The 144,179-nt window shown below is 40.4% G+C and overlaps 2 protein-coding genes across 9 annotated transcripts; one reads left to right on the forward strand and one right to left on the reverse strand.

Moving 5' to 3' along the window:
* Positions 1 to 62,013: 62,013 nt before the first annotated feature.
* CEP44 (centrosomal protein 44) lies at positions 62,014 to 79,886 on the reverse strand. Of its 7 annotated transcripts, none has more exons than XR_010379211.1 (13): positions 79,645 to 79,884; positions 78,723 to 78,827; positions 77,371 to 77,418; positions 74,378 to 74,512; positions 71,478 to 71,625; positions 69,806 to 69,952; positions 69,329 to 69,451; positions 67,985 to 68,152; positions 66,421 to 66,627; positions 65,854 to 65,929; positions 63,280 to 63,400; positions 62,992 to 63,029; positions 62,014 to 62,229 (listed from the first exon to the last, which is right to left on the reverse strand). XR_010379211.1 is itself a non-coding variant. In XM_064482508.1 (13 exons), the coding sequence occupies exons 4-13, from the start codon at positions 74,464 to 74,466 to the stop codon at positions 62,181 to 62,183; spliced, it is 1,167 nt and encodes a 388-aa protein (XP_064338578.1). In that variant the 5' UTR covers positions 74,467 to 74,512; positions 77,371 to 77,418; positions 78,723 to 78,827; positions 79,645 to 79,886; the 3' UTR covers positions 62,014 to 62,180. The 7 variants fall into 7 exon arrangements, 6 of the variants coding, with proteins under 6 accessions (XP_064338578.1, XP_010993383.1, XP_010993390.1 ...); XM_064482508.1 differs by having other exon boundaries at positions 63,280 to 63,404; positions 67,985 to 68,149; positions 79,645 to 79,886; XM_010995081.3 differs by having other exon boundaries at positions 63,280 to 63,404; positions 79,645 to 79,882.
* Positions 79,887 to 80,167: 281 nt separating this feature from the next.
* On the forward strand, positions 80,168 to 114,927 carry FBXO8 (F-box protein 8). 2 transcript variants are annotated; one of them, XM_010995069.3, is made up of 6 exons: positions 80,168 to 80,417; positions 93,807 to 94,143; positions 96,392 to 96,518; positions 111,057 to 111,175; positions 113,069 to 113,265; positions 114,289 to 114,927. In XM_010995069.3, exons 2-6 carry the CDS (start codon positions 93,815 to 93,817, stop codon positions 114,474 to 114,476), a joined length of 960 nt encoding a protein of 319 aa, XP_010993371.2. In that variant the 5' UTR covers positions 80,168 to 80,417; positions 93,807 to 93,814; the 3' UTR covers positions 114,477 to 114,927. The 2 variants fall into 2 exon arrangements, with proteins under 2 accessions (XP_010993371.2, XP_010993362.2); XM_010995060.3 differs by lacking the exon at positions 80,168 to 80,417 and adding an exon at positions 80,486 to 81,045.
* The last annotated feature ends 29,252 nt before the right edge of the window (positions 114,928 to 144,179 follow it).

A 144,179-nucleotide genomic window follows, 5' to 3' on the forward strand; every position in this document is an offset into this window, starting at 1 on the left:
CCAACAGCTGCAAAGGCTGGATCTAAGGGTTCGTCTCTGTTTCACCTGGTAAAGGTCAGCGGCATCACCAACAAACAAACAGCACATCAGTGATTCCCGTTAGCGTTCAGAGCCAACAGCGAGACGAGGAGGCTCTGCTCAGTTGAGTGTCTGTCCACATAGGAAAGCCCCTTGTGTGAATTACCCTCTAAATATACGTGTTTTTCCCATGAAATAGAGACAGCTTAGATTATCCCAGTTAGCCGGGGTGAGGAGAGGGGGAGAGAACAAGATTAATCAAAGGGGCAGGCAGTAAACTCAACTGTGGTTGGCTTTCCATTTTGTTTTTGTACTTGCATTAGAATAAAGGGTGTGTCTGGCATTCTGGGAATTTGCATTTCAGACAAAATAATAAAAAGACTGTAGAGATCTAACTCAGAAAAGCTGGAAAGTCATTTTAGCTCTCCATCTGCTCAACTTCTGGGTACCCCCTTCCCTGCTGGGGACGGACATCTCCACTTCTCCAGTCATTATTTGACTTAATTAGATGAAGTGGTGTCTTTCTTGTTTCTCAAGTGGAAAATAAAAGCACAGTTCTCCGGGGAGTGATGATGTAAAGCTTGAGCAATCGAGATATAACAGTTTCCTAAGAAAATCAGTGACGATAAAATCAATTTGACTCTTGGGAAATTATAACTTGTCACACATTTCAGACATACTTAGTTAGCTTAATGCATTCGATAATTGCGTACATTTTGCAAAGCAAGATTGCTTCTGGAACTTTTACCTACCTCCCCATGTACACACCCACATCTACACCACACACACAGTCCCCATCCCTGAGACTGAGACATGAGATAAACATCCTGGTGGCGGTGCAGAAGAATGGAGATCTAGGAAAGGCCAGCGGGAGATCTGTTGCCTAGCAACAAAATAGGGCGTTGCAACCCCAACACATCTTTTACCTGGAAGGGAAAACCCTCCCCAATGTTGGGTCAATGACATTACAAGACAAAGAATATTTTAAAATTTATTTAACGTACACATTCTTCTATTTTCAAAGAGGTAAATATTTATATATTCAGCAGTGGGGATAAGCCAAATGTCCACTTGCAAAGATACTGCCATTTTTTGTGGTAACTTAAAAACATTTTTTTTTAGTGCATGATTTTGATGTTTTACAATCATTCCCCTAATGCCAGGTCCTTTGAATGACTGTTTGGGATGAACTGAACAGAGTGCACAGATTCTTGTAGCTTGGAAAACCGTTCAGCAGAAAGCATTTCGTTTTAGTCAGAGTCGTCTCAAGAGGACAGATATCTCTAAACAATGCGAATTCAGGGACTTGGCTGACATATTGGCTATGGAAAGTCATGCTTTATTGCCAAGTTTTAGAGCTGTTTGCACAATATTTAAATGAATGTACTGCTTACATGGCAGATCAAAGTGACAAAAATCAGTTATACAAATTAAATTCTTAGAGGTATCTAATGGGCCCCTCTAAATTAAAAATTAGGAACTCATCTCTTTCTAAAATGAAAATGGAACAGTTAACACAATTTCTTGTCTGATCAGTCCATGCAAAAGCAAATAATATAAAATATTGTTAAATTGTTAAATCCTACTAGGTTTATAAGTGATTCTTTCAACTAGCGTCTTTGTTGTAGAAAGGAAGATAATATATATTAGCTAAACACTCACAAAGTTATCAGTAAAATCCAGCTTAAACTCAACCTGGCATTTTCACCCAAGGAAAAATTTTGTTCTGAAAAAACAGGTTAAAAGAAACAACAGAAACGGGGAAATATAATTGCATATTCATAAGCCAACGCTAGCTAGAAAATAGGCAAAAAGAAATTCAAATGCTCTCTGACATAGTTGGCATAAATAATGCCTGAAAGTATGAGTCATAATGACAAAGCCAAAATAGATGAGACAGTGTGTATAAAAAAGATGAGCATTTCTTCTGTAATGCATCTAGGACTGACTGTGACAGACATTAGAGAACCATGTTATATAATAAAAAGGAAAAGATAGTCATTATTTTTCAAAGGATTTGAACTTAGTCATCCAAAAATTGATGCACAAACTCCAGAACATTTGCCATTTATTTTTTTTTCAGAAGGCACCAATTTAGATGATTCTTTCTTATATCGTTCAGTGTCATTACATTGGAATAGATGCACTTAATCTACAAATCTACACAGTAATAGGGCAATCAGAGCTACACGTAATCTCAAAAGACTTACTCTGGACTCCAGGATGTATTACAAGGCTTTCCCCAGGTTCACATTCCACTTTGTATACACAAAAAGAAGGCTGTGGGCAGAAGATTAGCAGCAGGAGAAAGATTCTAATGCTCCATTTCTGGCTTGAAGATGGATGGGTCATGTGTCAAGGAATGCAAATAGCTTATAGATGCACAGACCAGTCTTTGACTGACACTCAGCAAGGTATCAGGGACCTCAGTCTTACAACCAAAGGAACTGAATTCTGCCAACAACAAGAAGGAAGTTATGAGGTGGATTTTCCAGGAGGAAAAATCTAAATGACAACTGAGCCCCGTCTACACCCTGATTTCAGCCTTGTGATACTCTGAAAAGAGAACCCAGCCATGCCACGCTGAACTGCTGACTTACAGTACTCTGCTGGCTGTGGTCCTTCCATTCTATTATTGCCCGGGGGAGCCAACTGTTCATTTAAGCACCTTGTCAATTCACAAACCTGAGAAACGGAGAGTCTTTATCATGCCAATGTCAGAGGAAGCAATCAGAGGCTGGGGTCTGCCTTTGAGGCTATATAATTTTTTATTTATTTGAATAATGAAATACTGACACATTGTCATTATGTTTGCAAGCTAATTTGGTGCTTTAAATATTAAGTTGAAGTTGATGGGGAAGAAATAGAATAGAGAAAGAATTGCATAAGAGAACCATGGAGAAAAAAAAGAATAGAAGTAAAAGATGGAAAATAGGCTATGAGTGAGTGTGACTGAAAGGATCTGAGGATGAACTGTGTTTTTATTGTCTTAAGAAATTGGTGGTGCTACTTCCTTTTCAAGTCAGTGGTGCTATTACTGTTCTTTAATGTTTAAATATTTAAAATAGTTTGTGGCATAGGCAAACTGTAATTCTTGACTCACTAACAATGAGACTCTATGTCTAAGTCTAATATTTTCAAAGTTACAGAAAAGAAATTTGAAATAATAGGTTGAAATGAGACAAGAAGGAAGGGAGCAGGGTACAACCACTAAAAGAATGACACAGCAAATTGAGGATAGGGCATAAGCTGGTTAGAACCAACCACTCCCAAGATGGCTGAAGATCTGGCTTCCAGTAGACCTTGAGCCTCATTATACATCCTCTTCTACATCCAAACCTGGAGGCTAATTCATCAAAAAGATTCAAGCCATTAATGGTAAACTTTACTGACTTCCTTTTTTTACTCTAATCTGAAAGGTTTACCTTATTTCCTCCTATTTACTTCTTCAATTTTGGCACAAAGAAAGAAATACTCTCCTCTCATTTTCAAAACTCACCACTTTGCCTGTCCTAACAACTTCATTTTTACCTGCCTTGTCTCCATCCTTCTTTTATAAAATATCTTTTGAATTTCAAGTGAATTCCTCCCTCGCGGCTTGATTCCAAGCTACTCACTACCCGAGTTTCATTCCCTCCAAATGGTGTTCTTCAGCCTCCCTCACAGGCTTCACTCTGTCTTTTGACACCACAGTGAGGGGCTTCTCGGAGAATCTGTTTGCATTATCATCTCCCCCTGTTCCCCACCTTGGTGTCTTCTTGTCTAGAGGCCAGCTCTGTTCAATGCATTTCTGCAAAAACGGCTAGGGCCTTTAAAGTCAGCTTTGTTATGGAAAGCAACTCTGGTACTGTAACCAAACCAGCCTGAACTAGGAAAAATGGAGAGCCAGAAGTACCATCCAGATGCGGTAGCTTCAGAGATGGCTAGTCAGACTCTCTACTTCCTCTGGTGTCAGTTTTGATCATTTGTATCATTCCGGGAATTTGTCCGTTTAACGAAAGTTACCAAATATTGACATCACAGGGTTCATGTTCCCAAATTACTCTTTGAATGTTGAAGGCTCTAGAATGATAATTCCTATTTTTTTATTCCAGATATTAGCAATTTGTTTCTCCTCTCTTTTTAATTGATCTTCTTACGGCGGTCTTTCTACTCGAGCTATTTGGAACTTGACAGCCTCTCACCCTGTGTGAGTTGTAGAAATGCATCAGCGTCCTGCTAGCTCTTTGCTTGGCCTCGTGGAGTTTCTCCCTATCAAAGCACAGCTTAGGATTCAGCAACCAGTCCCCCTCAAGGGGACTGGGATACAAACAGCTCTTTCTCTGCTCCCTCACTCGGGCTTTGCCACAGAAGTTGAAGCCCCTCATCCTCTGGGAATCCTGAATCTGTGTCCTCAGTGGAATCTGTGAGGCCCCCTCCCTCTACATGAATTCCTGTTCCTGCCAAGCAGCCCCCAAAGGGCCTCCAGGGGGGAGCTGAGATGATTGTAGGGTTTGTGTTATATGCTTTCTCTCAAGGACAATTGTCCTGTGCTGCCTGTTTCCAATGTGTAAAAACAGTTGTTTAATGCATTTTGCCAGCAGGAGGGTGAGAACCAGGCCAATGACTCCACCAGGGCAGAGATGGAATGTCTCTAACGTGGGTGTCTTTGGGACGTGCTCAGTCTATCCCCCACGGCCTCCTTGTCCAGCCTTGCTGCCATGTGTGTTTCCTTTGTCGTCAGAATCGACAGAGTGCCTTCAAATAAAAATGCCTTTACAATGGGACTCCGTTAGCATTCTTCACTAACAGTCACGCATTCAATGAAATATCTTGGATTTTGAAAGAGCAATGGCAATTCAAGGGCTCCCTTTGGACCAGTCTTCTACTTGCATAACAGCAGGAGAAAGGAATGTTAAGGCATCGTATTTTAAATGGCAAATTCTCCAGGAATAGTGATGCATCCCTTAATCCTTCATTGTGAAAGAGACCTTAAAAGGCGTTCCTGCCACGGAAGGGGCAGCGTGAGGCCATCAGGCCTGGAGGCAAAAAATCCTCAGAAAGAGGCGAAGTCTCACTCTAGGGTTAGTTCCTCAGGATAGTTCTCTGTGCCGGACAAAGCAGATTTCTGTCCTTCCCCGATCACCCCTGAGGTCAACTCAACCTCTCATCTTCCAGGAAACTCTTCAGGGCCGAGGACGGTTTTCTCCCCCATTGGGGAAACTTAAGAGAAAAAAAAATGAAAGGGTATGAAGTAGAGGAATAAAGCTCTGAAAGTCAAGCAGGAAAAAAAAAATCATAGAACTCTTTTATGGAATAAAGAATGAATATTCCTTAAAAACACTAAATTATATTACAAAAAACTATCACGGCTCTCAGGAGAGAAACAAGTGCCTTCTCCCTCTCACCTTCAGCAAGCCAGTACACCTAAGTTTTTCTTCTTCGTAATATTGTAATATTGTAGATGCAATTAAACAACACGGCCTGTCTGATTGCTCCTAGAGCAGACAAATGTCTGCAGCAGCAGTGTATTCTAAATTTACAATGCAGCATTGGGAGGGAAGAGTCTCAGGTATATTCTGCATAGAATAGACATAATTCAGCACGAACTCATAGTAACAGAAACCAGCTGGGTTCTTCATAACAACATTAAGCGCAATAGCATCAGAGAAGATTGTCTGCACTTTGAGTTTAGGTAAGAGTGGGAGCTATAGTGCTGTCTGCCATGTTTCTCAAATTCCTAGGGAAATAAAAAGTCTGATGGTAAGAAATACAGGGGCCACAACAACAAAAAAATATATGTATGGTAGTAATTCGGTTTTATCCTTTAAGTCTCTCCTTTCTAAAGTTGACAGCTTTATTTCTGTAATTCTTAGATGATTGGAATTACAAAGTTATTTAGTGTAACCCTGAAATTAATGACAAGAAAGGAGAGGGGTAATAAGAGTAAAAGTGGGAAGGAGAGGAGGAAGAGAGAAAAGCGAATGGGGAGCGGAGGAGGGGGAGGAGGGGGAGAGTGGAGGGGGAGGAAGGGGAGGAGGGGGAGAGAGGAAATGGAGGAGGGGGAGGGAGAGGATGGGAAGGAGGAGGCAAAGATTAAAGAGTAAATAGGAGAGGGTAAAGTTTCTATTGTTTGTCCCCTTGGCACACTTCCAGAGAGCCGCAGGTTCAGATGACGAGTAAGAGGGGTAGCCCTCTAGCTAACCATTACATGGATTCAGAATTTCTTTCCAGGTGCTGCCAAGATCTTTCATTATATTGGCTTCTAGTTCTGCATAACAACCTTGTGTCAGCCAGAAACAACACTTGAACATTCTAAAGGTGTCTGTTACCTCTTTTCTATCATCATTTGTTTCTTGCGTTAAAAATATAGTATTTTTATGGGCAAACACCTTTGCTGGTATTCTGCAGCAAGCATTATTAGAATTATACTAATACAGAAGGCACAGGGTCCACACTATGAGATGAGGTCCTACTGTCAGCAGTGGGAAGAACATGAACACACAACCATGTTAGAAACACACTGTGTTCACAGCTGCACGTCTCCAACAGAAACAGTACAACAGGAAAGCAAAAACAGAAACAGTTGGGCAAAGGTAGAATTTATAAAGGTAGGAAATTGAAAAGACTGAAATAAAAAAATCAGGGTAATGGGCACAGTGACAACCAGTAGACAGTGATCTGAAAAGAAACCAGGGGAAAAAAAAAAAAAACTTCTTGAAAGAAGTGGCTGAAGCAGAAATGTGAAAAGGTAGAATGAGATTTGGAGTAGGCATTACAGTGAGGATACATGATGTTTATAAGGAATTGGGAAAAAGGAAAATAGAAAATAGTAAATCCCAGGACACTAAGAACTCATCTACAAAACAGAAACAGACTCGCAGACATAGTAAACGATCGTACGGTTACCAGGGAAAGAGGGTGAGAAGGGATAGATTCGGGGGGTTTGAGATTTGCAAATGTTAGCCACTATATCTAAAAATAAATTGAAAAAAATTTTCTTCTGTACAGCACAGGGAACTATATTCAATATCTTGTAATAACCTTTAATGAAAAAGAATATGAAAATGAATCTATGTATGTACGTGCATGACCGGGACATTGTGCTGTGCACCAGAAACTGATACATTATAACTGACTGCACTTCAATTAAAAAAAAATTACCTTGGGAGTCACTCAACCTGTCCTGACCACCAACCAACCAGACCACGATTTGTTTCATTGCATCCTCCAAAGAACAAATGGTTAGATTTTCCCATGTGCATACTAATGAGAATTCCCTAGCTTTCCAAAAGCAGACAAGTTCCAAGTGTCCTGTTGGCAAACTCCCACTGAGAATAATGCAAGCATTCAGAGACTTTGAGGAAACTCCCTTATTTGCTGCCAAAATCTTTTCTTTTTCCAAAAAAGCCGTATACACCTCCTGGAATGATTTTACGATTTCAGCATGATGCGCTTAACTGAGTTTGTAACCAAAAACATGAGCTTGACATACTGGGATCCCAAGCAAGTCTGTCTTCTCAGGAACATTTAAAAAAAAAAAAAAAAAACAACAACCAAACAGCATATTGTGAGAAGTTGGAGCACCCACACGTCCGCAGAACGAATGATTCAACAATTTCTCAGGCGTTCTCACAAAGGAAATGTAGACTTACAACCTGAAATAAGAACAAATGAAGAGACTTAGCTGTATCAGAATTCCAGACACGTTCAGATGAGATCACGGCCTGCCTTCTCCTGTTTTTCCACATCCCTCTGAAGACTGGCTTGGAGGCTACTTGTTTTGAAACCCTATAACCATTAGCACTTGGGAATTACGCTGGGACAGGTTTTTCTTATTACACACCACATTTAGTCCTAGAATGCTTGGAATCATGGGTTTTTAACTCAATCAGGGCCTTTGACGTTACATATTCTAATTTTGTTGATTTGTTTGTTGTCAGTGATTTTTGATCACACGCTTCTTTGAAAGTCTGATTATTTATCTCAGAACTCTCTGCTTAGAAACCTGCATGTGTCCCACGCGTTGTACAGAAGCTTGGATTTGTCAGCTCCCTGAAACCTATTCATGGATGGTGTGATGGATGTGGTGGGAAGGGAGGGAACCACAGCCCCCAGGGCAGCCATCTCTGATTTGGCCCAAGCACCTTATCTGCAAAGGCAGAAACAAAACCCAGAGAAGATGAGTGACAAAGGTCACTCAATGAATGAACAGCAGAGCCACCGGGGGAAATGGAACTTCCTCACTAACTCACGGTCCTGCATGCTTCTGCTCCCTAATGGGAATTTAAATAACCACAAACAATCATGACTTTGAATGTCTGTCCACACCTCTCCGTTCCAAGACTGGACAATCGCGGTAAAGAAATAGTGAGGTTAGGACATAGAAATCAAACCGTGGTTACCAAAGGGGAAAGGGCGTGTGAAGGATAAATTAGGAGTTTGGGATTAACAGACACACACTACTGTATATACAGTAGATGAACAACGAGGACCTACTGAAGAGCACAGGGAACTATACTCAATCTCTTGTAATAATATAATCAAAAGGAATCTGAAAAAGAACATACAGGTATGTATATGTATAACTGAATCGCTTTGCTGTGACCCGAAACTCACATTATAAATCAACTACACTTCAATTTTTTTAAAATTAAAAAAAAAAAAAGGAAAAAAGAGAAATAGTGAGGTCAGAAGTTGGAGACACTTGGCTTTGGTCCTGATTGCTTATGGCAGGACTGGACATAAAAGTGAAAAATAATTATTTCTGGCCAATGTCAACCACTTAGGATTATTGCAAGAAGTGAGACAGTACCAATAGCATGTAATCAACAGCGCGTAACTTCAGGGAACAATTTCCTCAAAAAACAGTAATAATAGCCTGTGTTTCCCAGGGCCTCACAACCTAGCATTTGAACTGGGAGGTAACGAGTTTGGTACAAATGAGTTTGCTCTGTTTCTCGTGTCCACGGGAAACATGAGTGGGACGGTACACTGGTTATTTTTCAAAGTCTCAGTCTGTGTCCCCGATGACCTCGTAGGAAAGCCATCTCTGCAGCTCTGCCTTCCCCTCCTCCTCGGGCTCCAGAGTCTGATGAAGAGGCCTCTGAAGCCGAGACGCTGGATCACTGCCTCCCACGCGCACCGCAGGGGACATCAGCAACCCACGCCGGCGTTGCCGCCTGCAGGGCTGTTATGTGCCCCATTTTCACTGCGATCCCAACCAGGGGGCCTGGTGTCACATTGCTCGACTCTAGATTTACTCCGCTGAAGAGCAGACCACACTGTATTTTATTCTTCCCAGAGCAACGCTACTTAGCATTCCTAACGTCCCGCTGAGATTTTTCTATTTCTAGTGGCTGGTGCCTACTTGGTACGAAAAACATGCTGATGGAAGTGCAGCATGAAGAACACCAAATCTGCACCATTATTATTTCAGTGCGTTAGCTTAATCCCTTGACTGTGTTGCCAGTAAACACACGCAGTCTTGATCATAGGGGTGAAGTAAATACAAGACCATCGCAGACACCGAAGTAGGTTTATCTAAAATGATAATTAAATGTATCAGCATAGAAAAATATTTTTCATCTCTTCTATTTCAACTTGTGGGAAAGTTTGTTGAATACATATAATTATTTAAATTGTAACCTTGGCTTCGTGCTAGTCAATACAGTAATAGATATTTTTGCTCTGTATTGTGGATTTTTTGGATCAAGGGACATTAAGCTGGAAAATGCAGTGGTTATTTCACACATGAATATCAGTGTAGGAGCTTAAGAAAGGCAAGGGGGAAGTCAGTTGCAAAGGGCTTTAAAAACTATATTCCCATTTAGGGTTTCCTTTCCTTGCAAGTTTCATAACAGAGGTAATCACACTTATTGCAGAGAAAGAACTGGAAGTTATGACTCCTCCAATTTATTTCTCCAGAGTCTTACTACACGTTTTCCTCATTAATGTAACAAATATAAACAGAACTACATGTTAGACCCTGCTGTACACAGAGAAGACAGTGCTGGACAAGCAAAATGCAAGTCAGACTTCCAGGTGATTTGCAGTCACGTGGGAAATACAGACAAATAAAGAGACAGTTACCTCATTCTTCCAAAAGGAAGTGCCAACTGAGATTGAAAAATGACAGGTTTTAGGCAAAGGAAGAGGATGTTTAAAGTAGAGAGAGTAGTGTGTGTACAAAGATCCAGAGTTGAGAGTGAATGTTTAGAGAAGTAAAATCAGGGCCGTCTGGCTAAAAGGCAGAATATGAGAAGGAATGCTGATTTGAAATGAACCTGGAGAGACAACTAACCAGGAGGCAAATTAAGAAGGGTCTTAGGTGCTTGCTAAAGAGGTTTAATTTTATCCAGAAAAATAGGGAAATATTGAAGGCTTGGTACTAGAGTAATGGCACCATCAGGTCTGCAATCTTTTTTGTTATATTCATTACTTTGTCTTATTGTTTACATCTCACATATAAGTGATAACATAGGATATTTATCTTTGTCTGTCTGACTTATTCATTAAGCACAGTATGCTCCAGGTCCATCCATGTTGTTGCGAATGGCAAGATTTCATTCTTCTTTATGGCTGAGTAGTATTCCATTATATATATATAAAATGGAATAAATATACCACATATTCTTTATCCAGTCATGTGTGGATAGACACTTGGGTTGCTTCCATACCTTGGCTATTGCAAATGATGCTGCTATGAACATTGGGGTGGGTGCTTCTTCTCTAATTAATATTTTCATTGTCTTTGGATATATGCCCAGGAGTGGAATTGCTGGATCATATGATAGTTCTATTTTTAGTTTCTTGAGGAAACTCCATACTGCTTTTAACATCATGCCATTTTATATTCCCACCGATAGTGTGCAAGGATTTTCTTTTCTCCAAACCTTCACCAACATTTCTTATCTGTGGTGTTTTGGATGACAGCCATTCTGACAGGTGTGAGGTGATACCACAGTGTGGATTTGATTTGCATTTCTTTGATGGTTAGTGATGTCGAGCATCTTTTCATGTGCCTGTTCACCAGCTGTACAACTTCTTCAGAAAAATGTCTATGCAGGTCTTCTCCCCATTTTTTAATTGGGTTGTTTGTTTATTTGTTTGGTTGTTTTGATATTGAGTTGTGGGAGCTACATATATATATATATATATATTTGGATATATATATATTATATATATATATATATTTGGATATATATATATATAAAAATATATATGTGTATATATATATGGATATTAACCCCTTACTGGTCATATCATTTGCAAATATCTTCTCCCATTCAGCTCAGGTTTGCATTTTAAAATATTCTGACTGCAGCTCAAAAAATGTCTCCATGGAAAATCCAGAGAGCCAAGCCAGGGACCAGGAGCTCAGTGATTCACAGTAATTCAGAGAAGGGAGACATAAAAGCTGCCTCACAGAGGGAGAAGTGAGAAGGGTACAGATCTCAGGGTAGTCGGAGGAATGGTGGTGATGAATTGGTTATCAGTGGTAAAACAGAAAAAGAGAAGAGACACCGAGTGTGGACACCCTATAGCTTTTGAACTTGAGGCTCTGAATGGATGCTGGAGCCACTGGAGGAAGCTTCCCCTACGGGGCTTCCAGGAGGAGATGGCTAGCTGGTGGTTACAAAGCAAGTATGAGCTGGAATTTCAGCAAATGTGCAAATTCTGTAAGGCAGCGAAGGAGATGTTTAGGTAAAATGAAAAGGCCGATCCTCTTCATTCATGTGTCAGAAGAATGAGCCGCCTACAAAGTTACCTTTCTCTCTTTTCAGCACAATGACCAGTGACCAGCAAACAGATGCTCACGGCTGCTCCTTCGTTACGGCAAAAGGCATTTTGGAAAAGCCGCACCCACTGAGATCTTTTACTGGGTGAAGTCTTCGTAGGAAAATGAGTAAACTAAGGAGAAAGAGGGGGAAATCACTTAGATATTTTCACCTAGGATTTGTCTGCCAGGATGGGGACAAAAGAACTAACCCTCTAAGCAAAAGTGGTTTGGCACCTAACGGGATTTTTGCAGGAGAGAAATCAATTGTGATATTTGCTAAATGCCCTTTGTGAAACACAAAAGAGAAATACGAAGCGACGCTTCTGATTTCTAAAGTTGCTCTCTTTGCCGTTCAAGTCCTTCGCTGCTCTTGCAGGCTTCAGACACCGAGAATCACAGAGTCATAGAACTGAAGCAAGTCTAACCATCCAGACCTCTCCTCAGACCTCCCCGACCTAATGCAGTAATTCTCCGTATGACATCGCTGTCCAGTGACTGTTTCCCTGTTCTTGGCCTCGCTGAGCTGTTGCTTTATGTATCTGACAATTGCTTTACAGTTTTACGTGTGGTTACTGTTTACTGGCAGCGTGCACTCTGTGTGCCGCTTGTCCAAAGCGAAAGAGGCGATAATCATCCTTCAAGGACCCCGCATGTCCAGGGAAGGGGACATCAGCTCTTGATAACAAAAAGCATAACAAAAAATTATAAATAAAGCCATCACAAGGAGGAAAATCCATCAGCCTATGGTCTCCTAGGATGAAGTACCATCTAGAGTAAAGATTTAGTGGACCGTAGGGACCAGCCCATAGAATGCAGAAAGTACTTGAAGAATGCAAAGAGCAGGGTGTGAGCGGGGAAGGTGCAGCTCAGCGGTAGAGCGCGTGCTCAGCACGCCCGAGGTCCTGGGTTCAATCCCCAGCACCTCCTCTAACAATAAATAAATAAGCCTCATTACTGCCCCACCGAGAGAGGTCACCTGAAGACTGGGGTGTGAGAAGGCTTAACCTGCTGCCACTGGACGCTTTATTAAAGAGAACCGGGATTTCAAAGTAGGACGGAGCTCCTCTTGTTCCGGCGGAGAAGCTCAGACTTGCAGCTGGGAGTCCTGGGGCGAGTCCTGGGGCGCGGTGTTCCGGAGGCCCCCGGAGAGGGGCGGGCCCACAGGGCTTCATGCGTGTATGAATATTCATCGAAATGCTAATTACCTCAGAGCAAAGAGCATTCATTTTACTTTCTACTTACATTGTAGCTGTAGTGGGTTTTTGTTGTTGTTGTTGTTGTTGTTGTTGTTGTTGTTTTACAATAAACTGTATTACTTCTATAGTGAAAAAAATCATCACTTTATTCCATTATGAAATGGAATTTACACAGAAAAAGAAAGTCACTGAAAAGTTTAAGAACCTACGTTTCTGGCTCACTTCAAAGACATCCAGAAACCCAGGGACTTTCTAAAACTATTCCAAATGGTTCTTCAGTTCACGCAGTGGCAGGGCTGAAGTGGCCAAAGATTTATCCTGAGCTGTCAGATCGTAAGGTCAGCTGAACACTCTCAGCCTTCCAAGGTCCCATCGGACAGTCACGGCCAACGCTTAGAAAATCCCATGGTCAGGGCAGTGCTCTGGAGGACGGGCAGAGCTCGGTGCTAGAGCACATACTTGTCATGTACAAGGTCCTGGGTTCAATCCCCAGCATCTCCATTGGAAAAAAAAAAAAAAAAAAACCCACCCCACAGTGCCTTTCTTTTTCTTTTTGATGGAGGTGCTGGGGATTGGACCCAGGACCTTGTGCATGACAAGCATTCGCACTATCACTGAGCTACACCCTCCCCCTAGAAAGATGCCACGCTAACTGCTCTGCTTGTATTAATGTATTTAATATTCAGAAGAACCCTTTTAAGAATTATTGTCTTCTCTATTTCACGGGGCAGGAAGTGAAGGCACAGAAAAGTTAAGTAAATTGCCGTAGGTTCCAATCGCTGGCCCTCGTGCCGCCAAGGTTAAAACAATGACTGATTCCACAGTCCTGTTCCCAGCTGTACCTGATACAAGACATCGGCCAGGATTAACTGAGCACCAGAGGATTGAAACGGAGAAATATGGGAGGATTTGCAGGTCTGCATGTACCCTGAAAACTCCAACCACCCAATGCGTCTCCCTTGTCCGCGGAGTCAAACTTCAGACTTTGTGCCGTCAAGATGTTCTTCCCTTGCTTCAAAATGGGAGTGCGTCCTGATCTGAAGGAGTCACTCTGCGAGAAAAAGCCCCTTCTCGTGATGGACCGCCCCTTGCCCGCCTCAGTTCTGTGACCGGAATCAGCCGGAACAAGCTCCACTTGCCTCTCAGGACACCGTGGTGCTGTTTTGGTTCTGTCTCATCCTTCACCTTTAAACCTCAGTGTCTCACAGCCGCCATTAGTCCTCTTCCCTTTTCTAGCCACCTTCTCTCCCCCAGTGATGCTCACCAGTTCTCTGCCTAAAAACAAACAAACAAACAAAAAACCTGCGTGCCGAACTGCAAACCCACAAACCCAACTTCCTACCTGACACTTCCTTCAAAGTGTCCAGCAGGCATCTCCAACCTGACGCGTCCACGTCTGAGTTGCTGACCATCCCTTCCAAACCAGCTCCTCAAACATTCTCTCCCGTTTCAGGAAAGGGACTCATCCTTGTTTCAGTTACTCAGCCCAAATTCTTCAAGTCGTCTCTGACTCCTTCCCCCTCTGTTACATTGCACATGTGAAGCCTCTTAGCTCCATCTCTGATACATCTCTAGAATCTGAGACTTCCAGCTACCCACACTGCCACCACGTGGTCCAGGCCACCGTAATGTCTTCACTGATTTATTGCAATAACCTCCTAATGGCCTCCAGAGTCCTGCACTCGGTCAACTTTATGTCCCCTCCCCCCAAGCCCAAAACACACACTAGTCTCATAAGAGCAGCCAGGAGAGTCCTGATAGATGTGAATCATATCACATCACTCTGCTGCTGAAAACCTTGCCTACAGCTCCCCATCTCAAGCAGAACATAAGCCAAAGTTCTTACTAAGACTTCCAAGGCCCTACACGATCTGGTCCCCATTACCTTTCAGACTTCATTCTGCTTAAAGCACATTGGCCTATTTAATGTTCCCCTAATTTACAGGTGTACTCCCACCCCAGGGCCTTTGCACTTGACCATCCCTCTACTATATATATATATATATATATATTATAAATAAAAAGTAAATACTTGGCAGCTGGGGAAGAGGTAATCTTACTCCTTTAGCTGGAATGCCAACTGATAAACGTAGGAGAAATGGTAGAGTTAGAAAATCACCATTTTGCAACCATTATGATAAAAATTTATCTAAGCAAACATTACCCATGAATGCTTGGAGTCCATGAAAGTTTGGGGAATGAAGAATATTTATGTAGCCTTAAAATATTTATTTGCAAACTACTTACTAATTGTTGAAGTGGAAACGGCGACTTCACCCTGGAGAAACCTGGCAGCAGCATCAGTCACGGCCAGATGGTTACATCTGACGTCACCAGTAACGAGACAAACAACGTCAGGTGCCTTCTAGTGCGGTGCCCTGAGGAGGACGCGATGTTACTTCTGTTTTCCTATCTGACGCATGACCTGAATCCAATTGGAGGAAACCTCAGGTGAACTCCCATGGATGGACATTCTACAGGATCACAGGTGCTCTTTAAAACCGCCCACTTGCGAGAGAGAAAGGAAGACTGATGAGTGTTATTCCAGATCAAAGGACACTCGAGACACACGACAGCTACGTGTGATTCATAACCCTGGATATCGTATGCCAAGAAAAAAGCAGTTAACTCTATAGGATGGTATTGGGACAGTGGGTGAAATTCACACATGGGCTCTGTTCAGGGCAGCATGCTTGTATCAATGTTGTACTTTCTGATGTTGGTCATTCCACTGGCTACATAAGAGAACATCTTTGTTCTTAAGAAAAACACACTTGGGTATTTAGCCGCGAGGAGGTGTGATGTCTACAACTACTTGCCAAAGATACGAAAAAGTAAAGACAGCAAATGATGGAGCAACTGAAGGAAAAGAATTACCAGCTGATGATTCTGAGTAAAGAAGACACGGACCTTTTTTTGTGCTATTCTGACAAATTCTCTGTGAACTTGAAATTGTATCAAAATAAAATGCTTAAAATTTCTCACCCTATGTCATTCAGAATAGCAAATTCTGACATTTTGCTTTTGCTTTTTTAAAAAATATTAACCCCCAAATCTAGGTAACTGGAAACAGAAATTTATAAAGTTTCCCCACATCAAACTATTTCTAGGTAAATCAATCTTTTGCATTTAAGCCCAATTAATTAAGCCAAAAAAATATGACATGTATCTTTCTTAAAATGTTGTGTGGATTTTAGATCAATTAAGTTCCAATATTGCCAAAATGTTTACAACAACAGTGCAGCAAAATTACAAACTAACACTTTTGAGTCTTTGCATGATTTTCATTATTGAAGTTTTATATTTGCTAAAATACCTCTTTTTATTGATCCATCTGGTATTTGTGGATACACCCGCATCGTGTTCTTTAGTTTATTAGTCCAAAAATAAAGCGATAATGAACATAAATTGAGCATCTACTTATGCCAAGCATGATGCTAGAAAAGTTACATACCATCTTATTTTTTGATCTTAAAAGGCCTGACAGGTTTAATTATTCCTTTATCCATTTGTAAATGAGAGAGAGAGGTGCAGAGAGGATGAAGGACTTGCTGACTTCACACAGTGTGTAGCTTGCAGAGGTAAGCTTCAAACCCTGGTTAAGCAGACTGGGGAGCTAGTCTGTTTTCTAGTACCCCATGCAGTATATGGTTTTTCTAGCACAACTAATAACTCTAAGGAGAAATTATTCAAAATGATCAATTACTAAATAAATTTTCCTAGACTGAGTTCTTGGAATAGTGAGAATGTTCTGCTTACTGCTCAGTCCTGTTACCTCTGTGCTGGGAAATGTCTTGGCATTAAGAGAACTGTTTATTAAAAAAATAATTTCAAAATATACTTTTATTATCCTAGAAGGGTCTACAATGCAGGGAATCCAGAAGTAGATAAGAGTAATTCACTTTGAAAAATTAAAAGGCTGGACTGGGGCAGAGAAACAAAAACCCAAATACTATGTATTTGATTTTGAAGTTGAGGTTTTCATTCTAGTTTAATGGAAAAAAAAAAAAAAACTCACAACAAAGTTCAAAGATCCAGAAATCAAATCCTTGTAAGCGTTCTTTGTTTTGAGGTTCTGTACAGTTGATTTTTGTTACTAGGCCATCAGTAAGATAAGGAGCTGCATTGGCCTCAGATACAGGAGCTCTGTTCACGTGCCCACTGCCAGCCGGTGAGTCACAGAGTCAGACTGTGACATGCCCGTAGCTTGTTTCATTATTTAGATCATCACTTCAGGAAACACACGAGGGAAAACACACTCTCTGCGAGCCAGTCGTTTCAGCACGCACAGTGAATTTCACAGAACAGAAAAAGGTGCGTTTCTTAAGCAGCCTGGATAGCAAATCCAGTGGTTCTAGGCACGTCTGGAACACGTTTTTGAAAGAAACACTTGCAGAAACGGTGCTTCTCCTTTACTCCGAGTCTGAAAAAGCTGGCTGACGGCCAAACCAGAAATTCTGAAAACTGGAAATGTGATTAGTGACATTTGTATTGTGATCCTTGGCAAGTGTGCCCGTGGCCATGCTGGTGATTCTCAGAGAACACCGTGAATCACAGTTAAAACTGGAAAAGTAGCTATTGATTAAATACGATTTGATCAAATGCAAAAATCACATTTTAGCAACAGGGTGTTGCCCTCTCCCTAATGTACCTTCCCTTTCTCCCTCCTCCTGCTCGGCCACTCTTTCCTGCTTTTCTTTTCTGGGAAAGCTCACATTGGTCTCAGATTTCAGCCAGTATTTGAGAGGAAAACATTGCACACCTTGAGAAAAGCTTTTGCCACGTTACCAGTGATTTCAAGGCAACTTTAGATAAGAATCCAAAATTAAGCATGACTAACGGGTGTTGTGACTTTCATCTGGAAAAAAAATGCAAACGTAGAAGTGTTTTGACAGGTCTCACCACTTTATAAAAATCTAGACACTTCTCATTTGTCAGAGATGGAGGACTATTAAAAGCATTTGTCTAAATTACAGAAAGGACCGATTTAGTGGTTTTGTTAAAAAAGAAAAGAAGATAATTATGTTAAAATAAACTCAAACTCTTCCATCATTCTTTTTTATTTTTTTTTAATTACACTTCTCTCCTAAAATGAAGCAATTGTTTTGCTTTCTTTCTTCTCCAAAGGTTGGGTTTAGTTGAGGTTCTGGAAAAAACTTAGTGGTTTACCTGCGACTAAATAAGTTGAAAATTCACTAAATGTCAGCATAAAATCTTTTAACAAAATATTTTGCACAGGAACATATTTCCAGTTTCCATAAATCTAATCTACTAAAATCTAAAAGCCAGCTCAGAATTTTTCTTGGCAGATTAGTACAAAGAAAAATGAAAGCCATGGGTTTGTTTTCTTGCATGTCTATAAATGCACCATCTCTGCAGAGAGCCTGGTGAAGCCTGTTCCATCCACACATGAGAAAGAAATACAATTAGTAATTGTAATGGCTTTTACGTATGATGGAATTAAAAATACGGTCATCGTATCATGAAATGATCTAAGTGAATTCATGTGCACACAGCTAATTGTGTCTATGAAGCGAGTCAAACATGAGAAACGAGATCTCCTTGTTCTGGAAGACTAGATGGAAGATAAATCAACACAGAACAAGTAAAAAGTCATTAAAAACTTCCTCATTTGAGATGAATATATAACAAGAAATATAAAAAGAAAACAATATGCAAGAAAAATACTTCTTTATTCAACCATGTCCTCCAGCAACGTTGTGAGAAATTTCCCCGCTAAACCCAAGGAAAAGACTGAAGAAAGTAAAGTCTTAATGCCCCACTTCCTATATGTCGACTCAATAAATGTTTATTAAATTCAACCCAAAGTTGAAAATGACACAATCGCTGCGTTCCTGGAGTTCTCACGATGCAGGGGAAAGACACGCTCACACGTAACACACCGGCGTGTAAGGACCACCCTGAGGTGCTGTCCGAGTCCAGTGGGACCACCAAAGTGGCAATCATGTCATGCCTGGAGATGTCACAGAACATTTCATGAAGGAGGTACATTTTAGCTGAGTAACAAATGATTCCAAGGAACTGCCTAGACAGTTCTGGGGGAAAACACTTGCAAAGGTATGGAAGAGAGAAAGAGAAATACCGTATTTTGGAAAAATACATGTTTCTGCAGGGCCAGTGTATAAAAGGGAGAAAATAACAATTTACCCATTATATGATGGGTAGTGAGGAATCACTGAAATATTTTTATTGATGTTTTGCCGACAGTACATCAATTCACGCTCATCAATAAACGTTTTTAAATGGAGAAAACATAAAGAAGAAAATTAAACCTGCTTTACATCCTATCAGTAAATCTGTGTTCTGCAAAGCCCTGCTTTGAACAGCCTTGTGTGCTATTGGTCCGAGCCCAGGGGCAGTGAATACTGTCCCCAGTCCTCCTGCAATCAATCACACACCCTCCACTTCCCGCCAGAATTTTCTCCACTTATTTTACACAATTTCCAGAGGAAAATGGATCAGAAATGTGGCTTTAAAATCCAGCCCTAGAAGGATATAAGTGACTTTTTAATAAAATCATGTAAACATCCTGGCAGCCTACCCAGCAAAACAATTTCTATCACATCACTAGGTACCAGCCTGGCTGGAGGGCTAATAAGAAAGGCTTTATGAACAAAATAAATTGCCAGTGATTTAGAATTTTGACGTTGATTAACTCTGGTAATCAAACGAGTGACTGCCAGTATATTCTTAGGAACCATTCTACATTAAAATTTTACTTTCTTTGTTCTTGTTCCCAAGTTTTTCAAATATAATTAGCAAGTCAGACATTTGACTTGCTTTTTGTTTAAAGGAAAAAAAGAAAGAAAATGAGAACGTAGATAAGAATATGTAAAATCAGACCCATATAAGTCAATATTCCTTTTACTGATGACTTATTTCAAGTCAAATCAGCTGCATCAGAAAAAGCATCATGAAGACGGGTTTCAGTGCAACCAAGACTCCAAATGGCACTGGATGCAGTGGGCCCTCCATCCTTTGTGGTACCCCGAGACTTCACTTAGATGCTTTTATGAACATTTCCCGTGTTAAAAATTATTTACCTACAATACCATTCAATGGCTATAAGCAGAGCATTTAATGTAGACACTCTAATTTCTTTAACTAAGTCATTTGGAGATTTTTTCATGTTTATTTATTATAAATATTTCTTTGTGTTGTATATTGTATATTTAAAGATTTGGCTGTAACCTTAATAATTTATTTAGAGTGATCTTGAAATGAAGGAATTGTTAGGGCAAAGTGTATTTTTAAAGCCTTTGATACCTATTTTTTGCCTAAGAACAGGTAATAGACATTAATCAAACTTCCCTTATCAAATTCCAAGATCACCTACCACAGAAAAAATTTCTGAGAAGGGTGGAAATGAGAGAGCCAGCCCCTGTTTGACAGAACAAGTAATAGGAAATAGCATTCTAGTTTTTATTTAGAGAGTTTTAATTTAATATCACTTCTACCAAGTAGACAAAAGCCACCTCAATACACACCATGTTTTCTTCCCCTACATTTGTTTCCTTCCTTATAAAGAAATTGCCCCTTGATGAGAGCAAGGGAATAAGGAATAATGAAACTCATTTGATTTGATTTGATTTTAAGCCCTTTAAATGTCAAGTCTATGAGTTATTTGACAAGGGATTAAAATGATATTAAAGTTGGAAATATTTTCATTGGAAGTGCATTTGACCTTATGAATTGATGCCTTCTTAAGCCTTTTTACTGCCACTCTTTATCTTACATACTCAGCGTTCTCCACTGAAATCAGAGAAGGCTGATTTAGAGCTAGGTCTTCAGTCTCATATGCACAATTATAAATTAAACCTTTTGCATTTGCCATTTGCTTCAGCATATTTTCATAGGCAAGGAGAAAGAGGAACCTATGGAAAGATAATTTTAAAAAATTTAACTGATTCCCTGAACTAGAGAGCTGGCAAACTCTTTTTTCCCTAAAGAGCCTAACAGTCAATATTTTCAGCTTTGTAGTCCTTAAGGTCTCTGCTACAAGCACTAAACTTGGCCCCAGCCATAGCCAAGACAGAAGCAGATGAGTGAAGCTGTGTTCTAATAAAACTTTATTAACAAAAACAGGTAGTGGGTCCATTTGTTTACCCTTTCCGCACTGAACTCTTGTTCCATTTCAAACTTTCCAAAAACTTAATCGCAACACTTTCTATGGACTAATGACCAACATTTGCATTTCCCATTTTGTTTTCTGGAATGATGCCCCCAATGTCATTTATAGGAAGAAAAAAAGAAAGGGTGGAGGAAAGGAAAGTAGCATTCAACTCTTTTTTTCCTTTCCAAACTCATAAGACTTTTCCTCCACTTTTACCCAAGTTGTATCAGAACAAATTAGTGTTTCCTCATGTGGAAAGTCTTCACCAACTGCATGTCCTGGTGGAATTTGTCGTCTTTTGAGATCTTCAGTGGTGGCCCCAGACTTTCCAGTCTGAACCTCTAGATAGTTCCAAAGTCTCCGAGTTGGAGAGTCATTGAGGTTTCCACTCTGGTCCCACTGGGAGGCAGTGTCTGTCAGAGCACAGAGCGTTACTTGCCCTTTCTAGGTTTCACAGTGATACCCGTCCTTGCTCTGGTGCAACACTCTGTGTGTGGTAGAGAATATCTCTCGTATTTTTCTAGACCCACCAGAAATATGTCAAGACTTAATAGTGCAACATTTCTGACTAGTTTATACCACAAACATTTTTACTTTACCCAGAACAAGAAATTTGCCTAGCTTTGTGCCCTTAGGCACCCTAACACTCAAAGCTGTTACTCAGCTAGCTGAAGACTTTCATCACGAAATTTGTACCAAATGGATGGATATGCTCCAAAATGTCCCATTTCAAACATCTTGTAAACAATAAAATCCAAACTAAGTTTATATTAAGGAAATTACGAGCCGAAATAAATTTTGTGCCTAACTTAAATGTTCTACAATGTTTGACAGATAATGGAAACTGCATGAAAATAGAATGTTGTAATACTTAGCATAATTTCCTGATATTTGATTTTACCCACTTATTAAAAAATCATACTTCTTTCAGCACGTAAAGATTTTTTTAAATTGAAGTATAGTCAGTTACAATGTGTCAGTTTCTGATGCACAGCATCCTGTTTCAGTCATACATACACATACATTCATTTTTGTATTCTTTTCCATTAAAGGTTATTACAAGATACCAAACATAGTTCCGAAGTACCAAACTATATAGAAGAAATTTGTTTTTTATCTATTTTTATATATAGTAGTTAATATTTACAAATCTCGAACTCCCAAATTTATCCCTGCCCACCCCCACTTCCCCACCGATAACCACAAGATTGTTTACTATGTCTGAGAGCCTGTTTCTCTTTTGTAGATGAGGTCATTAATATCTTCTTTTTTCCTTTTTTAGATTCCACATGAGTGAGATCATGTCGTATGTAATGATTTGAACATTTTCCTCAGTTATGCTGGTACCTTCAACCACTCATTTTCTACTGATTGTTTGAGCATCTACTACTTAAAAAACAAAAACAAAACCAAAAAACTGCCAAGTGCACATTCCCTTTAGCTATCTGCCTACCTCTCTTGCTCTTCAACTAAGCATCTTGTAAAAGTTATCTGTTTTAACTTCCATCCTCTCGTATCCCATTGCAGTCCAGCTTTCTCTACTAGGACCACTACTGTCGGGGTGATTGGAGAATTTCTTTGTATTAGGTCTGCTTGGGACTTGTCACCACTTGTTGGTCATTCCTTTCTTGAGATACTTTCTTCTGCTGACTTCCACAAGTCTAACCTCTTTTCCTCTCAGATATCTTTAAAGTTCCTCTCCTTCTGCTTGCCCTTTAAATCTGAATATTTCTCTGAGGTTTAGTCTTACCTAGGCCATCTGCTTCTCTCACACATGCACTACTGGTGATTTTATCAACTCCCATCACTACAAATCTCAAATCTTTGTGCCAGATTTCTCTGCGATGCCCCAGACTTGTGTGCATGCCTGCCTATTAGACATTCCTACTCTGATGGCTTCTGGGCATCTTCAGCTCAGTGTATCCAGAACAGAACTCATCATCTTCACCTCTCTTCCAACCAGCTTCTCCCTGCATCTTCCCCACTGGTCATGCCAGAAACTTCAGAGTTTCCTTTGATGCTTTTCTCTCCTTTATTGCCACATTTGGTGAAAAATCAAGTCTCATTTAACCTACTTACTAATAATTTTTAGATTTTTCTCTTTTCCCAATCGCCCTACCCCTGTCCTCTTCCAAGTCACCCTAGTTACTCCCTCTGGTTAAGGACAATGTCTTCTAGCTCACTTACCTCCATCCTTTCCCCCAGGTCATTCTCTACAAAGAAGACCAAGAGCATGAATGGGTCTCTGTGATTTTCTGAATCCTTGTTCATAACATTTCAGTGGCTTTCTAATGCTCTTAAGAGCTCAGGGATGGCTCACAACATCTTTGCTATCTGTCTACCCTCGTTTATTGCCATGCACCTCACACACACCAAGCACCATCCACATGGACCATGTCACAAGCATCCATAGCATAATTCTTTGACCATCTCTCCCCTCCTTCAGAAACATCCTTAGCTCTCTTCATCGCCTGCTTAGCTTTTGTTCATCTTTTAAGTTTCAGTTTATGTATCATATACACCAGAAATTCTTTTCTGACCTGACCCAGTCCCTCGGATCGGCTACATTTTCCTGTTGTGCTTTCCCAGGGCATTGCTTTCTCTAAAATTGCGCATCCTACTTTATGCTATTACCTGTTTGGTTTTTAAAAAAACTTTTCCTGTTAAACTGTCAGGGCCATGTGGTCAAGAAACACTTTTGTCTTGTTCATGATGTATGAATACAAAATAATGAATGGATAAACTATCATATCATGGTCTCTGTTCTCATAAAGCTAATAGTTCAACAGAAGCAACAGATATAAGCAAATAAAGAAATAAATTAAATAAATAATAAACTCTTGATTAAGGAGAGATCTATCAAGTAAAACTGAGTGCTTTGAAATACAGAGTCCTGGAACCACTGAAGCATTTAATCAGGGGAGTGGTGTGACATGACACCATTTAAAACCTTTTTAAGTCATTTCTTTCTGCTACATGAAGAACAAAAGGACATAACAGTGGAAATAAGATCAGCAGACAAAAGGCTGCTGCATTACTCCAGGTGGTAGCGATGGAAATAGGCAGTTATGTAACATTTCATATTTTACAATTTGGAATAGAAAAAAAAAACTGAAATAAGTAAGGTAAGGATCTTGGTTTTTAATTTAAAATAAAAAGAAAAATATAACTTTAATTTAACATAAAGAGAAAATATAAATATATATTTAACTTAAAATAAAAAAGAAAATGAAAAAAGAAAAATATAAATAATAATTTAAAACAAATATAAAAAATATAACTCTCGGGAAATCTTTGAATACCTGACAATGTCAGTTTTAGAGTAGTTAGTTCCATTCCAAGTTTTCTTGTTCCTGGAATCCAAAATTCTATCTTTAAAGCTAAAAACCAAGCTATGATTTATTTTTGCTTATTTTCCATTTTCTTTCACGTAGGATCAAATTTTTGGTGCTTATGGTGTTTCTGGAAAAGCCCCATGGAAGGGCTGCCTTCCCCAGTTGACAAGGCAGACCTCAAAGCCACAGCAGCCCAGGGCTGGGTACAATGACCCCCTGCAAACATACATAGCAACAGGCAACATTTGCTGTCTGCAACACCCTGGTTGTAAACATTCGTTTAGAATTGGAAGGGAAAGAGATCTGAGAAAATGTGTGACCATCAAAGTAACCCCTTGAAAATAAAAGAGGAACAAAGAGTAAAACAGAAGACAGAAAAGAGGAAAATGAAGTAGTTTTTATTTGCACTATCTGCTTGCCATCAATGGAATGAATAACAGATAAGATACAGATACAAGATGCTTGGGGAAGAGCAGCACCTGTAGCCTTCACATCAGGCATTACAATATTAGGCTGTGACGCCCCCATTTTTTCAATGCCTTCTATGTAATAGAATAGTACAAAAAACTAGTTCTGTACACAGAAGAAGCTGTACTAAAGAGCATCTTGCCTATTATTACACGAACCAGCATCCTAACCATTTCAGTTATGTAATATATGAATAGCCAACTTCTAATTAACTTGCACCATGTTGAGGTTATTCAATCCTAAAAAGAATATTTTCCTGATGCACATTTTCTTCCTGGCTCTGTGGAATGACCAAAGTAACTGCCATGACCAGGAGTTACAGGGTGAGCGGAAACACTCAAGGATTTAGAGGATTCACTGCCCATGTCTTCAATATTCACTTAAGGCAACCGCAAGATTGCGTATCCCTTCACCAGCATGGTGGCCTGGAGTTGTTGACTGGGTGTAGCAGCTGATGACTAACTGACCAGATCGTTTAAAGATGGCATCTTGTCAGGAAATTCATTCCCAACATCCGAGCCCATTTCTTGTTGAAGAATTCTAGACATACTCCTTGGAAGTTCAAGTTCACTTGAATAAGAATCTTTCCCATCTCTCCCTTGAGATCCTCCTTGGCTAAATGAGTGGACTGATCTTCCTCCAGTCTGTAATGTCCACTGACTCATCAGCACCACCTCCACAATCCGATTTCTGGTCGGGGTGAAGGCGTGAATGAGTTCCTTCTGCCCTAACTGAATGGCAGGTGATGTCTCTGTCCCACCTATACGGTGCTTGTTGGAAAGTCTTCTTCTTGAATATCCGGTGTTCAAGGTGGGAGTTGGTTTGTTTTTTGCATTCTCCCTTTAATAAGGTTGTTCAGCCTCAGATATTTATCCCATTTTCTTTTCTCTCCTTCATTCTCTTCTAATTCACAGGGAGGCAGCCAACACATTAGACTTCTCAACTGTCATCCTAACACACAGCAGATGAGCAAGGATTAGAGACTTTCCTGCAGGGGCTGAGAGCACTTATATTACCCAGCACCAAACTGACCATTCTTTATAACCTTCTGGCATAGTCACCAGCTAGTAGAAATGATTGGTCCAATTTCACTAGAAATAGGGCTTGAAAAATTATAATCTCGATTCCTAATTATGTTTGGGTAGGAACTCATCTTAGACAATGTGGCCTTTATGTTGTTTGTAAGAACATCTTGAAGAGAGTAATCTGCCTGATAAATTAAACTTTCTTAGCTGAACTTCTACAACCCAATAAGTAAATGACTATAGAAGCCCCAGGGAGTTTTATCAAATGACACCGTCACTCACACCCTGGTGTCTGAGGTTTGTCTTTGCCTTGGATTATAAATTTCCTCATAGTCTATTGCAAATTGTTCATTTGTCAGAATGATAAAGTAAACAGGGCTTTCTTGCAGTGAATTTAATTTTACAATTTGCTCCTGGGATTAATCATTGATTAAAAGGCTTGCTGTGATCTTTGTGAGCTTTTTATGTTTTATTATTATAGAAACCGAATAAACGTTTATCAAAGAGTTCTTGTGCTTTAGGAATAATTCCATTTCGGGTTTGAATATGTCAATAATGCCTTTTAAAAAAAGTTTACAATCTTATAGCAAACAAACAACTGGTGTTGACAATATGCTTCTGCCCTTAACTCCATCCACAACTCCTATGCAACCCAGATCCAAGGTCACCCTCACTCTTGAAGAAATAAACAATCTTGGTGCAAATCCCCAATTTTACAGCCTCATAGTCCACACTCTTCATCAAAACCTATGAATTCTGCCATTTTTAATCAGACCTTCTTCCTTCTCCCCTCCTGCGTCAGCCCAAGACTTCCCTATTTTTCCCCTACTTCATCACCCACTTCTCCGTGGGTTTCCTTCATGCTTTCTCCTCTTCCTCCCACACGATAGATCAAGACCTACCACGAAGCTTAATCACAGACCTCCAGCTCCCTACCAGTTTTCTTGTTCCAGGTTCATTTCTCTTTGGGATTTCCTTGTTCTGGTCAATGGTGCCAGAACTGGCTTAGAAATGTAGGAACTGGCTATTCTAGGCTAGAACGTTTCAGAGTCCCTGGCCCATCGTTTTCTGATGCCCACCTTCACGATGAATACCCGGCACCAGCATGTTCTTGTAACTGCAGAGAGGAAGTGTTGATCGTAGGGATCTTGAACATTCTCAAAGCTAACACATCTCTCCTTTAGCCGTGATGCTCTCCTGAGTGCATCCGAGGGCGACAGAGTATCAGAGCCAGAAGGGATGTTGGGGGTTACCTTGTGCAACGTTCTCATTTGAGAGGTGAAAAGACAAAACCCACTGTCACCAGAGAACCTGGGATTAGAACCTGGGATTCCTCATGCCTCCTGCATGGCTAAGTCAAAAGTAATAGCCTGGTTCTCACCCCACTTCTATAACTAACTTACATGGTGACATTTGTACAATTATTCAACTTCTCTGAATCTTACCTTCCTCCATCTCTCAAGTAAGAAATTTTAACGCAGTGGCCTCTCAAGTCCCTTTCAACATTACTTTTTCATTGATTTATGTTTCTTTGATACCCACTGCAGGATGTCACCTCGCCATCACAGCCAAGTGGGTAACAGCCAGTGATTCAATGCGGAATAATCAATTGTCATCACTTCTTAGCATCATCCTATTTGGAGGCAAGAATTATATTTAATATTGAAGTGCACGAATGAGTTTTAGCTGTAGTACTGTCTTGCCTAAAAAAAAGATCGTTCAGTGTTCTTTGTGTGATACCGTTAAAGACCTGTGAACTGGTACTGGACTCTCGAATGCCTTACGGTCCCGGGAGCCAACTGATGACTCATGGTCTGTAATAAACAGATGGTACTAACAAAACATCATTTCCTTGGAGTTGTACGTACTGAAGCAACACATGGTCAGAATGAACTAGAATTAAGAAAGGGGCGATGGGAATGTGGGTTCACAGCTCCCAGGGAAGCAATGCCAGAGCTGCCCTAACCCAGTTGTCCTTGTGTCTGGCTGAATTTCCAAAGACCCGTATCAGACTTGCAGGGGACTTCAAAGCCGCGGGATGAAAGGCATGTTCTTCAGTGGCTGCAGCGTGAGTAAGATTAACTGGAATTGCTCATGATAGCTAAATACAGCATCAGTATTTACAGTTCCATCAGCGTGGCGGGCAAACACTGGCCTCCCAAAGTTGTCCACATCCTAATCTTTGCAATCCTGGGACCTTTTTATGGTACAGTGCAACGGGAGAGGGGGCCTTAAGGTTGCAGATGGAATTAAGGTTGCTGATAAACTGAGTTTGAGGTGGGAGACTGTCCTGGATTATCTGGGTGGGCCCAATTACAACAAGCATCATTGTAAGTGAAAGAGGGAGTGAGAATTGTGAGCGTCAGTGTGATGTGATGCTGGCTTTGAAGATGCAAGAGTCTGTGAGCCAAAGAACGCAGGTGCTTGTGGAAGCTGGAAAAGGCAAGAGAACAGATTCTCTCCTAAAGCCTCCCGGAAGGAACACAGCCCTTCCAAAACACTGACTCTGGCCCGGTTGAGTCCCACTTTGACATCGGAGCTTTGCAACTGTAGGATTACCACTTGTGATGTTTTCACCCACTCAGTGTGTGGTACTTTGTAAGAGCAACGATAAGAAACTAACACGGTCAGCACACGTGCTAAATCCCTGCGTCCCTCTGTCCAAATGCACGATTTTTTATTTGCTGCTACATTGCAGTTTGACTCAGTTTACACATCCCTCTACAAACATTGCTGCACTGGTTGCAGAACAGGGGCCGTGATTTGGTTTTGTACCCTTAGCAACTAATGCTTATCCTGGATCGCAGAAGTTTAATAAATCGGTGGCTTTTTGCTTTCCCTGCGTGGGCCCTCAGTCAGCTGGCGATCACAGCTCCATCCGTAAGGGACTTGAGAATCTCTACCGGAGAATTTCAGTGTTGTAGTTCATCTCAAGCATTACCTCATTTCTCTTTGGATTTTACTCTCATTACAGAACTTTAGAGCTGGACGTGCTAACCTGTGTTCACTGCCCTCATCTGAGATGAGGTCAGAGAATTGCTCTGTTTATTATCGGCTCTACGTATTATTAGACCATGAGTCGGTCTTCCTTCCAAAGCAAAATGCCGACCCTGTGCATTCAAACTTGTGTTGATTGGCACGTGAGAGCACACTAGGGGGACAGCAAACTGTCAAAGTGACCTAACAGATATGAATGCAAGCACAACCTTGTCATCCAAAAAGAGCAGCCCGTCTGGGGCGGGGGAGGAATCTCATGAGTGCGACACAGGGAAGCGCCACTTGCCTAGGGTGAGGATTTATTTCTCTAGGGAAAGAGTAAGAAGATATTAAGTAGAACTTGGTTATTATATAACAAATCATTCTCCAGGTGCTTTCGTTTAAAACAGATGTACTTTCAAAACTAAACTATTGTGCCACTTTCTTGGGTTCAATCTTCAAGCTGTCGAAAAACAGAAATTATCTTCAAATACCTGTCTGCTTGCCAGTAAAGTATTTGGAAAAGACAACAGGCGGTCTAAACGCACCATCAAAAAAATACCTTCAAGATGAAGTGTGTCCTGTCATCACGGACCTCAAATAGAACTTTCCCGTAGTGGGTGTTTGCAGTCAATCTTGAATTCAATTTTCTGTTCTGGGGTTGAGTCAGGAAGAACAGAACACATTCACAAGGTGTCTCGTGAGGTCAGAGATTGTTTTCTAAGAAATAAAATGAAAGTGTGCAGCTGGTCTTAGCAAGTCGTCTTCGAGCTGAAATGTGCACACATTCCCCCCCGCCCCCCGTCTTCCCCTCTCATTTTAACTCTCTCCCCCAATGCGGGCTGCTTCTCTGCCCCTGTCTCCCTTTTTCGTTACTGGCAAAGTCTGAAGAGGGTTGAACTGACAAATGTTGTGCCTTTAACAGTCAGCAAATGCCAAACAAATAAATACCAATTTGACCCTGAAACATGCTAACATGGAAGAGACGGAAGTTTGAGAAATTGCTTTTGTTTCAATGGACGGAGGAAGACTGTCTGGTTTTTACTTTTCATAAGATGTTTAGAGACTTTTCCTCTGCTTTTTCACGTCGTCACCGGCAGAACGTCTTCACCTTCTACAGAGACAGCTAGTTATCGTATATAACTTATTTGACTACTAGTTTGGGGCTTTCATATAACAATTAGCTGACACCCAGCAGGGCTGACTTCTCTTTTAAATGAAGCGAACACTATTTTATGGCAATATTTTATTTACATCTATTCACTGTGATCGTTTAATTACCTTATGAGCAAACAAATTCCACCAGAATTCAGAGAGATGATAAATGTATAACTTGTATAAAAATCAAGGGATTCAGAGTCAAATTTGGCAGGGGAAGAGGCAATCCTCAGTTAAAGTTAAAATAAGACAATCATGTTTTGCAGTTGCAGGTCACCATCAAGGTCATCTAATCAAACTACACTGGTTTATAATTAAAAAACAAAAACAAAAAAATGAGGCCCATAAAAGTCAAACGAGGAGCTTAGGGCTACGAAATTAGCTGCAGGCAGGAATGGAACTGAATCCTGTCCCCTTCACTCTCAGCCCAGTGCAGTGTCAATCACAGAATACGGTCTTTGCTGTTGTGAAGCAGAAGCAAGTGTCCTTGGTTACACCGAGCCCTGGGAGTGGGAGGACAGAATTCCAGGTCCCCTGTGTGTAACTCCAGGGGATTGTGGTTACAGCCCAGTTCTAGTCAACTTTGGATGTGCCAGCAACCCAGTGAAGTCCCCTGAAATCATCTGAGAGGCATGTGAATTCCACCCTCCATCATGGGAATAAGCTGATAAGAAAAAAAAAAAAAATCTATTATCTACATGGCTTCTGGACACTCCCAAATAGGGCCTGGCTAGCTGAAGAACAGAAAATCCAAAAGAAACCAGGGCCAAATAGGAAGGCCACAGAGTTGGTCACTCAATACTGCAAGATTTGAGTTAGAATTTTGTGATGACCCCGGGTGCCATTTCCACGTGAAAAAGAGGCGTTTGAATCCTTCAGTCCTTCTCTGTGCAAGTGCTTAGATGGTAACAGGTGACACTGCCCTGGGGGCATCCCTGTGACCTCCTCCATCTCAAATACCAGACGACATGAGAGATGGGACCTCAAGCTGTGCTCTTGGCTCTGTAGGGACCAGAAGGGAGACCACTTGTACACATTTCATAGAGATGGGAGGACAAGAGGTAGCCACCGGCTCTGAGCCCTGGAGGCCCCGGCACTGGATTCTCTCCCACTGTGTCAGAAAGCAGCGCACATCGCACTTTTTTTCCTGTAAAGAGTCAGTAAATATCCTAGGCTTCGCAGGCTGGATAGTGTCTGTCAGACCCACTTTTAAGTTTATTTCTAGGTATTTTGTTGCTTTTGATGCAATGGAGATGTTTATGTCAGGTATAAAATTCTGGGTTTTGAAGTGAAAACAAAAAAAGTGAATGAAGGGCCACAAATGGCAAAATAGCCTTCTTTCTATGGGCGAGTTGCATCCCATTGCATATACACGCTGCATCTTCTTTATCCGTTCTTCTGCTGATGTGCGTTAGGATGCTTCCACATCTTAGCAATTATAAATAACGTTGCTGTTAATAGCGGGGCGTATGTATCTTTTTGAATTAATTCTTATTTTGTGGTTGGCTTCATTCCTTTGATAACTGCGTAAGTATAAAAAGCTAAAGCTCTAAACGTTCTTAGAAACAACGAACAGTACTTATACGTAATTTTTTTAATGTGCGGCATATTGTGTATATGTACTTACACGCAGTATATTGTATATGTGTAGTCAGATTGTAACAATTCTACCCAATAAAACTGAAAAATGAGAAAAACTATTTTTTAAGATTTCACTTACATAGCACAGAGAACTACATTCAATACCTTGCGATGGCCTATAATGAAAAGAATATGAAGAAGAATATATATACGTATAACTGAATCACTGTGTGGTACACCGGAAACTAACACAACATTGTAAATGGACTATCCTTCAATTAAAATAAATAAATAAATAAATAAATAAATAAATAAATAAATAAATAAATAAATAAATAAATAAATAAATATATGAAATGATTTAACTGCCAACGCAGAGTGGGAACAGCCCTCGACAAGAAGGGACTGAAGGAATGGGACTTTGTGCCAATTAAACTTTATTTAAGGACCCAAAACTTGAATTTCAAATACTTTTCCGGTATCATGAAATGTTGTTGTTTCACGGCTATCAAGCCACGAAAAGACATGGAGGAACTTTACAGGCACAGAACTAAATGAATCTGAAAAGGCTACATACTGTCTGATTCCAGCTATGCGACATTCTGGAAAAGGCAAATCTATGGAGATTAAAAAAAAAAAAAAATCAGTGGTTGCCACGGGGCTGAGAGTGAGAGGATGAGTGTGTGAGGCACAGAAGATGTTCAGTGCAGCAATACTGCAATGGCGGATACGTGCCCTTATACGTTTGTCTAAACGGATAGAATGTACAACACCAAGAGCGAACCCTAATGCACACCATGAACATAGGGTGATGACGTGTCAGCGTGGGTTCATCATTTGTAACAAGTGTATCACTCTGGTGAGTGGTGGTGAGTGATGTGTATGATGAGGGAGGCTGTGTGCCTGTGTAGAGAGTGTGTAGGGAGTCTCAGTACCTTCTGCTCAGTCGTGCTGTGAACCTAACACTGCTCTAAAAAAAAAAAAAAATTCTTAAAAAAAAATTTATTAACCTAGACATCAAAAGTATGAACTACAACCACGCTATCATTTCACATTCATCAGAATAGCAAATGTTGAAAAACCTGACAATGCCAAGTATTACCAAGGAAAGCGTCTATTGGCAGTGCGTGCAATAGCAGGGAATCTGAAACAAGCTGAATGTTCATGAACAGAAGAATGGGTATCTGTCTTTTGTTTCAACAATGATCCCCTTCGACAATCAAACAAATGACCTAGTTCTACAAGTATGAGTATGGCTGATTCTTACAAACGATTATTGAGTTATAGAAAAATATGGTACAATTTTATTGATACAAAGTTTAAAGATGTGCAAAATGGTTACATATTTTTAGCAATACTTAATATATGTCAGAGTGCAATTGGGAAGGAAAGAGCCACCACAGTGCTGGTAAGTATTGTTCCCTAAGCTGGATGATCCAGACATGAATATTTATTCTGTTATTTTTTATACTGCTTGGCATAATTTACTTCACATTATTGATTTTCTCTATGTTTTATATATATATGTATCTGAAATATGTATATAAGTATTTATATATTTTCATAATATATCTTCTAGATAAATAAATGAAAAATTTAAATGTCAACATCTTGATTTGTTTTAAAAATTACTACTGTATTTTTAAACCAGAGAAGCTTTTTGGCCATGGGAGCTGGAAATACAATCTCCCTTGCCTTTAAATCACACTGCTCATTTTTCTCTATCTTTCCGACTTGGAACCAGAGACAACTCTGGGCATGTAAGTCTTAGCTTTCCACTGTGCACTTGTAATTACTGCCGAACCAAGTATCGTCTCTGACGGGCTCCGAATGCATTGCCTGAAGCTCATGGCTTAGGGGGTTTACTTTCTAAATTGTTCGCTCCAACTGCTTCTCTAAGAATCAAGAACACTTACAGATCTGAAAATGAAACAACCAGGAATTCTCCACTTGAGCGCTTCCAGGGCCAAGCCATCCTTCCCATCTTTCTCTCCCTCTTCCCTGTCCCCCTCCTCTTTTTTCCCTCCCGATCTCTGTCCCCTTTTCTTCACATAAGAAAAGAGAATACAAGAACACAAGGGGGAGGGCGTAGCTCAGTGGAAGAGCATGTGCTAAGCATGCACGAGGTCCTGGGTTCAATTCGCAGCACCTCCATGAACAACAACAACAAAAAGATGCAAAGGGAACCTGGAAACAGGGACTCCTCACCCCTGGTCTCCGCGCAGCCCTTCTCCGTAGTTTAGGCCATTAGCTCGCCTACCTCAGATTTACTGTCAGGTCTCCAGGAGCTAGCTGGTTACTGGATGCTTTGTGGTCGTTCAACTCAGGATCTCGCCCCCAAATTAAATCACAGTTCACTGCTACGCACAGAGTTGAAAGTTGTTATTTTTCCAATAAATTTGCACAAGTTGAGGTTTCTTCTTATTTTTCCAGTTGGTTCAAATGCATTATGGTTCAGTGAGTCATTTGCTCATTAGCGGTCCATGCGCTCCGGGGGGACCTGCGTGGCGGAGCGGCCCTCGCGGACCTCATTAGTGCTGCTGGGAGGCGGAGGATGCACTGGCGCCCAGGAAGCCTGCCCGCTGCATTTTGTCGTATTTTTTCCGCATTTTGTCCTATTTTTCTATGCTGGAGGTAGGAAAGAACTTATGTATTCCACTCTTTTCCATGATCAGGGAAATGGCTCAGGGGCGAATTCTGTTAAGACACTTGAATTTATTGCAAGTTTCCCAATGAATCTGAAGGAAATATTTATATATGCAAGCACATAGCTGTTTTCGCAACCTTGTTTGTAAAACTGTGTCGCTGTGTTTGCAACATTTGAAAATAAAAATGGAAATAATTGGAATTTAGATGCACTCTCTCCTGTATGACCTGTATAATAAAAAGGAAAGTAAAGAAATCTGCTGGATTTAAATCCACTTAAATTAAAATATGGAATGAATGATTCAAGCAGAAATCAAGTTTTGTTTTTTAAAGATGGAGAAGCACTTCAAAAACATTGGCACCTCAATTTTCTTTCGCAATGAATACATGAAAAAAATACTGCTGCTGACAAAAAATTAATCAGTTGATCTAAGAAGGAGATGGAAAATTCTATTTGAGCCAGATTTGAGGATTACCCCCCGCCCAGGAAGAACATCTCAGAATGTGCTTCCACTGGTTAGAAATCAAGAGGCAGTTTTGTACGTTGTTTGAGACAGAGGGCTGCGCATCAAATGACATATTATTGACCATTTACATAATCCAGATGGAAGCGTCATCCTGGTGGGTCACGTGACTCCTTAGAAGATCAAGAAGAAATGTTATCTTTAAGGCGTTGTCTTGCTGGTGCTCAGAGAATGTTGTTCTTTATGGTGGAGCAGGTGTTCCTCCTGATGGGACAGGTTTGGTCAATGTATAAAGCAGACACATAATGCACAGTGGGGGAGAGTGGGGGCCGAGGAGCAGGGAGGAATTTTTTTATGTTTAAATTTTTCTTGAGGGGGAGGGTGTAGTTCAAGTGGTAGAGCGCATGCTTAGCATGCACGAGGTCCTGGGTTCAGTCCCCAGCATCTCCTCTAAAAATAAATAAACCTAATTACCTCCCCTACCATGCCAAAATAAAACAGATAAATAATACAATAATAGAAATAAATAAAATATTTAAAAACTAAATACATTTTTTAAAAGCTATCAAAGTAAAGGGAAAAAATCAGATTCCACATTCAGGGTTTAAATTAAATCAGAACAGAGTCTTCAAAACTTTTCAGTGCTGTACTACTTAGAACAAAACGATCCGTTCTTGAATCTGAGGATGTGTCTGAGAAAATAAAATATGGAAAAATAAAATACCACCTCCACCCCTCGCAAAATCAGGTCATCCTATTGAATCTCCTTGAAAGGGACTCTACCAGGTCTTCCTCACCAACCAGATGGCTGCAGAGGTTCAAGGATTTGAGTCTTGGCTGTGCATCTCACAGCTGAAGGAATTTCCACCTAGTACCTTGTTCTGGACACCAGATGGAGACCTCGAAGTCAAACTGACTAGGAAGAAAAGTAGCCAGCATCCAGGTGGACTGCTTTCTCCCAAGACCCCAGATCAAGACTTCATAGTTTAACCAAACATGGAAACATCTCTTCTCTTTCTTTCCTTTACCTCTGCCATTGGCCTAGAAAGAAAATGCCATGCCTGTATCTCTTAGGCCATCGTGAAAGGGGTAAACTTTCAGACTGCTGGATTGTCTTCAGAAACTCTGATCCGTCCATGATGCTAGAGACCCTCGGTCTGTTTTCCTGCCTCTGGTTAACAACCCCAAGCTTGGTGAACTTCGCCTCCAAGCTTTACAAAAAGAAAAGGACACAAAGCCAAGGAAACTAGAATGAAACTGCCCGTGTGGTCTAAAATCCTCCTGGCATCCACGGCTGTCACTTTTTCAGTCCCAGTGCAAACGGGAATTACCAGGAGGCATTCGTGATTCAGGATTGGCTCCCCTTGGTAGGGCCCTGCTTCCCTGGCCGACACAACCTGCTGCGCATGGAGGGGAAGTTGAAACTCAGTTACATGGGATCACTGAGTGGGGAGGAGTATGGCTTAGTGGTAGAGTGTGTGCTTAGCATGCACGAGGTCCTGGGTTCAATCCCCAGTGCCTCCATTGTAAATAAGTAAATGAATAAACCTCCCACACACATGCCCACCCCACCCCCACCCCCGCCAAAAAGGAAAAGGAACAAAGCTCACTGAGCAAGCCAGCTGGCTTAAAGAGATGACTTAAACGGGGTCTTTGTTTGACTTACTTGATTTTGATTGATTTGAGTCCCGGAGGCCGTGGCCTTCACGTGCACTCCAGACCTTGGGAATTACTCTGCTCATAACAGTCATTGTCGTCTGCCTGGAATGCTGTGTTCTCTTGTGTGCACGTCCACAGCCACTCACCACCAAGCAAACAGTCTCCCTAAGGCTGGAACATCAAAAAATGAGCAAAGAGAAAGACTGACTTAAAAATTGTGAGCCTGAATCATGGCCTGTGAATATCAAAGAGATGAAGCAAAAAGCATCGCAACCTACGAACACCACCCAAGGGTCCACAAAGCCTGCAGGAACTTCAGAATGGCAGCTGGAAATGGCTGTAATGCCTTACAGTTTAATCACATCTCCCAGTTAAGCTGAGTCTGTTCAAAGGGGGGCAATTGTTCAAAAGAAAAGAAAAAAAAAAAAAAAAAAAAGACAGAAAAGAAGCTCAGAATGGGGTCATTTGCCCCACAACAGCAAACCAAAATTTAATATGCAACCTAATTACACTGTCAGCCTCTCCCAGAAATGTGACCTTTAACCAGTCAATCTGGAATTACCTGATCAGTACCAGCGAGGTCATCTGCATGACAGAGCCCCGCCCTCCCCCCAAAGGAAGGGGACCTTGCCTGGAACAATCCACTCTTTGTTAGAAACTTCCTTTTCCCACCCCTTTCTGCCTATAAAAGCTCCTCAGAACGGCTTTCTGCTTGCTAGTTAGGATGCTGCCTGACTCAGGAATCCTTGAGTAAAGCTAGTTAGATCGTCAAATTTACTCGGTTGAATTTTGTTGTTTTAACACAACAAGTGCCTCAAAACCAGTGCACTGTGTAAAAGGGGCTCATTCACTTCAGGATGAGTCCTGTGATATTTTTTCTTACATCCCAATATCTTTATTCATTCATCTGTCAACAGACACAGAAGTTGTTCCCATATCTTGGCTAATGTGAATGATGCTGCAATGAACATGGTCGTAGAGATGTCTCTTTGAGATACTGATCTTATTTCCTTCGGGTATATGCCCAGAAGGGGAACTGTTGGACCATTTGGTTAGATCCATTTTCCATTTTCTGAGGTTTCTGCACTGTTTCCCGTCATGGCGGTGCCAATTTATATTCCCGCCAACAGGGCACAAGGGTTCCAAAAAGGGCTGTGTCTTGAGGTAGACAAATCAGGCCTCAAAACTGGGTTCTACCTGCTCCTGATGTGAACTAAGTCATCTCACCTTTCTGAATTCCAGTTTCCTCGTGCGTAAAAAGAAATTTTCATCATAGGGTTGTGAAGATTTGATGATTTGATTTGATTTCATTTTACAGTGCCTAGCCCAATGCCAGTCAAGCACTAGTTCTTGAAACAATTTTGGATTTTTCTTTTCCTTTCTTTCTGCCACTTTGCCTGATTTCCACTCGCTCGTGAATTTGGTAGCACAGAGACGTCGACAGAACTTTGGCACAGAGAGCCAAACGCTTCTCAAGGGTCTGGAAACTGGCATATTCTAACTCTGCTTTAATGTTGGCATTAATAAAAATGGAGTAACTACCTCTTGCTATGTTGCTGAGATGCCAGAGGTGAAGTTCAGTGTGATGCTGTTTAAAATCTAATTGCATAGGGGAGGGTATAGCTCAGTGGTAGACTTCCTGCCCAGCACGTGCAAGGTCCTGGGCTCAATCCCCAGCACCTTTATTTAAATAGATAGATACATAGATAGATTGATACGTAGATAGATGATAGATGATAGATAGATAGACCTAATAAATAAAATAAATTAATATATATATAAAAAGACCCAATCGAGGATTTAAAGATGGTTTCCATGTAAACGTCAAGTCGTGGCAATCAGTCACTCTGTGAGCACGCTTGGAAGAGAACGCTCTGACTTATCTGTTACTATTTTAAAGCATAAAGGACTGAAATTTGCAGTAAGATTAGTTCCAAGGAGCCTCCTCTTTACGACGCTCTGGACAATTTCTTTCGCACAAAGATTCAGGCCATTTCTCAGGAATGTGCTGCTTTGGGTTACCACTGCTGAGCACGAGTCAAGCTGACTCCTACAGTGAAACATTAATCTAGTCCCCTGGTGCTTTCCCTAAAAGTATTAAAAAAAACAAGTCACTTAAGAATTGTTGCTAGGAGGTTCTAGAGAGCAACTTCAAGAAACAAAATGCAACTTCCAATCAGCTGAGTAAGGGCAAAGCTTTATTCAACTATGATGATATTTAACCCTGGAAGTTTTGATGTATATTCATCTTCATCAGACCTAGCAGCCAGATCCTGAGCTCCAGAGCCAAATTCTCTAAATGTCTGTTGCTATCTGGATTTACATATATCCTGCAAAAGAGTCACTGGAATCAAGGGTAGATTTTTTTTTAAGTGGAAAAATCACAAGCAAAGAAAAAAAAAACAAAAATGCAAGGGTTGAAGGAATTGGAGACAGTAGAGTGAAGAGGATTGAAAAAAATTATCGAGTGCCTTAACCTGTGTCGAGTTTTGGGGGAAAATATAACGGAGGGGAGATAGGATAAACAGTATACACCCTGGAGGATCTGTTCATTACTGACCTCCGTTAGCCTCAGTGGCCCCAGAGAATTTTTTTCAGGAAACTTTCTAATTTCAAAACTCAAGATTGTGCTTGTTATCAAAGCTAAGGAAAAAGTAAAAAACTGACAAACACTGAAGACATTTTAATGATGTCATTATCAAACAATGATAGCCAGCCTACCCATATTATTCATGAGTTAACTATTTTATTACTGACTCACAGAACCACAGAGAAAATAAACAGTCTTGTTCTTCTAGTGAAAAGCAGACCTTGCAGACACACACGTTCCTCAGAAAGCTTGTTTTGCTATTTAAACTGAAGGTGGGTCTGCAGACATACTACCACGTCATGAAAATCAGAATTCTTAAGGCTTGATGATGTGGATAAGGTAAATGAGACAATATCAGATTTTCCCCTCGACTACGGCATTAAGGACATGTCCTTGTTCTCACTCTACTGAGCTAAGAATATGCTGTGAATTAGCACCTACTGAGGTCAGCCACGTTCACAGCAGGTAGGATTCCCTGAGCACCTGCTCTGGGGCGGCAGCAGTGCTAAGCCCTTTCTTCTGTGTCGCTCTCACCCCTCAAACCCCACAGCGGTGCTGCCCTGGGTGCCGTGCCAGCCTCACCGGGGATGTCTCATTACCCACATCTTGGTCCTCTGTCCCTGCCTAGCATCCATAAGGTTTAGACGGCATCGCAGACTAAGAGTTGGACCATGGGTTTGTTCTGATGCCTGACGCATGTGGAACTTTGCTTAACACTTCTGTGAATATTCAGTAGTCAAGATTTTAAATGTGTCTCTCCTTCCTGAAGAGCCCCAGGCATAATTCCCATTGTTTAAGTCCATCTGACTTTAGGACGACATAGAACAGTAACATATGCAAATAAATACCCCAGAAATATCCTTGATGACAATATATAGTTAGAACGAGAGCCATGAACGGGTTAAGTCCATCCATTAACCTCTACAAAGAAAAACACAGGGGCCCTTGAACCTTGGTATTAAGTCAGTGTTTCAATCTGTCCCCAGCAAGGAAATTTCACATCCAATCCAGTAAGGGATGTAGAGATTTTCTCTCAGCTTTTTGTTTGTTTGTCTGTTTGTCTGTTTCCCCTTTTCTTTTTTTTTTTTTCCTGGTGACTTTTCTTTTTTTTTTTTTTAATTGAAATACAGTCAGTTACAATATGTCAATTTCTGGTGCACAGCTTCATGTCCCAGTCATGCACATACATACATATATTCATTTTTGTATTCTTTTTCTTTAAAGGTTATTACAAGATATTTAATATAGTTCCTTGTGCTGTACAGAAGAAATTTGCTTTTTTTCTATTTATATATACACGTTGGTTAACCTTTGCAAATCTCAGACTCCCAAATTTATCCCTTCCCACCCCCTTCCCGCAGTAACCATCCTCTGAGCTTTAACAAGGTGAAAAGTTATTGAGTGTGTTGAAATGCGGTATCGCACCAACAGCCAAATGTTGCTCCTCTGTCTCATATCCTGGATTGCTTTAATCTGTAAATCTAAAAAAGGAAGGCTTTTTCCCCAGATAAGAAATGAGGAGTAGCTGAGTTTGGTGTAATTATTAGTGGGAGGAGGCAGAAGTAAAAGAGCTACTTAAGATTTCTGAAAGCCGTTAAGATTTTGAACCAGAAAATTTCAATTGCCATCACAGAGCTGCCTGCTAAACTTTTTTTCCCCCTTGAAAATGATCCATTTTCATCCAGACTGTCAGCCCAAGGTTTATTTTACGAAGTTTACTCTGCCCAGGGTCTTTCGCAGGTGTGTTATTTATTGCAGATTTTATTTAACTTACAGCAACACTGATTCTTTTTAATGATTGCATTTGCAGCTTCAACCTTGCTAATCATCAATAATGTCTATCATTACAAAATTTTATTTCCTGAAAGCAGAACCAAATTTGTCCTTTATTTTCTCAGCCTTCCCCTACAAAAAGCAGAGAACAAAAGTCCAAACCTCTACTGCCATCTAGTGGTGCCTTTGAATTTTTCAACTAAAACATCTCTCCTGCAGCAAGCCATGACTAGCATTTTAAAGTGTTATTTTTTCTCTTAAATTGCTAGAATGTGTTAATATTTTCATCTGAAGCAACTACAGATGAAAACTTTAAAAAATAAGTATACGATTCTATTATATGTACATTATTGTCAATAATATTTTTACCACTGCAAAAAAAAAAAAAAAAAATGAATACAGTAAAAGCCCATTCCAATCTTCCTACGTTGGATATGTGACTTCTTTAACTTTCTGTTATGAAACAGAGATTCACATGAAGTTGCAAAAATAGCATAGAGACGCCCACGGAAAAACTGCCAAACTCTTTTCAGAGCGGTTGTACCATTTTAGATTCCCACTGGCTGTGTGTGAGGCACTCAGTTCCCAGCATCTGGCCTTATTACTGTTATGTATTTCAGCCATTCTGACAGGTGGGTAGCGAAGCCTCGTCGTGGCTCTCAGGTGCGTTGCCCTAATGGCTAATGATGCTGAACGTCTTCCCATGTGCTTACTTGCCATCTACGTCTTCTCTTTGGGAGAATTCCTGTTTTGCCCATTTTCCTTTCTTTTTCTTTCTTTTTTTCTTTGCTGTTGACTTTTGAAAGTTCTTTATGTATTCCGGATGTAATTCCTTTGTCAGATATGGCATTTGAAAATATTGTCTAGCTTGTCTTTTTGTTCTATTAACAGAATCATTCACAGAGCAAAAGTTTTTGTTATTTTGAGGCAGTCCAACTTAATCAAAAAAATTTTTTATGTCTCATGCTTTTGATGTCATGTCCAAGAACTCTGCCTAGCCCTGAGTCCTGAAGATACTCCCCTTTGCTTTTTATCTAAATGTCATATAGTATATAGCACTGTATGTTTAAATTTCTGATCTATTTTGAGTTAATTTTTGAATACGGTGTGAGGTTTAGGTTAAAGCTCCCTTTTTAGGAGGGTCAATGGCTGTCCTTCGTTCACTGAATTATTTCTATATCTTTGTCAGAAATCCGTCGAAGTGCTTGCGAATAGCATGCCTTTTATCTTGCTTTATATAATTAAATACATTTCATGGCACAGCCCATAGCAGTCTTCTGGTGAAACTAATATAAAATTACTGAGAAGAGATAATTTTCTAAAAATGAAAAGGGAAGTTCAATGACACTAAATGACCTTGGCTAGGAGCACACAAAAAATTATTTAAGATGAGGAACGGAATCTAATGTAATCTTAACCTCAGCAGCTGAATGAAAACCTCATTTTAGAGGGAAAACTGTAAAACAACTCAGCAGAGAGCAGATCTTTGAAATGGTTTCCGTGGTTTAAACCCTGGAGGGATCCTTTACAGAACCTGGAGGCCCCAGCAACTAAACATTTAAATTTCTGCATTTTTCATCTTCAAGATATAAGTAATAACCCATCTCTCTCCTTGTGCTGCTGTGAGGCTGAGTTAATAAATGCAAAATGCTTAAAACAGTGCTTGACATATTAAGAATGTAATAAATGTTAGCTATCATTAATCAAGTCTGACAATTCCAGTGGCAGCATGAATCAAATCTATCATTTGAGATGAGCTACATTCAGCCTAAACCTTAAGCAAGTTCCCTACGCTAAGTCCATATTCCTCCTTATAAGATAGAATGGTTGCAAGGAACAAATGAGCTCAAGTATAAGGAGATTGTATCACTGTGTTCAGTTACCCCTTTAAATTCTAAAATTTAAAATGCTAGGCATCATAGTTTACCATCATCAAGAACAGTAAGTATTATGTCCATCAACAGATGACTGGATAAAGAAGATGTGGTACATATATACAGTGGAATACTACTCACTCATAAAAAAGAATAAAATAATGCCATTTGCAGCTACATGGATGGACCTGAAGACTGTCATTCAAAGTGAAGTGGGCCAGAAAGAGAAAGAAAAATGCCATATGACATCACTTACATGAAGAATCTAAAAAATAATAATAATAATAATAATAATAAGGACACAAATGAACTAATTATCATTTTGATTTGTTGAATATGTGTGAGCACATCTGACTGTCCTTTACGACTGGATTACTGCATTCTGCTGATTCTTATTTTGCAGCTGGCTTTATTCCTTTGATAACTCTGTAAGTTTAAAAAGCTAAAGATCTAATCTGCTCTTAGAAACAATAATCAGTACATATACGAAAACTAAAAAAAGTGCAGTATACTGTTTATGTGTATTTACATGCAATATAATGCGTATGTGCAGTCAAACTGTAATCATTCTACATAATAAAACTGGAAGAAAAAAAGAAAGACTGAATAGCAAGTGTTTCTGGAGCCCTGATGTGTGTCTGAAGTGCTGTGTTGGCTCGAGGGGTACAAAGCAGTGAAAACCGTCGTTGTGCTAGGTTGCACCTTACAGTCCACGAGCAAAAGCAGGCCATTCAGAACAGAGGAGGGAGGGGAGCTGCAGCTGGCGGGGGCTCAGGAGACTAACCAGGGTCAGTATCCATCAAGCCCAAATGTAGCTGGAGTGCTGGGGAGGTTCAAGTCCAGCAACTTTATTGGTTTTTAAAGACGGGCCAACATTGAGCGAACTCCTAAAAATGGAGTTTGCCTGCTATTCGTAAAAGAAAGTAACACACAGTAAGGACATCTTCTGCTCTATCAGCTTAATTAGCATCCGTGAGAATTCATCACCCACAAAGAAAATTCCATATGGTGCGTAAAAGCGCTGTGGACGCGAACTCCTCAAGAAGATGATGATCTGATTCATTCTGCTATTATTTTCCATGTATCATTATTTTGAAAGAAAAGTGGAAGAGGCTGCTAGCCTGCAAGCTGGAGTCTCTGTTAACATCCCAGAGAAAGCCAAATCGCTGCCCAAACCACCACTGCCTCCTGGCAGCTCTCCCATTCTCAGCAAAGAGAGAGAGAGAGGGACGTCGTGTTGATTCAGCCCACCTCACTGACAGCAAACCCCTCCCTTGTCCAGAGACGCAAGATGACTCAGAGAAGCCCGCTGAACGTGTTGTCAGCAAAGCCACAGCCTTCACAGGGAAGTAGTCGCCGGATCAAAGGCACAAGTGGCTTAGCAAGTTGAAGATGAAATGGGAAAAAAGAAAAAAAGAAAAAAAAAGATCGTGCAAGAAGTAAGTAGATTCAACTTGGAAATCAAAATCTCCTCTTGACTTCGTGACCACGCTCTCCATCCTAGGCTATTAACTTTTGTTGAAAAATAGTAACGACATTGTACTTTCTCATAGGGATTACTTTGTGGTATATTGAATTAAAGACAATAAATCTTACAATTGTAATTTACTTATTTATTTTCAAGTTCATGTCCGTGTCCTTTCAAAAGAAAGCATCCCAGGAACTTAGCCAAGATCTGAATGGCTTCGCTGACGCTGACAGATTTCTGACACAGGAGCAGGAAAGAAAATTCGTTCACTGGAGCATTGCAAACCCTGAACAATTCTGAAACTTCGGGAGTGACCCCACATGCCCACGCATCTGTTTCTTTTGACCAGTGACAGCCTGTCTCTCTTTTTCCTTCGCCCCTAAAGGTAGCCTATGAGCCTGAGGAGGTGTGATCTTTGCTAATCTGGGTGGAGAAAGGACGTAGGAGCGGGGTCCAAGGTTGCTCTTACCTGTGGAATGAAGGAATATTGTTTGTCTTTGGCGTTTTGAAGCTAGCTCATAAAGCAAGAGTGTCTGTACAAAGCCGTGCGGTGAGCAAACTGTTGGCGTGTTGAATTTTACTCTGACAACTTGAGTGTGTTTAGCAAAACTATAGGCACCAGTAAAATTCAATGAATAGTAGGGGTCCAGGTTTGGTTTTCTTCTTTCTGGAGTTCTGAATCATCGTTGAAGCAGAATTGTCAATCTCTCAGGCAATACATGAAGTGATTTTATTCCTGCAAAGAAAGAAAAACAGGTGGAGAAGTATATCAAAGGCAACTGAAGGAGAGCATGTTGCTTGAAGAATTTAGCTATTATTAAAATAAAATCACATTTCTCCAGGATAAAACAAATTCACAAGTGGTGTCAGTGAGAAACAGCGCATTAGACGTCATGAGAAGAGAACACAGCAAGGGGCGTTGATTGGCAAGGTCAAGGTTCAGGAGGGGTAGCGCTTAAGTGCTGTCTTGAGAAATGGACTGAATCTGGGAAGTTCAACTGCAAGGAATAAGCAAGGTGCTTCGCGTACAGGAGAAGGAAAGCTGGTGTGGGTCACTGCCAGTGAGCCACTTTGAATGTGTGGGATGGTCATGTTTTGGTTTTTTTTTAACCATTTTTTACTGATTTATAATCATTTTACAAAAATTATTTATTTATCTATTTATTGCAGGGAAGAGGTAATTAGGTTCATCATTATTTAGTTTTTTGATGGCGGTGCTGCGGATTGAACCCAGGACCTCACGCACGCTAAGCATGTGCTCTACCACTGAGCTCTACCCTCCCCCCGGGATGGTCATGTTTTGAACAAACAGACATGAAGGTAGTTGAGGCCAGACAGCCAGCGTCCAGAACAAAGGTGAAGGACTCTCATATGATTTATCAGTTTGAAAAAAAAAGAAAATCACTGATGGCTTTTCATTGGAAAGTGATGTCATTAAAGGAAGAGTTTGGGGAAACTAACCTAACATGGATATTCGGGTTAAATGAGGGTGGGACGAAGCTGGAGACAGGAGGCAAATCCCAGAGGAAACCCCCTGGAGAACTTCAGCTCCCACACACCCTCTGCTGAGGCTGGTCCCTTCTCTGAGGCACACAAACAAATACTTCTTAGAAATTTAAAAAAAAAAATTAGCGAACATTTTATTTATACATTGGAAGAAGAATTTCCATAGGAATTTCTAGGGGGCCCTACATTTCAGTCATGAGAACTCAGGCTCCAGTTACTCACACTTGATGGCACAGCCTTCTCCATGCACCTTTTTTATGGGGAGAGTGAAGCCTCAGACAAAAACATCTTCCCCCGAAGTCAAATTCAAAATAATCAAATGCCCAAGGGGCAGGTTTTAGGTGGCGTGCCCTGATCCTCGTCACAAGTACTGAGACATCTCTTTCCCCACTTTGCAGATGGCACATCTAAGGCAACAAAAAGTTAGAAAATTTTCTCCAGATGACTCTGGAACCATCAGGAACCAGTTTTAAAATGGGGCAGATAAACATTGGAGCAAAATATTTCGAAGCATCATCACTCAGGCTTAACCTTTGGCAAAAAAGCTGTGAGATGCAGTTTTCCACACGGAAGTCAGAAAACCTCGTCTTCCCCTTCCTGTTGTTTGGGGCTTTCCCAGGACTGCCTACGCCAACCCGTCCACCTGGAGCCTAGAGACATCCTTAAGCCTAGAGACATCCTTAAGCCCTTCCCTCCATCCTTCTAAGGTATTAGTCAAATAAAGCCATTTAGTTAGTTAAACAGGTTTAAAAAAAAGGCGAAGAAAAGTAGCTTTAAGATAAGAGCTGTAAATATCTAACCACCCCTGATGGTTTATAACGCTATTTTGCTTATCTTTTCTTTTTTTTTCTTCTCTTTTTGGCTGGGAAAAGGGAAATAAAGAAGAGGGAGTGTTTAAGGGAACGCCAGGAATATCACAGCAGCAGTTAACTAGAACATTCTTCGGCTTTTATTGTGTCGATCACAGCCTTCAAACCTGCCATTCCACCGTCCTGCACTTACTGGCTTAGACATCCTCCTCTTCTAGACTGGCGTCTCCTAGTGCAATTGGTTTTTCAAAAACGTATTTGAGGAATCATGAAATAAGCATGTCTGTCCTATTTCAGTGAAATTACGGAAGAAAGTTCCCCAGTTTTCTTCTACAGCTTAATACTACTCCACCGAAGTAGTTGTTTACTTTGGTTGGATGAATCAGAGTGAGCTGGTCTTGAGTCACGGTTATTAACATCCAGCTCCAAATGGAAGAGGATTTCTAGCTCATAATCTGACATTTGTGTTTCATTAAGGTTTATCAGCTTATCCCCAAAGAATGTGAACCCTCCTCATTTAGTAATAGATTTTCTCTAACAGCCTGTCATGTGCCTCCATCGCCACAAAAACTGTTAAGAGTTGTTTATTTTCCATGATAATTTCCTTGATTGATGTGTAGCCCAGAGAAGCAAAGTGGGCTGCCTAGCTCATCACTATGATTATCAAAATTTTCTAGATTTTCAAGATTTTCTAGAAAGAGCACCCCTGCTGCCAGCCAGAGCACCGGGAACGGAGCTGACGACTGACTAAGGTGCACTGAGTGAATCCATGTTTTTAAGTGCTAAAAATACACACGCTTTTCATTCATTTCAGCCATGGGCTTTATCCTCCCTCCCACAGTGATAAAAATTAGTCAAGGTCAATCAGAAGTCAACCCCAAATCTTTGACCAGTCGTGCAGGTGAGGAACGGGTACTTTTCTGAGTGACTTTTCCCCAAAACAAAGGCCAAAACATCCATTATCTACCTGGGTTTTATTTTTTCCAGATATTTTCACTAGCTCATCCTTTATGATTGCCTCCAGCTTCCTTAATTTGGACTCCAGGCTTCTCATCAGTGAATCCTCGCCAGTAAGTCTCCCTCGTGGGGAGCTTGTGGTTACTGAGTTCCTTCAGAGGAGGGCTGGACTGTCCCCACGGTTCCGCGGGGCACCGAACCCCACCTGGAGCATCCCGATGCACCTGTGGTGGTCCTTACACGTTCACAGGGAGCTCTCTTCTCCAACGCCTCGTTTTCTGAGCTAACACGCAAAGGCTGCAGAGCAAGTGATGCAGATGGAAAGGCTTTTGGTTAGAGCATTCACCTGCACTTCCCAGCATGGGAGGCAGAGCTCAGCCTCTGAGCATCACTGTCACATCCCGGGAGGCTCCCCCCTTGCTCCTGGGGTGCACTCTGGCCCTGGGAACACACTTCTCCTGGAGGATGACTGGGCGGAAGCCAATCAGAGCAGAATATTACTGGGCTGATGTTGTTTATCACTGAGTTTGATGTGGGAAAAGACAATCACGACCTAAGGCTAAAATAATCTCCTTCTCAGGCCGGCTTGGTCGAAGACAAACTCCCACCCTCTTTCCTTCCTACACAGACAATCTTACAGTCAGCCTCACACTTACATCTATTTTTTAAGGTACAGAATGAGGCTGATTATTCTCCTGCATCAGAAAAATCATAATAGATACACCAACATCATGGGCAAAATTTGGGGCTAACGTTTGGACCTACTCAGCAAAGGCACATTTATGATAGCTGATGAACAACTTCTGACCATTGTGAGAGGCAAAGATGCCCAAGTGAACAGCCCTTTGTGGGATGAGGTTCTGTCTGCCTTTGACAGACGGACGGAAGAGGATGCTTCAGAGTCCACAGGGAAACAAAAGCAGTGTTATCCGGCTCAGGGACCGCCACGGCCGACCCAGACATGTGGGCAACTCACTAGCGCCTCCAACCGTCTCCAAATGTACCCTCTTTGCAGATGCTGTGGCTCCGATAGCTTCAGCTGTATGTCCTTCTTTAATAGATCCATTGTTATCTTGAAATGAGACACCAGAAACACATCAGTTTTATGTCCCTCACTCACCTGGAGTTCAAAGTGTTGCAACAGTTCGTTTCTTTTCTGTAAAAGATTGACCCTGAGGTTTCCCTACATGAAGTACGTATGTTGAATAGTCAGGGGTTCTGAAGGTTTAGCTCATGAACGAAGTGTCCATGTTAACTGCTGTGTCGGGCTGGAATCACCTGCCATTGGAAAATAAACCCATACAATAGTTCAGAGTGAATCCTGAGTTTTGTCAAAAATCTGTCCCTTTCAATGACAGTGAGAATGACATTGAAGGAGCCATTCTGCTTCTGGCTTTGCAGCTGTGTTTCCTACATACCCTCTAAAGTGGATCTGTGGAAGTAATCAAGGAAGAGCCAGTCCCCAGTGACGGAATGAAAAGATGACTCAAGAATTATTAGTTTATTTTGTTTGGTTAGCTATTAATCAAAAAAGGGTTCCAACCTGCTTTATTGATGGATCAAAACCATCCGTTTTGACTTAACTCTTTAATTTCATTTCTCGGAAACAAGGCACATGATTCTTTCTGAGGAAGATCACTTACCGGTTGAAACGGCATTAGGTTTTCAAGCTACTGAATTACATTAGGTCCTCTGCTAGAGTGGTTGACTGAACAGTTCAATACCAAGCTTGGGGAACACGGGGACACTTGCAGAGTCAACAGTGCTGGCAAAGCTACCCCCCTCCCCGGCTGATCTGAAAATAGCAAATTGCAGCTCCCATTTTTTGAAAAACAATGTATTTTCACATTTGGAGTAAAGCTTCCACTTATTTTTTTTTCTTTTTCAAATGTTCATCTTAATGAATTAAATCTGAAAAGGGGGGGCTATATTTTAGGGAACAAGGCCATCAAACAGACTCCAAATGCAGGGGTGGGAGGGAGGGGAGGGTATAGCTCAGTGGTAGAGCGCATGCTTAGTATGCACGGGGTCCAGGGTTCAATCCCCAGTACCTCCTCTAAAAATAAATAAGATAAACAACAAGTTTCTACTGCACAGCACAGGGAACTATATTCAATACCTTGTAGTAACCTGTAGTGGAAAAGAATATGAAAAGGAATATATGTATGTACATGGATGACTGAAACATGATGCTGTGCACCAGAGATTGACACAACATTGTAAACTGACTAGACTTCAACTGAAAAATAAACATACAAATAAAATAAAACTTACAACAATCCTAAAAATAAATAAATAAATAAATAAATAAGAAAACAAACCTAATTATGACCCACATACACACACCAAAAAAAAACCCTTTAGAACCAATGGTATAGCTAAGATGAAGCCAGGAATCATTGTAAAGGAAAGGATGAGGGCTCTGAACGTTCAAATACTAACAACTTGCCTTTATTCAAGTTGCACGTTGTGACACATTGTGTAGAGTGCTAGCAAACGCTTCCCATAACGAGCACGATCGATCAGAAACATAGGTACACAAAAAGCACAGATAAGATCGTTGTTATGATCCTGCTTGGGGAAGAGTTGCCTGAAATTAGATTTTGAGCTAGACATCGCTCTATCAAAACGAACCGTAATTTTAGCAGTTGTTATAATAGGCATATATTTTAACACTTATGTATCTGCCTGTATGCATGGAAAACAAAGAAAGAAGTTACAGATGCTTCTCATACCCCAATACGCCTCCTTCACCACCGCCACCCCCCTGACCCCGCCAGCTGCGTTTTTCCGCAGCTCTGTGCACATGGATCTGCACACATCTTCCCTCTGTTAAGCTGTCTCTGAAAAATCAACTGTTTTGGTCAGAAAAGGAATCAGAAAAAAAATATATAGATGGAATCAGGGCTATAGACCCATGAGATTACTTAAGCAGATAAATCTGATGTGTGTACAGAAATGAGGCATAAGATGAATTTTCTGTCTTCTAGGATTTGTCCAATGAGGATAGAAGCTCAGACGGTGCCTTAGTCTTAGCTGTCACATTCAGTTACGGCTCAACCAACCTATTGTCACTTCTTAACATACTATGCATTATACAATTATACGTACATAAAATCCAAAGCAAATAGCTAGCACAGAAACCATTGTTTTATGTTATTTTCTGTTCTATGCAGCAAGGTTTAGGCTAGTGATGTCCTCCGATGCATGCATGTGCCTCCCTCCCCCAGCACTCCTGGGGTGCCAGCCTCTTTGAAAAGACATGCCAGGGAGCCGTGCTTTTTAGCCAGCAATCCTGAACTCTATGAGATCACCATTTCATACAGAAACTTTGGAAGAAGTCAATAAAGCTTGGCAGCGTACTGTGGGCTTATTAGAGAAAGCATGCAGTGATTGTGAAGACCTGATGACAATTCTGGGTCCTCCTCTTTGAAGCATCTGTTTTCATTTATTTTCAGTTGTTCATCTGCTCTTCATTCAGGAAGGATTTTTAGTAGCTTAGACTTGTATAAGCAGTTGAATAGTTGAATCTACGTGGACAGTTAATAATATAGTCAATGATCAGAAAAGATTAAGGCAGATACTTATATATATTGCAGTTTCCCCCTTTTAATTGTAGCCTTATCACTTTTATCTGTTCTGGAACTTACTATGAATAATAATGTCAGTTTCCAAGGCAAGCGGCCGTTCAGCTCTCTGATTCTCCACTGCGAGTTCTTATGTTCTGAAGGCGTGCAGTCCTGTGCCACAGAATACATGTGGGCTTTTACCCTGGAGTGTCTGATCAGCTGTCACAAGTAAGGCATTATTTTTATGTGAAGGCAAGCAAGATGACTATTAAGTAGAGCGCTAAATCCGTGTTTAAATAAAAGCCTTGGACCACTTCAGGCAATACCCTTAGACCTCTAGGGCCACACTCTGTTCTCAGCCACTTCTCATTCATCCATTCATTCTTGAGCAGAACACCAAAGGCACAAGACATGAAAGAAAGTCATTGGGAAATTGGACTTCGTTAAAACGAAAAATGCTTGCTCTTTGAGGAAACACCATTCAGGAAATAAAAGCAAGTTTTCCCCAAAAACAAGGAGAACATATTCATGACACATAGGTCAGACAAAAAAAAAAATTTGTATCCAGAATATATAAAGAACTCTTACAATTTGAAAACAAGAGAAACAACTCAAATGCCAAGCTGTTTCCCGAGGTGGTGTACGACTCCTCCCAGGAGCAGATGAGAGTCAAGCTACGTTTTAACTGTGTAATCTTTGGCAAGTCACCACACCTCTCTCAGACTCTGAAATAGTGGTAGAACGCAGACACAGTCACAGTGAAGCTCCTTCCAAGACACGGAGTCTTCCCCCCACCCTTTGAAACCTGGCGAGCCTTGTGATTTGCGTGGACCCACAGAATGTACTAGAAAAGACGCTGAGCTCGTTCCAAGCCTGGGCCCCAAGAGGTCTTGGCGTCTCCACGCTGGAGCTCTTGGGGCCCTGTGGGTATCGCGTGAACAAGCCTGGGCTGGTGGACAGAGGAGGAGAGAGGCCTGGGGTCTCAGCGAGGGTCTTTGTAGAGCAGGAAGGCTCCAAATGACTCACAGCTGATGACAAGGTCACAGCCCACCTGGACCAGAACAGGCAGTGAGGCCCCACCCAAGTCACTATCCACAGAACCACGAGCTCCATTCAGAGGTGACAGTTTAAGCCGGTCGTTCTGGAGGTAGCTTGTTAATCACAGTAGGTGACTGGCTGAGATATCTCAGCAGTGAGCTGGGATAAAACAAGTATCTATTGTTTGTTGGGAGATTTAAATGAGATGATATACGCAATCCACTCTGCCCGGTCTGAGTGATCTTACTCAAATGTGAGCAACTATTCGTGTTATTATTGATAAAGACGATCTTGGGGGGGAGGGGGCCTTTTTCAAAAGCCGGGCACTTCACATGGCTAATGTGTTATCTTTCAATGTCCCACTTTGAAAAAAATATTTTCATCACGAGTTACAGGGCTACACTGGCTGAAAATTACTTTTTCCGACAAGAAAGGTGGAGGCCCTTCTCCAGATGATGGCTGTTCGTGGAAATACGCGGCTGGTGAAGAGAGGAAGAAACATCATGGTTCTTCTCCATCCTAATCTATTGACTCAAATGCTTCTATCATATGAAGTAAGCTTTTTGTCTTGTGTGGCATCAAGTTGGACCAAACAGACGTAAGGGAGGGAAGGAGGAGCGTATGGAAATAATATCGAGACAGAGGTTCCGAGAGGACCACACAGAGCAGCTTGAGCAGAGTCATCTCTGACTGTTGCTTCCACGTTAGCTGGGACTCTTTGCTCCATTCTGTTAAATGTTACCACAAACAATGGTGCTCATTTAATCAAAGATTCACAGTTTTATTTCAATGCCTGTTCTCTTCATGTTCCCAATCCCCTCAAATATAAAATATAAAAATATATATTCTAAAAAATATTCCTAAACATATAAAGACTGATCAAACATAACACTTTTTAAGCTTCCTTTCATTTTTTTGCCACATAATTTTCAAATTTTTTTTACAAAGTCTTTCTAAGCAGTGCATTAACTGTTACACTAACAAGTGTTAATGTAGTTCCTGTCTTTCCCCCAAAGGACTATAAAACTGCAAAGCTTTCAGGATTTAAGGCAAAGATATAAATACTCGACCCAGGTGTTTCTAAGCCACCTTCCACAATCTCCAACGATGCTCTGCTTGAATAGCTCTGGCAAGATGTTTCTGAGCGTCGCCTGTGTTTGTATCAAGTTCTGTTACGTCCAGAATAAATGCATAAAATAAAGCAAAGCCTGCTGACATATTTATTTTCAGGATAGTTCTGTCATACGAACTTTATAATCATATTTGAAAATCCAGCTGTGGAAAGGTATGTGTACTAGATAAATGGCTATTGGGCACTTGCCAGACCACAAAATTGAACTGTATATAGTCAAGCAAAACTCTAAACCGATGTTTGAGCAATTCATCCTTCTGAGTTGAAATCTTCAATTAATCACCCAATTTCTGTCAATATCAATATAACCATTCTTTCTATGCCTATTAAAAATTTTAAAAGATAACAACATTTTTCTGATATCTCCCTAAAAGCAATTTCTTTTCTGGCTTGTAAAAGTCATCTTATCTAAAGTGTTTCTATAAATATATAATGTCCCCTGTGCCCAGTGTAATCAATTTTTCACTTTCAGTGAATTCCAGAGGATTCTGTCCTCCACACGGAGTCTGACTCGGCATCCTGGGGGACTGTTCCAATCAGCAAATGTTACAGAGACTGTCTCCCTGTGTTGCAGACTCAATTCTGGGAAGGCAACAGGTTCACGCCTCAGGATTTTTTCCCCTCCAATTAGGAACAAAATTGTGTTTATTGCCCCCCAAATACAGTGCTTGAGCCAGACTTTATGGATATGCCCGACTTGAATAATTTTCCCTTTAGGCTGAGACCCACTCTGATTGCAGTCCTGCACACTGGGTCGACATCTGAACCCCAACCCTAAGTGGTCGTAATTACTGCACACATCGCCGGAGGGTTTTGGCAGTTTGAATGTGAAGCCCATAAAATCTCTGCCACTTTGAGACCCAGAACACTTGGGGGGATATTTTCTGCTTGAAATATGGTCATAAAAATGAAAGTGAATTTTATTTGATGAAAATGATGCGGGAAAAAAAATTCTTTGTTAGCAATTTGAAAAACCACTCAGTGGGGTGAATGGGACCAAGACATGCTCTGCGGGGTCTGTGGGAATGTGTTTACAGGGGTGCGTGGTGCCCAGGCTGTGCGCTCAGGGAAGCAGCAAATGGCCTTCCTCCTTACTGTCCCTTCTTCCCACCGCCCCTGCGTCCTCCCACCGCACTGTCGTGTGCGTGCAGCTCAGAACACACCACCCACACGGGAGTAGGGAGCTTAGATACAGAGACGTGATTTGTTTTCTTCTTATTGCCCAAGCTTATGCGGAGCGCTGTGCCTTTAGGCTACCAACCATGCAAAAGAAACCTGCGCTGTGTGCCCTGCCCAGCTCTGTCCCCAGCCCATGTTCACATCTGGCCCTTTCGTTATTCTGGATCCGTGACTTGACTTTATCTCCGAGTGGACCAAAGAGATGATGGGAGGAGACTTAGCATGGGCTGCGTTGGTGCTTCCAGAACATCTGAATATTTCTCTAGGGAGCTGGTACTAATTTTGTATTTTTTTCCTTAAGTCAATCCAAGTATTAAAGTTGATGAGCAGGTCTTCTATTTTAAGAAAGCATGTATTTTCCTACCTTGCGCCCCCGTGTACCACGTCAAAGGGTTTGGAAGTTGTAAGCCCATGTGAAGAGGATGGATGAGGGGCTGTCAGCCGAGGTTCTCACACATTGGTGGGAAGCGGAAATCGGAGGGACAGGTATCCCGATGCGGCAGGGAGGAAACAGTCCCAGGGCGGGGTACACCCCGCCACAGAGCTGGGGCTGAGGGCGCATCTCTGGGTTCAGGGGATGAGCTCCACTAAAGCATCCAAGTGCAGCAAGAAAAGGGAGAGAAGGGGTCCCAGAAATGCAGACTGAACCCAGGAGAGGGGCCAGGAGAGACCGGGACCAATGGGGTGGAGCAGGCTGAGCGCAGCCGGCCCGGGTTGGAACGAGGGGACGGGACACTCTATAAGGGAAGGTTCTGGGAAGAAAACACATGGCAGATTAAAGCTGCACATGCACACAGTAGTAGAATGGGCAGATGGGAGCTAGCGTGCTGTTTCTCCCCCTTCCACACTAGGCGGTCCAGAGATAATGCCTAAAGGAGGCCAAACAAACTGAAACTCACCATGTTCATCCATGCACAGACAGACACCAGAGAAGCGGTCAAGATGGTCAATTTTTCCCCCTGGGAAGTGGGGCTCAGGTGAAGAGCTGCAGGGATAAGAAACTGTGGCAACCGTCTAAATTTTTTTTTTTCCACAGAGGCACTGGGGATTGAAACCAGGACCTCGCACATGTTAAGCATGCACTCTACCACTGAGCTCTACCCTTTCCCATCTTAATCTAATTAAAAAATTAATAATAATAAATATAATGATGAAATAATTTAAGTAGAGATTTTACAAGCTGAATATACTCAATTGTGTATACTTAAAGGCTCCAGGAGAAGAGTATACCTTTTTTGGACATGAAGTCAGAAGTAGATACGAATTCCCTCAGCTGCTGCATCCCCTAAAAACATTTCCTGGGGAAATAACACGTATCATCAAAGAGATACATGTAGAAATGTTTATCGTGGCACTTTTTATATTTAAAAACTTTATAAACCAGCAAAATGCCCAAGAGAAAAATTACTCCAGAGATTACGGCATGATGCTTGGCACATTGAAGGTCAAATGTTTGTTAAACTCCTAGGAGAGAATATTGTGTAGTTATTAAAATTCAGATTTTGCATTTGAAAACATATATAATGACATGGAAAATGCTCATGAGTTCCATGAAAACAGTAAAAATTATATCTAAAATATAATCTCCATTTTTTAATAACCCACATAATCCACATAATCCACATAAATATACATATAGACTGAAAAAGAAAAAAAAAGATATACCAAAATAGTAACAAAGGATATTTCTGGGTGCAATGTTCTCTCTGTATTTGCAGAAACTTTCAAAATGAAAATAAAGCAAACCTGTGTTACTTTGAATAGGTTCAACAGTGAACATGTTATGTATTTAGAATAAAAGCAGAAAAGATTCGTATATTTTTACACAGTCATTTTAATAGGATGTGCGACAGCTGAAACTATAACAAGTATTCTTATCTAAAAAATTTAAGTTTACATATTCTCTTTGACCTAAGGGGAGAGGATGTTATTTGTAACTCATCCAAACACATCTTTTAAAATTTAACAAGACAGTTGAGTAGTCTATTTTTACCATAAATCTATCTTGAGCAAGAATGTTGATAACTTGAAGGTTAACATATATTCATTAGCATTTTTTTTTACTAAATCAGAGAACAACATAATCCAAACAGTCTTATCCTTTTTCTAAACCTAAAAAAAAAAAAAGAAAAGAAAAGAAAAAAAAAACAAAAACAAAAACCCAGGGACTACCTTTTGAACTTTTTCCCTTCAGTTTCTCATAACATAACAGTCTCAGTTCCCAGGAGTGAAGTATATTCTTAGAGCTGTAAAGTGTGAGAACATTATCCTGGAAGCAAAATGTTATTGTTAAACTACCAAATATATTTTAACGTTGACTACTTTATAACTTTTGTAACTTTGAAGATACACCAAAAACAATTTAAAAACACATGTCTCCTTTAACTCTGGCTTTTACAACTTAAAAGCAACTGAAACTGTGCTAAGAGGGGAAGAGTAGCGACTTTTCTGAAAATTCTTATGGCCAATTCTTGTTAAAATGCAATTTTTTCCTGTTTGAGCAAAGTGCTTTCCTGTGTCTTTTCCTACTCATCTCAATTCACTTTCTTAATGAAAAGTATAATTGGCATTACTCTTTATTTGTTTTGTTTTTTTGAGGGCAGAGATAAATTAGGTTTATTTATTCTTTTTTTTTTTTTTTAATGGAAGCACTGGGGATTGAACCCAGGACCTTGTGCATGCTGAGCATGTGCTCTACCACTGAGCTCTACCCTCCCCGCCATTATTTTTTATATCCTAATTCTAAATGCTAATGATCTGCTGTCAATTTTTCTAGATAATTTCAGATTTTAAAAGCCATTTTAATGTTTTTATTTTTTGATATGTTTTTTTTTTTTTGTTAAGTGATGGTTTGGGCTTGAAAAGCTAAGAACAACTGCTACCTTCTAGCTTGAGTTGTATAACATTCTTTATATGTCAAAGTATGATGGTTTAAAGAAATCATATTTAGTGAATAGTTCTTTGCCATGAGAAAACAATAAATGTTTGTTTTTTCCTAAAAATTACACACAGTTTTCTGGATATAACAGTATACCCATAAGACCTCTCTCCTGGCTCATGAAAATGGGAAGTCCACAGGTGACCTGGCTTTGGAAGATGCTTCCTCCAGCATCTCAAACAGTGTCTTGCCACATACGTCCCTCTGTGGGGTCCACATGGCAGCTCTTCACTCAGGCTGACAAGTGTATGAGCTCCAGAGGCACATCCTCATACTGCGCTGCGCACAGTGTGACTCTTCTCCGGTAGCTACTCTCCCAGAAGGCCAAGCTCCTTGCCAACAGCTGGGCTGTCTGCTCGCCTGTCAGTCGGTGTCTAATAAGTAGAATGAGTTATAAGGTGAGTGGGCACATTCCTGAGTTCCTTCGCTTGAAGCTACACGGCCCGGAAAGGGAAGGTGTGGTTGCCTGGGGTAAATACCCCAGGAAGGGAGGTGTGAGAGTGGACAGCAAGTAGGCATCTACTGTATCCATCACCATTAAACAGATTATTCCACAGTAGTCAGTCTTCTGCTTCCTCACTTTTCAGAGAAATCAAACAAAACCAAAAAACCCGATTCTATGAGCTTTAACTCCAAAACCAAAATGAACAATGTTTTTGACACAGAGAAGTTAGGTCTCAGACAGATGAATCCACAAAGGCTGCCTTTTAATATCATTGGGAGAACAGAGAAGACAGGGGAAGTCCCGTGACAGTTCAGACCATGTTGGGTGGTACCTGGACAAAGGGCTGTGTGTGAGTCCTTCAGGAGAGCTCAATAAAACTGCTGCCAGAGACACGCTACCTGGACTCTGCGGGCAGATGTCCTGTGGGATGGTGGGGGGTGGTGGGGCGGGGGGGCACTCACGCCCTAGCTGCTTCTCCTTCACACGCACCGTGGCTGCCCACAATGGCCGTAGCCCCAGCGCCCAATTCCCACTCCCTTCCAGGCTGGGAAGCCTGCATGGCCTCAACTCTCTCCACCACCTCCTCCTCCTCAGTGAGATTTCTGGGCTCAGCTATGTCTGTGGTTCCCTTTACCCATCACATTGATGAGCCTGCAAGTGCCCTTTCATGCTTCAGCCAGTGCAAGGTAAGCCGCTTGTGCAGTAGGTGCAGGATGCTGGGGATGCCCTCCAGGTACCGACAGCCAGCATTTCCATCTGCCTATTTGCTGCCTTCTCCATTAACACCCAATCCTCAGGAAGCCGCCATCTTCCCAGCCGGTAATTGAAGTATTGTATGTTGAGATTGTTTTTTCTTTTATGGCTTGTGCACTTTGTCTTAAGAACGACCTCCCCACCCCAGTTATAAAGATCATCATCTCTTTGATCAGTGCAGCTCTAATTTAGTTCCCTCCCATTTGATTGCAGTCCTAGAACTTTCTACTGAATAAGCCACCCTTTCCCCACTAGTCGGTGATGCGGTATTCATCACATGTCTTGCTCCGTGCAGTCTGTTAGGAGGCGCCCCACTCTGCTCAAGCAGCCTACTTGCCTGCCCTGCACTCCTGCAAATGCTTACCAGTTATAATTACTATTATAATGACGACAGTTCTATGATAATTTTAAATATCTTGTAAGAAACCTCTTTTAAAAAATAAAGATGTTGAAAGCAAAAATAATGACAATGTCTTGGGGGGCTGTAACCATATGTAGAAGTAAAATGCATAACAAAAGGCTTGAGGGGGAATGGAAATCTAATGTGACAATGCTCTTAGGCTCTACCTGAGGTGGCGTAATATATAAATAATAACAAATAAAATAAAATAATAAATACTAAACAAAAAGGAAGCCTCCGAGTAAAAGGCAAAGCGTCTTAAAGGATAAGCAGAAATCGGCCAGATGGAAGGGAAAGCCACTCTCAGCAAAAGCAAGTGCGCAAACACACGACTTGAGGCCAGTCCACGGAGACAGTCAAAAGGCACTGAAGGAGCAGACGTAGGAGAATTCTGGTGCGGTCCACACACGACTTTCAGGGTTTCCACGCCAATTGAATTGAAGAGCTCGGCCCCAGGATGTACTGAGTTGATTACACTCCACGTACCCAGCAATTTAAGTGAACCGAAGGGTTACAAGCTAGGACTTACTCCAAAATATCCAGCCCTCCTATCACCCTAATTCCCACTGTTCAGGTTTCCTGGGTAATTGAAACAGGGATTCCCTCCTTTTTCTTCATACCATCCATAATATACAATTCAAATAATGTATACATTTGGGATACTTACTGAATAAGTGCGCTGTTCTTAATTTTAAAATGTTGACTTGAATACTTTGCATTAAATTTTTTTAATAAAAAATTTCTATTAGTGATTTAGTGGACTTCAGAGAAAAATGAGACACACGTACTATCCAGTCCCCATTCCGACAAGTGTTAGACATAAATAAAAGCCATGATAAAATAAATATGGATTTTAAAAAATCCCCTCCGTCCCCAAGAAGTGCGCCCGTTCTCGGTGTTGCTACTGCTGTCTTTCTTCACTCTTGGCGTCAGCAGTATAAGGAACCTGACATTTTCACTAGATGAACCTGGGGATTGTTAAAAAGTATAAATTAAATCTATAATGTTATTTGAGCTCAGAAAGTGTTGTAGTGTGTAAAATTGACAAGGTTCTTTCAGTCTTTAATGCTTCCCCGAGTGCCTGTCAAGGATGTAAAGCTGGGAGTAACGAGCGGCATAAAATGCAGCTCCGAAGTCTTGAAGTTTTATTTTTCAGGGTCTGTATCACATGTTAAAACATGGCATTAAAAATGTTCGAGTAAAACAAACAAACAAATAGAAGGCTTCGCCCAGAACTTCCCCGCAGTTGCCATCACTTCTCATCCCCCTCACGCACCGCCGGCGCCCCCCTGTGATCTCCAGCCAGACGCGGCCCCGCAGCACCGCAGGGGCGGGCCCCACACGCGGCCGCCGCCTTTGAGGCGGAATAATAAATAACTTTCAGTCCGCTTGTGGGAGAGTTCAGGGGATGGAGTTAGTGAGAATTCCAGTAACTGTGGGTTTAATTATGTAGCTCCAAATAATCTCTCCAGGACTCCCCTCCCTCACTTTCCCGAGACCTTCAAGTTAATCAAAAGGGGCTGGTTTATGGTTACAAAATACTTACCAAATTGCTCAAGAGAGAGGACTTTTTCTACTATTTCTAAGAGAGTTGGAATAATAAATAATTTGGCTTCCTCTTCAATAACTTCGACGAAATCAAATTTGCTTTTTTTTCCCCAAAAGATTACATTGTCGAGGTAGCATAGTGAGAGTCTTTGTAAGCGGAAACGTCTGGTGTTAGGAGTTGCTTTTATTCGTTCCTGCTTAAGTTGTTAGATAACAGTAGGAAAACATTTGGAGTCCAAATTTCCACCTGATAATATAAGTCATCTTTTACGATATTTTCATTAGATATTTATATTTTGCACACTTATGTAAATTAGGAGATTAAAAATGAAATCATGTTAACTGTGTGTATATGCACACTACATAAAGGAAAAAGGAGAGGGGGAAAGATAAAGAGAAAAGAAGACTTTTTCTCCTGTCTTGCACAAGAGAACTTCAAAAATGCTTCTTTTTAAAATTGCAATTGAGTTTTTCAAAAGGGAAAATGTGATCCTATGTTTTATGGGAAATCACGTTTTAACAAAAGGTAAAACACAGGCATCTAAACCACAAGGTGGCGCTACAATTCCATGCTGATGATGAATTGTTACAAGTTTGACAAGTTTCTTTTATGACTGTAAATATCTATCTTGATTTATAATTTTTTTGTAATTGAAAAAAATAAGGCTAATGGGATTCATCAATTCTAGAAATAGTTACTGAAACTACTAAATTCAAAGTTGTATGCTAACTTCCAAAGTTCATAATTTTAAAGTATGATGACTGCCCCGGACCCGTGTTAGAAAATTAAAGTGCTTTCCCGAGTGTTATTTCTACTTGGTTTTAACTTAGTGTTAGTGTTTCATATGTGACAAATATCAACTTACGTTTACATAATATAAACATATGAATAAGTTATCAGATGATCTAAATAATAATAATTCTCTTTTTTTCCTTCTAAATAATGGAACCAATTTTCTTGAAGATTGCCCGGACTATTATCACATCTTTTATTTATAGTTAAAAAAGGAAATGACCTAGTAATTTAAAATGAATTTCATTTTTCTCACCTAAGACTTTTTCTCTCTCTAGAAAAATACACAGCTTCCCGTCACAAAAAAAACACAAAAACTCACTGTGTATCTTGTAATACTGGGCGGCCACCATCTGTGTCTGAGCTGCTGGTCTTAAAATGTGTGACGGAACAGAGTAAGAAAACACTCAACACAGCCTCACGGCTGTCCAACCTGCTCCCAAGCACAAAAGGAGAAGCGTGCCCTGACGTCCTTGGCGTTAACTGGAAATGTGTTCTGCCTTTTGACTAAGCATGAAATAGTCGTATTTTTGTTTTATTTAAACCTCAATGAGCATTTTGAACTTCTCATTACAACAAATTCATCAGTGCAGATGTCACGATGGTATGCACGAGAGCCTCCCGGGGACAATACGCAAGTCCCAGGTGGAGCGTTTCCAACAGGATGTAAACCGTGGTCCTCAAGCCTTTAAAAAACATGTTACTTAGCACACTGCCAACAAACGTCAACACAAAAACAGTGCTGGAATGACTTCACTCTGTAAAACAAATGTCCTGGCACAGAAGTGTTCCTAAAAAGAGTAAACCAGTATAACCATAGTGCAAAAAATGGAAGCATTTATTCAATACTGAATGAAAAAACTAATATACGAAATGGAATTCAAATGCTAATACAAGTATTACAGTGTCTTAAAACTGCCTAGAGAACTCTTCAAATATACAACATGTACAGTAGCCAGAGTCCTAGAGAAGTTCGTGCAGAAAATTCTATAGTGAGTGATTTGGACATTTCAGTAACTCTGCAGTTTCTTCAAACCTGAAATACAATAAATAAATAATATATTAAGTAAATAACTGATTTGTAATGAGGCATGGAATCTAGGTTGTTGAAATTATGCTTTTGAGCCTAAAATAAATTTCACTGCTTATTTATAGGCACAGTTACTGTGAATGATGAGTATTCTATAGCCACATTCTATAGTCAGAAAGTTATGAGTTAATTCGTGGAGCATAAGTTATTTCAGTACATCTCAAATTTCAAAAACAAAATTATAGTTTTTTAAGTAGTAGGCTGCATGATAATCCTATGCCATTTCATGTCTTATTTCCTTTCAACTGCTTTTGAGACAAATCATGTAATTTCACGTTTTTGTTAGATCAAAGTTCCATATTTAGTTTTTACCATGCCAATAATTGTCTAAAGGACTGAAAACGTTATAGCAATACTTAAATGTCTCCAAACCACCTATCTACATAATTTATTATTTTCACAAAGTGGGTATCAAAAATAGACAATTTCTTGATGAACTATCAACCAAAAATGTCTCTGCACTCTTTAATCTGCAATTAATTCCATTAACAACGTTTTACATCACTTGCTGGAAACAAAAACAGTGACTCATCTCGCAAACACATAACGGTGGGTGGATTTATCATCCACCGGGGTCCTGAAGGAAATTCCACACCTGACTGAGGGACCTTCAGGGTCTGAAACACGTATGCATGCTCTGTGTGCACTGAAACCTGACACAAGCCCCTACAGAGACGCGGATTTCTGTTGCCCTTTTCTGTTACTTACATTTTTTTCATCCTTTCCATTTTCTGGATTGTTGTTTCCTTTAATTTAAAAAGCAACAAATTTAGGCAATTTCTCAAAGCAAACCATAAAGATGGTCTGTGAACATAGAAAACACAGTCTAAAACAATGCATTAAGTTCTGTTTATTTATTGCAAAGAATCTTTATGGGATTAAGATTTACAGTTTCACTGTTTTTCTTGCCAGTGGCACCTACGACTGAATCTAATGCCTGCTCGGCCTCCCGACCTCGGAGGGGGAATCATCTATGTCGGCGCCAGTTCCTCTTACCTCGGAAATCTCTCTCAAACCACAGTAGTTAACGGTGGAGGCCCGGGGAGTTGAATCCGACGACACTGTGCTGTAGCCAGAGGACAGAGGGACGCCTGCTTGCCTCTCCCCTTTGCTTTTTCTGTCTGCGGAGAAATTAACTTGTAGATTACCTTGTCCTTTCACAGTGGAGTCAAGTGTCTAACACTTTATGTATAGAGGGCAGAAAACCAAACATCATCTCGATATAAAATGGAAACTGGTGTAGGAGGTCCAGATGAGTTTTTACTATTCTTTCAGGATAATGACCTGCATATGGAGGTCTAGGTATTAAAAACTGGCCAATAAAAATCACAGAAGGTGATATTATCTTCATCATGACAGTAATCAACTTAAGAGGCAGGTTAATGTATTTTTAAATATAAGCTGTTGACCCATGTGTATTCTTGGTGGCAACTATTACTAAAAGTGACTATACGTACTTTTTAAAAATCAAGAAACATTCCACCGAGTTGACATCCATGGAAAAAAATGCTTAAAATTCAGGGTTCACAGACTGACTTTCCTAAAGAACTGAACAACCTTCCATTTCAGGGTCCTGACACTCATTCAACATGACGGCAGTCTTTCCTACAACCGCATCAATTACAGAACGTCACAGGTAAGGCGACCTCCTGTGCAACCAATCCCATAAGCCCTGTGTTTAGTCACGGTGCATTTGGCTGCAAAAACAAGGCCAAAGAAAAAAAAAAATCAGGCACCCGTTTAAACTGATTTACACAGTTTTACTGTAAGCCTACACAGACAACCTCAACTAGGGAACAAAGTGCAGCCACAGGACTTCCCTCTCTCACGGAGCCACAGTCTCTTCTGTCTACTTCTCTCTCCTGTCTGCTCCATTCCTCCACGTACCCATCAGCGTGAACTGCACAAAACCCATTCCCAATTTACCATGATCCTACAATCAGACTGGTGAATTACTGCTCACGACACCAAAAGAAAGGCGAGCCCTCTGCGTCCAAGCAGCAGTAACAGGTAAGGTGTGATGGGTGAGGCTTTATAAATTTGACTCTTCATTGATCAAGGGCAGGTTATCAATTTTTTGAGACTATTTCCACCTTATTCATAACCTATCATCCATTTCAGATAGTGGTCTCTCTGCTCTTCACTCTAAGTGCCAGCACAGTGTCTTAAGCTCGGTGTTTTGTTACAAGTATACTCTGTAATGTGATATTTAAAAAATACTAAGTCCAAACAGGTGAAGTCAAACTTGGAAAAGGCAGTGCTTTGCAGATAGCAGGCATTCAGTATTCTTTCAGTGCATAAAAATTTGATTTCTACCATATACAGGCACTGGGGATGGAAGCACAGACATTATGTTGGACAGACCATAAAATAGTCTTGCTCTCAAGAATCTTAGAGTTGAGCTTTCAAATTTGTTGAGTCATGAATGACAAAAGTAAAAAAGCCAACTAGTACTCAATCTGAAATCTGTAGTCTCTGATAAATTTAGTGCCAGCAATAGCATCCCAAATAATTATATTTAATAACCTAATTATTGAAATTGTTCTCTGGGCAATGAAACTGGCATGTGCATTAAATATGCAGTGGTGAAGGGAACACTTTAAAGCTAATAGGCCTCGACTCAAATCTGTTCCATCATTCAATGGCTGTGTGGCCTTTGGCAGTTATTCAATTTCCCTGCCTCAGTTTCCTCCTCTGTAAAATATGGATAATACCACTTATTTTGTATGGCTGCTTTGAATTTTTTTGTTTTTGTTTTGTTGTTCTTGGATGGCTGCTTTGAGAATTACATTTTTCACTACAGCAGGTAGAAGAGTGCAGGACCACAGTTGGCATTATAATGTGCTGACGTTAAATGGTTATTTATGTAGTAGCTGAAAGACTGAATGATGTTAAACATGCACAAATTTTTAAAATTTAGCTTCATTATGACTTCTCAATTGGACAAAATATCTCAAATATGACTTAATTACAAACACAAGACAAAATTCAGACCTTTGTCTTTCCAGAAAGTGTAAGAACCAAAGAAATAAAAGCTGTCCCTGAAGAGCCAGCCCAGAAAGCCTGTCCCTGCTGCTCAGTCACAGTGAAAACGCCAGGAGCCTAGTGCAGTGAAATGGCATGGAGAAGATGTGCCCTCCTTTTCGGTCCTTCTCATTTCATCATCATCAGCGAACTGCTGAAATGCAAGAGGTCTGTAAAACTTCATAGGTTACTGACAAGTGGGTTTTTCCCTCTTACCTATACTATTTACATATGTGAAAGCTATCACTTAAGTTTGCATCAGAAACTCCGGCGGTCCATTTTTATTATTCTAAAGCATTTTGCAATTAAAGGAGTAAAATACCTCTAAAAGACTGCAGTTTTGTACCCTGGAATTTATTCAACCACTCTGTCACGTAAGATACGTAAGCTGGCTTTTCTAGCAACTCCTGGCTTATAGTCTGTAAATTCAGCATTTCCTTAGTTCCTAGGAGCTTTGCAGTTTCTGAAAAGACAAGGCTTCAGGATATTAAAATGACCAAATATTATAAAAGCCCTTACCATGTCACCAGCGCGCCGAGAACTTACCCAGACTGAGAGCACCCATGTTGCTGCTCGAGGCACAGTCTTCGCTCATTTCATTAAACCGCATGTATTCATCGTTCTGGAATAACACAGTGTAGCATTTAGGATCAAATGCGAAGAAATGTTTCCATTTTATACTCTTACCGCTAAGCATAAAATATAAAGATGACATAATAAATGTTTAAATACTTCTGATTATTTTATTTACAAGCAAAACATAAATATCCCTACGTATAAAAAATGATCTTTTAAATGTAGAAGGAGATAGAAGCCTTGAATGTACTAATTCTAGGCAGGAAAGAAAAACTAGGACCGGAAAGCAAAGGGACTGTCTGAAGGCTCGACTTACAAGGCTGTCAGGTGACCTTACCTGCTGAAGGGAAAAGCCAGAGCCACAACCACCAGCACCAAACGGGCCGTGTCTAAACAGGATCTCATTCCATCTAAACGTTTCCCGTAGCCTAGACATTCTCTTATTTAGCCATCCCAGAGAATACACGCATAACGATGAAGAAAAGACATTCTTTGTTGTATCTGAGATCTTCCATAAATGTGGAGGGAAGAAAGTACCTTTTTAGATAAAAGCATTTCTGTTTCAAGAAGAGTGACACGACTTAGAAGATTATTCCAGGTTTTTTCATTCACCATCACTTTGCCTTTCATTTTTTCTTCCAAAGATTCCAATCTGCTCTCTATGCAAGTCAGTTTCTTAAGTTTTTCTTGGCATTCAGCAAGCGTAATCCGCAGCGCGGTGATCTCAGCGCTAACTTTCATATCCTAAAATGATTAGAAACATTAAAAATATTACATAAGCTAAAATTCCAATAATTCAGTGTCTCCCATTTCATTGCATTGCTTCAGCAGTTATGGCTGGCAGGACAGCATGAGAGTCAGGGGGCTGCTTCTGGAGGCAGACCACCTGGACACCAACACCAGCTCCTGTGAGACGCCCTGATGACTCAATTTCCTCATCTTCCAAAAAAAACAGGTGATACGAGTGCCTACTTCATTTGGGGCTTGTAAGATTAAATGAGTTAATGTGCATAAAGCTCTCAGAACAGTGCCAGTCAGTACAAATAAAGCCGTAACTAGCTCCTTGTCACCACACGAGGAGAGAGCCAAGAGGAAACAACCGGGAGGCGGCAGCGCATCCAGCCTGTCCGGTCCGCTGTCAGCAGGAAACAAGCCTCACGGCCATCTGGTGGTTTTTATAAATGCCAACTGTATACAGAGATGTATGGAAGTCACAAGACATAGAAGATAGGAAAAGCAGCTTTAACAGGAGCAGCAGAGACTGGACACTGTAATGGTGTCTGTGGCTATAAAGGAATAGAAATGACATTCTGAGAGAGAGAGAGACAGCACAGAGGACAGCAAGGGCCCAAAAAGGAAACGGAACGACAGTGGTGCCCCCCCCCTCCCCCGTTCATCAACATGGGGATAGGTGGTGAAGAGCCCTCGCTAAACAAAGTAGCATATCTTTTTTTTTTTAAGAATCAATGTAGGCAGGTTTTATTTCCCCCCGGGCTTCAGCCCAGATCAGAGAAGCCGACTGTGCGGCCATCGGAGAGCAGCTACGAATCACTGCACCCACGGGGGCCCTTGCTCCTGTCACTCTAGGTGTGACACCAAGAGCTCGTCACCGCTTCCCTCCCTCCTGCTCAGATCTTATGTCAACCTCTTCTCAAATGCTCAAGGGAAAGAGCTTTTTATTTAGTCTTTAGTGACAGAGAAGCTCTTTTTGGTGGTTGAGGGAGAGTTGAGAGGAAGAATGGAGGAGATGGTCGGGGACACGTCACTTTCTGGTCTCCAGCGGGTGATGGGCAGTGCTCCGCTGTCTGTGTGGTCACCTTGTAAAGGAGTGTATCTTCATCTCACACGAGGCTGTCAATTCCTTGAAGCCAAGTATTATGTCTTACTCATCACTGCACTGGCCACAACATCCCGCCTAGTGCCCTCGACCTTTAATGACCTTCAGTAACACTTACTGATTCTTGGGTAATAGTAACAAAGGTAGCATGTCGTGATTGATCATTCAGAAGGCCGGAAGTGTTCCAAAGATTAGATGCTGAAATGCTCATGTAAGTCAAAGTGAGAAGTACTGACATCTGCTAAAGAAGTCCACAGTTCTTACCTGCTGCTCACAGTTAATCTCAGAAATCTCTAATTCAGGAATCTCTATTTCAGGAGCCTTTGGGTCACAAGTGTCAAATGCTTCATTAACATGTGTTACTGGACTTGCATCTTCAGGAAGGTTGGCGCTGCCTTCGCTGTACAGGTGGCGGATCACCACAGCTTTCTTCTGCACAAAGACAGACACGTCACAGGGGCGCCCGCGTTCTCCTCACACGGTTGTCTTAAACATACACCATGCTATTTTTCAAAAGAAACATCCTCTCTCCCGTTTAAGACTTACGGACGTTTCAACTACCACATATGGGAAGCCCAAACAAAAAGCACTGGCTTTATGAGTGGGTCTCATGACCCAGCCCCTCAGCCCCAACACTGAAACAGAAGGCTGCGTTCAGTTATATCAGCTCAGACTGAGAAAGTCCTTACAATGTATTTAATTCTAAGCACGATGATAAAAAAATCCCTGTTTATATAAATTCTAGTTGGGAAAGGACACCAGACACAGCCCTCCCTTCCATGTGGCCCTCATGACGTGGAGCCAACAGGCATATTTTTTAAAGTTACTGACATAAGAACCTTTTCCTTACAGTTAAATGTCACTATTTTTTATAAAGGCATAAAGTATGTAGATTCACAGATTCTGTCTATATAACTCATATTTTGACTTGGGGAAAAATAATTCCCTAGGTTTTACTTCAGCCAAAAAACACTCACATCCTCTAATTACACACTGACTATTCATCTGGTAGTCCAGCCTTCAGTCTCAGAGGGTCTGCCCGGGATGGAAGTCAGCTAGAAGTCTATTTGCCATGGTAAAATCATATTTTGGCTTCATTTTCCCTTGGAGAGAGAAATCTGTCCCTAAATACACCTTCAAGCCACAGGTGCTGGGAGCAGACAAGGGCAGGGAAGAGCTCTACCCACAGAGAGAAAGTACTTCACAACCCTAACCCAAAACCAGATTATAGATTTAAGGGGTCACTCCTTGGGCAATTCACACTCCCGGTACAGAAACGCGAATGTATGCAAATCATGACCCATCACCGGGAGGGTGCTCCAGGAGACTAGATACTTCATTAAGAGTAAATGTTCATGATCACAACAGGCAGAGTTAGGGGTTACAAATTTAAAGAGAAAGCCTGTTCACTTGTACATTTCTACCCTCTTCTTATACCTTTGGGAATGTTCCCAGACAACACATGACACGCACTGTTAAACCTTACGCGCTAATGTCTGAGCAGAGTGTCGTATCAGATGCTAGTCCGAAAAGCGAACCTTGCACACTGGATCAGTTAGGCGGGCAACTCTGAACACTGCAGGACACATCCTCTTTGTACTGCCCTACCTTTCCTGACGTCATAAACCTGCCAGTGACATCAATGCCAACAGGTTCGGTGGCTGTCTTCTCACCGCTGGTACAAGGTTCTGACTTAATAGAATTGATTTTTTTCCTTTGTTGTGATGGAGTCTGAAAAAAAGGTATTAAGATGTAATAAGCTGTGTGTGACGGCATGAAATTCAAATGTTCGTGTGAAACGTGACTGCCAAATGATGCGAGTCTAACGGGACCACATGTCTTTTGAAAACTAAGAAGTGATGAAAAGGTACCATGTTTGAACTGTTAGTTCAGGACTAGCAGCTCCAAGTCACAAACGTGTAAAAGCAAGTGACTAGCATTTAAAGCAAACATCAGGCACGTCAGGTTACCCAAAGCTGTGAATAACGCAGTATTGCACTGTGCACTTATCTGCTGACTAGGGTACTGGTTTTACACGGTAAAATATAGCCACGCAGTGTAAGTTAAAATCATTAATAAATTTACCTTCTCAACACAACTCAATTCCTTGTGCTTTTTCATCACACAATTCAAAATGTCACAAATAATTTGGATTTTCCATTCTGCAAATCCACACTGGAGAAACTGCTTTTTTGTCAAGATTGGTTTATAATTAAATTGATCGCGAAGAAGCTGTAAAGAGGAAATAGATCAATGTAATAATCGGGAACAATTTCTTTCAAAAATCCAAAATGACAAATGACCACGTGATCAGGGATGTAATGCCATTTTTGAGAGGAGAAGGGGGAGGATGAAGCTGTTAAGTAAAGGGCGCTAAAGAGATGTGTAGGCGTAGTGTGGGTCATGACCAGGAAGAACAGGTAGGCAAAAGGTAGCTGGGATGTACGGAGTATGGCTGGCTGTCCAGAGCGATGGAGAAGGATAGCTAATTGTCAGCAAGCTCAAGTATCCTCATAGGTACTGGAAAACCTCAGCTCGCTATAGAAGATCACCACACCAGGTATCAGAAAACCTCAGTTCTGTTTGCTTAGAGAAATCATGACTTGATTTTTAAACAAGTCAGTAGACTACTGAGGTTCAATTTCTCATTTGCAAAATGAGAGAAATAGATTAAACTGGTAATTTTCAGAACTTTCTCTGGAGAACCCGAGGATTTCTTAGACGTGCCTCTCGGGCTTCCAGGGGAGCTTTCCGGGGTGAGAGGCAAAGAGAGGGAAGATGGGACAGACACCACATACAAAAGCTACCATTTCATCAAATGCAGCTTTCTAGTTAAAAAAGAAAAAAATGAGATTTGATTTGGTAAGTGGGCTTTGTATTTTTTTAAAAAAGGTTAAGAAAACCACAGTACTCCAGCAAAAATTAATGATACAAAGTAAGGTTTTCAAAAATCAAATAGGAGATTAAGTTCAGGACACACAGAGCACAAGTGCAGACAGCAGGGTAGACAGTGCGACAGGGCCTCAGACCTTCAGGAGCGTAAGTTGTTCCAACGTAAGTTGTAGTTCCTTCTTAGAAACAACTAAATTACCTCACAACTCTATGAACCACAAACTTGGCTCAATAAAACCACGTTTTTTTTTTAATAAAACCACATTTCTCCATAACTTCTGCCAATATACCAAATTTTATTAAAACTCGATATAAAAAGGACAAATGACAACCAATGACGAACGTTTACCAGCTGCCATATTTATTAGTGTATGAAACATAAAGCAAACTTGAATTGCATCTTGATTATCGTAGGGATTCTATTTATTTATTTATTATACATTTTTTTTACTGAAGTATAGTCAGTTCACAACGTTGTGTCAGTTTCTGGTGCACAGCACACTGCTTCAGTCACGTAGGAACATACATATGTTCGTTTTCATAGTCTCTTTCACCGTAAGTTAGTACAAAACATTGAATAGAGTTCCCTGTGCTATAGAGTATGGACTTGTTTATCTATTTTATATATATTAGTTAGTATCTGCAAATCTTGAACTCCCAACTTATCCCTTCCCACTCCCTTCCCCCCCAGTAGCCACAGGTTTGTTTTCTATGTCTGTTACTGTATTTAAACAAGATAAATGTATATGAAAACACTCTGTCAACTACACATGCTGCATATAGTTCAGGAGTTATGAAAACATGGACCTTAAAAGAACCACTCAGTGACCTGTGAAAGAATGACTGCTCCATGAATTCACAGTACCTTATAGACGGTATCTATAAAGCGCGAGTCATTCTTTGCTATGAGCTCCACGTTGGACTCCAGCAGAAGTTCTGCTACGTAAGGCGAGTACGAGGTGAGGGAATAGCTGATGATGGGCAGGGATGCTGCGGTGTCTCCTTTCACCAAACTGTTAGGAAAAAAAGAAAGAGATGCTTAGCGAGCATAATCCCACCAAGTCGGGTAATCAGGGAAGCGTAAGAAACGCTGTCAAGATGGGCCGCTCCCACCATCATCACTAGGTGGGGCCCAGACCCTTCAGGTCCTACCAGCTGCTCTAAGCCCAGACAGCCACGTTACTGTGAAACAAAGCTTACGCTCACTCATCGGTGCCACAAGCCTATTTCCCACAGTATTGGCTGAATTGTCAGAGCCTAGCCTGGCGGGGCCATTTCCTCCTCCTAAGAGAGCAAACGCACTGCCCCCTAGGGCCCAAGGCCACCCCGTGGCTTTGCGAACGCGTCTCACCTTCCCTCACCTGCTCTTCACCACAAGCCTGCAAAGGCGAAACACCGCCAGGTCTAACTTACAGATGAGGAGCGAGGCTGGACCAGGCCTGGACCGTGACGAGCTGGCCAGCTGACCGTCCTCCCGACAGCCGGCACGTGTGAAACTGCACCTTAGCAGCTAATTCCTCCAGCCCACAAAGGCTTCCCCCTCTTCTCTGTCATGTGCCAGCCATTCTTTTTTCTCTTTTTTTTCAATTTCTACTGCTTTTATTTTTTTGTATTTTTAGTTTTTTTAAAAAAAATTTTGGGGGGAGAGGTACTCAGGTGTTTTAGAAGAGGTACTGGGGTTGAACCCAGGGCCTTGCGTATGCTGAGCATGCGCTCTGCCACTTGAGCTACACCCTCCCCCCGTGCCGTCCGTTCTTTATGAATCAGTCAACTCTCAAGTCTTCCCGGATGCCATTCTCAGCTTCCCGACCCACAAGGACCCCCCCACCGCAACGACTCCCGGGTGCTCAGCACCTGGCACCCCACGCTCTGCCTAGAGCCCGTTTCCAGTCGTCCACACACGTGCGCACATTTCTCAGAGTGAAGTGCCCTCACTGATTCTCTCACAACAAGGCCCCAGCGTATTTGTTTAATGGAGGCAATAATGTACTTAAAACATTTGCTTTCCACAAAATTCATACTTGTACGTAAATCTCTCCATCCCCGCTCCATTTTTTTTTAAATAAGGCAGGGGACAACTTTGACGATAACACTATATTTTGGGGTTTTTTTAGGACAAACATAATTGTTTCTCTTTTATGTTGACAGTTATAATTTACCCAGTGAGGAAACTGCTCGGGCAACCTTGTCTATATGTGAGAAGGTTCAAAACAGGAAATGAAAAAACACTTTTTCACAGCAAAATCTGTCCATCTTATGCACAATATGAATAAAAAGCCAGGTCTGCATTTAATACCTCCTATGTTAAATGATCTCAGAACCCTTGGTTATCTAGTTTTTAAGGACTTCACCTAGAAAGAGTAAGAAAAGCAGAATATAAATTGGCACACCAACACAAAAACCAGACGTCAGTAAAAAATTTAAAAATGGGAAAAAATATAAAGAATCAAAATACGTGGAGGGTGTATGTGTATGTGTGTATGTTGGGTCGGGGAGAGGAATCTGGACGTGGCAGCAAGTAGCATTACCTACCTCAGATAAACCCTCAGACATCACTCGGTTATAAGATAATCTAAACTTGTTCTTAATGTGACTCTGGGGTCAATGAGAAAATCAGATGTTTGAATGCTACACTCAGAAGACAGGAGGAAAATCAGTGTATTTTAGAATTATTCCTATTCAGAATGTCTTTTAAAGTGTTGATGCCTAAGGTGGGAAGAAGAAAACTTGGCTGCTCAGACTGATTAAGGCCCTGCAAGCCTGGGGAGCAGGATTTCCCTGCCCCGAGGAGTCAGGATATGACTGGTACGTCCTCCGGGGACGGACCATGGAAAGCCTTCTGCTGCTCACATATGATGCCTGTAGTAACGGTCGCCAGAGGCAAACGTCCCCTCGTCCTGGCTACCCTTTCACCTGCAGCCTTCCCTTGGCTAGCTCTCCCTAGCACACAGTTCGAATAGCTAGGATTCTACTGGGTAGTTGGTTTAACCCAGTTTCACTCACCACGCGCCTGATCCAGACTTGTCCCTTGACACGTTCATTGAATACATATCTAATTAGCTTCTGAGACGTGCCAGGTACAGTTCTGGATGTGGGGGACACGCAGGGAACTCAACAAAAGCACCAGGCGGCAGGCTGCACTGTAGCGGGAGAAACATTTAATGCCTCACTGATCCCAGGCAGGAAGAAAAGGGGCTATGAAGGAACAGGGGACGATGGGAGCGCCAGATGAGACCGGCAGAGTCACAGAGGAAAGGAATGCTGCTATATCCTACAGAGGCACGTAAGGCATATTTGCAAAGTGGAAACTAAAGGAAAAGGTTCCAAGTGGAGCTATTAAATAAGATATCATTAAATGAGATAGCTTAATACCATCTTCAAGCATGGAGTAAGTTGTTAAAATAAACCTATTACCTAGAATCTTCTAAATCACAAAGGAATACTATCCAACTGAACGAGAGAGGGTGATAAATTATAGAAATAATGAAATCTATTACACTTCCGAGAGATTCAAATTTGTACAAAGACCACCCCTTATATGCTTCTACTTCTAAAAGTTGTTTTAAATCTCTTGTGTTGGGATTTTTCATTAATTCATACTTAGAAACAAATTACTAACTGCTTTCTAAAATACCTTCATCTCAAGGAAAACATTTAAAGGACCCAGCTAAAGCCTGAATTTTTATTTAGATGTTCCCCTCATGTCACAGACCACCTCGAATCACTCCTGAAAATAACGCAAAGAAGTCTGCTGCTGTGGCTCACCCGACACAGTCCACCTCTCGAGGGTAATTCAGCGAACGAAGCACCTGTTCCAGGTTCCGTAAGCTTCTTTTTAAGTCACCTGTTGCCATTCTTTAACAGTTGATCCAGCTCCAGCTTAGGAAATTAATTTTTCACCTAAAAAAAAAAAATCAATGAAACACTAAGTCTTTGCTATTTGTTAAGCTTCTCTAATCTCTTTCGTTCATATCTCACACACAGTTACCACAGCTATCTTAGCTATGTCTCCCCTAGTTTACCTCCCGTACTGGTCTACTACTGTCTTGTCTTTAGTATCTATTCCTGCGTATCAGGTGTGTTTTTCCCTTAAATATTTTTCATCAGAAAAAAAAGTCTGCCCCTACGTTCGTTCATCTTTTTACAACGTGACTAATAGTCTATGACACTCTCCCAAATACTTAATTTTGAATAACAAGGTACCACTTGGGGTGATACCACCGTAAAAGACTCTCCATCAATGACTATTTTGGATGCTTATAAAGGCTACACAATAAAATCAGGGAGAAATGGAGACAGAGAAATTTAGCTCAGATTTCATGATTATTCCCAGGGCTCAGAACTTACACAGCTGCAAATCAGATGCTTTGCATAAAAAAATAAAATAGATATTTTTGTAATTAGAGAATATAAACCTAAAATATTACATATTTAAAAAAGAAAAAAAATAGATGAGTTAAAAAATTTTCGGGATTCAGCTGGTTAAATATGGCAGATTATATGCATACTACTTCATTCCCTTTTTCTAAACACCACTAAAATGAAAGCGTCCAGTGGTCAGAGCTGAGATGATTTGAACAGCAAAAACAACAAAATTAGAATAATTTAATACATTGACAAATAATGAAGACAAGCCTTGTGATTATTTCAATACATATAGAATAGGTATTTGATAAAATTCAACATCCCTTCATGCTCTAATTCTTAGGACATCAGCAATAGAAGGGAACTGCCTGAAGTTACCTGCAAAAAATCTACTGTGAACATCATACTTAGTAAGGAAATACTGAAAGCTGTCTTCCTGAGACTGGGAAAAGGCAAGCTTGTCCACTCTCACCATTTCTATTCAACATTGTGCTAGAGATCTCAGTACAAAAATGCAAGAAAAAGAAATGAAAGGAGTAAAGACTAAAAAAGACTAAAAAGGAAGAAATAAAAAAATAATAATGAGGAAGAAATAAAAATGTCATTAGTCACAGATGACATAATTGTATTTGACAAAATCCAAAAGAAACAAGTGAATTTAGCAAGGTTGCTGGATAGAAGGCCAATACACAAAAATCAATTGTATTTCTCTGTATTCCCCAAAGAACCAGAAAATGTTTAAAAATACATATGTATAAATAACTCACTAGCCTCAATAAATATCAAAACATGTGACTAAATCTAAAATAGATGGGTAAAACTGCAAAACAAAAAATAAGTAAATAAATAAAACTTTACTGAGATAAATAAAGAAGCTCTAAATAAGAGGTCTACACCCTGATCAAGGATTTGAAGACTTAGTAAGTTGATCCATAGATTCAATGTATTTCCTCCATCCCATGCCTTCCAAAAACTCCCTACAGTTTAAGATGGAAATTCACAAGCTGATTCCAAAATCTACATAGATATGCAAGAGATAAATGATAAATAACACAATGTGAAAAAGATCAAAACTGGAGGATTTAACCACTGGACAATAAGACTCATTATAAAGTTAAATTTACAATTATTGAAAAGGTGTACAAACAGACCAGTGGAACAGAACAGAGTACAGAAATGGACTGTGTGTACATCAACACTAGATTTATGACAAAGGTAAGGACTTGCCCTGGAGAGCGGATGGTCTTTTCCAATAAATGTTACTGTGTCAAATGAATATCCAGATGGAATAAATAAACCTTGACCCCTTGATGTAAAGGGTACCTCACATCCTTCACAATTAATTCCAGGTTTGTTGAAACTCTAAATGTAAAATGTAAGAGAAACAGGCTTTCTGGAGATCACAGAGTAGAATATTTTTATGATCTTCAGGTAGATAAAGATTTCTTGTCTTATGACGGATAAAATGAAACACATTAAAATCACTAACTTTTGTTATCGAAAGACATCCTAGGAGAGTGGAAAGATAAGCCACTGAGCGGAAGCTGATGCTGTCATTACATAAAACCAACAAAAAGATTACCTAAAATATGTAAAGAACTTCCTACAGAGTAACAAGAAAAAAGAAAGACAACTCAATAGAAAAATGGGAAAGAGATTTGAAAGGGAAAGAGACTTGAACAGGAACTCTGCAAAAGAGTAAACCTGAAAAGATACACAATCTCATTAACCATTAAGAAATTACAAAATAAATCCAAAACGGGAGGCTGTAAAGCATCTGAAACAGAACACAATGTTGTGAAAGGGTAAGTTAACACAATTACTTTAGGAAACTTACTGGCAATATCTGCTGACATACACCGGGCCCATGAAACAGGAATGTGACTCCAAACAATACAAGTAACAGAATATGGCTGTACATTTATGTGCACCCAAAGACAGGAACAAGACTTGAGATTTTAAATAAAATGGCTCATTTTTTTAAATCTCAAAGAAAATAATACCATGGAATTTTATATATATATACAAATATTATATTATATATATATATATAAAATGTTTTTTTAGTAGAGGTCCTGGAGATTGAACCCAGGACCCCGTACATGGTCAGCACACACTCTACCACTGAGCTATACTTACCCCCACCACGGAATTATATTTTTTAATGACTCATTTTATTGCATGGGGTAGGACTTTCATTAGATTCTCAAGGGAGGCTATTCCCAAAGGAGGGTCATAAAATAAATGGTTAAGAACTTTTGCTAGAAATAGACAAAAGGCTTCTAAACTGTAAATCTAATCAATCAGCAAGGCACAGCTCAATGACACAATTAAAAATATCTAGTATTTGTAACTATCCATGAAAATTTCATAAGGGGAATAACACACAATACCTTGAGTATTGAATCCTCTGGGATTGAAGTGCCTCTAAAACGAAGTCACTGACATTAAAGACAAAACAGAACAATCCATAAATCAGGACCAGTGGAGTTAGCATGATCTTTTCCCCTAGTCAACATTCCAGCAGTTGCCTGGATACAAATCACCTTCTTACACACCTTCCCTGTATCTATACATAACCAGAGGTAAATCAGGCTGAGGATTTGCGAAGTCCAAACTTTAGTAAGCTTTCTATTTTAAGGCCCTGGCCACCCATTTCTGTATCCTTTCCTCCTCTTAAAGGGCTCCAAGTCTCCTTTCCTTTAGCAACATGGTGAAAAACAGGTTATTGAATATACTTTTAAACACTCACTCATGAGTCTGAGTCAGTAGTTTTCAGCCAGTCAATTACTTCAAAAAAACATTTACATTTTTAGGCAGAGGGAATTTCAGGTAGTGTCAAATGGGAGGGAACTGGAAAAAAGAGGAGGTGATCTTAAAATCACATTCCACAAAATACTGGCCAAGAAGGTAAAGCTTATTTAACATCTTTTAGGATGACTGGGGGGGGGGGTGGATGTACATATGGAAGCAGTTAAAGATGACTTCCCAAGACCGGCCTTTATTTTCCTGGGGAAGATGAAGTGGGAACTAATCTAGCTGTTGACTGCAAAAAATATAAATTCTTGGGTGATGCCACTGGCCAATACAGTAGGTCGTAGCTTATTTTAAGTTCCAGACCCATGTATCTTAACACTTCCAGGGGCACCTCTTCTCCTAAGACATTCTATAACTTTAATATAAATTTTATCTCTTCCTGCAGACTTCCTTTAATCTTTCCAGATGTATTTTCCATCTTTGCAGTACATGGAATTTTTGTTTTCTTTAACACTTTACAGTCTCTATCCATCCTTCCTTTCTCTGAAGTCCTGTAACATATATCAATGTCTAATTATTTCCTCCTCTGGTAATGGAATTTCTGACAACAAAGTATGTCCCTGGAACACATCCTCTTCAGTACCAGCAGAATACTTTGAAGAAGATTAAGATACAAAGTACAGCTGGGATCTGTAGGTGAAGGAGATAAGTGATGAAACAGGATAGAAAAACTAAAGGGATTAAAAAAAAATAAAGAGTATTACAGAAAAAAAAATTACAGCTACTGCTCTACATTTTCATGAAAGGCTTTACTATTATACAACTGAAAAACACTAAAAATTAAGACATTAAAAAGCCAATCTAGGACTTACACACATTTTACTACAGTGCTTTTAGAGATGAAAAATGACTTGCTTTTTAAGAAGTCGCTTAACTTTATTGCGTTATAACCCTCACAATAGGAAACTAAAAGGAAAAAAGCACATACTGCTCAGCTTGTAGTGTAGATTCAGCCACTAACATGGCCTCAATACCGCTTCCCAGCTTCCACCAGAGTTCTCTGCTGCCACTTAGATCTGCCCAACTGAACTTACTACAGGAGATAATGGAAAATGATATGAAATAGCAGGTTAAGATTTTTAACCTACTCCAACCTCACTGTTGTTGGAAGTCATTTAAACGATGCCTTCCAATGGAATGCCACTGAACTCTGGTTTTTGTTCAGAATGAAGCAACTAAACCAAACTAGTGTAATGATTACGATCGATGGCTAAGAGTTTGAGACAGCTCAAATAACGCTGGACATCATCAAAACTAGAGGGGGAAAAATGGGGGAAACGGGGAGCAAAGGTCAAGGTCACAACTCTTGGGATAGCTGTGCTCACATAGAAAACTATTAAAAGGTCTGTGAATAACTTTAGAAAAATTATCTACTATGGCTATAATTCTGGAATCCACATTTCAAGATTGATTTTTTTTTTCCATGCTGAGGGAAACACAGGAAAAGTGGAGGAACACTGAAACGCTAGGGAAATGCAAAGGAGAGAAAACATGGGCTACTCTCGTCTCGCCCTTCTAGTCAGTATTTCCGAGGAGCCGGATCGCTCTTCAGCTCAGGGGCTGCAACGGGAGGAAGCAGTCTGTGACTTCCCCACTCTAAGTCACAGCCTAGTCCCAGAGGATGAGGGGCCGCGGTTCTGTGAGTCCTCCCACGCTGTTGTTTATCAAAAGGATATCCCAGTTGGGTCCATGGGCAAGGCACGTCTAGGGCTCTCCTCCCACGACTTCATTTAAAAGGAGGAAGGGCCGACCTGGTCATTCGCCCCCGCCCGGAGCCTCGGTTAGGGCAGCGGAGAGAGGCGACCCCTGCCCAGCCTGGGTCGCAGCCTCGCCAGCTCCCCCGGGCTCACCCCGCAGCGGCCCAGCAAAGAAGCGGGCTCTGAAGGCCTCCGGACGGCCCCGCGCAACAGGCAGCAGAGGCGGCAGCATGTGCTACCCGAGAGCCCCGGCAGCCCCGAGAGCCCCGGCAGCCCCGGGAGCCCCGGGAGCCCAGGCTCCAGCAGCGAGTCCCTGTGGCCCGACGCCCGCGCCCGGACGCGCTCCTCGCGCCGACCGTTTGTATTGGGAGCCGCGGGTGGAATCCCGCCATGCATCGCGGCAGGCCCCTCCAAGCTGCCGGCTCTTCCGCGCTCCTTGATTCCGCGCTGCAGATTCCACAGCACGTTTGTCCAGACCCCAGGGGAGACTGACCCTGCCGAGGGCCTTCCCGGCGGCCAGTCCGATCCCACTGTGCAGATTCGAGGTCTGTCCAATTTTGAGGCTCTGCGAGGATCGGACTGAGAAGTGAGAAACAGGGGCGCTGTGGCGAATCGGGGGCCAGGGAGATGAAAATACTTCTTCCTGGAGGCTTCGAACCCTAGCGTCACTTCCGGCAACAATAGGAAACGTCAAAAACTCCGCGGCTCCGGCAGCGGCAGCCTCAGGCGTGCGGAGTTCCGAGGGGTTCGGAGCTCTGTCTGAGCTTCTTCCCGCCGTCTCCTCCGCCGGCGTGAACCAGTAAAGTGGGAACCGGCTTCTCCATGGCCTGGGCACCCGTTCCCGGCTGAGCCATTTCTTTTTGGCTAAAAGCCCCCGCCCAGAGGCCGAGTCGTCGCGGCGGCGGTGGGAATCGCAGGTCGCTCAGGTACGCACGCCGCTCTCGGTATTTCAGAGCTCTTGCCTGTCCTCCCCCTACACCCCTACTTTTCTTCTCGGACATAGAGACAAGCCGGTGCTTGCCAGTTGGCAGAAACTTGCCAACCAGCCAGACTTTGGGACCAATGACAGTGCAAAGCATCTTGAGTGACAGCGGTGATGGCTTATGAAAATGAGGGACGCGCGTCAGGAGGCGGGAGTAGGTGTGTTCCTTGCGTTCCTAGGCCACTGGGGTGTGGGTCGGCTGGAGACCCCAGGTGTGACTCGGCTTCGTTCTGAAGTAAAACCGGGAAACAGCCAGCAGGGCTTTCTTCCAGCCCAGATGTTGCTTTTCCAGTAGTGGGGTGCTTTTTGTTTGTTTTGTTTGTTTTGGGTGCATGGGCACCGTTTTCGGTTCTTTACCGTACTTTCCAGGAATATGAATGCAAATACATACAGTTAAGGTCAGGGTGGATTGCCAGTTGCTTCAGCTGTTAAACGTTGGTTATAATTTAGCAAATTCTTAATCTGTCGTCACTTGTTTGTTTCTGTGGGACTGGCCTCTAGTTTCTTACGTGGTGGGTGCGCAATTAAATGTCGTTGGATGAAATCACAAATAGATCCCCATCCCCAATCATGTAAGTATTTTGTTTATTTTTAAGCTCTTTATATATCTAATAATAATTGAATCTACTTGGTTTACCAGGTGGAATTTTTATTTTCAAGGATCCTAGATATTTCTCTCCAGATCAATATATCACGACCTTTATTACTGCTAAGTGATGCTAATTTATGTTTTCCATTTCAGCTTTTCTTTTTTTTTTTTTCTTTTAATGTTTGGAGTTTCATAACCATATTCCTGAGATAGGAGGGATTCCCCTCCTAAGAAAATGGTTTACAAAATTGAGCAGGTATCAGAATGAAAAGTAAATTTTATTCTGTTTTTTAGGTTGAGTAGGAAACTTGCCATTTTTATCCAGTTATCTTGACAGTTTGTCTGAGACGCTGGATGCAGTATGGCAGCTGGCGTTCCCTGGAGTGAGCAGTCTAACAGCACCCAAGACTCTCTGTAGTCTTTATAACCTAATCTCAAAAGTGGCATTCCCATCCCTGCTGCCATATTGTATTGTCAGAAGTGAGCCAGGAAAATCCAACTCAGAATCATTGTGGAGAGGATTACACAAGGGCGTGAATCCCAGGATGCAGGGGTCTTTGGGAGCCATCGTAGAGGCTGCCTAACACAGATACCCAGGCTGATAGGGGTAGGAATAACTGAGCAAAAATATATCCAAGAGAAACGCCTGATTATAATGAAATAGACAAACTTACACAAGGATTATCTTTCTTGGAAGGTTTTTGGTTTGTTTTTTGGGGTTTTTGTTTGTTTGTTTGTTTTTGTCTTTTTCTCCCTACTAATTACCTGAAGAAAAGCTTATTATTTTTCTTGGGACGCTTTGCTTGAGGGATGATGTGTGTGAGAGGAAGGTTTGTGTTTTAGTATCTCCAGGGGCAAAGCATATCACAGCTGGAGGTTGTGTGTTCCTTACTTACTGCTATTTCTTATGGCTGAAATTGTCTGAAAATAAACACAAGCAGAGATAGCTTGTAAGGTGTAAAGGAGTTAAGAAAAGTTACAGGTAAGCCTTTCTGGTGAAGAAAGAATGTGGCAGTCTATGTTGGGAGCAGAGCAAATAGGGGTGGGAAAGATGTGTCTGAGAACAGAAATGGGTCTTGTGTGTTTGTAAGCATTATCAGATGGCAGGTACCACCTTCTCTCAGCGTGACCTAGACGCACATCACCATCGCAGCTTTAGACAGTGAATCTAATCAGCTTATTGGAAACGAAAGGTACAGGCTTTCGGGTTTACTGTGACACTGTTTTGGCTGTGACCCACTGTAAAAATTGCCTGTGCTTCTTCCAGGTTTGAAAGATGTTGTAAATCCTTCATAAAGTATTATTCAAGTTTATCTTTTATATCTCGGGTGCTTAACACCAGCCTGTGTCCATTCTCAAATTGTTGTTAATTTGGCTTTTAAGTTGGTGCTTCGTATCAGGTTCATGTACTTCATTTATAGTAGGTTACGGCCACTTAGCTAACGTAGTTTGGGCCCCTTCAACATCTGCCAAATTTTAAACAGGTCCTTTTGGAAATAACCCCATTGAAATACTTCCATCCACAAAACATCTTATGCTAATAACTAAATAAGCTAAAGCATATATCATAATTTATTATACATGTGATCAGTTTAATACTGAATGTTTTGTGTGTTTATTGTGCTTTTACATAGATGAAAAGATAGTCATTTTCCTTATTTCACAGTATAAAAACATTGAAGTACCAAGAAATTATCTTTTCTTTGATCACAGCGCACTGAAATTAGTCATTCAAATTTACAGTTTTATAGTTCGTTACTTACCCAGCTGCTGTGTACAACTCTTGTTTTTTTCCCTACGTTTTGATTCAGATTTGGAAACTGGATAGTCCTCTGGCTGACCTGTGATAATGTGTCAAAATCATTAATATGAAGTCTGTGAAATGTACATCTAACTTGTATTACCTTTTCATTGAATTATTTTTAATGTAAAACAATCTACTTCTAGAAATTTATGTTCCCCATTTCTTTATTTTTTCTTCAACATTTTGCTTTTCTGACATTTATTGATGTTGATTCTACAGTAAACTAAAACATCCTTTCTTGAATAAGTTTGATATTCGATTTGGGGCAAGTGCTTTCTGTGATGTAGAGATGAGAAAAGAGATGTGGTTTTAAGTTTAGGCAGCACGTTTGGGGAGCTGAGCCCTGTGATCAGCAATTTGTATTTTTCAAGAGCAGATTGCAGAAGGTTTCATAAGCTATTTGAAAAAAGGAACAAGATTTCAGCCAGTGAGCCAGGCTGGGAGAGCCTCGTCTGCTCATGCTGAGTAGTGATTTGTGGAAGCCACGAACATGGGGGAAAAGAGATGCTTAATGCACACATCCATCTCCATCACCTCTCCATTTTAGGTTAATTTTTAGGATTTTCTCATTTTTATAGAATTGAAGAGTTTTATAGCTAAAAGAGACTTTTAGGGATCAAGTTTAAAATCCTTGTTTTCCGAGTGAGGAAACTGGGGGTTTGAAATGTAAGTGACTTGCCCAATACTCCCAACTAGTTACAGAAGGAGCCTGAATCAAGTGTCAGTCTCTTTTCATTGCTAGCTGTTTTCTCATCTCATTATTGACTTTCCTCCCATTTTGGGCTGCCATCAATATTTATTTTATTTTAGTACCTTGTCTGATTTGTATAAAAGCAATTCAGTGAGAAGTACAGTTTCTGTTTTGTTTTTTAATTCCACAGCCCTCGTAGGAATGGCCACTGTGGTTGGTGGGCACGGAGCGTGGTGGCCCCGAGGAGGGGGGTTGGGATATGCTGCTGTGGCCGCTACTGATTACAGTTGGACTGAGTAAGGAGTGAAGTCAGAGAACCAGCACGATTAAAAACAATGCTGGTGAGAAGTCTGATTATTTTATTTTAAAGTTAAAGCAGATGGTGGAACATTTCTTGCTAAAGAAACTGAAGAAATTAAAGAAGTGAAATTAAATAAGCCCCAAATTCTCCACTTTCTGGTTACATTTCAAATAACACATCTTAATTTTTACATTTGTTTAGATGCCATTTGGTACCACTCGTTGTAAAATCAAATTAAAGAACAGGAAAAAACCTTCAGGAAACAAAGTAATATTGTAAATCTTTTTGAATTAAAAAAAAAAACACCCTACAAATGGTATGCCTCTTAGTAACAAAAACTGCTCTTGCAGGACCAGATCTTTAAATTTAATGAGTAGGGTTTTTTTTTATGTGTTTAATGTACCCTGTGACCTCTTAGTACTTAGCTATTTCCCCTTTCTCCTCAGAAAGACCTCCTTGTGGACTTACCCTTCCTCCATTTCTCTACGGTTGTTGGCCTTTCAGTGTTAGAAGTGTGATTGGTTATCAGGTTTTTTCTTTTCTTTTCTTTTCGTCCCCCCTCTGCTCAGTCTGTTCTAAACGACTTTGGTGGTCTGTTCTCTTGGAAGTCGAGAAATAAATGCTGGGCTGCCAATTTGATTATAAGTGTCTCATAGAAAGTATTTTCTCACAGAATGTCCCATGCTCTTGTGCCACTGAATGATATCACAGGATAACACTTGATGTTTTTTTTAAAACCTAAAGTAATCAAAAATCTAGTTGTTACTTTCTAGTTGGAAAACAATTGAAAATTTCTAAGAAAATATAAATGAGTGAACTGCCTCATATTTAAGTCTTAATAGAATTTGCACTTTAGAGATAACGCTCTTGGTACATGTTAGATCTTTATCTGAGAGGGGAAATTTCTTATTCATAAATTCTGCTGTTTAGACACTTAAGAAATACTGAAGAAAAGTAACCATTCATACTGAGTATTTAATTTAGCTTATTCATGTCACTCATCAGTAACCAGTGACTTGACACTGCTTGCTCAGGAAGAGGCTTTGTGGGATCAGTTTGCTTCAAACAAAAGCGTGTAAAGCAGGATGCTTTTTTGAGACCTTCAGACTGCTTTGTGCTCTTCTGGTCATCTGCTGCGTGTCATCCACCCACCTAATTGGTGTATGAACCATTCTTTTTTTTTTTTTAACTTATACGTTTGTTTGTTTTAATGGAGGTCCCAGGTGCATGCTAACCATGTGCTCTACCACTGAGCTACACCCACCCCTAAACCATTCTTTATTACATATAGTCTTTTCCACAGCATGTGCTATGTGAGTGCTCAGTGCCATTGAATTACTGAAAGCAGTAGTGCGGTATGTTCTCATAGAATAGTACTTCATTTGATGTTTAACTTGCTGCATAGGAATGTTTTGATTAAAGCTACTTAATATATTTTACAGATAATTTTATATTAGATGTACCAACAGCCATTAATAAAGTAATCTCTATCATTCTTTTGTGGACATACCTGACTCTTGAAAAGAGAACAAGATATTGCAAGTACCATCAGTCAAAAAACAATTCCATCTCTTTAAGAAATGTAGCCATCTACTGGAAGTAAATAGAAAAGTATTATTCTCATAAGTGTTAATAATGAACTTGATAGAGTTCTTGGTAATTAATCTAATCTGTTCTGCTCTCTGAGGGGAAGTGCCTTTGTGCTAGTTACAACAGATTCATGTCGACTACAACTGTATTTCCTTTTTTAAAAATGAGAAAACTACATCCAAAATCATGTCGGAGAAGTGTAGCCATCCCTTAGATTTTTGTATTAGAAAGAAGTGAGTGAGTCAGGACAGAGACACTGCTTTACCAGTTAAAATATGCTATCTTCATGAAGGCTCATAGCAGTCCTGTGTAATAGGAGTGATTCCCCCATTTTTTAGGCTGCCGAGGGTCAGAAACCTTGTCTGAAATATCTAATAAGGTAACACAACATGTGGTGTACTTGAAACTCCAATTTTAGATTCACCCTCCAGAGTAGCAGTGTCAAGAAAACCTACACATTTCTCTCAAGCAGACATCATATAGCCCACATTCTCTAATCTCAGCATAATAAAACTAGAAATTAATTTTAAAAACCAAAAGACCTAAATATTTAGATTTAAAAAGTCTCTCCTAAATTATTCAGTCAGTGTGTAATTAAAGTACTATTATTAATGTTGCTGTCATTTTAATAGAAATAAGAATATATAAGTAGGAGATTTAAACAGCTTACTGTGGTATTTAAGATATTTTTAACAAATTAGATCATTATTCTTAGACATATTGTAAAATTATTTGAAGCAATCCAAATTAAATCACATTAGTTTATGTACTTGGATTTTTAATGAGTAATTAAACCAATTTTATTTGATATATTTTGCATTTATGCTATTTTTTTTATGAGACCATGTAAGAGGCATTTATACCTTTTGCATTTTATACTCAATTATTGATACATCCTGGGTAAATAGTCAAGCATTTTTATAGAATTTGTATCTTTAAGGATTTAGTCCTTGATTCTGTCTTCTTTGATCTTTATAGGAAATTCCATGAAGTCAGAGATGATTCAAAGGTGATAGATTTTTAATAGTTGGATTTTCTTGAATCTAAAATAATTACTGTTTGTCAAATGACACTAGACTTGCTGTGTCCTTCGTCACCCTCTTTAGAGTATTTATATCAGGGCCTTTAATTCTTGAAAGCACTTTATTGAGGTATCATTTACATACCATAAAATTCACCCATTTCAAGTGTACAATACTCTGCCCCTTCCCCCTTTTTTGAGTTAATTGTAGATACATATGCATTTGCAAGAAATTTACTGAGAGATCTCTTGTGGTTTGTCTAGTTTCCCTGGGTGGTAACATACTGCAAAAGCACAATATACTATCACAACCAGGTTGTTGACATTAATCCACTGCACCTGTCTTGTTCAGAATTCCGCCCCCCCCCTTTTTTTTTTACTGACACGTGTATCTGCATGGATGAAATTCTGCACAAGTTCACACATCCAGCATCACAGTCAAGACACTGAACAGTTCAAACACCACTGGGATCCCTCATGCTGCTGTTGTATAACTACACCTCCCTCCCTCCCGGGTGGTGAAGCTGAACGTCTGTCACGTGCTTCTGGGTCATTTGTACATCCTCTTTGGCAAAATACCTGTTTGTGTCTTATGTTCATTTTTTAATTGCATTGTTTGATTTTTTCTACTGTTGAGTTTGAGAATTATTTATATATTCTAGGTACTAGTCCTTTGTCAGATATGTGGTTTGCAAATATTTTCTTAGTCTGTAGCTTATGTTTTTGTCTTCTTCACATGAGCTTTCAAAGAGCAAAAGTTTTTAATGTTATTGAGGTCTGCTTTATCAGTTTTTATTCTTAGGTATCATGACTTTGATGAACTCTTTTCCTAGACCTAGATCTCTAAGACTTCCTGCTTTGTATTTTCTAAGAGTTTTATCATTTTATGCTTAGCACTTAAGTCTATGATCTATTTTGAGAAAATTTTTGAAAGATGTGAAGTTAAGGTCAAGGTTTATCTAATTCAGTTTTTTCTCATTGTTTACCATTCACCCAGTCAACAGATATTTTCTGAGTACTTCTTAGGTCTAAGGCACTGTGTTTGGTACTGGATTTTTCCATGTAGCCTATTGTGCTGAGCCAGTTCCCCATCTTAGTACTTACAGGCAGTTCTTGCTTTACATGGTACCATGTTAACTGAAGCGTGTGCATAGGAGAACGGTGGTCTTGCTGTGCACAGTCCCGTGGAACTGTTATCCAGTAGTGAGCAGGTGTTATCTGAGGCAAGGACTGTCTATGTATGTACCTTAATTTTTATTTCTTTTAATAAACAACAATAAAGCACAATATGATAGATGAGTTCCAAAGTTGTTATTGTCTTAATGAACATGTGTTTGAGTAATTCGTGTTTTATAATCAAGAGATATGCTTAAAAATGCAAATTTCAACAATTGTAACGTTGATTTCAAAGATCTGAGAAATTAACATGCTATTCTCCAAGCTCTTTATAATTCGATTTCCTGGGGATGTGAAGATGTCATAAAGATCTATAGAGGAAGTTTCTTCTTGTTAATCAACAGATACATTTTGTAATACTGCCGGAAGGACCTCTGACATGTTGAATCTTCCCACGAAGTCTTGAAGTTTTCATCTCTAGAAACATACAATAGTGATTAAAGTTGACGGTCGTATTTAGCTGCAAAAAATGTGTCTGTGTTATTACTGACTGATGACTAAATACTTGACATTATTTGCCAAACAAAGTGTGTCAATCTAAGGAAACTTGGTTTCTTCTAACTTTGTACGTTTACTAGTTGTTATTTTTTCTCCTAGCAAAGGTAAATGACATCTCTCCAAATTCACAGATCCTAAATTAATGAAATTTAGAATGAGGATTATAGCTACTCAGATAATTAGATTTAGAATAATCAGGTGTACTCTGAAATGGGGGACCCAAAATAAGGCTTATCATCTAAAGGGGGTTGAGTGGGAACTGCAGAACTAGCTGTGGTAGATTACCTGTAGGTTAGATCCTCTTAGTGGTAACCCCTCTAAGCCCCAGGGGAGAAGAGTTATTCGCTGTTATTTTCTGACGGGGATAATGAGGACCACAGACTGCAGGCTAATCAGATTCTGTGCCAGAGTTTGAACCAGATCTTTTTTTTCACATCGAAGCCTGTGTGCTTTCCACATGAACAGTAGCCCGCAAGAGAAGTTGCAGCAGGAGCAACAGAGGAGATGAGAAGCAATGACGGGGGTGAAAGAGATGAGAGGAGCTAGTGATGGGGAAACAGGAGACTGCCTTTGCCATCTGTGGATTCCGATGGTTCTGGGCATAAGGTTTGGTGTCAAGAATAAAAGCTTGGAGCTCAGAGAGACAGACCTGAGTTTGAATCCGAAAATTTCCATTCGCCAGCTCTGAGACCTTGTGCAAAGTTGTTTAACCTCTCTGGGTCACTATTTCCTTAGCTATAAACTTAGAGTAATATCAACCCATTAAGGTTGTTGTGAGGATTAAAATGGGATAATTAACATATTAATTAACTTCAACAGTGTTTGGCATAGAGTTAGTATTAAATAGTGGTTTATAGTATAAAATAATATTGTTTAATGTTTATGTTATTAAATATTATGTAAACAATATTGTATACATAATATTATGTATGAAAGGAGGGACACATCTGGGAATTCCAAGCCTTAAATCTGCACAAGGGGTATTTTTCTCCTACTTTCTTTAAAAAAATTTTCTCCACCCTTTAAAATAAATATTTCTATCAAAACTGTCAAAAATAATTTTTACTGAGTATTTTGAGGTTTGCTTTGACAAAGATCTCCTACTCTTAAACTGCAGTGCTGAGCACTTAGCTCCTTAGTGATGGTTTTCAGTCTGGGGACACTAAGCATGTAGGACAGTAATTCTTAAACTTAGTGCACATCAAACTCAGACACTTATTTTCAAATTCACATGCTTGGATTCCTCAACCAGGAGATTTCTGTTTACAGAAAGTTTGTAAGATTAGTAAAAATCACTAGTGTGTACCTTTTACCCAGATTCACCAATGTTAAACATTTTGCCACACTGTATCATACTTTCTATACAGAGATGGATGTTTCTGGTTTTCAGAACCATTTGAGATGAGGTTGTGTACATTCTGCCTTAATACTTCAGTGTGTTTCCATGAACAAGAATGTACTCTGACAAAGCCTCTGTGCAGTTATCAAATTCAGAAAAGTTCACACTGGAACAGTGTTTCAATCCAGTCCTCAGCCTGTATGTCTAGCTTTTCAATTATCCCAATAATGTTGCTTTATAGCTCTTTTTCCCCCCAGTATAAGGGCCAGTCCACATACTGCATTTAGATGTCATGGCTTTTAGTCTCCTTCATTCCGGAATGGCTCCTTTCTTTAGCTTCACAGAATTGGCGATTTTGAAAAAAACAATTCATCTACAGACTCCGTTTGGCTTTCTCTGTTACTCCTCATGATTAGATTCCAGTTACACATTTTTGGCTGGAATCCTGTGTCACTGATGTTGTGTCTTCCTCAGGGCACCACTTCCAGAGGCACGTGATGTCCATTTGTCTCTTACTGGTGAATGTTACGTTTGAACATTTGGTTAAGTGATATCTAATTTCCGAATTTCTTTTTGTAATTAATGAGTAATATGTGGGGAGATACCTTGAGACTCTGTAAATCTTCTATTATCAAACTCTAGATTGAGCACCCACTGATAATTCTTGCCTGAATTGTTTTTTCTGTGATGATTGTAAAAGGATGATTTTTCTAACTCTGTTATCCCTTCTGTCTTTATGAGTCAACATTTTCCTGTAAGGAAGAACTCTCCTTTCTTCTTTATATATGTATTTATTATCAGTGTAGATACACACATGGATTCTTTTTGTATGTGATGGATTGTAATCCATTACTGTCCTTATTTACAACAAACTTTATTGAAAATACAAAACTTTGTGTTTTTTTCAATTCAAAACTCTTTGCATATTCAGTGATTTCATTATGTAGCTCATTTTTTATGACTGAATAATTGGCATGAATGACAAATAACTAAAGGAGATGAAAAATTGTGTCTCTTCGGCAGGAAGAGCGTCAAGATAATTGAAGTATCATCGAGTAAGTTTTACTAAAGTGCTGATTATTTTCACTCTATGAGAATATTGTTTCGTCAAAACAAACTAGCTAACATATTATCATTAACTGTGGAGTGAACTTTGTATGCAGTATCTCATTTAATACAACAGCTCTTTGAGGTGTATATATTATTTCGTAATATGCAAATTGTCACCCTAGCTGTGAAGAAGTCAAAGCTCAGAATAGTCAGTAAATCCCCCAGGTGCTGTAAGTGGTGACCAGCGGAGTCAGGACTTGAACTTCAGTGTGTTCAACTTCAGAGGCCACAGCACCGTGCTTCCTCCATGACTTGCTTCACAACTTCTGCAGTGGGTCTCGTGTCCTTTGAAGAGTTTTATCACTTTTCTGGCCGTTCTGCCCACATCCCACACCACTGCTGCCTTAAGGAACATTGGGAGTGGGATGGGACACTGCAGACTTCCTTTCCTTTTTCTAAGGGCTAAACTTACGATATTCATCCTTCTCAAGTGGTTTATCCTAATCTGTTCTTGCCCCGAATCAAGAACTGCTTTAAAGAGAAGCGTCCCACAAGGGCAATTTGCAGTGTCATTTAGCAGTAGAAGAATAGAAAATGCAGTTTTCTTTGTTCAAATTATGTGCATATGAGCCTCAAACCCGCACCCTCCCCATCCCTTTTTTTTTTTTTTTTAATCCCAAGAACCAGCTGCCAGCTTTACTTCTTTCTACCCGCTGGATGCTATCTGAATCACATTAGCCAGTGCTCCACTTAAGCGGTCCCTGTTAAAGTCCAGAGCCCAGGGAAATCACCCTGACTCTGTTCCCTAGCAACATCCCTGAGAGGAGCAGCAGCTGCCTGACCATATGCCACTAAAAAGATGTTGCAAGGGAAGTGCATATACACTGATGTTAAATGCCTCGAATCTTGAGACTTCAGCCATCATAGTTTCCATGTTTCAGTATTTACCATTAGTGGTGCAAATCCCAAAGGAAAGTATAATTATCTAAAATGACAACAAGTACTGGATGAGCTTAGCAATCAATTCAATTTCTAGATATTTTCTTGCTAAGATAAACAAAGAAATAGCCATGATAAAAACACCTTTCTTTATGAGTCTTAAATGTTAAAGATTTGTGTCAAAATTAAATCGTATTTACGTTGTCATGTGATGTGGCATATTTAAACATTAAGCAAACGTAAAACTCCTTACCAATTTTTGTTGGTGTTCTGTATTTTTTTTCTGTGTTAATTTTTACTCTGTAGTTTTGCCTTTTCCAGAATGACATATAATTGGAATCACATTTCATGTAGCCCTTTCTGATCAGCTTCTTTCACTCAGTAGCATGCATTTAAATTTCCTCCATGTCTTTTCATGGTTTGATAGCTTGTTCCTTTTTAGCATTAAATACTCCATTGTCTGGACGTACCACAGTAAATTTATACCTTCTCCTAATGAAGGACAACTTGGTTGCTTTCAAGTTTTGGTAATTATGACTAAAGCTGCAGGTTCACGGGCAGGTTTTTGTGTGGACATAAGTTTTCAACTTATTTGGGTAGGTACCAAGGAGCATGAGGGCTGGATCATACAGTAAAAACATGTTTATTTTTCTAAGAAACTGTCAAACTGTCTTCCAAAGTAACTACCATTTTGAATTCTTACATCCTTGTCAGCATTTGGTGGTGTCAGTTTGGGATTTCAGTCATTCTAATAGAAAATAAGAATTTCATTATGAAAATTTAACCACTACTTCACGAACTGCTACAGGTATGCTGAAATATGTCATAGGTGGGAATCTTTTGTGGTTTCTTAGCAAAAACAGATTTTCCCACATTTAAAAATTATTAATATATTTCTTCTCTTTGTGCCCCCCCCATCCCTTTATAGCTTAAGCTGTTGGATTTCCAAGCAGCTCACAGTAAGGAGGAAGCATGAAAAATTATCCTGGACTGTTTTTTCTGTTTTGATCAACAAGTAGCCTGTTACAGTGGCCATTATCCAAGTAATAGCCAATAATTCAGTAAATACACCTGCCTTTTAAAATATGAAAACATAATCTTTGACATTCTTTAAAATTCTACTCAATTTCAAATCATTTCTAGCTATTTGCAGAATTTCTGGCACCAGTGCATCTAGGGAGGAATTGCTTTTTTATTTCTTTAATGGTTACTCCCTTTTGTAAACAGCCAGATACGACAAAACCATATTTTAAGTTTAGGTCATCCTATGAATTTTATTTTAATGATTTTATATGAAAATCAGTTCTTTCCTCCGAATTTTAAAACCACATGCGTATTAGTAGTCAATTTAGATTTTTAAAACAAGACTATTTGTTTGGAAAAGAGATCATGAAAATGATTATTTGTATTAGTTAAAAGTTCTTCCTGATTTCATCTTTTTTAATGAATTTATTTGCCCAGGAAAAGTTACTTGTTTTCAAAGCCAAGATCAAATAGGAAGTCTTGGCCAGTGGTTTTCTAAATATTTGTACATGAGGAAGTCCAACATTGTAGCAGATAAATGTGGAGCTGCTCAGGTTGGAGGTCAAGTGGAGGTGGAAGAGACTGGAACACAGCCTCTCCTCCAGCCTTTCCCCAGGTACCTCCTGAATCTGTAGGGCTATGTGGAGAAGAACTGGAAAATTCATCTAAATAATGATTTTTACTTAAAGCAGCAGCAAAATCGAGTAGTCACTACTGAGCTCTGTATCATGGAGTTCTAGGTGTCTAATTTATAAGGTTTCTGAATTAGACTTCAGGGCCTACGTTACATTTTATTACAGCCTGCAACTTAAGAGCAGACTGGCAAGAATTAAATGAAAAGCCTGTTTCACAGCTGCCACACATCTGGGAATTTGGTTAAAAGGGGCTAGCTTAGCTCAGCCTGAGTTGTGATAAAAAGCAGGGTGTAGAGGTCTTTTAAGTGAAGTCCTGTGCTCTGATCAGAGTTGTATTTAATACTGGCCCATAAGTCCACATAATTATAATTTGTAAGAGTCTTTAGGATGTCAGTAACTTTTAAATCTTACCCTGTGAAAAATGATTATGTCACCTGGGGGCTTTAAAAGTGGTTAGCAAACTGGGGTAAAGGTGGTACTCAAACCAAATATCTCTCTGTCCGAGTTTTAGACTTCCGATGGTCCAGCTAGTCTGTGTAACATGCTGCTCCACTTAACCTGCTGTAGTGAAGGATGTCCGTCCTGATAAGTGAATGCTGCAGGTCAGACCTGACCTGCCACAGGGAAAGGCGGATGTCTGTTTTAACGGCGCCTTCTTTCTTCTGGCTCTGTCCCAGGCTTGCAGATGGGTCAGGGGCTGTGGAGAGTGGCCAGAAACCAGCAGCTACAGCAGGAAAGCTACGGAGAGCAAGGCTACCTCAGCAGAGAGCAGAGCAGGAGGATGGCGGCCAGCAGCGTTTCCAGCACCAGTCATCGCAAACAGGTCCAGGGCGGCATTGATATATATCATCTTCTGAAGACAAGGAAATCTAAAGAACAGGAAGGGTTCATTAATTTGGAAATGCTGCCTCCCGAGCTGAGCTTTACCATCTTGTCCTACCTGAATGCTACGGACCTCTGCTTGGCCTCCTGTGTTTGGCAGGACCTGGCGAACGACGAGCTGCTCTGGCAAGGGTGAGTCCGGCTGCCGGGTTTGGTTCAGGTCTCTCTCAACATCGTCTTGCCCAAATGTCTTTTCACCAGTGCTGCTTGTTAGTATACACTTAACAGGTGACTATTTCATCTGCTTCTTTTTCTAATCACTATTTTTCAGTGAAGTGGGCAAATATTAGAAGAGCAAGATCATCATCTGCTTGCTGAAGTGAAGGTGGATTATACGAATTTTAGGAGCTGTTTTACCGGTTTAAAGTTAAGCTGTGAATCTTAGAACGTTTACTGCAGTGAAATCTGTGGAACCAGAATGACTCCTTATGTCATATATTTGAGTCATGAAAATATTACCAATCACAGAAGAATCATTGAAGCTTGGGTTTTCTAGCATTCTTTACCAAAGCTTATTTGAGTCTCATTATTTTAAAATGAGACTTCCTAACAGTATAAAACAAGTTTTTTGAGGCTTCAAACAATTTCTCAGTGACGATCTATTGAGAGTCAGTTATCTAAATAGCCAAACTTCAGTACAAATGCATTACCAGCGATGACATCCCTACCTCAGGCTTCCCAGTGCTACAGAATTACAGTGTTGACTATATAGTCCATTCTCAGCCTCTAAATAAATAAAAATCATCTGTCTCATCTTGTTTTTCTTTTACTATCTTATCATTCCTTATCTGAACTTTGGGGAAAAAAACTTTAAGCTTTTCTGAACTCAATCCGAATGTATTCTTCATTTGGGATGTAAATCTGGGAATTGTTCATTTCTGAAAGAAATGCTTCCTTTATTGTTTACCTCATAATTATGCCTGTTTCTGTGGTGCTTGGATTTTTTTCCTTAGCAATACATTGCTTCTATTTAAACTAAAGGCTTATTTTTTTTTTTTTAATTTTGGATGTTGAGAGGTTCTGTTGCTTTCACGTATTAGGTTAGTAATAAAAGTCAAAAGCCATGTGGCTGAAGAGGCTGGTAAAATAGTGATTAATTTTCTAAAGTCACTAAACTCATTGATTTAAAATCGGTGATTGTATTTGGTTGGTAACAATATTGCAAGGATGTAAATTAACTATTATGAAGATACTCCCATGTGAAAGTACATATTTTACCCACAGTCCTCATAAACTTTGTGTTGTAGACTGAGGCTGTAACTTTTTCTCGTTTTCCTGTAAGTTGTATGTGTGTGAGAAAAGACGGAAGTGTGAGCCAAAAATCAATAATGAATATCAGAAAGTGAAACTGTTTTAATGTTTGTCTCAGCAAGTAGGTACTTTTGAGCAAACACACACACACACGCAGATTTTGAACAAAAGAGTCATTAAAACTATCAAAATAACAATTTCAGTAGTCTCCGTGTCTCTAGAGAAATGCATTTGTATTGAATTATCTGCAGTATACACCCCACATTTCAAGGCATTGTAATTAGATAAAGCACTAGCTTTCAAATAACCACCAGTAGCTCGTGCCTCTGCACGGAGTTGGAAACAAGTATCCCAACATGTAGAAATAGCGTTTTTTGAGGTGTGAACTGTTAGCACTTTAGTTTTTTAGACTTTTTTAAAATGACCATGTATAGCTGTGAGAGCGAAGACCAGTGTTTTAAAGCCAGATCTTAAAAACAGCTAAGCTTTAAGTCACAGCTTTTGGTTTATATATTGAAGTTATAGCATTGCAGGCAATTTCTCCCTCTGCCCAGCAGTCTTTCCCCCTCATTCAGTTTTATTTTGCAACAAAGCTCATAGTTACTTAATCTTTTTTGAGCTTTTTGGTTAAGATTGTGGGCTCAGGATTAAGCTCCTTCGATTCAAATCCTGCCTCTACACAAATTAGTTTTGACCCTGGGCAGCTTTTTTACAGTGTCTGTTACTTTATCTGTAGCACCAGCATCATAGGATTGTTGTAAAGATTAAGCAAGTTAATACTATTAAAATGCTTTAAATGAGCGCCCGCTATCTAGTAAGCACTTGGTGAATGTCAGTTATCATCAGCAGCATCATTAGTTTATGTTTAACTTCAGGTAGGACTCACAAATATTATTAATCTTGGTGAGTCACATTTTTAAGTGCTGTCAGAATTGCTAAATTGAAGACATTTGTCTATCACACTCTAGTAAACAAAAAAAAAACAAGTATAAAATTAAACGTTTTAAACTGTAGAGCTGTAACATCCAATTTTATATCATTTCACATCACCATTTTATCACGTGTGTACATGTTTGACTTAGGAAATTCAATATGGTCATGTTTGCTTGTCTGGTTTTATCTTTTATAGGTTGTGTAAATCCACATGGGGTCACTGTTCCATATACAATAAGAACCCGCCTCTGGGATTTTCTTTTAGAAAACTGTACATGCAGCTGGATGAAGGCAGCCTCACCTTTAATGCCAGCCCGGATGAGGTAAGTGAAGAGCGTGAACCTCATTGTTACCTTGCTGCAGCCTTCCCGTGTAACGGACTTGCAAGTAAAATGACAAGTCACTGAACGTGACCTTCCAGTCACTGCTCATTAGCTGGGTATCTGAAGTTACCGCCGTGTGGCTCAGTCATTTCGCTCTCACCTTGTCCTGTTCTGATCTCTACCTGCTCACGCTGTGTGCCAGCTCCCATGACACAGAAGCAGTCCCCTCCCGGACCTGGCTGAGCCACCTACACCACGGGTCCAGAGTGCAGGACGTGCTCAGCAGAGCTCACCTGCAGCATTTCCTTCGTGTTATTGTTTCTGTTTTGTAATGATGCTGATTTTACCAGAGATACAGAGGATTTTCTAGTTGGTGACACATTTAAATAATGCCTTTTTAACAGTCTAATTCCCTGGTGACATAGAAACACATTAAAGATTCTGTTATAAAGTAGAACAATTTTGCATTAAGTATTTAATTCTTTTTTTTAAGATGGTAAGCAAACACAAATGGAGAAAAGGGAGAGTAGGAAAAGCAAAAAGAACTGTTTAAAATTAATTACTTAATGATTTCTTAACACAATATATGAGTTATCAAAGTGTGAAGACAGTTCTTTCACTGAATTCCTCCCCTTCCCCCATTCTTATTTTAATATATTCTGGAATGGTTCAGATTTTCAAAAATCTTATTCTTAGAAATCTAATGGAAATTAGGTAGCACTCAGAACTGTTACTTCTGGGTGGATTATTGCCTCTGGAAAAATTTATTAAATTTTATTTTAACTTAATTTTCAGAAACCAACTTTTTTTCATTTGTTGTGGAGGTATTAAGGACTCCTTAATTACCTTAATACTCCGTAATTAAGTTATTAAATCATGCAGTCAGATTTTTTTAAAAGATCTTAACTTTTGCTGTGTTAGGGAAATGTTTCTCCCGTGCAAAATATTTGACCATTAAACGTAAATACTGGTTTTATAAGTATGAATCATAAATGTATTGCAAATTTTTCCTAATACCTTTTATCATAAAATACATTTGCTTTGACATTATTTTTGGTCAAATCCATGTTTGGTTCCTCCTAAATATGTAGCAAAGTAAGCATGTTTTCATCGTGCACTGGCAGGCCCTGCTCCATGTAAGTTAACGTAGTTGAAGAATGGTGTGGTTTCAGAGACGTCGTTTTTCTCATTTATTAGAGTTAGACATTACTTGTTGCTCATTAAAACAGTCCGTATGACTAGCGTTTAATAAGATAAACATGTGGCATCAGCATCTTGAGTTAATTGAGTGATGATTACTGGAGAAGAACTGAGGCAGAATAGTGCAGTGTTTCACTGTAGACGCGGAAGAACGGGGAAGGGTGGCCGCCACAGGGCCTGTCTTATTATGCCCAGTCTATCAAGGTGTGCTGGCTCCAGTCATGAATTCTGCCCGTGTTGAGTAAAACTGTCATCCTCAATTCATATCACTTGCAAATGTTACATTCTAAGGAAAATGTAACTGGGTAAGTACTGAGTTGTAGGTTTACAAAGTCAGAAACGTTGGGTGTTAACTGCTGACGCTGGTGATGGTAAGTAGTCCGTCCTTGCTAAAGGAGTACCAATTTTTACAATAAATTAAAAAATATCCTTTTTATGCAAAGATGAAACTGTGGACAGGCCCTTATATACTAGAATATGTTATGGAAAATTTTACATACCTAAGTTGGAAAAGATAGATGTTAAAATACATTTCCATCTTTGCAGCTATGTTTATCAAACTATAGGTTTCCTGTTATACCTCCTCTAGAATGTTTGGAGGAGGGGGCAGAGAAAAGAGACAAAATTAAAGTCCTCTTTTTATCTGACAAAGAAGTTTTTTAAAAATTAAGTCAAATGTTTACTAAAAGAGGGGCTTCAATTTACTAATTAAAATAAGATTTTTAGATCTTCAGATTTTCACTTATCCATCCTACCTCCCATTGTTATTGAGAGTTGGCTGTATTTCCTTTTTCTTTGCTCCTTGGCCTGACTTAAAGATATCCTGGAGCATTCTAGAAGTGTTGAATTTGCTGTTTTGAAAGGGACACATAGTGCTGCCAGGAGGCATGGAGCTGAACCATCCAAAGTGCCTTGTGGCTCCAGAATTCTGCTCTGTGCTTTTATGAACAACGCTGACCCAGCGGGTTTCACCTGATAACAAAAGAGAACTCTCTCTTTGCCAGAATAAACTTAGGACAGAAATAGGCATGGAGGGACACTGGAATATACTTGTAGGTGCAGGGAAATGAGAAGTATTTTAATGACTATTCCATACTTTCTTTTATTGACTGATAATCAGTGTCAGTTTTGTTGTTTATCCAAGTCAAGCCTTCAAAATTGAAATCATGTAATTGAAAGAGTTATCCTAATAAATGTTTTTATACAGAACTCACCTATATGAGTCATCCTTTGGCCAGGTTTTAGAATGACTCTTGCCATGATGTTTTAGTGCTAGGAATCAGGAAGTACTTTATGGAGGTTGATTTTTTTCCCCCCTCACTGGATCACTGTCATCAGATGTGTTATACTGGGTTCATTGAAGCCTGAGAAGTCAGTTACTTTTGCTGATATGTTTAAATGTAAGTGGTGTTTATTGTAAGTATCTGCGATAAGATGTGTATATGATTGTTTAGTATTGTAACAAGTCTACTTTTCCATAATTTCTAGTTCTGTACTTAACATTTTGATAGCAAGCGCCATTAAAATATTATAAAAATAAGAATACTTACAGCCACAGGGAACAAGATTCTCCAAAGGACATCGTTCATGTCACGGATATGGGTAACCACACCCCACAGCAGCTGCTGGCAGTGGCTCATGGGGTGGGGGAGAACTTCTGCTCAGACTGTGGTACGATTGTCTAGCACGCTGCTGTTACATGCATGACATTGTGATCTCAGCTGGATGTAAAGTCTTGACCTGGTGCATGAGCTTGTGTACTTTGTGGCAGGTGACCACATCCTAGTAAAGGAATGTGCTAAAACCCATCTGTTGACATTAGGCTGTATCTCCCCTGCATGCACAAGTTGTGTGTGTGGTCCTATTCCACAGCAGTTTTATAATAAGGTAATTTTACTGATGAACCAGATTTTACCAATCAATGTATAAATTATACATTCCTTGTGCTGCAATTAGTATTAAACATTTTCTTGACATAGTTATTTTTAAATTTAGAGTCTGAAATTGGTAGTGAATATGATTTAGCCTTAATAAATTATAGGCTTATTTTTGTTTGTATAAATATGTTTATGAAAAGTTTTTTTAAATACTATCTTCATTGGGTTTGGGTAAAAGAAGTCTTTTTTTTTTTTTTAAACTATATAAGCACCTTTTCCCTATGTTCATACAGAGAGACCTATTGTATGCATTTTATTAGATTGATCTGGGATAAAATCTATCATGAGAAACACTTTTTAACATTTTAAATTTTACCTGAGCATATATGTTTGAGGGAAATGTGTAAGCAAATTATTTTCAAGATAACATTCTTTTTGTTGTTGGACCAGCAAAAATATAAACAGGAAATTTGTAGAATTTACAGAAAAGAACTCAGGACTTTGTGTTCAATTTTTATAATATCTCATATATTACATCTTCTTGACTTTTTGCTCAAATATACAGCATCAAAATGTTTATTGCCGTTACTTCATAGCATAGAAACTGTTATGAAAAATAACTGTATTCCTAGGGATAGAAAGCCTTGATATCATCAGAGTGTACACATAAGCATTTCCCAGGTGTATGCTTTGAAATAGTTATTCCACAGGATAATGGACGTTGTCAAAAGATTCCCAAGTCTAATAAGTTTGGCCATGATAGGTTATGATTAATTGGCTCACTTACAGAATAACTTTCCAAAGTCCCTGACATATTGATGCACATTGTGAATAGCTAAGAGGAGGGTGTCCTGTGCTGAATTATGCAAGTTGATTTGACATAGTATCTTTTTTGCAGGGTGGGGTGGGGATAAAGTAGCATTCCAGGGAACACATTCTAAGGAGTGCTCGTATGGATCATCTGTAATCTTAACTGTGTGCAGATAAATATGTGCTCCTAAATGAATAGACAAATCTGGACTGAGTGATTGAAATACCTTGTTCACTGACAGCTGTCTGATGTTGATTTTACCTGTAATCTTCTTTTTATTGAAAGTCTATGGATCTGTATTTATTTGTTCTCTTTTCTTTGGTATTAATTACAAAATAGTATTAATTACAAAAAAATTGGTAAAACTGAGAGCTGAGTCTTGACAAACAGCTTTATTCGTGTCCTGTATCTGATGGTAGTCTTGACATATTAAAGAAAGTGTTAGTTTGGAAAACAAGGGTAGAATGACAAACTTGATAGCAATATTGTATTCAAATAACTACCTGTAGACACTGATTAAGCTTCCACGTCAAATAACTTGGGGCAGGTCGTTCATTGTCATGTCCTTGGTAATCTCGTTCTTCACACTAACTTCATCAAACTTCAGTATCTCTTGCCACAGAGGGGTATTGCTAGTGAAGGTTGACAGGCCACTAAAGATGCTTTTTTAATTCGGCAAATGTACTGCCTTTTGAGGTTAGTTCTCTAGGTCTAGAGATTTGACTGTGTCTTTCCACTGCAAGTAGATCAGTCAGTATCTCGGGAATAAACTTAAGCTGTAGGTTGTGGAACCTGAGCCAGGTGGACCATAAGATGCTTGTGCTTTGAGCAATGCCTTGTAGCACAGAGAGAGAGAAACTAAAGTTCCTAAATTCTTAGCTAATGTTGTGAGCTGAACTATAATCTAGGAATAACTGGGTCCTCACCGCCCTTCACGGTGCTGCTCCACTCAGCCAGCACGACGTTTTATGACCTCCCTGCAGAACCCGCTTTCCCTGAATGTTTCCTCCAGGGTGTCTGTGGCTTGAAGGAACGGAGAACTTAATATGGCTTAAACCATACACACTTATCTACTTCCCAGGACACCAGGGATAGGTGTCCCAGAGTCACATCAGGGATACAGGGTCTCATCCTGGGACCTCGGTGTGTTGACTTCTGCCTCTCTGGGTAACAAGAGGCTGCCACCGCTCAGGCTTATCGCAGTCTCGTCTGAAAGTCACCCTCAGCACAGAGCAAGGGGACAGACCGACTCTCTCCTCCAATCCCTTATGCATATTAGGCAGAAAAAAAACCCTTTCCAGACCGCTTCAGTGTACTTCTGCTCACTTCATATGAACACAACTGAATCCTGTGAACACCCCTAGACCAACAGAGAACAGACTAGAAAAAATTCTGTGATTGGCTTAGACTTACCATGATTTAGCAACTGTGGCTGAGATGCTAGAAGCAATGAAAGAGAGAAATGGCCTTTGGGCACGTGTTCCGGCATCAGCAGTACTGTTTTCACAAGTGAGCCACTTGGAAGATTTGTGATTTGGCTTCCCTTGTTTTGAGGCTCTGCTGGCTTAGAGATCTTAATTCCCAAACAGGAATATCGACACCAGAGGCACGACAATTCAGATTGCTTGCGGGGACCATCTTCCTGCCATTTTAGGATCAAAAGAAAAACAAACAAACAAATAAAGACGAAGGTAGTAATTATGCTGTGGTTGCAGTGAGTAAGCCTGATTGCCAGAAGGAAATAGTTAATGCCACCTAGTGTGGAAGAACAAAAGGATATATGTGGAACCCAGGAGATATCTTAGAGTTACCTCTAGTACCACTATATCCTGTTGTAAAAGTTATTTTTCAAAAATCACAGTAGCCCTGAATGGGCAGGGTTTAAATCCTATCACTTAGACTCCACACTCTATCAGGAACCTCAGCCTGCCGAGAAGGTGTCACTACTCGTCAAGAGTTAGATATTCATTATTCCAAGCTAGTCACGTTACTTCCATTCCCTTAGGCTTCCGTGACATCCATGTAATCCAGTTCTGACCTCCGAGATTAGAGGAGACTCTGTGCAGAAAGATTAAGTTTTAAAAAGAGACACAGGGAAGTAGTACTGTATCTGTACGTGCACACTTCCGGACATTGGTATCTGAGGATGTAGTGGCAGGAACACCTGCAGCTATCTTGTAGCCGTGTGGTTGGTCTGTAAACACACCGAGAATAGCACATTGGAAGGAAGGAATTGGGTCCGTGATGCCATGTATGAGCCTAACCCGGAGCCATTGTATCTGGAACTTCTTATATAAGGCGGTAAATCCCTGTACATTTTTTAAATTGGAGTTCCTCTTGTTTACAGTCAAAGCATCCTAATGCTACGTCATCATCATCATTACTGCTCTTACCCACACTCGTAGGAGTTTGAGATGTAATCCTGAACAAAAATTCTTTTCATAAAAATAGTTCTCATTAGCAAATTGATTAATTTTATCTCCAGTTTGCTGATGAGAATTTAATTAGAGCAGAAGAGCTAGTTGACAATGGGAGAAGTTCCCCTCCCAAAGTACAGGTTCTCTTCTAAAAAAGATTATTTACCCAAAGGAGCTAAAATCCTCAAGTTCATTGGCAAAGTCCTTTTCCCTTGATCATCATTAGAGTCAAAGTGCAAAACTGTGCCTCTCAGACACCAAATATTATCCTCTGTCTAGGTGGGTTAGTAACCTTCAACCTGGTACAGCTAGTCAAGTCATACTAAACTGGAGGCCATTCACTTTCTTGAGGGCAACGTGATGTAGGGGTGTGTGTGTGTGTGTTTCTGTCTTTTCAGTCTGATTCATCAGGTATTGGTTTTATGGTTAAGAAGACAACTTTATCCTGTGTCTATTAGGTTAAATGTTATTTTACACTCTGCCCTGACCCTACAGTATCTTCGCCACCCTCCCTTACCCTTCCTTGTCTCCAAGAGTCATTCCAGCATGTGATTTAGAAGCAGTCCACAGAAGGACATTTGTAGACTCAGTATAGACCTTCCAGAAGCTTCCAGGAGAATCAATTTCCCTGGCCCTTTTCTAGTCTGTATCTAATTGAAACAGATTCAGGTCTAGGGTGTTCCATAGTGTGTTCATCACTCAGCCCACCTGAAGGGTTTTGCTTTCGTTTTCCTCAGTATGTTACGGGAGATAACTTGCTATCTGATTAGTGTGAATTGTCTGCAATAAAAGCAAACTGAAATTAGTGCACATTGTATTGATCTAGGACTTTGAACTAGAGGAAAGAATAAGATGAGAATATTTTAGCATATTCATACTATACATATGAAATGCTAAAGTGAGCAAATGTTTTCCTTTGTTTGAATTTTGTTACCAGTTGAGATCAGTGTACCCAGAGACTTTGCAGTGTTGTATGAATATTTTAAGTACATTTTAAAGAAAAATCTGTTTGCATTTTATTTCCTTATGATACCCTGTCTGACGACCTTGGCACCTCTTACAATGTTCTTCCTTATCTGATGTGACCACAGACTCAGGGAAACTTGACATCACTGCCTAGATTTAAGTTCTCAGCATTAATATCCAAGTTAGTTGTCTCTCCTACATATCTTTCTTGAATTTAAAATAGCTGCTACCAGTGTCACAGTAGATGTCAGTCAAAGACAAGTGCTTTATTAGAAATCGGAAAGACAGTTATTTCTTCAGCTCTTGGCTGTCACCAGTGTATAGCATCCATCAGTGTAACTGCAGCTTTTGCAATATGGAAGTACTGTATTGTAAATACTACATTAAACACAGTTTTTTGACCAACTAATTGTAGTGTACATTTATCCATAAGATTATATAGCTTTCCCCTTTCATATCATAAAGTTTTTAGTGATGCCTTCTTTATAATCAAAGGCTTAAGATCTTTGTGAACCACTTATTAGCAGTTAAATACATCATCAGAATAACATGTTGCTTTTTATTTTCGGAATGGTGACTTCGACTTTGGGAGTTTATAGTGTGAGGCATTTTACAGTGTACTGGTCCAACTCACAGGTTTTTGCTATGTTATTTTTTCTTTTGTTACGATTTTCCTCTTTTCCCCCCTATTTGAATTATATAATCCTTACAAGTTTACAGCTTCTCTTCAGCGTCAGCTGGAAGCTTTGTACAGATAGATTGAAACATTCATTCAGCAGATATTTGCTAAGTGTCTGTCTATTACTGGTAACATGACTTTGACCTCTGGCAAATTATTTACACTCTCTGTGCTTCAGTTTCCCCATCTCTAAAATGGGGACAGTAGTGGTACTTATATCATGGTGGTGCTGTGAAGATTAGATTAAATAATATGTGTTAAATGTTTAGTACTTCCAAGTACTCACGAAAATGTAGCTTTTTATTTATACAAGAGGCACAACTGCACACATCACCGTACCTGCAGCCGGGCACTGCTCTAGGCTTGTGGGTTCTTCCTTTCCTGGAACTTCTGGATTGTGGTGGCTAAGTAATTGACACCCGAGTCATGGTCCCTCATGAAGTGTGTATCAGTCACACCAGCATCTTCCTCAGATGGTCATCTGCTTTGCTTTTAATTTTATTTTCTGACATGTGATGAGCAGTCTTTGTATATATAGTACCTTTTTGGTTCAGTGATACTGTTTAGTTTAACCTTTGTGAAGACATTTTAAGCAATTAATAGGGGATCCAAAATTATGTTCAAATTAAAACATGTGTCTTGGCTCAAACAGTGGCAGGACGAACAGACAACCTGGATTCCATGAAGAAGTATGCACATGTGCTGGCAGGGAAACCACCATATACGTCCCAGCTTCTCTCTTGTCTACTATTGTTTAAAAATCTTGTTTAAAAATTGATTCAGAGCTGTTAAAATATATTTATAAATGTACATTCCAGAGTCTAGGTAGTATGATAAAATTGCAATTTTTACATATCAGAGTCGTTAAGTCATTTAAATAGCCGTGTGTGTGTATGTATATATGCACATAGTGCAAACACAGTATTTGCGTGTGATTTTTTTTTATAAAGCAGGGATTCTAAATTAACTAATATTGGTGCTCACATATGTCACTTTATCATTAGTTTGAAGCAGTATTCATCATACCTTAACCTAATAGTTCTATCTCCATATTTTGATTAGAATGTTGTCTTTTTCTGATTTACAGACAGATTAGAGATGGGGCTTTTTCTAGAAGCTTACCTCACCTACCAGCATATTTGTCAATACTAATTACAATAATGGTTGCCATATTTGATTATTATAGTAATTTATCGTTTAGGAAGTGACTTCATCTTCCCATGCGTTGATCCACCCCAGTTACAGGCGTGACTCCTTTCGGGGGACAGCTATTAGAACTCACAGGAGTGGCTCTTTTCTGTTCGCAGTTACTAGAACTAATTAATAGGGACTTTTTATTGTTACTTGAAACCTTAGATAACATGGTTCATGTTATTTTGTCTAATGTCATTGCCTTCTCTTCCTGTGAAAAAGAAGCAGAAAGATCTCTCCTGCGTCTCTCCTCCACTTTCCCTGGAGGTGACTCCATTCGAGGTGAATCTCCGTTTTTCTTTTCATTTTCTTTGAGCTGCCCCTCCTTTATGTGGGTTTCCTGCTGACATCTTACAGCTACAGATAATTTAGGGTTTCTGTGTGACTGTTGTTAGCAATTCCTCAGCATTGTGCCCTTTCATGCACGAAAAGTCCTCCATTAATTGCTCCTGGAAGCTGAAGTCCTTGCCCATTCAAACGAGGTCCGGGAGGAAACTGGCGCCAGCCCATGTATTCCACGCTCGTGCCTTTCCATCATCCTTCAGACAGGGCGTGGTGTTCGGACCAGTGTCAGTGACGAGCCAGAGGGAACTGGCCGCTCTGGCGCTGTCTCTCCTCCTTACAGCTGTCACTTCTCCCCGTGAGCACGGGCAGCGTGTGCTCTGTCCTTCCTGGGGAAGAGGCAAGACTGAAATCTGCAGCTCAGATCTCAACCTGGCATCAACATTACCTTCCCGTTTCTTCCCCAGTATTTATTACCCCCTTTCCTCTTACTTATGAGTCATGTAGAACCTTCCCGTGACCTCAGGGCCCCGCAGTAAGAGGAGGGCACCTTAACCCCTGCTGCTATTTCCAAATCGGACCGCGGGAGTGCTCGTCCGACCTGCAGAGGGCTGCCCTCTGTTGTTTCTAAAAATACCATTTTTTAAGAAATAATTAAGATTTTAAAATAAAAGCTTTTGTAATATATATTGTATCTCCTTATTTTTACATTACTTTTAGTATGAAAATGTTACATTTCAGTTGTTCGTGTCTCTGGTTAAAATGTGGACTTGAGCAGATATAAACTCCTCTACATTAAAATAGATACACAGCAAGGTCCTACTGTCCGGCACAGGGGATATATTTAATATCTTGTAGATAAGCTGTAATGGAAGAGAATACGAAAAAGAATATATTAAAATATTAATTCGGTTCTCATTTTGAAGCAAAAATTAAAAATCTAGATTGAAGTATTTTGTTTTACAAATATTCATTGTTAAAATTTAAGGACTTTTTCCCTGAAAACTTTCAGAGTACACTTCCAAATGTCCTTTGAAAAAGAAAGTTAAATGCAGTGTCCAGTTTGCTTTCTAGTATATAATGTTCAAAGGACAGGTTTTAGTACCTGGAAAGGAGTAGCCACGGTACTGGAGTTTTTACATTTTCTTCAACGGCAAATTTGAACAAAACTAGCTAAAGCAGATGTTTTAGCAAATCTCTGTGCTAAGTTGTTCTTTAGGAAAACACATTAAGGGTGCTCCCTAGTATGTCAGTGTTGTTTTAGTGGTGATTTCTTTTATTGATACCAACTGTTACACGGTATTCCTGCCAAGCGCCTGGGCCCGCCGCCAGTACTTTCAGTACCAGTAGTCAGCACTTTTTTTTTTTTTTTAATTATGACTTCATTATTTAGAGCAGTTTTAGGGTCACCGCTAAGGGGGGTTTTGCATTTGGCTCTGCATGCCTGGTTTACCAGAATTCACTTTGTTCCCAAATATATTTTTTTCTGGCTCTAAACATATATATAGTAGATTTTGCTTTTGAAGTGTACTATGTATAATAATGATTTGATTCAGAAAAAGTAGGCTTTATTAAAAGAGGAGAGAACACACGGGTATTTATGTAATAGAAGAAAAGAGGGTAGGTGTACCTTACAGCAGGGACTGCTGGCGGGGGGCCTCCTTGACTGTAATCAGAAACTGGAGAGATGCGCTATGTAGGTGGCTGAGCGCCGACACAGCCCTCTCGTCCCTCTGATTCCTTCTTAATATTGGGTTTAGCTCTTTGTGTATATTTTCTTGACTTATTTGTCTGCTACCTAAATGTTACGTCTGAACAGCTTTACCACTCTGATTTGATGTTTTAAATCTTGGTGCTATCATTCCCACAACAAATTTTAGTGACATACTCCATGGAGAATGCTTTACAGAATTTCTTGATTTTTTTGTCTTTGAGTCACTGAAAACATGTGTTCCATTAAAGAAAACCTCAGCACAGGACGCGATGAGCTCATCTCCCATTTCTCCTGGGTTTGCACTCTGCTTGGCACTCCTTTGTTTGCTACTCGTGGGTTCCCTCCGTCCCCTTGCACACTGCCATAGAAATCTTTACCGTTTTCCTCGAGGATCCGAGTCAGCTCTCTTTTCCAACTCTCTCCAGGTGGCTTGTCCTCCCTAAAAAGAAAAGCAACATGCACTCTGTGTTTTCTTTTAATGCACCAGTCTCTGAGCCAGTGCCAGCATCCTGTCCTCCAGGCTTGGAAAGCATGGGAGACTCCTTCTGTGTTTCCAGTCCTCCGCCACCCCCCACCCTCTACCTGGATGCTCCAGTTATCCCCCTCTCTCTTGTCTTTTGCCCTTTAATTTTGCCATTTTTTCCTCCTGTCTACTAATCCATTTTTCAAGTGAGTAGGCTCTACTCAGCCTCCTCACCTTGCTCATTTGTTAGCTTTCTGCTTGGACTTAAGTCCCCATTACTCTGTGTAAAGGGACCTCTTGAAATTCACTGTTTTTTAATTTTCTTAAAGCAAAACTCTTCTACTTCTCAGTGTCTATCACTGAAAACGTGGCAGTGTGCATCATTTTGGGAAAAAGTTCTGTAGCTTCCGTTAGCTTAAGGTCTTCACTCAAACCACACACAATGTCTGTTCCTTTTTCCTTGTGATGCAGAAGATGTCACAAGTTCTCATCTTTCCAGATGTCTTAATGTCTTAATCTTTTCCTCCTTCCCAAATATGTTCACCTTTCCTCATGTGGCATGACTTCTAGTCAGGTCCAGACTTCCTTTATTCAGATAGTTGTAGTTTGTGAATATGCGTCTAAAATGTGACACCCAGAATTGGACATTTTTTAGTGAATCATGTAGATGACAGTGAGCTACAGCCTTTTTCTGGAAAGTATGTTACTGTGGGCTAATATCACTGTCCGCGATTTCTTCTGCTTGTGACACACCACCCCTCCCCACACACACACACACTGCTAAGAGTGCTAGTCCTGTTTAATACTCTGTATGGTCTCATGATCCCTCTGTACCATTCTTCCAAAACTTTATTAAAAATCAAAAAGGAAATGACCAGCAATTGTGTGATGCTTGCGTAAGGTGAATACCACTGTCAATGTATAGCTAATAAGGAGCATCCAATGATACTAAGATGGCATATGTCACATAATTAGAGAATTGTATACTATTTAATGGATCACATTAGTGTTTTTATATTTTGTATAATTTTTAAAATAAATTAGAATTAGTTTTATATCTCTTAAATATTGATTTATAAGTAGGCATGAATAAAGGACCTATTAATTACTGCTTAATTGATATCCCTTTGTCTTTGAATCACTTGGATTAAAATTAAGCACTGGAAATACTTCTGTTATGTTGTTACGCTTTTAAATGGAGGAATTTTGGAAGAAGTCCAACTTGACTTAATTTTGCTAAATAGATCAATAAATATACAGTCAACTCTCGATTGTTCAAACTAATGGAGGAAAGGATGGAAGAGGCATTCCAGTTTCCTAGTGCCTGCCCCTCAGACGGCTGCTGAGAGCCCCCTTTCAAACAGATTCTTTGCCTTTCCATCTTGATCATGCTACGTCCTCTGGCCTGGGGTCCAGGATGCGTTCTGGAATATGCTCACCATTGAGCTGACAGAGTTCCACGTTACCATATTCTGTTCTCTGTATGCGTTTTGCAGTCACTGCTTTAGTATACGTATAACTGAAAAATTGTGCTCTACACTGGAATTTGACACAACATGGTAAAATGACTATAACTCAATAAAAAAAGTTAAAAAAAATGAAATCACTGCTTTAGGACTGCTTTTGTACTTTTAAAATTCTTATGAGGATTTGATAACATTGCTAATAGGGTATTATCCTAATGGCTCATAAAATTAGTTTTATATAAAAATCTTATCTTTGAAGTACAGTTTACAGATAATTATAAACTTTCCAAAACATACCCTCATGGTACCAAATTGCTTTAGATATTTAATATAAAAATTTTATGAGCAAGGTTTTATCCTGAGAGGTTTTATAACCAACTCATAAAGAGTTTTTACAACTTCCAGCTTCTTGAATTCCTAATATATGCAATATTTCTGAGTACTATGTAAATGTTTGTAAAGGGAAGAAATGCTGAAGGAATTTTTATGTGTGAAAATAGTGTGTTGCGTGTATATGATACGTCATTTTCTCTACCAATTAACTGTACACGTTGTGCTGTTATCCAGACACAAGCATTCATGGGGATGCATGTATCTGGGTAACTGTGTTGAAATAAACACACTTGCCTTTTATTTCAATAACTTCACATTCAAATCCACACAAGGCATTTATGAATGTGACCTTCATATACATGAGAGAACATTAGTTTCAGTGTTTGATTTTTTTGTTGCTGTTTGATTGTCGTTGGTTTAAATCTAAAGTAGAGTGCAACCTTATGGGTAATGCTTCTCTGGAAAACTTTGCATGCAGAGAAAAGGAAATTCAAAGATAAATCCTATGAAAAACATTGAAATTATTTTGTCTTACTGTGTTTAGCTTCAGTGTGTATCGGTGCTAAATTCTGTAAGAATTTAGCTATGCCTAAAGCCAAAATGTGTACAACCCATAAACCAGTCTGGAACTCTGCCCATTTTAAGTTAAATAATTATTTCTTTCCAGAATAAAATCGTTAGTCTTTTATGTGAAGAATTCTTTTTTTCTCAAGAAGCTATTTCCTTGGAAAGTGAATTACAATATGTATCTGAGTTCTGAGAAGTCGTATGTCCCATCAGGCAGCTGAAGTGTCTGTTATAAGGCTTATTTTCAAAGTCTAGATAATAGTCGTCCCCAACCACCTCCACCGATTTGGGTCAGATTTCTGGAGAGGTAGTTTTAGCTGACGTGAGCCAGGACATTGAACTTGGATTTCTTTAGGAGTCTTAACTTTGAATTTCCTACTTTTCATTGCATGTAAACTATCAACCACAAGTAATAGTTTCGGTTCAAGTTCTAGCTTGTACTTTGCATGTTAAAGCTATAAAAGCCTATTAATGCTGGAAAAAGCCTGTAGCTGTTGTTGTGCTGTTGCCTCGTTGTTAAATGTGTAGGTAAAGGCTGATCGTATTTACATAGACTTGTCTCTCTGCCTTAGGGGGTGAACTACCTTATGTCCAAGGGCATCCTAGACGATTCACCAAAGGAGATAGCAAAGTTCATCTTCTGTACAAGGACACTAAACTGGAAAAAACTGAGAATCTATCTTGATGAAAGGTAAAAAAAAAAAATATTTAATTTTTCATCAGAAATGAGTTAAGTAGTGCTTTTAATGAGTTAAGTTTTACTTTAAAAACTATACCACATGGCAGTCAGCTAGTTAATAAAATTGAGTAGAAACAGGGAAAGGAGTCCTGTATCTTGCAAATTATCTTGTGAGCTTTAACTTGTTGATGAGGAAGTTACCATCGTACAGGTTAAAACAAACAAACAAAAAGGCCCAGGCGAACACAGAATGAAAGCCCCACATCTTTGTGATAATGAACCAAAATCAAATATTTTTGAGGAAGTTGCAGCCCTTTTTCTTAATAACTAGCCATACAATCTAAGTGCCAGGGAAATTAAAAGCTCTGAATTTTGAAATTGTCCATATAAAAATCAAATAGACAAATTGTCATGAAGAGCAACCTTACAGATACAAGATGTGCTTATTTGCATGTAAACTACACAAAAGCTTCGTGTACAAGTTTGAAGAGTCTGAAAGTGTGACTTAATAGGATGGTTTACAGAGACGATGCTCCGTATGCTGTTCTGACTTGATAGCCATTCATCTGTACTCGTTAATTCTGGGTATCAATGGAGATGAAAATATTGGGGAAATATTTTGATGTGACATCGCTGAACTACCATTTAAAAAATTTCAGATCTCACACTATAAATAACAGCTCAAAAATGTGTTGCCCTTTCCATTGTAATTCTCTTTTTAAAAAAAATTTCTCAGGATTTTTCAACAACAGTTTATATTCATTATAGTCCAGAGAGATAATGTTGCTAGAGAGAAACTCCTGTCTTTGAGGAGTTTCCAGTTCAGCTCATTGATCATTGAAAGAAATTTCTTACATAAAGATGGTGTCATTCACTCTTTTTGTCTTTAAATGCTGAGTTCCGAGGGATCAGCCATTTTCCTGTAAAGAAGCACATCTTTCTGTAAATATTTGATGCTTTGAAAGACATATGATCTCTGTTGCATCTCAGATCTACTTATAAGCCTGCCAATGCGACATGGAAGGAAACATACACAATAAGTAAATAAACGAGTGTAGCTGTGTTCTAGTAAAACTTTGTTTATAAAGGCAAGCAGTGGGCCACAGTATTTGGCCAACTAGCTGTAGTTTGCCTGTCCCTGACATAAGCAACGGGTAGAAATTAAGATTATGCTCATATAATCATGGTTGAGTTCAGTAAGGATTGGAGCATATTATAACAAAATGTGACTGTTAGAATGCTCTTGATTTTAAAAAAATTATGTATACACACATATGTACACAAATATTTATATAATTGCAAATAACCTAAATGTATGTGATTAGAATTGTTCTATCCATAAGGTGGGATACTGTGCACTGCAGCCATTGCAAAGGATGAGTTAAACCTATGTGTAAAGACACAGAAAGCTGTTCACAATATTATGTGAAATAAGCAAAAGCAGATTCTAGAACAATGTATGGTATATGTGGACACTTTAAAGAAAGCCTAAATAAACAGTTGTGACCTCTGGTGATGCAGATTGGTATGGAAGGTGAAGAATCTCCTTAAAATAAAGAATTCTGTTGCTCATTTGGATTTAGCCAAGAAATTACTTGAAAAGAAGTTGCTGTTTTTAAGACTGAAAAAGTCATTTTTTTCTTAATTCTATAATTATAATCACTAGTTTCTAAAACTTGTTTTGTTTTTCTATTCACAGAAGATTTTTAGTTTAAAAGTTTTAAATTTCAAAAATATTCATACTTCAAGGTAAAAAAATTATAAGACATGCTTTATAGGATTGGCTGATCTGGTAATCAACAATAAAGTATTTTCATCCAAAAAATAAATAATTTATGATTTTTCCTATCATTTTTTTGATAGAGCAACGTTAACTAAAGCTGTACCCTTTTCTTTTTCTACTAGGAGAGATGTCTTGGATGACCTTGTAACACTGCATAATTTTAGAAATCAGTTCTTACCCAATGCACTGAGAGAATTTTTTCGTCACATCCATGCCCCTGAAGAGCGTGGGGAGTATCTTGAAACACTTATAACAAAGTTCTCACATAGATTCTGTGCTTGTAACCCTGATTTAATGAGAGAACTTGGCCTTAGTCCTGGTAAGAATGCATATAGTGAATTCCTTCCTTGGCCCATTCCCATCTCCAGGTGAAAACAGCCGTAGATGAGACATTTTTCTCACAATGGGGAAAAATGCTTCCAGTAATTACAGATACTTATTTTACTGCTTGTAGCAGTGGCTGCGTTAGTTTGTCACAGCCGTCATGTATGTGTGGTAAATATACTGTGAGTTAGACTTAGCTATATAGATTCTTTAAAATTCATGAAGTATTGGATATTTTATTAGTCTAATTAAATACTTGAGTTAAAATTTTTTTTAAATTTTGAAGCTTTTTAATAATACACATATTACATAGGTAACACCTAGACTTTTTCTACCAGAGTTTGTTTTTAGTATGACTGGTTTTCATTATTTGTGTGTAGGATACAGCCTGTCACCTACATAATTTTTCACGTGCTATTGCTTTGTTTATCTCTTCATATCAAAAATGTCATTGTGCTTATCTTATTAAGCCGAGATTCCAAAACGGTTTCTTACCACAAGAAATTTGTTGAACATGCTTATGCAGGACAGTCTTTATCAAGATTGCAAGATTCTGCAATATAAACTCCACGGGAGCAGCAGATAGTGGTAGCAGGTATCATGAGGGTTGTCATTGTTTTAACGGGAAACATCAACTATCACCGTGAACAGTACAGAGGTGAAAATGTTTTTCTTGCATGGTGCTCAGGCTTAGCAGTCTCTTTCCTAAAGATTTACTTTTGAGATTAATATGTGAATTCTGCAGTACCAGGTTAACGCATTTTCTTGTCATGAAAGATGCTTTCAAGTTACATTAGGTTTTTATAAAAGTATACATAATTAAATACGTGCCTTTTTTTTTTAATGGGAAGGTGTACCAACGGTGCAAATGTATCTTATGGGTAGTTGAAGGGAATTACCACATTTGAAAGCAAGTGGAAAAGAAAGCCAATTCTGAAGTTTTTAAGTTTAGGATGAGTCCAGCGTCTTCCTGGTTTGAAGACGATGCTCCATGTGCGGTGTTTCTGCTTCCTTCCAGATGGCGTCTATGTGCTGTGTTACTCTCTGATCCTGCTTTCCATTGACCTCACTAGCCCTCACGTGAAGAACAAAATGTCAAAAAGAGAATTTATTCGAAATACCCGCCGTGCTGCTCAAAACATTAGTGAAGATTTTGTGGGGCACCTTTATGACAACATCTACCTTATTGGCCACGTGGCTGCCTAAAAGCACAATTGCTAGGACTTCACCTCTTAACGTCAAACTAAAACTACCCAAGGACTTGTTCAGCAGATACGGGGGTTGCTTTAGTGCTGGGCATTCTAGCCTCTGTATACAATCAAGCTTGAGTGTACAACCTCTTTTTCTTTTACTCTTTTCTTTTTTTAGTAATTTCCTTGGGGAACTAAAGAATTTTGCAGAATTTTTCTTAATTTTGCTTATCATGTTTTGCACAAAGCGGAGCCATTGTCTGACCCAGCTGTTTAAGAATGTTCAACTGACATTATAGTCTAAAAAAGATGGTATATTTGTGCATTAGATTTGCCTGAAAAACTTTATTCATTTCCATTCTTTTTTAAAATACCATGTAATGTGTACATATTTAACTAAAAAGATTTATAATCATAATTATTTTATTGTAAAGATTTTAACTAAAGCCTTTCCTTTTTCTCTCAAACTGAGTTCTGAAATTTATTTGATTCCAATGTGAATTTATTACTGACTCCATAAAAGTTGGATCTGACTTTGATAGAAACCAATGCCAGCTTCTCTTTCCTTTGAACTTTGAAAAGAGCATCAATTTGTGACTATGCAAAACAGGCACTTAGTTTTATAACATAAATTCATCACTTCATTTTTTTAAAACTTCTGCATTAAGTATCAAGTCCTTTAAACCATTCAGGAGAGCAAAACATGTTCAAATCTAAGGTTTCCACACCTAAGGACAAAATGTTATTAGAACTTACATCTGAAGTAATTAGTCGGATCTTCCTGTTCTCCTCATCTTGATGATTTCTGTTCAGAATCAGTTGGGGAAGGAATATTGTGAATGACAGCAAACAGCTTTCATTCATTCATTCAGTAAATATTTACGCAGGGCCCGCCGTGCGCCAAGCACTGTGCTAGGTCCTAGTGAGACCTGGACGTGGGCTGTGCTTTCACACGTGTCACATGTTGGGTGATGAGAGGAAGACTCCTGCTAGACGAGGAGCATATGTATGAAGTACATCTTAATTAGTGCTTATTTAATAATTAAGACACTTAGCATTGGAATAGTAAAGAACAGTATATTTACACGGTAAATCACATGGTCCCTGGAGATAGCTCTAAGCGAGAAGCATCAGCCTTGGAATGATGCCCCTTGCGGTGGGCAGAGCTGCTAGTGTGTGTGTGTGTCTGTGTGTGTGTGTGTGTGTGTGTGGCCTCCTGGCTTCCAGATCTGACCCTAATATTACAACTAAAGAACATACTACAGAATTTTCAAAGACAAAACAGAAGACAATCAAAACAACTTTTAAAAGTCAAAGGGACTTCTAGACTGGTAGTAAACAGTTTCTGAAGCAAATATCTAAATGTATTTCATAATTTTGAATTCCACGTGCATAATTTTGAATTCCATGACAAAATAACTCTTAATAAGGCTGCTAATCAGTGAGTCTTCACAAGTGTGTACACCTGTGTAAACAACACCCACATCAAGACGTGCAACTTTACGAAACCTATTTACAGTTACTGTTGTGCCTGTCCCATAAAACATAAACTCTGTAGCCACAGGGGCATGTTTACCCCATCCCCCGACTTGTGCCAGTTGTGCTGTGTCTTGCGTATAGCGTATGTTACAAACTCCACAATATAATGGCGTATTTTGCTTTGAACAGTCACATATATTTTGAATAAATTAACAGAAAATGCTCCTTTATATTTACCCACATTATCATTTCTAATACTCTTACTCCTTCCTGAGGATCCAAGTTTCCTTGCAGTGTCATTCATTTCAGCCTGAAAACTTTAACATCTATTACAGTTGAGGTCTCTTGGCAGTGAGATAAGTATCAGTTTTCTTTTATATGAAAATGTTTTTATTTTGGTTTCCTTCTTGAAGAATATTTTTGTTGACAGGTTTTGGGGTTTTTTTTTGGTTTTTTTGTTTTTTGTTTTTTGTCTTTGGCAATTTAAAGATATTATTCCACTGCCTTTTTGGCCTCCATTGTTTCCACTAAGAAGTCGGTAGTATTCAGTTGACTTCCCCACTTTGTGCAGTAGAGGCGTCCCTCAGTATCCATGGGGGATTGGTTCCAGGCCCCCCCAGGATAACACAATCCGTAGATGTTCAAGTCCTGCGTGTACAGTGTGGTAGAGCACAGGCAGCCCTGGGCCTCGCAGCCTCTCAGATTCTGTCATAAGGCCTGAACTAGGCACATGGCAGAGGGTATAGAGAGGAGGCATGAATTTAAACACACACACCTGGAAACTGATAGGATTTAGTGATTTGGGAGAAAAGTTTCTAACAGGATCTGGTTGTCCGCTAATCAAAGGAAGCTAATAGGAGGAGCAATCAATGGAATGAAATGGAAAAGATAATGATTCCAATTTGGGGATGCTTTGAATTCGAAAGTATCAACAGACACTAGAGAGTCAGACTAGAGTTTATAAAATCAGGGCTGGATACATAAGTTGGGGGTCAATAGCATTTGGAGTGTATGAGGTGAAGCAGGGGAAAGACACTCCTCAAGGGAATATGGTGAGTAAAAAGGAACACGGGAAAGGCAGCATTTTAGGTTTTGGTAGGTTAAAAAGAAGTCAGAAAAAAAGAGGGTTTGTTAAAACTGTAGAAGGGCCCGAGAAGGAGGGAATCCCAAGAGCTAGGGAAGGGGAGTGTCAGGAAGGATGCTGACCTGGGCATGAGCCTCAGCCTGAGGAGATTTTTGTCTTCCCTCATCTACACTCAGGCCTTTTTGAGTCTACCTTTTCCATTTGGGGCTGAGTTCTTTGAGGCTAGAAAATCATAGTAGTGCTAATGGCTTTTGTGTTGTCTCTGACCAGATACCCTCCTACTCAATGTGTAATCCGAGCTCTGCCGAAACCCACAAGAGTTCTTAGGCTCCACTGCATCTGTCGGTCCACACCTTCCTTCCCAGTAAGAGCTGTGCTGTGTCCAGCCCAGAACACACTGACTGGGAGCTGCTGGTGCGTCCTTCCTGTCTGTCATCACCACTTATGTTTTTAAAACACAATGCCGATTATATTTTTTTAAGATAAGAAAGGAAAGGGGAGAAAATGCTTGAAAACTCTGAGCGCCCTCCAAGTTTACCATCAGCAGGACTTTTTTCTAATTACATTCTGTTAAAACGAATGCTCTCTAACTTCATCTGTTCTGCTTTCTCTCTGGAAAACTTGTAACCTCTCCCCACTCTTTACCTGTTGAAATAGTATTTGTCCTTCAAAGTGTTCTCAGATTCTTCCCTCTCCAGGGCAAATGTCTCAGTTCTTGCAGGTGGAAATTTTATTCTTCTTGGCCCAGAGCAATTTCTCAATAAACCTGAATGAATTACTGTAGTCCTGGTTTAGTTTCTGTATAAGTATGTAGAAAGATGGCTTTAGTATTTGCATCTCAAAAAAAAAAAAAAAATACCCAGACCTTTCAGGTGTACACAGTTTACAAATCAGACTGTGCTAGAGTTGACACTTTAAAAATTACTAACACAGATTCAACCTATGTATTGTTCTAGATGGAAATTCATCACTCTAGGATGTCTAATTTTAAGTATTTGGATAAATCCTTGTAACTTTAAGATTGTCTTTTTTTTTTTTAATTTTAAGAGTTTGAGTCATTGATGTTACTGCTCTGAAATGATCTTTCCCGTGGTTGACACTATTATTAATTGCTCTGGTGCTCAATCAGAGTAAGCACGTTCGGAAGTCTATACATTTAAAATAATAACCTGTTTATTCTAATTGGAGTCTGTTTTACCTGTGTTTAAAGTGAACTTTTTCTTAAATATCACTTAATAACGAAACTGCCTCTACAGTTCCTTTTCAAGCATTTGTAAGTGAATATGTCCACTTTGGGAAGCCATTCTAAGGAAACAATCCAAAACAGAGGAAAGTCAGTACCCACACTCTTAGTCACATTGTTGTTTTTCATTAAAGAAAACAAAAAAGATAGAAACAACTGGAATGCCCCAAACTCTCCCGGGAATGTTCTAACATAGAACAAATATTTGAGAGCATACTGGGTACCAGATATTACGCTGAGCACAGGTTAAGTAAACCGGAATACATCCTCATGACATATTACTATGATGCCATGATGTTTATGAATAATGGAAGTTGTTATAAATAATGATAAACTTTAAAAAGAATTTTAAATTATACACATATACACACATTACAGTTATGTAAAATGAAGCAAAACCTATGAATGGAAAGAAGAGACTGGAGTATCATACACCAAAATACTATGGACAATGGATTTTTTTTTACATTTTTATATATTACTCAGGATCATATATCTTAGACAGAACAAAATAAATTCATTGAAGTATTCGGAAAACAAAGATAAATGGTGTTCCTAATTTAACTAGTATAGTTTCCCCTCAGAATGTTTCCATGTATTTTTATTCAAAATTTGTTTTATTTTCAAAAGACACTTGGTTGATCTGTTAAATCATATCTGGACAAATGTTTTGTTTCCGAGCTTAGAAAAGTGGATTGTTTTATTTTATTTTTGTCTCATCAAATTAAAGACTAGCAAGAGAAAGATACCAAATCGTTACTTTGGAAATTTTCATTTGTTTAGGAACAAAAATGGCTTTCTTCTTGGCCCGGTTGGACAGGAGGGTTGGATTTAATTTAAAATGATTAATGAGATTTTGTCAGGCCCCTTGACTTTACCCCACTGCAGTTTGTCAGTACAACAACCTGGGAAACCAGGACGCCACTCTGTCGCCCGAAACCACTCTCCGGGGGAAAAATTAACTGGCCGACCTAGTGCCAGGTACACGTCAATGGCATTGTCTCTCGGGCACTGACAGTTTAAAAGTCTCAGTCGGAAAATGTGTGTTTTGGGAACACACATACCGAGGATGTTTTCAGTCCCTTTGCAAGTGGTTAATCACGTTTAAATGCTGAAGTTGTTGATGTTTTCCAAGTGAAACGATTTTAAGGCAAAATCTTTACTAATATATCCCTTCTCCCTAAATTATTTTAAAAACTGAACAAATAAGGATTTCCATGATCTTGGGCCACTTGTTTTTCTTGTCTTTTTTATTTTCTTCACTTAAAAAAATTAAGGTGGAGCTTTTTTTTAAAAAAGTAAAATAATTTTTCACTTTTGAAACTACTTTTTTCTTAACCATTAGTCTGACCTAATTTTTTTATTGAAGTATAGTTGTTTACAATGTTAATTTCTGCTGTACGGCATAGTGATTCAATTATACATATATGTATTCCTTTTCGTATTATTTTTATTATAGGCTATTCTAAGATATTGAATATAGTTCCCTGCGCTGTGCAGTAGAACCTTGTTGTTTTTCTATTTTATGTATAGTAGTTAGTATGTGCAGATCCCAAACTCCCAATTTATTCCTCCTCCCACCCCTTTCCCCCGTAACCATAAGTTTATTTTCTATGTCTCTGAGTCTGTTTCTGTTTTGTAAATAAGAGCATGACCTCATTTTATAATCAAGCTCTAAGTTTGTGATCAGACATAATACACCCTTTTTCACTTAGGTACTTATGTTTAAAAATGTTCAATGATATAATTTGCTAAAACAAAATTCCTAAATGTGGCTAGTTATTAGGTGGTAAATATAATATTATTTTGGCTTTGTCGTTGAATTAACCACATAAGGAAACAATACTAGCGTAGGGCTATCTTTGTAGAAATTGAACATAATGTGTATTTGCCAATTTCTATCCAAGCCAAAAATGCACAGCGAGCGGCCTCATGTTAAACAGTATCAGGGTCGCTGTCTCTTCTGAGCTGTGCAAACTTGCACAACACGGGGAGAAAGGCGCTCCGCCAGAGTCAGGCTTCCAGGGCTGGCAGCTTCGTTCCTGTGGGAGAAAAGCGCAATTTGAAAAAAGCACAGAAAAGCCGAGAGGCCCAGAGCAAGGCTGCTGCTCCTGCCGAGAGGACGTCCCAGGAGCGAGCCGGAGTCACCGTGCGTGCGCACCAGCCCGACCGTCGCCCGTCACGCTGCCCCACCGTGAGTTTCTTCCAAAGCATTTACAGTCCTGAGGCCGTCGAATAGTTTCTTGCATTTCTAAAATTCTCAGAAACTAAATACACTATTGTCAGCGTGTGTGAACTTTCTTGTTATTGCAACTGAGGTGCACCATTGCATATTTTTCCCCTAAGGTAGGCAACTGTGTATATGAAGGAAGTAATTATTCACTTTGGAGATTTTTGTTCTTACTGACTGCATAAATTAAAAAAAGATACATATTTCTCTCCTTCCCTTAATTAAACTCCTTCCTTTAATCTTAGAACAACAACAACAACAATTTTCCAAAATGCCATCCAGAAACCATTAGGGCCATTGTCAACAATGAACCAGAGAAATGAGAAACTCCTGCATGAGGCCAAGCTCACGCTGGGTCGGGTGAAGTCTATGCAGACAGCACTCCCCGGCAGTGTTTATTACTACGATAAATCTGTGTTTGTTCGGGGTCTGCTTCTGGCTTCAGGTATCTGGTCTTATCAACCTAGCTCAAGGAAATCTATTTTTCATGGCATTGATTTTTAAATCTAGAACTAAAGGAAGTGTTACCATGCTGACTTACTGAACGTGACGAGTACTTCCCCTTTACCAGCCTACAGAAGGTTGATTGATGATCATGGAGCCAGAGAGACGGAAGTTACCAGAATATCGAATGCTTTATGTTTTGCATCAGACTGAAATAGCCAAAAGCATCTCTCTCTCTCAATAGAGATGATTTTATCACACATAAAATTTGGGGGGAAAATATTAAAAGTTTAAATTAAAAGTAATTTAACTTTTAAAATGTAAAATTAAAAGTATCTTTTAAGAAAGCTATAAAGGACATAAGACACAATAAGCACCCTGCCCCCGACCCCATACCCTCCCACTCCCAGGGTCCCACCGTTAGCTGTTTGGTGCTTGTGACCTGGCCTTTTTCAATGAGTGTGCATGTGTATAAGTGCATGCATGTGTTCAAACACTGGGATGTGAACACGATGGGGTTGGCACACCAGCAGCAGTTTCCTCCCTTTGTACAAATATATGAAAAAATTATACACACTCATTATAAAAAACAGATCAAACAATGCAAACGTGCACCCCGAAAGAAGTACATCCCAGCCGGCTGGTGACCTGAGACCTGTATCAGTGAAACTGAACCACAGCTCCAACCATGATCAGAACTGCATTCTGAACACTCTGGAATAGGAGGGAGTCACGAATGTTTTGGGGGGAGCAGCAAAGAGCAAACTGTGCCAGACCAGGTGAAACTCGTTTGGCTAGTGCTCTGAACAGAATGTGTCCCACCCCACACCCCAAATTCGTATGTTGAAACCCACCCCCCAGTGTGATGATAGTCAAAGGTAGGGCTTTGGGGAGGCAGTCAGGTCAGGATGATGGAGCCCTCACGAATGGAACTAGTTCCATAAATAAATACATTAATAGCTTTTTAGAATGTGACACCTTTCTGTCAGGTATCACCAATGTTTGCTGCTGTGTCTCTCTTTGTTTTAGGCTACGTGGAGCGATGCTTTGCCCCTCTCAGGAGTTTCCCTTTTCATTGACTCAGAATGTCTCTAATACTTTCATTATTTTCCCATTGATTATTAAGCAGGCATGGCCTGCCCTCCTAAAGTCATTCTGATGCATTTTGTGCTTTTCTCACTATTTAAGGGAAATCTCATCTCTCTCATATTCAAGTTCGCTGTAGCCTCCAAGTACCTATAACATGACTTAGCTGTAGGGCATTGGATTTTACATGCACCAGTTCAGGTGAAACGCGTATGGCTAGTGCTCTAGACTGACTGTGTCCCACCCCCTCCAAAGTCATACACTGAAACCTACTCCCCAGTCTGATGGTTTTCAAAGGTAGGGTGAGTGTGAAAGGGCAATGAAGTTTTAATTTAAATATTTAAATGAGCATTTAAAGATGGCTCATTTTGCAGGTGGGAGGTTAGCTCAGTGGTAGAGCATGTGCTTGGCATGCACGAGGTCCTGCGTTCAAACCCCAGTGGCCCTTTTAAGGGAAATAAATAAATAAAGATGGCTCATTTTGCGCAAGGAAGGAATTAACTATGTGCTCTGAAAGAACAAAAATGAAAAAAACAATCCCCTGTTGTCAAGGGCTCCAGTGGGAGGAAGGTAGTCATAACCACAAACAGCTCTAGATTACTTCTATCTACCACCACAGCTTTGCAGAGGTCTGGAGAAGTTATGTGAATTTTGGAGGTTCACATGACTGTTCATAGACATCAAGGGAAGCAGACCCCCAAGCATATTTGGTACATTACTAACCACAGTGAACTGCAGAAGAGGATGTGTTAAAAGATCTTTAAAGAATAAAATCAGTATTTTAGAAACAGAAGAGTGAGCAGTTAATACTACCTCGTGGAGTGTGAAAGGACAAATGTCATTTCAATACGTGTAATCCTGGGTGGGGCTTCTTGTCCGATTGAAACATACAATGTGTCAAGTCACGGAACAGTGAGTAATCCACTGGAATTGGCGGGAAGATCTGAGCAATGGTTTAGTGTAAGAAAGTACTGGAGAAAGACAGGTGGGACAGAGAGTATGCTAAAATGGAGAGCTGGTACTTTATTTCTGGAGGCGGTTGGAGATGTTCACAAAGATGTCATTTCTGATCTGTGGTTTGGGAAGCTCTTTCTCAAGCCAATCAAAAAGGTTAAGTAGAAATGCAACAGAATGTTGTATAAAGAAACCAGTGCAGTGGTTACTGGGATTGTGCAAGTGAAATATAATAGAAATCTGAACTTCAGCATCACTATTGGAGTGGAAATGAGAGCGGGCAAATTTGAGGGTCATTTTGGAAGTAAACCCTCTTGGCAAACAACTGAATGTTGGACATAAGGATAGAGTTAAAAATTACTCCAAGAAATGTTGCTGTCATAAACAGCAAGAACAAACGTGAAGGACAAGTTTACTTGGGTTGGAAGTCAGATGGTGAGTCCAAGGCATGTTATTAAAGTACTTTTGACATTTTTAGATATTTGAGCACACTTATCAACTTGCTTATTCAGCAAATACTTACTTAGACCCTCTACGCACTGTGCTAAGTGAGCGTGACAACGTTAATATTTGTATCTATGCCTTGGATATAGAAAGATAGCATCCTGTTTCAATTTAAAGAATCTTATGCAATACTATTTTAAAACTAAATAACCAAGGTCCTATCGGTTCAGAAAAGTTTCCTTTTGCCGATCCACGCCGTTGCAGAAATACAAAGGTTCCACTGATCAAATATTCTCTTTTTTTTTTAATGAATAGACTGCAGCTGACCTTGTAATTAGAAGACTTGAAACCAAAATGATAGGAAACCAAATTAAATCTCACCCTGAGGATTAAGTCCCACGCAAATCCACTATCGCTCCACCCTCAACCGGAATATTTCTCAGTCTCTAGAAACTCAGGTTTAGTAGTTTTCACAGATCCCGGAGGTTCAGGGTTGCAAAGCGTCTTCAGATGATGGCTCGTGTTCCTCATTTCCTCACCAGGAGGCTGTTAGAACTGCAGACTCCAGAAGAGCCAGACTTACGCTCTTCTCTGCAGTCTCGCGTCTTAGACCACGCTGTGTTCTTCCAGAAACAGGGAGAGGGACTCTGCTCACGGGGCTTCACCATCATCTCTGAGGCCTTCCTGACTCTCCTCCACTGATTCTGTCTTTAGCCTCCAGTGCCTGCATTTCCCCCAAAGCCCCTCTCTGCCGGCAAAGCGGCCAGACCTCTCTGGGGCACCAGCCTCACCGATTTCTCAAACAGGCGCACACTGGGCTTAGGACCACCCCAGTGCTCCTCCTCCCCTCCAGCCAGCCACCTGCGTCATAACCTGGGGGACTCAAGAGTTTATTGTCTAAACCAGGACACTTTTGAGAGCGCTAAAATGCTAAACCAGATGGTACTTCAAGACGACGGGCGTAAAGTAGGAAGTGTGGTCGCCCTCCCTGTGACTGTAACACAATGTGATAAATGCAATAATAAAAGTTTAAACACTTTGCAGGAGAAACATTTTGAATGTAATGCACCGATGGGTCAAAATTTGTTTCCAATCAAAAACATCTCGAAATTATTTTCCAACCGGCATCCATGATAGAAACCACGCCGGGAAGCCGGGGGTATCTGCACCGCGCCGCACACCAGAGCTCTGGCTCCGGAAGGAAACGGGCTTTCAGCTTGCTGGAAATGTATTTTGTAACTTAGAATCCCTGCAGAGGAGTTTATTTTAAAGTTGGGTCAAAGCCATAAGGAAGTGCGTCTCAGAAACCTCTGGAAAGATTAGGGAGCTATTTAAAATCAAAATTATGAATAATGTTGATTTAATTTTCACAAGTACACACTGAGAAAGGAAATGTGACTTTACTTAAAAGTCACAGGCCAGAGTCCTGAATATACTGACTACAGTGACCCATACGTGTATCTGCATCTATGTAAATACACCCACCCATCCCTGAGCAGATCTGGAGAAGCCCGTTCCAAAGCAGAGGAAGCAGCAAATGCAAAGGCTTTGAGGCAGAAGCAAGGTTGGTCCAGGTACGGCGGAATGGAAGCTTCAGGAAGGAAGACACCTGTTTATTCAATTTTCTGTTCCAGGCACCTGAAAAGTCACAGAAGCCTAAGAAACAGCGAGCTTGTTAAGTCGTTAAGGAATGCACGCATGCGCGAGTGAACGAGTGGCCCCGCCCACGGGGGGGTCAGTGTGTGACCGGCGCAGAGGGCGTGTCTCGCAGGTAGTAAGGAGTCCGGGTTCTGCTCAAGCGCATGGGAATGTTACAGAAGGGTTTAAAAAGAAAAGTGATGCGATGTGATTTATGTTTTTAAAGCAGTCATTCTGACTGCCGTGTGAGGAATGGATAAGAAGGTGGAGAATAAAAGTAAGGACACCAGTTATCAGGCTTTTGAGGTTGCTCAGATGGAAGGTCGCGGAGGCCTGGAGAAGGGCGGTGGCAGTTGAGATATAAAAAAATAGAATGCTCCTAGGTGTTTGGCTTTATGGCCTGGATAGATGATGGTGCCACTTACTACGATGAGGAACACGTTTAGGAAAGAAATCCAAAGGAGTTCAGCTATTAACCTAGAAAAACGTACAACTCATTAAGGATAGAGGGTGCTACGGAGCAAGAGGGATGTGGCCCAGCAGTAGAGCGCCTTCTTAGCATGAATGAGGTCCTGGGTTCAATCCCCAATCCCTCCATTACAAAAGTAAACAAGTAAATAAACCTAATTATCTCCACACATCTTCCCCTCCTCCCCAAAAAGGAAAAAAAGAATAGGGAGGACTGTTTATAATAAAATATTTTTAAAGTTTTTTTTAAAAATGTTGTTCTATTCTTTATTTCTTTTTCAGACCATTTGTTATTAGTGTATAGAGATGCAATTGATTTTTTTTTTAAAGAAGTATTGGGGAGTGAACCCAGGACCTCATGCATGGAGGCACTCTACCACTGAGCTATACCCTTCCCCCAATAATAAAATATTAAGTTACAAAACCTAATCAGAATGTATACAATAATTATAATTTAAAAAAAAGAATATGTTTGTATATTGAAAAAGATGAGTCAAAAATGTGGTTATGTAAAAACTTGGATTTATTGAAGGCTTTGTTGTCTTTTAAAATGTTAATTTTACTCCACATGTTATAATACTGTTTGTGGAGTAAGAAAGTAAAATTCTAGTAAAAGACCATAAGTCTATGAGAAAAGTCTAAAATGATTGCCATCCAGAATAAAATTTCGGGATAATAAATTCATTAAAGGATGTTGTAATGGAATTATCATAAAACCACTAAGCAGCGTATTCCCAAGTCTTGAGATTCAAAGCAGAATTAATGTGGATAATGGGGGAGAGGGAGAAACCAAATAAAAAGTCAAATAGTAAAAAAAGAAGAAAAGGGAAAAAAGGAAAATAAAGAAACATTTTAAAAAGAAAGAAAAAAACAAACAAAAAAGTCAAACCCAGATTATTGATATAAAATTCCACTGGTCAAGTTCTCAAGAGAAGGAGATTCCATGAGGTTCCATGATAATCTATTCCATAACTTGTAACCTTAATTTCTTTAGAATTTTCCCCCTTTTTTCTAACCTGAAGTCCCAGTCTCCCAGTGTTTCCCTTTGAGGCTCTTCCTTGTTTGGGGTCGGTAGGAGGGGGTAACAACCAGTTGCCACCTGTAATGTTGGAGCACTTTGTACACTCCAACACTATTTAATGATGCAGCCTTTTGTTCAGACAGGTGAATCCCGTTTCAATGAAAAGCATATTGAGAACAGATTGTTCAACAGTAATACCACACCACGCCGTTGGCCACATTAAGAGATATGAATAGATTTTAAACAAATGATTTCAGCATGAAATTATCATCATTACCAATAAGTGAAGCTGTTACAATTCAGCTTTAGGTGGAGCCCCCCAGAAATACAGGTGTAAATTGATGCCCAGTTGTGTACTGAAAGGACTGAGCGTTATCCATGTTTTCACGTTCCATCAAGCAGCAGTTACCCTAGAACTCCACAAATTGCACAACCACAGCCACAGCCACAGCCACAGCCACAGCCTCCAGAAGACTTAGCCACGTTTGCAACTGCTATATAAAATTATCCTTCCTTTGAGGGGAAGGGTGTAGCTCAGGGGAACAGGGCACACTTAGCAGGCACAGGTCTTGGCTTCAATCCGCAGGACCTCCATTTAAAAAATAAATAGATAAATAAAATAAAATGTAGACTCTTGAACCCCACAAAATAGGAATTTCTGGGTGGGGTCCAAGAATCTGCAATAAAAAATTTTTTAAAAAAATTTTCTTTGCTTATTCACAACTGTTATCAACGCCAATGACCAAACTGATGAACTCGACTGTGATCCATGCGTTTCAAATAGATCGAAAAATACCACGGCCAAAGTCAAAATGCAAGGAGAAACTTGTCAGCAATACCTATTAAGATGTGAGCGCTCTGCTAACTCTGTCCTCGGGAAAGGAACTCACAGACTTGCTGGAGAAAGTGTCTTTCCATACAGAAATATTTATCAACAACAGTTCATTTTTAGGTTGAAAGAACACTCATGTGGAAACAGAAAAATCGCAAATTCTTCATTTAAATCCTCTGCCAGTGTTTCTATATACTATATAAGCCATTTTTCAAAGAAGGGAAGTTTGTTTTTTTTTTTTTTAAGTTCTTTGGAAGATCTAAAAATGAATGCAGATTCCATTTCATTTGGGGCTAGTGTTTCAGTTCCAACCCGAAAAAACAATCTGATTAAATGAAGTAATTTTATTTCTTCAATGTTAAGTATGAGCTCTTACTTAAGGGGTCCCTGAAAACAAAAGATGTACGTGATTGCATGTATGCGTGTGTTTAGCAAGTGTGTTTGACTGTTCGTCAGCATGAATGTTGTTCTAAGATGTTAGTGTTTTAGACAGTAACTCCCCTAATTAGCAAATCAAAGTCTCATGCCTAAATTTATCTGTGTAAATGTGAATAAACTTGACGCAAGGCTTCTTGGGGCCCCAGGCAAAGCCAAATGTTCAGACCCTTAGGCCAATGTCTGTATCCTACACACCTGAGGGCACAGAGAAATATGGGGAGATAAAGAGAAACATTCCTTTTTGTGTGTAGGTCAGATTTTTTTTTTCCTTTGTTGTTTTCATTTTGTTTTTGGAGGGAGGTAATTAAGTTTATTTATTTATTTTTTAATTTTTTTTTTTAAAGTGGAGGCACTGGGGATTGAACCCAGGACCTCACGCATGCTAAACGTGCGCTCTACCACTGAACTACACCCTCCCCCTCTAAGTGGGTATCTTCCAGATGGCCCTAGGGAAGACCTCGGGCTCTGATTTCCTAGAAGACACCCACCCCCAACCCCGGCAATGAATGCTCTGTAAGCCGAACACAAGATGCATTCTGACCATTAGCTGTTAACTGCAGTGCTCAAAAAGAGACACTGTAAACAAAACATGAATGGAATTTTCCGAGATAGACACTATTCTTTGCACCCAATTTTGCTCCACATTAAGCCTTCAGTTTTTCACACTTTGCCACCTAGTGGATAACCTGAAAACTACAGGATTTTTACCCCCGATAGTGATTAATTTCCATACCCTCCAGGAAGAATTGCCTTGGGTCCACCCAGGGCAAAGATTTTGTTTGTGTTGCGCCCCGGTGCTCCTGGCACAGTGCCTGGTCCTTAGTGGGCCATCAGTCGGTAGCTGTTAAATGAAGGATGAGTTACCCCTGGAGGTCTGCTCCATTTGAAGACTACCAATCTTATGGAGAATGTTAAGTTCTCCATGGAAGGAAGAGTTACAGTACGGAGCTGGCGAAGTATGTACCCTAACTGAAATGAAAGCTCCAAATTATTTCGAAAGTAAATGGTGGTCTATGTTCTTGGGTTAGAGAAAGGTCTATATAGCACGTTAGGGACAGGAAGCATTTTCATTGCTCTGTGTAGACAGGTAATCCAGATGAATTAATTTAGAGAGCCTACCTTTCCTTCACCTCAAGTGCTCCAAACAACTAAATTCACCCTGGAAAATGCCCTTTCTCCTTTGCCTGGAAGCCATGGCCGGCTTTCTTCTTGCTTTGGGCCGTGATACTTGCTGTTCCCTTTTTCTGTTGCTAAAAATGATGGAACCCAGTTAGCCTTCTTTTTAAAAGAGATTGCATATGCATATGTACGAATGTATCTTTTTCTTTTTCAAAATAACATTTTAGGCTTCTGCTTCAGTGTGCCTAAAGTGTTAATGTCTCAAACATATTGCTTCTGGCATAAACATTGGTAATTTTAAAAAGCAGAATAATGGTCATAACCTTTTTTTAATTGTTGATTTATTTTAAAAATTTTTATTTTTTTCCTAATGGAGGTACTGGGGATTGAACCCAAGGCCTTGTGCATACTAAGCAGGCAACCTACCACTGAGCTACACCCCTCACCTTGTGACTGTAACTTAAGTAGAGTTTTCCTCTAGTGTCTTTTTGATTTTTGAGACTTTCTCTTGAAAATATTTTAAAAAGCAAAACATACGACTATGTTTTAGTACCTTAACATATAGGGTAAAAAAAGTTTTTAGGTAACCCACCTCAAATCTCTTTCTCAGGAGAATTATTTCCATTCTAAAGTCAGCCAAATATGTTTCCATATAACATCTGCTAGTAGTTCATTAAAAGAACTTATTCTTTTTGTTTTCAAATCAAGCTGATCTTAGGTCAACAGTATCTTAACATGTTTTAATAATATATTGTTGAGATATGAACCTCGTGTTTTTTTAGTGGAAACCATATATATTCATTATATAATACTCACTTATGCTCCATAGAATAAAAACTCTCTCCAGAGTTCTTTTTTTTTTTTAAGTTACACTCCATTTATTGTTATTATAAAATATTGGCTATATTCCCTGTGTTGTACAATATTTCTTTGTAGCTTTTTAAAAAAAATTGAAGTATAGTTGGTTTACAATGTTGTGTTAATTTCTAATGTCCAGCATAGTGACTCATTCATACATACATATATGTATATATTCCTTTTCATATTCTTTTTCATTATAGGCTATTACAAGATACTGAACATAATTCCTTGTGCTGTACAGTAGGACCTTCTGTTTATCTATTAGTTTTAAACACATACTCACACACATTCAAATAAATATTAAATCCAAAGCAAACAATGACTTTATTTTGACAGAATCAATGGGAAATACAACCTTACATACCCAACTTACCAAACAGCAGAAAATTTTAAAAAGTTAGCTTTAAAGAAACCTAAAATTTTTTAGAATGAGAAAGATATAAGTTATGAATGACAATACTCACATTTCAGACTTTAAAAGTGGGATTTGCAAAACAACTGCTTTCCAATGTGATTTTTGCCCCTCTCAAAACAAAAGGCTTAAGTATTACTTTTAGAAGTAAAATCACATCTTACATATTTGGGTGACTGAGTATAACATTCATATGTACATACAAAATAACAGATGCAAGATAAACAAAGTTTTAAATAACCTTTAAATTATTTTTTAGTGTATGTGAAATGATTTGTTTTTCTCAACTGTGTCTCAGGATCCAGGTCTATAACATTTATTGGAACCAGTTATCTATCTCATTTTCACAAGGTCCCGGGAGGCAGTAGTTGTACATTGTAACTGCAGCCTTCACGGAGGCAAAGCGCTACCGAGCCCTGCACTGTAATAGACAACACGAAACAGTCACAATTTCAGTTCCTGTTACATTGACAAGACTCTTTCAGGTAGGAGATTGAAACGTTCTTTTATTATTATAAGGTTAGTGATCACTTTAATGGGATAAAAAAATTATTCCTGCGGCACTGGGGATAGGAAGTTTGGCATGTGGGTATGTAGAGAAGATTTCTTTCTTTCTTTCTTTCTTTTTTTTTAATGTTTGTGTTGTTCAGAAGCTCTCTTTAACTGAAATAAAGCTAGCTCTCTAATCTCGATATTTACATAAAAGCTACATACAGCCTGACTCAAGAACTCAATGTATACTCACTTTTTTAATCAGGAGAAGGTAGGTCGTTGATTTTCACAGGGTGAGAGGTTTTGTCTTTTAACATCAATAATACAGTATTACTTGCATTTGTCCTATCAGTGTGACTAAAAAAATTCTAAAGTTAGTGGACTCACCTTATACACACAATGTGTAACATTTTAAGAATAAATGAGAGTTTCAAAATTAACTTTTCCTAGCTAGAATGCATGATTTATGTGGGAAAAGATAGTGACAGTCACACAAACACACATTCACACATGTAAATTATGGAAACTAGAAAGAGAAAAAAAAACCCAACCAATAAAGTCTTTAAAGTTGTCAAAAGACTTTCAAATGGCCAGTTGCTTCAGATTTTGTATTTTGATATAATTTGCTGTTTAAACAAAAAGATCTCTCATTTGGGAGAAGGATTTCTTAAAGATAAAAATAAATCATGGGAAGTAACAATCCAATATGTCCTTAAACTAAACACTAAGTCCTCCATTTGGCTACAAAATACATAAAATGTGTGAATTATGTTTCATTAAAATGTAAAATGTATAAATGACAGTTTCATAAGGTCAGATGTGAAAAGTATATAAATTATGTTTTATTAGAAAGTTTAGACAGCATTTTAATCTTGACTTTAATGATTTCTTGCAAATATTCATTCATTAATTTTCATTCCACATCTAGGAATTAAGAAGAAAAAATTGTTTAAACCTAAGAGTTAGCTGTTCTTTCTTGGTTTAAATGAGGGCAAAGTCTGATTTCACAGAGTGGAATGTATTATGATAATTTCTAAAATACAACAACCATGTTCTTAGGGTTTGTGTCTGTACCAGATAGTTAAAAACATTTTGTTTCAAAACTGTATGTTTAAAAAACCAAATGTACTATTTTGCTGCCAGGTGTTACAATTCAAAAGGGAGCAATATTTTTTTTTCTGCAGAGTAAAGTTTTATAATCACATGTCATCAATTTTAGAAAAACTGGGGAAGCGACTAATTTTACTAAATTAGAAACATTATTTCTTCATCATTACTGTTCTCATAAAAATTACGTGAGCATTTTGTATATAGTTATCTTAAAATGTTACGCGCGTGCTTTTAAATAGTTTTAGTTCCTTTTTAACTTTCACTTTACCGGTGTTCTGGCACGTGACTCGCACAGAGTATTTCCGACCTTTTTCAGCATCTTAGGTGTAGGAGCGGGGACCCCAAACGGCTATCCCTTAAGGTCTCTAACGCATTTGGAGTAACACTTAGGAATGAGGGAGGGCTGTCTCCCGAGGTTTGTTGAGCCAGACCGTTCTCATCTTCTCATTAGCATCTTCTGTGACTTCCACCAGAAGTGGGCAAATCGCGTGGCCTTGGGAGAGTCTGATCGCCTGGGGTTGGGGGAGTGTCTCTGCAGCCCCTTCTCCGTCCACTTCCCTTCCCTCCAGGTGTGTGTGTGTGTGGCGGGCGGGGCAGGGGGCTGATACAAACAAGAGGCATAGCAGGGACCGGGGCCCTATTCCTCTAAGATCCCGCGACCCCGTCTCCGCCGGGCGTTAAGGCCTGGCTGCCGCAGCCTGGGGCCGAAGGTCTTCCCACTGCGGTCCGGGAGCCCAGCGGCGCGCGCTTTCCCCGCGTCCCTGCATCCAGGGCGGGGTTGGGGTGGGGAGGGCGGTGGGTTCCAGTCTCCCGGCCTGAGCCAGCGAGAGGAGCCGCCCACTATACCTGGTTCCAGACCGTGTCCACGCCGCTCTCTGGAACCAAGCGGACCACAAAGTTGGAAGAAACTGGGCGACTCGAAAAGGGGGCACACCCCCCCGCCCCAGCCTCAAGAGAAAATCTCCCCGAGACCTGGGGGCCTGACTTCGGTTTAATTCTTTGTTATCTTTCTTGGTCGGGGCGCCTTTGTTCGGAGCTGGTTGTAAAACGAATTTTCGGACCCCAGGGTTGATGAAGGAAGCGGGAAGGGGCGAGCCGGCATCCACGGAACCCAGGAGAGGTCCAGCGGTCCCGCCCGGGGCCTGCCAGGCGGAGGCGGCGTTCGCTTCGCGGGGCTGGGAGCCCGCCGCCTGCCTGGGGGCGGCAGCTGCTGAGGACCGCGAACGGCGAGGGAAGCACACAGTGTCCGTGGCTTAAAAAAAAAAAAAAAAAAGTATATTTGCAACCGGATGGAACCGGTCTCGCTGCTTCAGAGAGAGCGCGGTTTGGCCGCTTGCCCGGTGCTGGGGCTACGGCCACAGATGCTCCTGGGTCTGGAGTTCACGTCTTAAATGATCAGGGACAGTTATTCTCAGAGCAAACGTCCCTTCCCCTGCCCACTCCCCACCGCCCCATCAGGGCAGTTGGGGTTGAAATCTGGGTGTGTGTGTGGGGGTCCCACCATCGGTGCGGGACCTGCACCCGGAGCTCAGCGAGGCGCGGACGCCCGGGACCCGCAAGCTAGGCCCAGGGGGCCGGAGCCCTCGGGTGACACGTCCGGGAGCGGACTTGCCTTCAGTTAACCGAGGGGGTTGACATTGAATCTACCGAGCAGGAAAAGCTGCATCCCCGCGCCCTGGGGCTGTGAGCATCGTTAGAAAGGCCGAGGAAAGGTGTGCAGGTTGAAGGACCTTCCTTCACGCAGATCCCAAATCCCGTCCAACCATCCGGGTTCACGGCCGGCTTGTGTCCCGGGCATAAATCACTGTCAACCCCGACAGCTGGCAGAGCGATCTCGCTCGCACTGGCCATGCCAGCTCCAGGCAGTTTAACTGCCTCGGCTCAGCGCGAAACTCCAGATCCGCAGGCACTTGTCCCCCAGTCTTCCCACCCAAGTCTCCTGGGCTCCAAATCCGCGCTCGCACTTCGTCAGACGCGCAAAGGGCGCTGGGGAGAAGGTTCTAGCAACGGACTGCGTCTGCTCGCCAGGGCCTGATTGTCGTCCGGCTGTCAGCGCAAGAGCGCATCGTCAGAACATGCGCGGGGAGCCCTGGGCGCATCGAGACTGAAGTGACACTCTCAAGGTCACATACAGCCCTAGAAAACTGTTGCTTGATCCTAAGTTCCTTGATTCCCTGCTATCGCCGCCTGGCCCCTCCACCGTCCCGACTCTCAAATTCATTGTCTTAGAGATGTCGGGACCCCAAGGGTGCCTGTAAAGGAGGAACCACTATTTGCTGCCATTGCAATTGATCAGTGTAATTTTCAATGTGATATTTCCAGATATTGTCCCAGGAATGTGCTTCACATCTTTTCTCATCCTACGTCACAAATTCAGATAAGAGAAATCTCAGGCGATCTTAGATTCCGGGGTCCTAGACCCCCAGTTCACCTCCCCACCGCTCTGGCCGCGGGGCGGTGGGTTACAGGCGACGCACACGGAGCCAGAGGACGAGAGACGTGGGGGACCAGGGGTGGGCGCGGGCCCAGGGAAATGCTGAGAGAGGCAAGTGGTCAAGCAATCAGCTTTCACCTCCCCACAAGCTATTAGGGAAGGGACTGGTTTTCGTCCGGCAAACTCTGCCCGCAGGCATTCAGGGCTTGACGCTATCATGATTATTTTTCACTATTCGCATTAATTATTTTAGGAAAGTACACCCACACCCCTCCACCCTTTGAGTAACGGCGAACTCCATTTCAGATGCTCTCTGTCTCTGCAGCTTCTTTTTTAAATTCATACATTCATTCATTCATTTATTCATTTAAATCTGGATTGGAAAGTTATTAGTTCCCCAAAGCATTTATTTCTGAAGAGTCCACAACGTGGTGATCTCTTTGGTTTTATTCTCATTCAAATGAGGCCTCTCTCTCTCTCTCTCCGCCTCCGTCCAAGAGCAGAAGAGAGAGAAACCCCAACCTTCAACTGTCAACTGTTTTCCAAACACGAGATTAATGTTCCCCAGGACTCGGTGGTAATGTGACCTTTCTGTTTTCAGATGTGTTTTTCAACATGTAATCGTTTGTTTGTTATGTCTCTCAGTGCGGACTCAGGAGAGCTGGGATCGGGAGGGGGTTGCGGGGGGGGGGTGGAGGGTGGATTTGGAGACTGTTTTTGTTCCCTCCTGCACACAGGAAAGCTCAAAGCATTTTATTTTTATTTTCCAGAAGATAATCTGGAAAAAAAAAAAAAACACTACAACACTGATACGGAAAAGAAACCTGAGGGCTTGATGAGGAGCTGTTTAAAGACAGCACATCCCCAAACCAAAAGCTAATACTGTTTTCTTTTAAATGAAGGGGGCTTCTGGTAATTCTCTTGTTAATTCTCTTCTCGATCTAAGCAGTTACATGAGATATATTGTTTTTAATAATTTATCAAGCTTCTAAACTTATGATTCATGGCCCTTTTTAGATTGTTATACAATTAAAAGTTTTAAAAATCTAAGACAGCAAACCTCTGATACGTGTGGATGTCACTAGATCTTCTAAACCTTATTTCTAATAAACTTCCAAACAATATATTTGTTAAAAGAAATTTACTAATAACTAGATTTCTAAGTAATAGGCTCTGAATCAAATTAAGAACAATGTACTTGAAGTAGTCATTAGAAAACCAGCGTAGAAAAATTGGATGACCGTTTCTAATCAGTCAAAATATCAAACGAGCAGTGAGAGTTTAAAGCTGGTCTGAAGAAATACCTAAGGAAACAAAATCGCTATTTGGTTAAAACATCAACAAAACCCACCAGACGTCATACTTCAAAACGGTATTTCACTCTGTGAGGCTAACTCTTAGTAGAAAATGTTTTATCCCAAACGAGAATTTTAAAAAGCCTCACAGCCAAGTCAATTGCTGTCACTAGAAAGATGCCAGTTTTGAAAGTGCCTTCCTTCCATAACATATTACTAGGCTGCTCTCAGGGTTGGTAACTTGAGTATTTCACCAAGAACCAAGGGCTACATGCGCTCCCTACTTAATAGTTTTTATTGCTGGTACCCACCTCACTAATGACCCACCGCTGCCCTCCACACCTTATTTCTTCCTTAACCCTCATCCCCCTCTTCCTACTCGCCCTTTCTTTCTCCCACCCCGTTCAACTTAAAGAAATCGTGATTCCCAGCCTAGGAAGTTCTCCTACAAAAGGCTTTGTCGTTTGACTCCACGCCTCCCACCCGCCTCCTCTCACTCTTTCCCTTTCTCGAAACGACCCTTGGTCTCCAGCAACGACGGCTGAGCCGCACTGCCCGCAGCCAGGCTCGCGGCTGCCTGCCTTTACAGGCCCTTCCGCGATTTTATGATTGGTTGCTGTGGTTGGCATGTTTATAGATAATAAACAATTACTCCATTTCTTGCCTAATGAATTACCCCACCCGCGTGTCAGTTTAACGCCCGTAACTAGCTCCAGCATCGCCGAGAGCCCGTGAGAGCGGGGACCGAAACCACCCAACCTCGCCGCCGCGCAGCATCCAAGCCGAATAACACAAGGTCGGCAGAGGCGTGTTTCCCATTTTCCGGTTCCTCTCCCCCGCAGCCCCCGACCTCCGCTCCGGCTCCGCTCCACCCGCTCCTCTCCCCAGCGGTGGAAAGAAGGCATGAATTCCAATGGACGGATGCTTTCTTGGCGTCTGAAAACCAAGGCGGCGATCCGGAGCCCCGGCGCACGCGCCGGCCGGCCGGAGGCCGCGGCTCTGGGGGCCGCAGCAGCTCGCATTTGGCCGGACCAGCCCCTTCGGTCTTCGGCAGCACACAACCTAGAAGCAGTTTGAATCGTCCTGGTTCCGAAGGAGATTCTGCCCGCGGAAGATGCAAAAGGCTGCGGTTTGCCAGGGCGCACGCTCCCGCGCCCCCGCGCGCCCGCGGCCGAAAGGGACCGGCTGGTGGCTGGGAGGGGGGAGGTGGTCGGAAGGGCACAATCAGGTTAAGGCTCTGCAATCTCGTCTGAAACAAAGGAAATATATGCCCAGACTCCCAAGAGACCTGGAAAACGTGGAGGATCTGCCAAAAGCATTCCAAGAACAGAGGAAACCAACGTCTGGGGGAGATTCTTTTATACATATTGCGGCAGCTGCACACGGCCTCTGTCGGTAGCGGGGGGTGGGGTAGGGGGAGCAGGGGCTGTGACCATGGTGCCTGGGGTCCGGGACAGGGTCTCCAGAACCGAACCCGGCATCTCCTCCGTCGTTGCGTTGAGATAGTCCGTCGACTGTCTGGGTCTGTAAGCGACCGAGAGAAGGCTGGTGCTGGCCCGGGAGCATCCCCATTGAGGAAGGACCCGAAGCGGGGAAGGCGAGGATGAGTCTGAACCAGAAGGTCCAAGGTCAACAGTTCTCTTACTAGAGCCGCTTCCGAAACCAGTTTACCAGTTAGTTGTAATTCGGATGAACACACTTCCTTCACTTACTAGTTTGAAAGTTCTGCAGTCTTGCGTTTATCCATTGAATGTTTTATGTCACCTTTCACCTGAGCCCCCAGTTCCCAGGATTTCTCCTCTCCAAGAGCCCAGGGAATGGTCCTTAGGAGGCCCCACTCCCCCCACCCCCGCGACAGGGCCCCCAACCCAACGTGTGATTTGGCTTCCCTTTGCTATAAAGAGTAGGTGGAGATGTTGAGTCAAAGAGTTTATCTTCCGGGGTGGCCAGTTCCTCCCAAACTGTGGATGGAGAGCATCTCCGTCCCAGTCTCTTCTTTCTTTACTGGTTTTCGTTTGTACATCCTATTGTTTCATGGCGCTGGGGAGGGCGGGGTCTTGTAATGTTCTATCAATTAGCTATGGACTTAATGCCTACTGATCTAGATGTTAAGGACACAGCGATTTAAAACAAAACACCCCCCTACCTCCAAAAACCCCCCAGCTTTTCCTGGAGCTTCCACTCTGGTGGGGAAGGATCAGGTTTGCATTAGGACTCACTTTGGGCTGGACACTGAGAGGATGTGGTTTTTTAATAGATGTGTCCATCATAGTCCCAGCCATCAGGATGGAACCTCTCTCTTTGTCACCTGAGAGGTTTCTTTATTGTGTACACTCATATTACGTAATAAATCAAATCACACTGCCTTCCTTTCCCCAGTCTCTCTACAGGTTCCCTGCACCTTACCTAGCAGATAGCAATGCCTTTCACCCAGCCTCCAGCCCCCAGCCCCCAGCCCATTTCCGTCTGTGTGGTGGTGTCGAGGAGGGTACTCCATGTCATTCTCAAATAGTGGTGGTCTTTTTTCAAGCCATGGAGTCAACAAGCTAATATTTTTCATGTCCTCTGGGGAATCTTGGCCCCATGGACCTTAAGTGACGCCAGGCCAATTTCAAGACAAAAAGCAGATCATGTTCCTGGGGGGCCAGGTTTTCTCCCTCTGCCTCCCAGGAACCTCACTCCCTCCTCCCCTCCGGGAACAGAGGTGTTGCCCGGGGAAGACTTAGGGACTTCTCAGCAGCAGCCAGAACTGGCAGGGGTTTCCAGGCAGTGTCTGATTTTGCTGGAAAGTCTTTCAATCCCTCTCTTTTCCTCAATGGAAAGCCTCCTCCTGGAAAGCTGCTCTTGCAGGACCAGAGCAAGGCAGCCTGCAGGGACTGAGCCGTTTTGCCTGGGCCTGGTGCTGTGGGCAGGGATGCTGATTTAACTGCCCCTGGATGAAGAAGGGGGTTGAAAAGTATCCCACAAACGAGAACCGAAATCAAAACAAAGGCAAAGCTTCCTCCGCACACTGTTTGATTAGTTTCTCTGGCTTTGTTGTTTGATTTGAACCTGCCTCATAAGAAATAAAAATAAATAAGAACACAAAATGTTGACGGTTCTCCAGTCCCGAATGTGTTGATACAGAGAGAAAAGAAAAGGAATCCTGGTTACTTGATAAAAGGAAGGAATAATTTGCACAAATGGACCTTTAGAAAAAGACGTCAAGGCAGGAAGAGACTGGGTACCTTGGCAGATGTGCTGGGGATGGGGGCTGGGGGCTGGGAGTGAGGGGCCGCAGGGCTCCCTGGCCGTGAGAACCTGGATGGAGCCGCACATCAAACAGCGGCGGGGAGCAGGGCTTGATTTTACTTGATCATCAAAGGACTGGGTACATCGGCAAGGCATCTCTGTCCGCGTCCCAGGTGGCGCTGAGAACTTTAGAAGGGTGTCCGGGCTTCGGTGTGGCTTTCGAACGTGAGGGACAGGAGGCTGTGTAGAAGAAAGGGCTCCTTCCTGAAGGAGGGTACAGCCGTCCCTTGTGTCTTGTCCGTGCTACCTGCGGTGGAGAAGGTGTGCAGAAGAACGCGGGAACAGCCCTCGGCCCTGCGGACTTGGAGGCGCGAGGGGATGGGAGGTAGCGAGAGGAGGAGGGATTCCCTTCTCAAAGGTGGTGCCTGGAGAAAGTTGGGGTCTAAAGGGCTGTTCTTCAGCCTCACGCAGCATCGTGGGTGACTCAGGAATCTCAGCCTGCAGAAAGGGGAGACTGCATGTGAAACCACCTCTTCCACTGTAAAGGCTTAACCGGCAGCATCACTATGTGTATCTGAAGTTTTAATGTACAAATGTGGGGACAGTGGCTAAGGAAATTTCTGGTAGGGCTCTGGTTTCCTTTCACTCAAGTTCTCTGCCACCTCTCCTTTGCTTCCACTCTCATCTGAATTTGCCATTTGCTGAAACTTTACACACTTTTTATAGAATACACACTTGTTTGCCTTCTTCCTTTGTAAAGTTATGCTGCCGCCAAGCATGGCTTTAGAATTCAGCGTGGCTCACTCTTGATTCAGAAGCACAAAATTACTGTGTGTACAGAGGTATGCTTAAAGGAAACTTTCTCCAGGCTGTTGGAGATGTGGGGTAATTTGCTCTCAGTGAGCGCAATGACTATAACTCAATTTTACTTATCCCTTTAACATAATGGAAAAACTAGACCTAGTTGGCTTTCCCTTCCTTCATTTTACAAATTGTGCCAGTTAAATACACTGGCCATACCTTGCTGCAGGGAGAATATCATTTCAGGAATTTACAGCATTGCATTTTACCCGCGTACCCTAGGCGAGCTTTTATCAGTGACTTCCTACGCAAAAATAGCTAAACCTCAGTGTGCATAATGAATTTTGTGCATGGAGTTGAGAACTTTCTGGCCTGAATCTGGAGCAGAATAGAGGGGCTTTTGAAAGCAACAGAACTTGGGATGAATATATGTTAGGCATTATTGGTGTTGGTGACAATAGAAGCCCTTTGGAGTAAAATTCAATTAAAACAAATATATTTACCGTTGACATGATCAGCAGAATAAAGTACACGTGTCAGAGAAGAAAATCTCCACTGGTCTGGAAGTCAGAGCCCTGCGGACCCAGGGGAGGACCAGAGGAAGACTGCCCCTCTCTCTTACTAGCCATCAGCCCCCCATCCCCTTGGCTCACAAGCCCCAACTCTCAAAGACTAGGTTCCCTGTCATCACCTTCTACTGCTCAGGTTCTATTCCTTTGCTATTTGTCACCCCCACCACAACTTACTAGGTTTGCTCTAGACCCCAGTAGGTCCCAGGAGTTACTAGATAAATGTATTCATATGTTAATGCTCATGGAAGGCTTACAGCCTTCTCTCGTCCAGTCTATTCTAGTTCCCCTACAACTGATGTTTTCAAGGCCTTAAAAAGGGATGGGACCAGAAGTGGGAATTCTAGGCAGTTTTGCCACAAGGGGAGCTATTTCGGGAGATTGCTAATGAAGGCCTTTTCAACAAGTAATATCTTGTCTATCTGTGGGCTGAACTGGCCTGAGGCCACCTCCAGTAATGAGTGAGTTCAGTCACCCTCTAAATTAGTAGTGAAATCCCTTCTCCAAATGGAATTTTACTTGGAAACTCAATACATGGAATAAATACAGGGTGGTGATGGACCTGCTCCCTGAAAACTAGACTGGTAGCAGCCCACCTTGCTCGTCTCTTTCACTTCTCGCTGGGCTCTTGGGAAAACAGTTTGAAAACCATGATTTTGCCTGTGGTCGGTATGGAAGATATAGACATAAGAAACAACTGGGTGCAAGTCGAGAGAAGTTGTACACTTAGAAGCATCATCAGTGACCACGAAGGACAATCCTGTACGTGTATGTACTATGTACAGAATTAATAGATTCCATATTCTCAGATTCATACATATATTTATAAACAACAATTACTGGAAAGAGTTCGCTTTTATATCTTCCTTGAACCCGAGGTCTAATATTGTCACCATCTGTGGTGAGAAATGTACACGAAAGAAACGCGATGCGGGGGCTGGGGAGGGAGCCACTGGGATGAAAGGCGGTGAAGTTCTGGAGAGACTCTCTCTGTTACCCTCATTCACTGCAGGTCAGACTGCACCCATAGCAGCTGCAGAAGCAATTGGGGACCTTATTCATAAAATCAAAGGCACCAGGCCAGATGGCAAGCCACCAAAGAAACTGAGGATGGAGAAGATTACAAAATGCTGGTGAAACAGGGAACAAGTCCTTACGGGGGAAATATACATCCCTGTGTTTTTGCTAAAACGTAGAAACCAAATTGTGTGTGTGTGTGTGCAAAATCACAATCAATACGGTATACAATAAAAACAATAAGTGTTGGTTAATTAGAAAGTTTATCTGGGAGAAAAACAATTTTCTTAGTAGAAAGTTTGATGGGCTGTTCAGGCTGCTCTGTCCTTTTTCTTGTCTTTCTTCATAATCTGTATGTAATCCAGAAACAGCCAGTGAAAGAAGGGAATCTCTGCTTCTGTAATTACTTCCTGTAAACTTGACAACTGCTGCCCCAGTCCCATTGGCTGTTCTGCTTATGAACAGACCACTCTTTCAAAGCCAGCATCTTATTCTGGGTGCACTTCCTTCCCTGGTTATATGTCACGCCTAACAAACCTGAGTGCTTCCAACCCACGTTACCAGTGTCTCAACACCTCACTCTGCAGTATGTGGAACAGTTAAATGTGCCTTCATTTTCTTAGCTGGAGAAAGCTCAAACCCTAGATGATCATATACATACACACCCCAGTTCTGAAATAAAACCCAAAACGAAATTGATCAAACGTGAGGAGAAATAAAATAAACCCAATCTTTGTGATGATGGATCAGAATTGTGGAAACCTACTTAATCTCTCTCACACCTGAATACGTCATAGTTTACTATGAATTTTATTTTTTTTATTTTAATTTTTTCTTATGTGGTCTTCAGCTACTTTAATTTTTTTTCTTTACTTTTTTAATTTTGGGGGCAGGTAATGAGGTTTATTTATTTATTTTTAATGGAGGTACTGGGGATTGAACCCAGGACCTTGTGCATGCTGAACACTTGCTCTACCACTGAACCATTCCCTTTCCCCCCTGAATTTTATACTTAGGAGATGCCCCGGGGTAGAAGGCACAAAGGACTCCAAGTAAACTTGTGAAAATTTTGTGTGTGGTTAGTTGGGAAAGAAATAAGCCAATAAAAAAAAATAACAATAAACCAGAACTAAGTTACAATTTTGGAGATGAAATGAGTTACTGAAATTCTTAAGCCTAAAATATTAGTGTTTTCCATAGAGTTCTGAGGAAAAAATTTCAGATTTTAAAAAGCACCAGTCCTTTGTATGGGATAAAAATAATCTAGATTAACTTTTTAAAACTAGAATTTTCTGTATTGGTTCGGGACACTTTTTTCCTAAGAAAAATTGGGCCTTTATAATTAATATTTAAACCTTAGGCATTGAGTGAAGTACAAGATTAATCAGAAAGAAATAATTCAAGGGATACGTGTGGGGTATACATTAAGGTTCTGTCTGGTGTAATGTGAAGTAAACGGAGTATCTGGCACTATCTTGTCAGTCTGATCCATTAAAAACAGCCAATCCGATAGATAAAGGCTCTTTTAACTAATGCATTTTGAGGGATTCTGGCTTATCTGCTTCATCTCTTCATGGACCAAATAAACGGTCTGATTACAAACACACACTTAAAATCAGCCCTGCTAGGTGCGGTGTGTCGCTCTGAATAAAACTTACTTTGATTCTAATGCTTGACTCTTGGTATTATTTTATGCCTTAGTATAGAAAGCACATTGAGGCTTTATCATTTCTCGGTTTGGTATATACGTTTTGTAGAATTCTAGGAAACTGGGGGGCACCTGGGGAGCAGTAACAAGGTGGGTGGGCTCTCGTCATCTCTAATACGTGCAACGTGAAATGGAGAGGGGTGCAATTATGAAACAAAAATTTCATTTCCAGGCAAACATACCTTCGGTGAACTTGGAATGATGCTGCGGGAATGAAAGATTTCTAAAATGAAACAGAATTGTCCATTGCAAATCAGTGATTTTTGTTGATCTTTGTATCAGCAGATGTATCAGAAGGAGAGGAAATATGGCAATACGTGCTCGTATCTGGAAAGCATTAAACTCTCGCGGTGAAACAATGCACATCTGCATGTGTGATTAGTCATGCTTTAATTTCCCTTTAATGGTGGTGTTTTGGGAGGAAGTGTTTGGAAAAAACCCTATTGCTTACATTTTTATCCTTAATTGAGGAGGAGGTGGTGGAGATTCAGCCTTACCATTGAATAGTCCATCCCAAACTTGAAAAAAATAATTGCACAATCAAGGAATACTTGTGTGACAGATTCTTGTATAAAGAAGTCAAGGCACACGGTCTCCATAAACAGGAAGATGATATGTAAGTGAATAACATGTTAAATATCTATTAAGGAGATAAATAAGATACATATTTGCTTGGTACAAAATGCTGAACATATTAAAAGGCAGCACATTTTATTTGCTTCTACTGAAATATCTCTAGAAGGGTACATGAGAAGCTGACAACCTTGGTTACTCCTGGGAGAGAAACTGGCTGACTGAAGGATGGCGTCAGGAGAGAGATATTTTTGGGGAGTATATACTTTTGCAGCCCTTGATTATTGAACACTGAGAAGGTGCTACCAAAGTATTCTAAAACTAACAAAATAAGAGAAAATCGATCATTAAGTTCATGGTTGGTTTCCAAGACAATGGTTCAAGTGGACACCATTATACTTGGAATCTTTTGTTGGACCCTGATGGAGACATAGTAGTTGGACTGAATAGTGAAAGATGGATACTACTTGGATAGTCTGAAATGAAGAGGAAGCATTCTAGGCAGGGCAACAGGCATTAAGCAGAAGTCCTATGAAAGAAAATATAAAATACGTGGGCTTTTAGTAGGTAGACTGGGATGACTATAAGTCATTTGGATTGGAGAGATTACGATACAGATAATGAAAGCCTCGAATGCCAGGATAAGGAGTTTAGACTTAGTGATACAAGCAGAAAGAAGATTTGGAAAATTCTAAGCAGGGGAAATTAGTCTCCTAATAATGTGCAGTGCGGGTTG

This window comes from Camelus dromedarius, chromosome 36 (assembly GCF_036321535.1).
Source record: "Camelus dromedarius isolate mCamDro1 chromosome 36, mCamDro1.pat, whole genome shotgun sequence".
NCBI lineage: Eukaryota > Metazoa > Chordata > Mammalia > Artiodactyla > Camelidae > Camelus > Camelus dromedarius.

Bases quoted from the DNA above. Each gene is read 5' to 3' on its own strand.
- CEP44 (XM_010995088.3), bottom strand. From the start codon at position 74,466: ATGGCAACAGGTGACTTAAAAAGAAGCTTACGGAACCTGGAACAGGTG. The intron at 71,626-74,377 runs GTGAGCCACAGC...TTTTCCTAACAG, and splicing joins CGAGAGGTGGACTGTGTCGG to TTTGGTGAAAGGAGACACCG. The intron at 69,953-71,477 runs GTACTGTGAATT...TCCTCTTTACAG, and splicing joins TTATAGATACCGTCTATAAG to CTTCTTCGCGATCAATTTAA.
- FBXO8 (XM_010995060.3), top strand. From the start codon at position 81,012: ATGAAATCACAAATAGATCCCCATCCCCAATCAT. The intron at 96,519-111,056 runs GTAAGTGAAGAG...TCTCTGCCTTAG, and splicing joins TTAATGCCAGCCCGGATGAG to GGGGTGAACTACCTTATGTC. The intron at 111,176-113,068 runs GTAAAAAAAAAA...TTTTTCTACTAG, and splicing joins AGAATCTATCTTGATGAAAG to GAGAGATGTCTTGGATGACC.